Consider the following 144,179-nt stretch of genomic DNA (forward strand, 5'->3'; position numbering starts at 1 on the left):
AGTCGACTCGCGTTCCACTGGAGTCGACTCGAATCTCAGATCTGAAAGACTGCTCTTCTATCCTTCTGTCTGTTTTCAGTCGGAGTCGACTCATACTGATTAGGAGTCGACTCGAGCTCGTGCCAGTGACCTTGATACGCTTGGAGTCGACTCGTGAAACTCGGGAGTCGACTCGAGTCTCAGACATTGGTTCAGCAGACTTCTTAACTTATCCAAAATACTGTAAACCATGTCTAGAAACACTTGAGCAGGATTTTCACTGAAACACTCAATTGAATTCATTAGTAATCACACGATATACTCAAATGCTTTGAGCTCATCAAAATCAAACGGGGTTTTAATCAATCACTCCACAATCTCCCCCTTTTTGATGATGACAAAACTTTGAGTATACGTAAAATGAATTGCTCAATAAATAATGAAATAAAATTCACAAGTGAATTCAAATGTCTGAAAATTTAATTTATCCAAGTTTGAAAGGTGTGAAACATTTAAATTTCGGAGTTAAAGCTCCCCCTTTCATTTGGAATTATATAAGCCTCCATATTATGCAATCAATTGTTTGGCTTATATGTTATCAATGATTTATCTTGATTAAAATTCAGATTCTCCCCCTCAACATATGCATTCAACTAGTTTTAGTTTTCTGAATTTCCTTTTAATGCTTTGAAATTTTTGAACTGAATTTTTTTGTTTTTAGAGGGAAAATCTGTCAATTTGTTCTTGAGTACGATTAAGCTAATCTCCGAATATCCCTTGAATAGATTCTGGAGATTACTCCATTAGGAGCCCCAAAAGAGAGATAATGAGCCTCGAGGTACCGAATCCACTTAGAACAAATTTGTGTGTGTTTTTAAGAGTTCTTTTACATATTTTTACATATTTTAACCATATTTCTCCCCTTATTACATATTTTATACATATTTCTCCCCCTTTTTGTCATCATATCAAAAAGGAGGTAATCACACACACAATCAATGGCACAAATGGCACAATCAAACATCAAATGGCACAGTCAATTGGCACAGAAATAAAGATAAGATGTCTACTCATTGTATTGATATGAAGGTGAATACATTTGAGCATACTATAAGTAAGGCAAAAACAATACAAAAGAAGATAAAACACAACTCAAAATCATCTATGTCCTCCTCGAGGATGTAGCTCCCCCTCTCGAGGATGTAGCTCCTCCTCTCGAGGATGTAGCTCCTCCTCTCGAGGATGCGTCTCCTCCTCTGGAGAGTGAATATCATCCCGTATGGGAGGGAGAGCCTAGGTCTATCTAAAGGCTCACACATATACCTATAAATCAGCTTGGGGAAGTTGACCGGGGTGTCCTGAAGAATGTAAGACATAATAGCTAGGTCCCTCTCATTCACAAAATCAAATCTTCCTGTCTTAGGGAAGATGGACCTGGATAGAATGCTCAAGAGGATTCTCACTTCAATAGGAAGTGAGCTAGCAGATACCTCATCTAGGGGGGACTGAGGTGGCTGCCCTAAGACGATCGTAAGGGCCTCAAATCTATCCTCAGGATGTGCAGGAGCTACCCCTACCAGTGGGAGGTGGAGGATATGGGCAACGAGATCCTCCGTGACACGTAATGGGACACCTAATACCGTGCCCTCAATACCTCCATCTCCCCGATGGACGGTACTATAGAACTCTTGAACTAGGCCAGGATAGGTGGGAAGGTCCAAGGTGAGGAAGTACTCTAGACCCTGGGCTCTAAGCCTATCGCCTATGGTGAACCCTTCCCGGGAGAGGAAGTCAAAATCGACATACCTCCCGGTGGAGACGGCCTTCCCGGCCAATGGCCTAACATGAACCTCCCTAGGCGGGGAACGATCCGGAGGTGGTTGCCTCGCGGGATCATGCCGCGCCTTGGAGCGCCGCTCGGGAACGGCCGCGGGACGGGACCTCTTCCTAACGACGGCCTTACGAGGCATCTTGACCTAAACGGGAATAAAAATACCTTGAGGACGATGAAGGACGGACAGAGGAAGCTCGGGACGGACCGGAAATGACCTAGGAACGGATGGAAACTCAATGTCCGGCGAAGAATCGACGGGAAAAAGGCTTGGAGACGATCGGGGATGACCTAGGAGTCGGCTCTAGGGCTTTGTGAACAGTGGCGGCTTGAGGAAAAGTGTTTGCGAAACGACAAACCTAGGGTTAAAAAGTCGGATCCCGACTGCGAGTCGACTCCCCTGAGTCGCGAGTCGACTCGACCTCGAGTCGACTCCAGAATATGCGCGAGTCGACTCCCCTTTTGCTGCCAGCTTTGCGAGTCGACTCCCGCAAATGCGCGAGTCGACTCCCCCTTAGGAGCCGGCTCTGAAACTTACTCGAGTCGTCTCTAACCTTGGCACGCACTTAAAACTCTTGCTATAATCGCGCCAAATGAGGGAAAATCACCTAATTAAGGACTGATATGATGATCATTGAATAGAAACTCTCTTTTAACCTCATTCTCATCATCAAAATCAATTAATCTAGTGGTAACTCCCACTAGGATGGATCAATCACTCCTAATCCCCTTCTAAGCACACTAAATCTCTCTTCACTTAGGGGTTTTGTGAAAATATCTGCTAATTGATTATCAGTACACACAAAGTGGAGTGACACATCACCATTCAATACATGATCTCTTATGAAGTGATGTCTTATCTCAATGTGTTTAGTTCTTGAGTGTTGAATTGGATTTTTAGTTAGATTTATGGCACTTGTGTTATCACAATTAATGGGGATTTCATCTTGTTTAATGCCATAATCTTCTAATTGTTGTTTAATCCATAAGATTTGAGCACAACAACTCCCGGCTGCAACATATTCAGCTTCTGCAGTGGATAATGCAACCGAGTTTTGTTTCTTGCTAAACCATGAGATTAGGTTTTCTCCTAGAAATTGACAAGACCCGCTGGTACTTTTTCTATCAAGTTTACATCCAGCGAAGTCTGAATCTGTGTACCCTATTAAGTTTAGGCTAGATTCTTTAGAGTACCACAGTCCTATGTTCTTAGTTCCTATTAAGTATTTAAAGATTCTTTTAACTGCAGCTAGGTGTGATTCTTTAGGATTAGCCTGATATCTAGCACACATGCACACACTAAACATAATATCAGGTCTACTTGCAGTAAGATACAGTAAAGAACCTATCATACCTCTATAAAGTTTTTGATCGACGGATTTACCTGATTCATCTTGGTCTAACTTACATGATGAGCTCATGGGGGTGCTGATTGATTTGTTTCCCTCCATATCAAACTTCTTGAGCATCTCCTTGATATATTTTACTTGATTGATGAAGATGCCTTCTTCAGATTGTTTGATTTGAAGCCCGAGGAAGTAGTTCAGTTCTCCCATCATGCTCATTTCAAACTCACTCTGCATCAAATCAGCAAATTCTTCGCAGAGGCGATTGTTAGTGGCACCGAAAATGATATCATCAACATAAATCTGTACTAACAACATATCCTTATTTTGTCTTTTCAGAAATAATGTTGTGTCTACATTTCCCCTAGAGAATTCATGTTCTAATAGGAATTTACTAAGTCTCTCATACCATGCTCTAGGTGCTTGTTTTAACCCATAAAGTGCTTTGTTTAGTTTATACACATGATTAGGGTATTGATGATTTTCGAAACCAGGAGGTTGTTCTACATACACCTCCTCATTAATATACCCATTTAAAAATGCACTCTTTACATCCATTTGAAATAGTTTGAAATCTTTAGAGCATGCATATGCTAATAATAGTCTAATAGCCTCAAGTCTAGCTACGGGAGCAAAGGTTTCATCAAAGTCTATACCTTCTTCTTGATTATAACCCTTTGCTACTAGTCTAGCCTTATTCCGTATAACAATTCCATTTTCATCTAGCTTATTTTTATATATCCATTTTGTACCAATAATTGGATATTCAGAAGGTCTCTCTACTAGATCCCACACTTTGTTTCTAGTAAATTGGTTTAGTTCTTCTTGCATTGCATTTATCCAATTTACATCATTTTCGGCTTCTTCTATATGTTTGGGCTCAAAGTGTGAAACAAAGGCTAGATGATTATTCATATTCCTAAGGGATGCTCTAGTCCTAACCGGTTGTGATGGATCATCTAGAATTAGTTCCTTAGGATGCCCGTGAGCATACCTCCAAGCTTTAGTTAGCCCATGATCCACTATAGGCTCTTGGTTTGATGATTCTCCTTCAATCAACTTTTGATTATCATCTCGTAATCCCATCTCATCTATCTTTTCTTCAAGTATTTCAATATCATCATCAAAATTAACCTTCTTACTAGATGAGATGTCACTAGAGTCATCAAAAACAACATGTATGGATTCTTCTATAACTAGAGTTCTTTTATTAAAGATTCTATAGGCTTTACTAGTTGTAGAATAACCTAGGAATATTCCTTCATCAGATTTAGGGTCAAATTTCCCTAGATTATCTTTCCCATTATTATGTACAAAACACCTACATCCAAAAACATGAAAATAGTTAACCTTTGGTTTTCTGTTTTTCCACAGTTCATATGGTGTTTTCTTTATGATGGGTCTTAATAGAACTCTATTTAATATATGGCAAGAAGTATTAATGGCTTCTCCCCAAAAATACTTAGGGAGGTTACTTTCACATAACATCGTTCTAGCCATTTCCTCTAGTGTTCTATTTTTCCTTTCAACAACTCCATTTTGCTGTGGTGTCCTAGGTGCTGAGAAATTATGGGTTATCCCCTTTTTGCTACAAAATTCATCAAATAATTGATTTTCGAATTCGGTACCATGGTCACTTCTAATAGCTATAACTGAGGATTCTCTAGCATTTGTTACTTCCTTGTGGAACTTCTTAAACATAGAAAATGCTTGATCCTTATGCGCTAGAAACATGACCCATGTGTACCTAGAGTAATCATCTACTATAACTAGACCATATTTATTTCCACCTAGGCTTGTTGTTCTAGTAGGACCAAATAAGTCCATATGTAATAATTCTAGAGGCCTAGAGGTAGAGACACATTTTATGGATTTAAAAGAATTCCTAGATTGTTTGCCAAATTGACATGCTTCACAGATTTTGTTCTTTTCAAATTTTAATTTTGGCAAACCTATCACGGAGTCTCTTTTAACTAGTTTAGTTATTGTGTCCATGCTTGCATGACCTAACTTACGGTGCCATAACCAACTAGCATCATTTTCTTTGGTTTCATTTACAACTAGACATTGGTTATGTTTTGCAAGATCTTCTAGGTCTACAACATATACATTTCCACGTCTAATCCCTTTAAAGACCAAACTATTATCATTAGGATTTGTTACAATACATAGTGATGGTTTAAACATAACATCATATCCTTTATCACATAATTGACTAATGCTTAACAAGTTATGTTTAAGACCATCAACATATCTAACATTATCTATAAAAGTAGAAGGGGTGATTTGAACTTTACCAATGCCAATGATGTGACCTTGGTTGTTGTCTCCAAACGTCACAACACCTCCCTTCTTAGCTTCAAGGGTGAAAAATTGGTCTTTATCACCCGTCATGTGCCTTGAGCAGCCACTATCCAAATACCAGCAATTTTTGTTGACCTTGGCTGCAAGACACTCCTACACAAGCAAATCATGTCATCTTAGGTACCCAAGTTTTCTTGGGTCCTTCATGGTTAGTCAAGTTGGTTCCTTTTGGAACCCATACCCTTTTAATTTTTCTTTTAGTTTTCCTTTTCCTATAGTCACATGTATTTGCTTTATGTCCTATATTTCCACAACAGAAACAGGTGATTTTCTTAGTTTTTGTTTCCCCAGCTTTAACAAAGAAATTACTAAGAAGTTTTTGCTTATTCCTTGGTTTGTACCCTAAGCCTGCTTTATTAAATACTGCACGTTGACTATTTAGTATCATGTTTAACTTTTCTGAACTATATGTAAATTTTTCAACTAAGGGTTTGTATTTGTTAAGTTCTTTAGTTAATGTTTGATTTTCTGTTTTTAAATCATTTAGTTCTTTTGTTAGATCCTTGTTTAAGACTTGTTTATGGTTTGAAAGTTCCTTAGTTAGTTTTTCATTATCTTTAGTTAAGGTGTTAGTCTTCTTAATTAAAAGTTGATTGCTTGTCTTAAGTTCTAGATTTTCTTTGGTAAGATTATCTTTATCCTTAATTAATGAATCATGCTTATGAATATAAGTTTGATTAGTTACTTTTAGTTCTCTGTTTTTAACATTTATATTCTTATACTCAATCATTAATTCATTGAACGCATCATAAAGTTCATCAAAAGAAAAATCAGGATGCGTATCGGAAGTTACCTCGTCTTCGTTGGCCATGAAGCAGAAATTGGCCTTTTCTTCTTGTTCCTCGTCAGAAGAGGAGGATGATGAGTCGGAGTCGGATAGTGTAGTGACAAGAGCTTTCTTCTTCTTGTACTTACTCCCCTTCTTCAGTAAGGGGCATTCAGCTCTTATGTGACCCGGCTTCTTGCACTCGTAACATCCAATCCCCTCGTTTTCTCTTTCCTTACCTTTGTCCTTCCGGTAGAAATTTGAGGGCCCTCTCCTTTGATGATAGGACTTCTTGTGGTTGATGAATTTCTTGAATTTGCGCACAAGAAGAGCCTCACCACCATCTTCCTCATCTTCTTCTTCTTCACTGCTGCTGCTGCAAGATAAGTCCTTGTTAGAAGAAGTAGATTTTAAAGCTATTACCTTTTTCTTATGGGAAGACTCTTCCTCGTGTTGTTTCATGGTGAGTTCGTGAGTCATCAGGGATCCAAGGAGCTCCTCAAGTGGAAGCTTGTTCAAGTCTTTAGCTTCTTGGATCGCTGTCACTTTAGCTTCCCACAACCTCGGTAGACATCGAAGGATTTTCCTGACAAGCTCACTGTTAGTATAGTTCTTGCCAAGGCTTTTTAGGCCATTGACAATATCAGTAAACCTAGTGAACATGGATGTGATAGTTTCATTTGAATCCATTTTAAATAGTTCATATTTATGAACCAAGATGTTTATTTTGGATTCCTTGACTTGATTCGTGCCCTCATGGGTCACTTCAAGTCTGTCCCAAATTTCTTTTGCTGAATTACAAGTTGAAATCCTATTGAATTCATTACGGTCTAAGGCACAATAGAAGACATTCATTGCTTTAGAGTTTAATTGTGCCTTCCTCATGTCATGTTCATCCCAATCCGTTTCTAGTTTGGGTACCTTGACACCATCTATATATATGGATGGGATGTATGGGCCATTTACAACAATGGTCCACATCTCATAGTCTTGGGCTTGGATGAATATTTTCATCCTAGCCTTCCAGTATGAGTAGTCGGATCCATTGAAGAAAGGGGGTCTTTGGGTGGACTGACCCTCAATGTGAGAAGATCCAAATGGGGTTGTCATTTTGATCTTTTAACTCTTGAGTGGAAGAGTTTTTGGCTCTGATACCACCTGTTGCCCAGATAGACAACCCAAGAGGGGGGGGTGAATTGGGTTTTAAAATAATTTGGATAATTTAAAACGTTATGGATGATTAATTAAAAACTATGCCAAGTTATTTAATTAATTACTATGTGCTGTGAGCAATATGAAATGAGAAGAGGAAGAGACAATCAATCACAAACACAAGTTTTATAGTGGTTCGGAGCTATCCCTTGCTCCTACGTCCACTCCCCAAGTTTCTCTTGGGAATACACTATAACCCCCTTGGATTACAGCCGGTTGTTTTGCAAGCTCACAACCAAACTTGTTGTTTTACGAGCTAACAACGAACTCGGTCGGTTTTCCCAGGCTCACCGACTAGAACCAACCCCGATTGTTTTCCCGGGCTCACAATCAAACCCTTTCACACGTTGGTTTTAAAACTGGCTCACCAACTAACCTTTTTCCCTTTGATTCAATCCCCCGATTGAACCAAGTAAATACACGTAGTAGAAAGAAAACAGAAAATAAGCTTCTCAAAAGCAGGTATGAAACAATATATTCAAGGATGAGTTTAGAAGCCCTCAAACGCTTTTAAGCTTAAGTAGAGGAATGGCTTCTTGACTCTGGTCTCCTCTTGGATGAGTGATCGACTTGAATGTAGGAGGAGGAAGCTTTGAATGCTGGGGAGAAGTTGGTGGCGCAGTAAATGCTGATCTCCCCTTTTTCTCGTTGAAGAGCACTTGCAAAGCTTGAAGACTTGAATGCTTGGAGTGGAATGTATATTCTCTGTTTTGCTACAGTCTTCTGTGGCTATTTAAGCCAACCCCCACGGAAACTAGCCGTTACTCCACTTTTTCTGGCCGTTCTGCACACTCTGCGCAGCCTGACAATGTGACCGTTGGTGGGTTGGAGTCGACTCGCGCGATCAGGAGTCGACTCGGCTGTAGCGGGAGTCGACTCAAGCTTTTCAGGAGTCGACTCGGCAACTGTTCCAAGTTTGAATTAAAGTTGCCGTCACGACTGGGAGTCGACTCGTCTTGGCCCGGAGTCGACTCGCCAACTTCTGGCGCTGACCTGGCAATTTTGGAGTCGGCTTTTCCTCTGTAGACCGTGGATACAAATTTGAATTTTGCCCTCTCGAGTCGACTCGACTGCCCTGGGAGTCGACTCGAATCTCAGAGCCCGAACTCCCGATTCTCTGTCTTTTGGCTCATCCAGTCTTGGAGTCGACTCGAACTTCCTTGGAGTCGACTCGGCTCTCAGTTTCCGAAAGTTGGTCTTCTGCCTTTTGACGTGAAGCTTGTCTTGGTGTCGACTCGAGCTGTCTGGGAGTCGACTCGAATCTCAGTGGCAGTAACATGGTTTTCTCTGTTGATGGTCGCACAATCTTGGAGTCGACTCGCGTAATGCGGGAGTCGACTCGAATCTCAGAGTCCATAAAACACTCTCTGACTTTTTCTTTGTGCACCGCTGGGAGTCGACTCGCGTTCCACTGGAGTCGACTCGAATCTCAGATCTGAAAGACTGCTCTTCTATCCTTCTGTCTGTTTTCAGTCGGAGTCGACTCATACTGATTAGGAGTCGACTCGAGCTCGTGCCAGTGACCTTGATACGCTTGGAGTCGACTCGTGAAACTCGGGAGTCGACTCGAGTCTCAGACATTGGTTCAGCAGACTTCTTAACTTATCCAAAATACTGTAAACCATGTCTAGAAACACTTGAGCAGGATTTTCACTGAAACACTCAATTGAATTCATTAGTAATCACACGATATACTCAAATGCTTTGAGCTCATCAAAATCAAACGGGGTTTTAATCAATCACTCCACAGACGTGCATACTTATATTGATTATTTGAGCCTTTTGATAGCCGGTTTATGATTTCATGAAATGTGCATCGATTTGTCGTGGCTTTCAAATTCATATTATTATTGTGTTGGTATGGATGTGTAGGGAATTCTTACTGGGCTGTAAAGCTCACCCCCTTCTTCTTCTTTTTTCTTACCAGAGTTGCAGGATGCATAGATTTGGATGGGATGGGCGCAGAGTGCAAGTACCAAAGTCATTAGTTAGTTAGTTTGTTTATCCTTTTTGATGTTGATGAACATTTGAAGATCTTGTAATTGAACTAATTTGTTTATTTGGACATGTCGGATTTGTCTATTTGAATTATCAATTTCTTGTGGATTTATTGGAATTTTTGTTAATCATAGGCCTTGCATGATCTTTAGGGCACTGCTCTAGGGCTCATGCGGCCGGTCGCGTACCGAACCCGGGTGCTGGGTTCGGGGCGTGACAGAGTGGTATCAGAGCTTAAGGTTAAGATATTCTAGGGTTTAGGTTCAGGTGAGTGTGAGTGGGGAATTATGATAGGAAAACTATCAGAGCCTTGGTTTATAATCACCTAAGATTGTAACAAGAATGATATTGTAATCTAAGGTTTAAGACCACTAGGGACTGTGGCCTTAGTGGCATTAGAGTTTGACGTTTAAGATCATTGGGATTAGTGACAAAATTAGAACCAAAGCATAAGATTAAGATCACTTGGGTTTGCGACAGAAATGTATTATAGCTTAAGGTTATGATCACTTGGGATATGACAAAAGTAGTAGAATTAAATTCAATGCTTATGTATAAGATCACTAGGCATTGTGATAAAATGTAAGTATTGGGTTTGATATTCTACAAGTATAGAAGGACTGGATAAATTGTCTTTGATCATGATAAAAGAGGATTAGACCTAAGGCAAGTATAGGAAGGTTAGCCTTGGCATATTGGTTATATCATGTTTAGATGTTGTGTAAGTGACCTGAAAGTTCAAACATGATATGGGTGTAGATGTGATAGCACTTTTGGTTTTGCTGGTAATTATTAGAGTAGAGTTTGTGCATGGATCTATCATAGCATTGGAGTGAGCTAAGAACGATTTTTCATAATATTAAAGCAGATTGTTCTTCGAGGTTAAATCTGTATATGATATTATATTTGGTATTGACATGTTTGGATATTTTAAATAGGTGTATTTCTATTGGTGGGTTAAATTCTTAAGGCTAGTATGCAAATTGGTGGAAAATTCTAATTACTTGAATTTGTATATTCAGATTGGGCTACTGAATTTTTTTCATAATTGTTGGAGACTATTGGATGTGTTAACTTGAACGCAAGTCTAGATTTATGATCTAACCAGGAATCTTTGTAAAATACAATATCGAGTAGAGATTTCGATTTTGAGATGCTTATATGAGTTATCACATGTAGCATTGATGTTAAACATTAAGAATCTTAGTGAAGAAAGATTTGGAGGATAATGGAGTTAATTCTATTCATAGTAATATTGGCTCAATGACTTCTAACCCATTGAATTTGAAGTAAATCTTTTTTTGGAAAGAAGATCAACGTAGATTGTCTAATCGAATTGCTGAGGAAATCCAAGGTTAACTTATTTTAAATTAAATCTAGATATTTTGAATTCTAAAATGGTTGTGAAGATTATATAGTAACCTTAAACTTGATTAATGGCTTGAGGGTTAGTTATGGTTAGTATACTCTACATAAATTGAGGACAGAGAGATCTGGAGGTTTTGCTCAATTAAAGTTTTGAAATTTGGATTTTCTTACTCTAAGTGCAAAGCAATATTTCGGTCATAAATCATTTAGAGGCTTTAGAGTATTTAATGGATTAAATCAGAGTGCGCAGCGGAAGTGTGGTGGTTTGAGTTATTTTGAAACTGGTTAAGGATATTAATATTTGATCTAAAAGGTATTATGATGGACCACTTGAGTTAGTTTCTAGTAGAGGAGAATGTTGTTGATTCTACGAATGATCTAGAGATAGCTATGTAATTTTCACCGGTGGGTTCTTCTATTGTTAACAACTTTTAGAAGAATTATGGGCATCTTAAATTTAGCATTAACGGTTGATGATTACTTGGTTGGGCTTAGACCTGGAATGTTTTAACATGAATCTCCTATTTGTTGGAATGATGTGCGCGAGAGAAAATTATTAGGCCCAGAGATAGTGCAATAGACCATAGATAAGGTGCAAGTAATCAAAAAACGACTTCGTATAGCTCAGAGTCGTCAAAAGAGTTATGTTGATAATAGGAGAGAACTGAAATTTTAAATTTGGGATCATGTTTTCTTGAGAGTGTCACCCACTAAAGGAGTGATGAGATTTGGGGTTTGTGGTAAATTGAGCTCTAAGTATATTGGTCCGTTTGAGATTTTGGATAAGGTTGGAGAGGTGGCATATCAACTGGCTTTATCACCGGCTTTATCCAGTGTACACAATGTTTTTCATGTGTCAATGTTGAAGAAATACATCGCAAACCCGAGTCATGTGGTAGAATATGAGCCATTACATCTTCATGAGGATTTGACCTATGAAGAGTTCCCAACACGAAATCTTGGACTGAAAAGATCAGGTACTACGGCATCGAACCATTTTTTTTGTAAAGGTACAATGGAATAATCATACAGAAAGAGAGGCTACTTGGGAGCTCGAAGAAGAGATGAAAGTCAAATATCCGCAGCTTTTTGAAACTTCAGGTATGTCAATTTCGAGGACGAAATTTTTTTTTTTAGGGGGGGAGAATGTAAAGGCCCGCATGTGGTTGGGCCGGCCTCCAAGCAAGGCGGCCCAACACATGAGAAAGGGGGGAGGGAGACTCCCGATTGGCTCCCTCCCCTATTTTCAAACCCTTCTCCCCTCCTTCCGAATCCATCGGAGGGGAGGTTAGAGGGCGATAAAACCCTACCAGCAAGGATCTCCTCCCTTCTCTTCCTAGGGCATCAGCCGACAGGCTTCCACAAAAAAAAAAAAAGGGAGAAGGGAGATTGGGTTTTACCTTGCCGCGGGAGGAATCGAAGCGGCCGCCGTCGATCCGGCCGAAAGGATCTCGCCGGAGGCAACGTGAGTCGTCCCTCCTCCTTTCTCAACCTCTGGATCCTTGTTCCTCTTGAATCCGGCCGGCGAGCCGTTGGATTTGGAGACAAGAAGCTCTGGTTGCCGACCGTCGGCGAGCCGTTGGTTTCTTCTTCCGTTCCGGCCGGCCGTCGCCGGGTGTGGCACCGCCACAGGCCGACAACCAGGGGGCATCGCCGGCCGTGGGCCACCTGCTGCCGAACCCCCTTCTCCCCTTTCCGTCGGGAAGAAGGAAGAAGAGAGAAAGAGAGAGGGTCTTTCCACTCCCTTTCTCTTATTATATTTTCCTCTTATTATATTATTTGTTGTTGGGTTCTCTCCATACACTTGGATCCGGGGAGATCATGGCTTTGAGGACTCTAGATAGTCTTGGGATGCTAGATTTTAGAGGACCCTTTAGAGGATTAAACAGGGGTCTTAGATCATCATATATCTTTGATAAATTTTAATGATGACTTGGTTCTGTAGGGGAACAATCTATTGGACGAGAGGACGCTGAGCAGAGTCCTGCGTATTCCGGTTCATAGATCGTCGTGGGGCGGGTGATTAGTTGTCTGAGTTTTCAATAAAGGGTAAGAATCCTTGTACGCCAATCCTGCATGATATAAATATTTTTACACCATATATGTTTGATATGCTATGATCCAGACAAAGCAAAAATAGTTTTATATTAAATTATATTTTGATCGTATTGGCTTATGATTGGTTCTATGGTGGATGCATGTATGCGCATAACCTACACCTGCATAATTGGATTTATAAATATGGTTCCTATGATATGATGGTATTAAATCGTGTTTTGGTTATATTTGTTTGTAATTGATAGTATGATGGATACAATCCTGAGCATAATTTACATTTACATAATTAGACCAATGGATATGGTGGATGGACTAACCATGTTATATTGCTTGCCCTGTCACGGCCGGAAACGTAACCTTGGTTAGTCTAGGCCGGATATAAGATGGAAAAAGGAATTGATGTGTGTGTGTGAATTGATTAAATGAACAGGAACTTTGGGCTTATCTCGTTATTATGGATTGCCCCATCACAGGCTGGAAATGTGATACTATCGATTGCCCCGTCACAGGCTGGAAATGTGATACTATCGATTGCCCCGTCATGGGTCGGAAACGTGACCGGGATGTAGCCCAAAGTCGGAAAGATAATTGATCTGGATCAAGTTAATATAGAATGGAAAAAAAAAGCATTGAAAACATTAATGAAGATTTATGAGCTATCAAATGCTATATCATTCTTGCGTGGTTGGACTTTCATTGATATTTGACGTGCATACTTATATTGATTATTTGAGCCTTTTGATAGCCGGTTTATGATTTCATGAAATGTGCATCGATTTGTCGTGGCTTTCAAATTCATATTATTATTGTATTGGTATGAATGTGTAGGGAATTCCTACTGGGCTGTAAAGCTCACCCCCTTCTTCTTCTTTTTCCTTACCAGAGTTGCAGGATGCATAGATTTGGATGGGATGGGCGCAGAGTGCAAATACCAAAGTCATTAGTTAGTTAGTTTGTTTATCCTTTTTGATGTTGATGAACATTTGAAGATCTTGTAATTGAACTAATTTGTTTATTTGGACATGTCGGATTTGTCTATTTGAATTATCAATTTCTTGTGGATTTATTGGAATTTTTGTTAATCATAGGCCTTGCATGATCTTTAGGGCACTGCTCTAGGGCTCATGCGGCCGGTCGCATACCGGACCCGGGTGCTGGGTTCGGGGCGTGACAAAGAAAATTGACAGGGAGGAGCTAAATTTCATTTGGGGGGCTTATGATTAATTTAAAGAAAGACAATAAATGCTTAAAGGAGTATCAAAATTTGTTGATGAAAATTATTTATTATGATTAGGAAATTTTAAATAATAGATATTTTTTTTTTGTGCTAATAACAATTGCATGCATAAAAAAATAATCTATTCCAAGACCCAAAGTTTAGGTACAGAAAAGATATAAGCAATCTTTTATTTCAATGCTTCATGGGGCAAAAAATAAAAGATTAAACTACTCTAAAAGTAAGTTATTTTTTGCCGTACCATGTTGCTTTACGGTTCCTTTTTATTTTGCCCCATGAAAAAATTAATGGAACGTTCCATGTTGGAAGACTAAATGGGGTTTGAAATAGACGTTTTAATTTCCTAACTAGATAACTAAGCAAAAGCTAGCTACTACTACGTAGATCTAGCAATTATCATATTGATTCCAAAAAATTAACTGTATTTTCAATTTGATCCTTGAATTTCTACTGAAAAAAGAAGTAGATCTAGTATAGTACATCTAGTGTATGGAATAAAAAATATTTCTGTAAATAATCAAGAATCACAAATCGTCCAAGTACCAACTTCAATTCCAGTCATTTGTGTACAGTTGGTTGGGTATGCTCTAATGTTATCAGCAATAATAATTATTGCAAGAAGATTTAATCAACAATGAAAATGGTGGGGAAAAAGTGGGGTTTTGCAACGACCTAGGACTAATGAACTTAGCTAACCTTTTTGAGTGAGGTCCAAAATTATTATAAATAGTATCAGAGCAGATCAACCTAGCCTACGTAGATTATGAGTTGTTATAATGTGGCTCCTGTTGGCATTTACTAAGATCCAATTGTGGTGTGCACTTGCACTTGAGATTAAAGCCTTAAGATTGCTGCGACGAACATTTCTTATGATTCTACTATTAGAGAAGATCAATAGGAGATTGGCTACTTGGAAAGAAAGATTTCTCTCATTGGGGGGCAGGCTTGCTTTTATTAATAGCGTGATGTCAGCTCTCCCTTCTTACTATATGTCGGTGTTTAGATTACCAAAATGGGTCCTTAACAGGATTGATTAGATACGTCGTGCATTCCTTAAAAAAGGGGTGGACAAAGTTAGTGGCTTCCATTGCTTGGTGAATTGGGATATGGTGTGTAGGTCCAAGGAACAAGGAGAGCTGGGGATAAAACATATTGAGCAAATGAACCTAACATTTCTTACAAAATGGTCTTGGAAGTTCTTACAGGGCAGTGACTCCCCTTGGTGGAAGCTTATTCTAAGAGCTTACTATCAGAGTAAGAAATTTGGGATGAGGATTAGAAAAAGTCTCAGTAGCCTATCCCCTACTTGGAAAGATATCAGCAAACAACTTGAAGCCTTTTGGAACTGTATGTTGTTTAAATTGAAAAATGGCACAAATATTTGCTCTTGGGAGGATAGCTGGCTGGGCCCTTAAAGCTCTCCTTTTTGTTCACTAAGCTCTATGCTAATGTAGTAAGGCATGATTGCATGGTTGCCTCACGGTGGTCATGGAGAACACTCCCTTGAAAAGTTAAAGTAAGAGGACCACTTACAAGACAATAGATGGATCAACTATATACCCTCAAAGAAGCTCTCTCTCATGTAAGACCGTCTCGAATTGGCGATGTCCCCTTGTGGAAACTCTCACAAAAAGGTTTTATAGGAAACTCTTTCTACAAATTTCTTAATAATAGTAGCCTTCGCTGTCCTTTTTATAAGATCCTGTGGAAGGTGGCTTTACTAGAAAAAGTGAGAATTTTTGTATGGCTTGTGCTCAGAAATCGACTGTGTACAGAAGAGATTCTTGCTAAAAAAAGACGGCAGGTTAGTGATGGATGTGTGCTGTGTGGACAAAGAACTGAAATGATCTCATATCTACTAATTAGGTACCCATTTGCCCATTGTTTATGGACACCAATTTAAGTGCAGCTAAATCTGAGAGGACGGCCTACCAGCATTATTGATCTATGCACCAAATGGAGAAACAAGAAATTCCAACAACTAATGAGAAAAGTTGCGGATCAGTTGATTGCTGCTATCTGTTGGAAAATATGGAAGGAGCAAAATGCTCAGATTTTTTTAAAGAAATCAAGTTCTATCTATTGTGTTTTGCAGAAAATCTTATCAACCTTCTTCGGCTGGAAGCATTTGTATTTAGAGAAGCTGCTTGATCCTCATCTCAAACTTGAGAATAACCTTATAGTATTGGTGTCGCGCATTGAGAGACGTTGATCTATCTTTAGAAAAAGGCTGACTCACATCAAGATGCAGAGCTTATATAAGTCCACATTGAAGACACAAAGATCCTTCAAAGTGCTTATAAGATTGTTAAGCTTGTTGAATAGTTATGATGTCTACTTACAGACCACGACCTTTTGTAAGAAAATTTTATTACTTTTTTTATTTTTTTCTTACAAATTTCTTATAAATAGTTTCTGTAAACTCTATTGTTTAATAAAAGCCGGGTGGCTTTGCCTCCCTCTTCATCAAAAAAAATTTTACATTCAGCTTTAAAACTCTTCAGAGCTCCAACTCGTTGAATGTTGAATACCTTCACGGCAACGAACTTCTCTTCACAATCATATCTCCCTTTATATACAGAACCAAAACTTTCAGTACCCACCAAATTGGCTGAAGAGAATCCACCGATAGCTTTGAGGATATCAGTGTAAGGTATTATTTTGAACCCATCCTCCAGGGAGGGCATAGATGGAGATTTTTCCCGTCCCTTTCTCAGTTGCAAAGAAATTACCAGAAAACAGACGAATTATAAGATTGCTGCAGCCCCTGCAATAATTATGATTATTCTCTTGGATAGATTTCTTTTGGAGGCATGGACAGAGAATGGTGCATAGGTGGGATGCTACCTGTAAGATTGTTGTTGCTGGCAGTCAGTATTTGGAGCTGGCGATGGGAGCTGAACTCCTTGGGTATCTCTCCTTCAAGCATGTTGTTCCTTATGCTCAGGCTCTTGACGTTGGGGCAGTGACTGAGATTGGATGGAATCTCTCCTTCAAGTGAATTTATGCTAAGGTTGAGGTATTTAAGCCGAGGGAGAAGGCTGAGACTCGGGATTTGCATAATTTCATTGACTAAAATTGGTCTCCTGTGCTCAAACACATCTCCACCAGCTCCTCCATCAGCATAATATAAGCTCGGGTACAGGAAACCTTGCATCCGAACAAAAAAAACAAATGCACTCTGGGAAGTTCAATGACTGGCCTCAAAAATGAAGAACACTGAAATACCAGCATTTCCAAGTGCATATAACTAGAAACATACCATCGAGAAGTTCAATTGATAACATATGAGAACTATATTTACATTAAGTTCTTATTCATTTAAAATAGGCCCTTGGCTGCTTCCCTTCGCTAAGGGTTGATCCCTCTGCAGCATTTGTGGCTTTCAGTCATCAAGAGGAACTTGAGAAAAACCACTCAGATGTTGCAGTATAATACCTTTAAACATGGACTATGGCCATATAAAGGGAAAAAGGACAGCATAACAATCCCACTGTACATAACAGGCCCAATTTATGCTGAATGTCAGATGCAACTCCAGCAAGAACCTAATGAACATGGTAACTTAAACACTTCGAGAAGGTGTAAGTGCTGTCCTCATTAAGCTGCGTGCCCATGTCGTGCATCCTCTGATGAACCAAGGGATATTCTGTGCACTACCTTTGGCTCCCCTTCCCTTCGCCATGCAAAGTCCTATGTGATGGAGCAGCTCCTGGAGATGAATTGAAAAGTAAATTTAAAACTTTCATAGTATCCAAAATCGTTATGCGCATTTAAGTGTCAACCCAACTAAATTAATATAACTTGCCGAATGCTAGATATCCCATTCCTATGATACATTAAAGGCAAAAAGTACACTTCCCTGGAAACATGAAGAGGATGGAGGAGGTCATGGAATTCAATGGACCTCTCTTACCCAGATAACTTTTATTTTAAAGGAAAATCTGAATAATTTTTTTGAGCATATCTTTCTCCAGATAGCTAAATAGTCATTTATTTATTAGGTAGAAGGACCGATTACGACATAACAATAGGACAACTGTCCCTTATCAGGGAACAGATATATGGAGAAGAAAACTCATTAGAATCAAAACACAAAGATATAATTCTCTTCCTGTACTTTACCAAGGATGAGCATTGATTGATTTTTCTAATAACTTGTGAGATACTAATTTGTAGGTCAAAGGTCCATAATACCTGTGATCCACTGAGAACGAGTAAGGTAAAGTGTCCATAATACACAGAAAGAAGGAACAGCTCATCAGTTTACCCGAGTTATTTATCAGGACTATCAGGTGCACAAGTATAGATAATCAGCTAGCTTTTGTTACTGAATGGAATTACGGTAGCAATTATGCAATTGATCATTGCCGCAAAGCAGTCAGCTTTTTGCAATACAGCTAGACCAGCAGCATTCAAAGATCTGACAAAGGGTTCAAATATTGTATTTCAGAGTATTTGTCCAGATAAAGTGTTGCACTTGAGGTAGGAAGCAATCGTGGTGGTTAACAATGCAACACAAAAAATTAGCATGTGGCTTCGTACATCTCTTTTTGAGAAAAATATTGCATGCTTCCTACAAGGCATGACAGTATCGGTGTAGATGATTGGTGTCAAGAACCTCTTATTTTTTGTTCCACAGTTTTCACTGTCTGAAATTTCTGAGAATATGACCATTGACAAGGGCAAATCATAGAAGTTGCAGCATTCCAAATATGCAAGTGGGGTAAAGACAAAAAAATATTGAAAGTAGCACATAAAGAAGAAGCATTGGGACAATCCTTTCTTCCTTCAATATGTCAATAAAGTGGGTTGTATTTTCTTGGGCCTCATTTTACCTTCACCAAAAGCACACCTCACAGAAAAGGAAATGGTGGAGCCAGATGAGGCATAATTAGGGAGGGCACATTTGTAGCAAATCCAAGACAATAAACAGCATATAGTTTAGCTCTGTATTTATATAATTGACCACCAAGAATTACAAATCCACATACATTAATTGGCATGGGTACATAAACACAGACTTATGAATCCATATATGCATGAATGTGCAGATATACATACTAGATATGAGCTTATCTTTTACTTTTTCACTTTTCCTCCATAGAAAAGGAAGGGAAAAGAAAAAAGCAAGTTCACATGGGTATAAATAAATTGTTCTTTGTTTCTATGGAATTACATGGTATCATTCGAAAAGAAACAGAAGAACACTCCAATTTTTGTTCACAGTACCAAGGAAATTTTCCTTTCATGATCAATTCCAGCAAATAAGTATCCGACAAAAAAAAAATCCACCATTTCTTCCATTAGTTGTAATTGTAATCACTAGTTTCTCTGGCAATTCTTACAATCAATGAAAATAAACATTGGATAAATCAGCTACCAATATGGAAAAGAAATCTATCTACAGAAAATTTTAGTGGCTTTGAAAGCATAGCACCTATTACATATAATAGAGAAGCAAAAAGAACAGTCAGACATTCAAACCTGTGGATGGGCTAAAGCTCCTTGGATATTTCTAGAGACACGAATAGGGAGGTCATATGTAGCACATCCACGTGAATACACTACAACATCTTCCAGTGGTGGCACCTGGCCAATATTTCTAGCACTCAATATGGAACAGACAAAGTCTAAAACACAAATATCGGTGCATATTCCTACCACCAAAACCTGCACCAAATAATAGCTAATTAGTAACAATATTACTATCTCCATTTACTCTCCGATGCCGTAAAGTAAAAGAATGTATGTGAAAATGTCTAAACAGAGGACCTATCAAGTTCATTCAATAAGGAATGTATTAAGATCTTAACTCAAAATGAATTAGTTTCACTATCAGAAATAAGAATAACTTACAACTTTAATTTCATTCCTTTTCACCCAATCAGCAAATGTATTCGAGCCATCCTTCTCCATTGAACCAAGGTAACCATCTATGCAATTTTTGCATCTAATGGTCGCATTTGGATCATTCTCCAACCACTGTAAGCTGCAGATCACGAAAACGCAGCATGATACGATATCATAATTGTTACAGAAGCTTAAAAAAGTAGACTGCCAAATAATGAACAAAATTTCAAATTTTTGATCTAAAACATAGAACTAATAAGGGAAGGATGAATCCTAGCTTAACAAGAGAAAAGTATGATAAAAGGGGGTAGGTGTTGTACCTGGAACCAATTTCTCTTCACCTGAACCAATTATACAATGAGGTGGGTATGGATGTTCAGGTTTATCAGGATAGTGGGTGTCCAGAAAAGCATAAACGGGCCAGTTTCTATCACAGAACACCTTGGCAAGCTTTGCAGCCTCCTCCACCATGGTGGCTATCTGCTTGTTAGGCTCAACTGGAGCCTACGACCACAAAATATATATTTACATGAAAAAATCAAGAAAAATACATGGTCCAGGACATGAAGAAACTGCAGAATAGAGGGAACATGATATCCAACAAGAAAAAAAATTAGCTTCATTATGATTATAAAATCTATCTTCTTGAATAAGAAATTCTGGCTATATATGAACCCAGTTCAGCAGGCTAATATTTGATGATCTAAAACAATCACAAAGTGAGGACAAAAAACTGCAAACAGGGGATCACTGAGAGATAAGAAGACTAACAAACTAAATGACTAGAGTATTACATCATGCTCTTCAAGAGATGTCAAAGGACATCAAAAAAAAAAAAAATCTTTAATAAATTGGGTGGCTTTCGCCTCCCTTTGATCAAGAAAATAAAAAAAATCAAACAGAGAGAGCGAGAGATAAGAAGACTAACATACATCTATTTCCTTGAAAATCCAAACACCAAACTCAGCAAAATTAACCAAGATCCAACACCAGAATCAACAAAAATTCAAACTTTATGACCAACAACACGAAAGCACTGAGAAAACATCAAACATCTTGCGGTCCCAAAGATTAGACTTTCTCGGAATTTGGCCTCAAACTATCAAGGGAAGACATAGACCAGAGCAAAATCACAACTTTCGGTCAACAACGACTCAAAGCTCAATGGAAACCGATCAAAACCAGCAGCAGAATAAAGAGAAAGCAGTACAAGAAGGGGAGCAATGGAGGCATACGAGATTGCCAGCGCCAACGGTGCAGAAGCCATTGACAATGTCGACGAGGACGAGGCCGACGGCCCTCCCAGAAGTGATCTCCGATGTGAGGACGAGATCTCCGTCGTCCTCGAAGGTATCTCGGTCTTCAAGGCATCCAACGCAGTCGTCTCCGACCCCATGAGATCTCTCTCCTTCGCCGACCAGACCACCGACAGGTCCAATCTAAGGACTTGAAACAGATCCCAAATTAGATATCCCTCCCTCCCTCCCTCGCTGCCTGGTCTCCTCGCGGTTGTTTATGGGAGGCACGAAAGAGTTGGGATCCCGTCACCGCCGTGTGGGTCCTGACACCACCTTCCAAAAGACTGCTCTATACCTATATTATAGCCAAGGAATTTTTATAAATCAGTAGCCTTTGATGTAACAAATTTTACCAAAAAATTATTCGCCATTACAATGATGATTATAGTTATTGTTTGTAGGAAGGCAGCTTCTCGGTGTTCCTTTTTTTTATATATATATATATACTTTTGAGATGATATGAGGAAGGCAATGCCTTGGTTAACAATTGCTACAAAGTTTTGAACTTTGGTGGAACCCTTTGGTAAGTCCTTAGGAAAGATGCCTGGGCCAAAAAAATAAAATAAAATAAAATATTTTAGAATTTCCCTGATAAAAAACTAGAATTCTAATGACATAATATCTCAAAAAATGAGATTGGCCTTTCCTTGTTTGGTATGTCTTTTGTTCTAGGGTTGAGGAGGATATTAATCTTTTTTTTTTTTTTTGTGTGCGCTTTCTCCTAGTGCATTTGGAATATTTTTTTGATTCAGCTTAGTTCTGGTTCTCTATGGAATGATCTAATTGTGTTCTAAACAACTCGGAATGACTTCTTAGAGAGAATTTCATTTCAGTTGGACAACCTTGGTAGTGTCTATCTGTTGGTAATATTTCTGCTGTTTGTTTTCATTTCTACTTGCTCTTTGGATTAAGGTTTTCATTTTTTTTATCTTTGACTCCTATCCTCTCTCAACTTTGAGTACGTACTCTCTCTTTACCCTTACATTTATCGAATGAAAGTGATTCGGCCTTGGCCTAATCCTTGTTTCAAAATAAAAGTTATTATTTGTCTAGAATTACTTAGCTGAGATTAATTTGGATTAAAGTGGTGATGATTATAATGATTGCTATCATAAAAGACAATAATGATCAACGATAACAAAATAACAGTTGACATCACAATAATGCCCATTGCCCATAACAGTGAAATAATGATCTCTGTTTATATTTGATATTAATATATAGTATTGCAGGTCCCTCCAAAATCATTGTTGCAATTGTTGTAACATTTTGTGAGAAGAACAATCGTTATAACATTATCATAGTTATATTTCTAATGTATGGCATGGATAACTATGATTCGCATCTCAGTATAATTTTATTATTTATCTTATTTGACAATGCATTCTGATTCTTATTTATCTGGTTCTCTAGGCCGTGACTCGTACACTCAAATTTGCACGCTTACCGGATAATCAAAGAGCTTACCTTTTTTTTGTATGCATCAGGCTACACCATTTTTAATTGCGCAAGTGATTAAATTTTCTCGGCCCCCATTTGCTTGATAGGTGCTCTGCTTGAGCTTGTCATTGATAGTAGAGTATTTGGAGCTTTTGAAAATAAAGCTTTGGAAAATAGGATTTTTATACAAATTTGTTTGCTCTTGGATATCTAAATTTCTAAAATCTTTTGAAATTTTAATGTATGTTTTGATAACTAGTTTGGAAAAATATTTTTAGTATAAAAAATAAAAAATATTATATAATATTATATAGTAAAATATTATAAATATAGTATTATATATTATATTAAAATATTATTATATAATAATATAATATAATATAATGTTATTATAATAGAGTATAATATAATGTTATTATAATAAAGTATAATATAATATTGTGTACTGTAGGTTCCGAGATTATACTCACGGCGAGTGGGCATATCCCGAATAGGATCCAACTATGGTGGGATTCGAAGTCAACAGAAAATGGGCCCTACGAATTGACAGTTGATGAAGATCAATGGATTCTGTCTTCGCGGATGAGCGTGAGATACCCACCTCTCTGGTCTCTGGCCTTCTGGCATCCAGAATCCATCACCAGGAAGGTGATGGGACGCAGAAGCATGAAAGTCGCTGTGGATCCCACCTCCGTAGAAAATAAGAGTAATGAAGGGGTAAAGTACCAAAGGCTTGAAGATTCCAATTTTAGGGTCGCATTTTAAATAATAAGGGTAAAAGGAGATGTTGGGGGAAAAACCCAAGTCATGCCGTCTCGGAGGCGCTCGACCAAAGAGCGCCGACCAGCGGCGCTTGACCAAAGAGCGCCGACCAGAAAGGCGCTCGGCTAGAAAGGCGCTCAACCAAGGAGCGCCGACCAGAAAAGCGCTCGGCTAGAAAGGCGCTCAACCAAGGAGCGCCGACCAGAAAGGCGCTCGACTAGAGAGCGCCGACCAGAGGCGCTCGACTAGAAAGAGCCGACCAGAGAGCGTCGACCAGAAGCAACTCTGCCACAGGACATTCCCTTAGGCAACCAGCTCGGCTCGGAACCCAGGCCGGGCCCGTGCCTTAGCCAAATATTCAATCCCCGCCTAACCCTCTAAGGGACCTGACAACTCCACTACAACCTGCCACCATCTCTAAGCCTTCAAGGCACGAGATCTCCGCGGGTATTTGGCACGACCTATCATTAATGCATGAAGCCCCCTCAGGCCTCCGATGCACTCAGTCATTAAATGAACACGGCTCAAGATGATCTCCGGATCGCTGAACCATCAAAGCGTATGGCTCTCCCTGACCGCCGGTTCACTCGGTAATTAATGCACTTACCATCTACGAACCCCAGGCCCACAACGGCCGACGGTTCAACCACTCCAACGGGTCCGATCAATCGCGACAACTCCCTGACTCCGGTCTGATTCGGCCTTATTCTCCACTACGCCATTAATGAGCGAAATCGTGCTCAATTATCACAAAAAAGGACAAATCCCTCCGTCACCTCCCAGGTAACATAATATCTTCCTATAAAAGGGGACCTGGGAGGAAGGGGGGGGGGACGATACAACACGGACACACAGAACAAACATTCCTCTCCTGACTCCCCTCACATATTAGCCCCCTCTGACTTAAGCTTCGGAGGGCCGGCGCTGGAAAGCCCGGCCACCGGATTTTTTGCAGGACTCTCCAGGAGGACGCCGCCAGTCGACGCCACCGCCGTCCACCGTCCCGGCAGCGGAGCTCCTCCCCTCTCGGTTCGCGGCAGCCCCCGGGTCCAATTTCCAGCAACAGTTGGCGCTAGAGGAAGGGCCCGAGTTGCTGCCATGAAGCTAAGGAGTAAAGGGGCTTCCAATACCTCTCGACGTCCTCCACCTAGTCCTGAACATTCTGTCCGAAACTCGCCGCCTCCGGCCGAGACAACTCCTCAAGTTCGGCCGGAGCAGTTTGATGCCCTGGTGCAACAGGTGCAAGCCTTGGCTACCGCTGTCCAAGGCTTGCAACCTAGGGGCATCCCGACGGCACCACTTCATCCGGCTCCAGTTCAACCGGAGCCCCCTACAAGCGGGCTCCCCCTTCAAGGCCAGGACTCTCAAGTCCAGGCCTCCCTCTGGAGAGAACACCCAGTCAGAGGCCCTGGAGGCTGGCCGCAACCTTCGAAGGCTGAGTCGGTTCCAGGGCACCTTGCACCCGAACGAACCGCCGCAGCGGCCCTCCAGAATGATGAACTCGACAAGAAGGTCGAGAAGTTGGAGCGCCAGATCCAGGCACTCCACGGAAGGAAATCGGGACGTGATGGTGACTTCGAGTTCACCACGAAGTCCCCCTTCTCCCCGGAGATTGAGGACGAACCGGTCCCACTGCGGTTCAAAATGCCCCAGGTGGAGCCTTACAACGGCAAGGCTGACCCCCTCGACCACCTGAAAAGCTATCGGGTCTTAATGGCCCTACAAGGAGCCTCGGAGGCCATAATGTGTAAGGCCTTTCCAGCAACACTCCGAGGATCGGCCCGGCTTTGGTTTACCGGGCTGAAGCCGAGTACTGTCTCCTCTTTTGAGCAGCTCGGCAGACAATTCGCTGGCAATTTTGCCGCCAGACAGCCCCAGCGGCGGACATCGGACTTCCTCCTTGATATCAAACAAAAGGAGGGAGAATCCTTCAAGGAGTATTTGGACCGTTTCACTGCCGCAACATGGGAAGTCCGGGAGCTTGACCAGTCAATTGCCATGTCAGCACTAAAGACTGGAGCCCGGTCTTACAGGTTCCTCTTCTCTATCGAGAAGAATTTTCCTGCGGACCTCACCGAGATGCTTGTTCGGGCACGGAAGTACGCCAAGGCTGAAGAAGCCGTGGCTGTTAGGCGGAGCGGGGCCGAGCAGAGCCCCAAGAAACAGAAGAGACGCCGCGAGGAGCGTGGCCAGCCCAGAAGCCCGTCCCCGCGTCGAGCTAAAAATCCGCCCCGCCTGAAGAGTCCACCCCGGTTACGGGGACCGCCTCAGCAAAGGTCACCGCTTCGCCCGAGGTTCCCACCACGGGCCCGTGCATCCGAAGGGAGGTATGAAAACTATACTCCCCTCACTGCTCCTCGGGCTGAAATCCTCATGAAGATTGAGGGTCGGGATTGCATCCGGCTCCCACCTCCGAAACAAGATTTCAGAACTCGGCGTGATCCCCGGAAGTATTGCCGTTTCCATCGGGATCACGGCCATGATACCGAGGACTGCTATCAGCTCCGAAACGAGATCGAAGCACTCATCCGCCGAGGGGTGCTCGATCGATTTGTGCGAGGCCGACGTGAAGAAAAGAAGCCAGCCGAAGGAGCCGCACAGCCTGAAGGTCCAAATGCCAACAGGCCCATCGCCGGCACCATCAACACCATCCGAGGCGGGGCCTCGGCTGGAGAAGCTTCGGGGGAAGGAACCTCCTCGAAGCGCCTGCGCGCCTCAGAAGCCATCTCTTTCTCAGATGATGATCTAGAGGGAGTCGAAACTCCCCATGATGATGCTGTGGTCATCTCCATGATTATAAATAGATTTGATGTAAAACGCATCTTAATCGATAATGGAAGCTCGGCGAATGTTTTGTATTTTGATGCCTACTGTAAAATGGGGATGACAAAAGAGCAGCTACGGAGGATGAATGCTCCGTTAGTTGGATTTACTGGGGATTCAGTCCCAGTAAAGGGCGAGATTGACCTCCTGGTCACAGCCGGGCTCGCCTCCGTGAAAGTACCGTGGGGATAAGCTTCCTCGTGATACGCCTGCCCTCGGTCTACAATGCCATCCTCGGAAGGCCAGGTCTCAACGCCCTCCGAGCAGTGGTCTCGACATGCCACCTGCTCATGCGATTCCCCACCAGCCAGGAAGTTGGCGAAGTTCGAGGGGACCAAATGGTAGCAAGGCGATGCTACCTGGCGACCCACGAGGCAAAACGACCAGCCGAAGTGCCTATCCCGGCAACCGACCAGCCCCCAACTAAGACTCTGGAGGCACGGGTCAACCCTCAGAAAAAGCGGGTAGAGCCTGGTGAGTTGTTAATCCAAGTTCCTTTACGCAAGAACTTTTCCGAGCTAACCGTGCAGGTCGGCTCTGGCCTCAATGAGTACGAGAGGGATCGCCTCGTCAACTTCTTGCGAGACAACATGGACGTCTTCACATGGTCGCCCGCGGATATGCCGGGAATAGATCCAGAGATCATGGTCCACCGGCTTCAAGTAAAGCCAACCTGCAAGCCCGTGCGACAAAAGAAGCGAGGCGCCGCCCCTGAACGACAGCGAGCAGCAGTCGAGGAGGTCGACAAGCTCCTTGAAGCTGGCTTCATCCGGGAGATATCCTATCCGGAGTGGCTCGCCAATGTGGTCCTCGTCAAAAAAGCCAGCGGAAAATGGCGCATGCGCGTGGACTACACCGACCTGAATAAAGCTTGCCCAAAGGACAGCTTCCCACTCCCCAGGATCGACCAGCTCGTGGACTCCACCTCGGGTCACGAGTTGCTAGCCTTCATGGACGCCTTTTCCGGATACAAGCAGATCCGCATGGCGCCAGAAGATGAAGAAAAAACGGCCTTCATCACCGACGGGGGAACCTACTGCTACAAAGTGATGCCATTCGGCTTAAAGAATGCCGGGGCAACTTATCAGAGGCTGGTCAGCCAGATCTTCAAAGACCAAATAGGCCGGAACATGGAGGTCTATGTTGATGACATGCTGGTGAAAAGTAAGGTGGCGCAAGATCATGTGGCCGACCTTGATGAAGCATTCTCCACACTCTGAAGGTACCAAATGAAACTCAATCCAGCCAAATGTGCATTCGGAGTCACCTCTGGCAAATTCCTCGGCTTCATCATTACACAGCGGGGAATCGAGGCGAATCCTGAAAAGATCCGAGCCCTCCAAGAAATGACGCCTCCCAGGACGGTCAAGGAGGTACAACGGCTCATGGGCCGAGTTGCAGCCCTCGGGAGATTCATCTCCCGCTCGGCCGAGCGCTGCCTTCCATTCTTTGCGGCTCTTAAGAAGCCAAAGGACTTTTTTTGGTCGGACGAGTGCCAGCAATCTTTTGAAGAGCTCAAGCACCTCCTGGCTTCCCCTCCCCTGCTCACAAAGCCTCAACATGGTGAACTCCTTTACCTGTATTTAGCCGTTTCCCCTGTAGCAGTGAGCTCGGTCCTGGTCCGAGAGGAGGGCAAACTCCAAAAGCCAGTATATTACACCAGCCGGGTCTTGAGGGATGCTGAGACCCGATACTCCAAGCTGGAGAAGACTGTCTATGCTCTGGTCATCTCAGCTCGGAGGCTCCGGCCCTACTTCCAAGCCCACACAATGGCTGTGCTGACCGACCAGCCAGTCAAGCAGATCCTGCAAAGATCAGACCGTGCAGGCCGGATCACTAAATGGGCCATCGAGCTCGGGAAATTTGACCTCGAGTACCGACCCAGATCGGCGATCAAAGCACAAGCACTCGCAGACTTTATAGTCGAGTGCACCATACCGGATGAGGTCGAGCCCGAGCCTGAGCCACCAACGGAGCAGACCCCGAGTTTGACATGGACTCTGCATGTCGATGGCTCTTCAAACTCGGGGGGTAGCGGGGCAGGTCTCATCCTCACCAGCCCGGAGGGGGTGGTCGCTGAGCAAGCCTTGCGCCTCGAGTTCCCTGCTTCCAACAACATGGCGGAGTACGAAGCACTCATCGCCGGGCTCAAGCTAGCCAGAGAGCTGGGAGTAAAGGACCTGAAGGCCTTCAGCGATTCTCAGCTCGTCGTCAACCAAATCATGGGTGACTTCGAAGCCAGAGACCCTACAATGCAGAAATATCTCCAGAAGGTACGGGATCTCGCCTCGACCTTGGATTCTTTCCACATCCAACATATTGCCAGGTCGGAGAACCTTAGGGTCGACCAGCTATCAAAGCTGGCGTCCTCCTGCATGAGCGAGCTCCCCAAGGCGGCAGCACTGGAGTATCTCCAAAAGCCCAGTACAGAGGAGCCCGAGCAGGCCCTTTGCATTGAGTACGAGCCAAGCTGGATGGACGAGCTCATCAGCTATCTGCAAGACGAAGTCCTCCCCAGTAATGAACAAGAGGCTCGCCGAATAAAGCGCTCCGCCACCCGGTACATACTGCATGAGGGAAAGCTCTATCGGAGATCTTTCACCTCTTCCCTCCTCAGATGTCTCCGCCCAACGGAGGCTGATTATGCCATGCGCGAAGTCCACGAAGAGATTTGTGGAAACCATCTGGGAGGACGAGCATTGGCCCATAAAATTCTGCGCCAAGGATACTATTGGCCGACACTCCAGAAGGATGTTGTGGACTTCGTTCGAAGATGCGACCGATGCCAGAGAAACGCCAATGTCCAACGCCGACCTTCGGCTCCCTTAACTTCAATCAGCTCCCCTTGGCCTTTTGCCCAGTGGGGAATTGACATTCTAGGGCCATTTCCACTGGCTACCGGGCAAAGGAAGTTCCTGGTCGTCTCCATCGACTATTTCACAAAGTGGGTGGAAGCCGAGCCTCTTGCCCGGATCACCGAGCAGAAGATGCGGGATTTTGTCTAGAAGTCCATAATTTGCAGATTCGGGCTCCCCCGCATCCTCATATCCGACAACGGTCGCCAGTTCGACAACCTCCATTTCAGAGAATTCTGCTCTGAGCTTGGTATTGACCACCGCTTCACCTCGGTCGCGCACCCTCAGACGAATGGAGAAACCGAGGTAACGAACCGTACTATTTTGCAGGGGCTCAAAGCCAGGCTCGACAAATCCAAAGGACAATGGGTCGAAGATCTATACAATGTCCTGTGGGCTTACCGGACCACGTTCCGTGTCCCCACCGGCGAGACTCCCTTCAACCTGACATATGGGACGGAAGCTGTCATCCCGTTGGAGATCGGACTCCCTTCTCCAAGAGTAGAACATCATGATGCCAGCTCCTGTTGGAATTTGTATCCTAAATGTCAATCGTCAGCATATTGATGATTGAATTTTGTAAATGAATTGACAAATTAATAAAGTGTTATTTGGCATTATTCATCATTTCATCTTCAAATGAACTCTTATATGATGAAGTCCTTAGGACTTATGTTATGATAAAGGAGGATTTATCTTTGAGTCCTTAAACTTGTTTGCGATGAAATGATATGTTGTTACTAGGACGACAACATTATCGAGATTAGGTCGTTGTGTGACATATACGTTGGTTGTCCTCTTAACCAAGGAGTGTGGAGACACTGGTATGCCACACAAGTGAAGTGTAGAAGTACATTTCACTAAACATGACCAATTCCGGAACGCTCTACTGTCGAGAGATGTTCCGAGTGGATATGGGTATAAGTTTGGCCCTCTGACCTGAGACCGCAACCTGTGACTAGCAAGCAACTCACTGTACTTTGGTACCGGACTACCTGAATTTCTAATTCAGTGACGGAAGGTCACTGGGTGCAGTCAAGTACTTGCGTAGTCAGTTGTGAGTCAAGATGGAATTGACCCCTCCTGAAAACAGGAGATAATGTCTTGTGATTAATTTAGCAAAACCTTGGCCAGGGTAATCCCAGTGAGGAGTCACGGGATATCTAAAGTTAATCACATAATGGATGTACTAATTATAGGGTTGACAGTGAGCTCTAAGTCATCCTGGCATTAGGAGTCAAAGGGATTGAATTATACAGTAACCATAGTTCAGGGTTCCAGAATATTTGCTTCGCATATATTCGACCTATCCAGACGTCGGGTACCATTGCTAGATGGTCACATCGATTAGTGTAGAAAATTGTTCCTATACTACCGGCTTAGGTTCGAACCTATGAGGTTACACGCATAGAAGATTTCTGATTGATCAAGAAAGCTGATGAATGATTAAGAATCATTCAGGGGTAATTTGGTCAATTTGATTGGCAAATTATCTTATAAAATAATTAAAGTAATTATTGAAGGATTAATTAGTAATTAAATTACTAATAAACTCAATTTGATTGAGTAATTGTGCTAAGGATGAGCCAAATTGAATTGGATTCAAGTTTGGGCTCAATCAGGATTTTGACCTGATTGGATTAGGTTAGAACCAAAAAGGACTTAAGCTGATCAAATTAATTTTAAATTAATTTGTTCTTAATTGGGGATTGACCTAATTGAATTAGGTCCAACACAAAGTAATAATTCAATTTGATTGAGTTTGCATGAGCCAAAATTGAATTGGATTCAATTTGAGCTCAATCAGGGTCTGACCTGATTAGATTGGGTTCAACCAAATTGCTTTGTTTTAATTCGGGTTTGACCAAATTTGATTAGGTGCAACCCAAGGGGATTAGGCTCAGATGATGTGGCAATTATTGGTGACATGGAATTGGATTTCATGAATTTTAAATAAACCAAAATTATTGCATGGCACATGGACCCATTGCTTGACACATGGCGACATTGTTTGTTATTTGAATTTAAATTCAAACATTAAGCAATGTGTTAAATGATTTTAATCACTCAAACCATCAGCCAAGGTGGCGTATGAGTTTTTGAATGGATTAAATTCGAATTTCAAGAGGTGATTTCGAAATTATGAAGTGTTTTACCTTGCCGCATGGATTTCAAATTCCTTCCCTCTTGCACATGTGTTTAAAATTTGAATTTAAATCAGATTTGGTTGAGATCTGATTTGGGTTGTTCCTATTCCTTTGCATGTGCCAACTAAAAGAGGTTTTCTGAAAATAAATTTTGAATTTTGAATGAAAATTCGGAGGCCATTAAAAGGGGTCAAACATGGGCACCAAAAACACATCCATTGCAGCCTTCTTCCTCACCCGCCTCCTCATCCTCTTCTTCTCCATTTTAGATAGGGTTTTCAGGGTGAATATCTAGAAGATTCAAGATCAGATCTGAGTCCTCTACTTCCCTTACAAACCTCATCTCTATCTGCTTCAAGACGATTGATCAAGAGTTGATTGAATCCCGGCGGGCAGATTTCAGCTTTCAAGTGTTCTGCAGCTGCTAGCACTGTTGCGGAAGAAGATCCTTCAAGACTTCGCGTGTACTTCTCGTAGAGGCCATTCGTGTGCGTGGCTGCGAAGTCAAGAATCAGATTCACAACTTTCATCCATCATAAAAGGTATTAATCTAGCATTAATCATTTATTATGGTGTCAAGGTCTAGGTCTAATTTCCCGAGGTTTTACCCTCTTTTGGGGCTCCTCACGGAGATATCTCCAGAATCCATTCGATGGATATTCGGAGATTAATTGGAATAGAGTTCTTAAGTTTCAGATCTGATAGTTAATCATGCATAAAAGTTTTAGCATAATTGTTTAAACGATTCCGGCATAATCCTATGTGTTCTTAAGGTGCTGATTTCTAGATTTGATCTTGTAAGCATGCATGAATTAAATTGTTTGATTCGGTTTTTCCGCTGCGTTTTAAAACTTAAAAAGAACTACGTATGGCTTGATCCCCCTTATGAAGGGGTACGTAGGCAACCCGATCAGGTTCAGCCATTGTTTTCAAAAAAAAAAAAAAATTCAGCATGCTAAACACCGAAGAACCTAGGATTCACTTTCAGCTCCAACTCCTCGCAGCTTAGAAACAACCTTGACCTGATCGAGGAAACAAGGGAGGCCGCCCGAGTTCGCATGGCGAGGTACCAGCAAAAGACAGCTCAGTATTACAACGCCAGGGTCAAGGTCAAATCCTTCAAAGCAGGGGACCTTGTCCTCAGAAGAGCCGAGGCCTCCCGACCAGCTGAGCAAGGGAAATTAGCTCCAAATTGGGAAGGACCCTACCGAGTCACGCGCATCCGCCGACCCGGAACTTACAAGCTAGAGTCCCTAGATGGGACTCCCATTCCACGAAGCTGGAGTTCTGAAAACCTCCGCGTGTACTACCAGTAGAACCCCAAGGGGTCCCCCACTATTCAACCATAAGTATCATTTTATGATAAATTGTACTGGTTTGTGCACTTGTTTGAGCTCACCAATTCTCCTATCCCATGGTACCAGGCTCATTATCCTACCTTGACCACGGTCGGGATGCCTCGATATTTCGGGATGAAGTACCTACGTGGACTCCCTGAAGCTGTTCGTGAGTTCGTGGCCCGTTCTTCATCGACTAACGAGCTCGGCTCGTTCTCCATCGGCCAACGAGCTCGGCTCGTTCTCCATCGGCCAACGAGCTCGGCTCGTTCTCCTACCCCGAGACGTCGGGATGCCCCAATATTTCGGGATGCCCCGATACGTCGGGATGCCCCGATACGTCGGGATGCGTTCTTCACCGACTAACGAGCTCGGCTCGTTCTCCATCGGCCAACGAGCTCGGCTCGTTCTCCTACTCCGACCACGGTCCGGATGCCTCGAGACGTCGGGATGCTCCGATACTCCGGGATGCCCCGAGACGTCGGGATGCGGTCTTCACCGACCAACGAGCTCAGCTCGTTCTCCATCGACTTCTACCAACGAGCTCGGCTCGTTCTCCATCGGCCAATGAGCTCGGCTCGTTCTCCTACCCCAACCACGACCGGGATGCCTCGAGACGTCGGGATGCCCCGATACGTCGGGATGCCCCGATACGTTGGGATGCGGTCTTCATCGGCCAACGAGCTCGGCTCGTTCTCCGTCGACTTCAACCAACGAGCTCGGCTCATTCTCCACCGACTTCAGCCAACGAGCTCGGCTCGTTCTCCTACCCCGACCACGGTCGGGATGCCCCGATACTTCGGGATGCGGTCTTCATCGACCAGCGAGCTCGGCTCGCGAGCTCGGCTCGTTCTCCTGTTCATGATCAGCGAAAAGTCCGTGGTTGGCAATAAGCTGGATTTTTCTCTCTGCCGACGTCCTCAAAGAACGGACTCCGAGCAGAGGAGCGTCTTCAGTCGCCTCGGCGTAAGAACGCTCACGGTACCAGGTACCCATTTATTTAATGTCTTTACATTATCTTATTTATTCTTGGATTTTTCTCTCTGCCGACGTCCTCAAAGAACGGACTCCGAGCAGAGGAGCGTCTTCAGTCGCCTCGGCGTAAGAACGCTCACGGTACCAGGTACCCATTTATTTAATGTCTTTACATTATCTTATTTATTCTTGGATTTTTCTCTCTGCCGACGTCCTCAAAGAATGGACTCCGAGCAGAGGAGCGTCTTCAGTCGCCTCGGCGTAAGAATGCTCACGGCACCAGGTACCCACTCAATGTCTACGTTCTCAATTTACTTTCATCCCTGGTTAATTATCTGAATAAACCCCCGACTGACGTCGAGGTACCTGGTCGGGCCAATCATCGCCCGGCCTCGCCCCTCCTACATGCACCGTTCAGTAGCAAACTTGGTTTATACCGCCAGTTCGATAAATCCTCATCACGAGCCGACGAGCGGTTCAACTCGTTTGTCGGAAAAAGTCCAACCATCCGCCTCGACAACTCGAGACTCGGACTTTTTTTCAAATTTTGGGTCCTAGGGCTCGGTCGAATTCTGAGCTAGGCTCGAAAAGATTCCCCCGAGCCCAAACACCTTAGATAAGTGTTGCTATACTACTGGTCGGAGGACCAAGTAATGGAAGCTTGAACCTGGGCTCGGCATGCCGAGCCTAAACGTAAGTCCAACTATGTGGCGGACGAAGTTGGGACCATAGAGCCCAATGTCCTTGGAGCCTAAAGTGGATCCGAGCAGGAAACCTAAGTCTACCACAGACACTTGCGAGTTGCGCAAAACACGTATATTCATTTCAAAAAGCCCGTAGGCTAAGTACAGAGCTTGGGCTCGGCCCTTACAAGTGTGGGGACCATCCCGACTTACAAAAAAAAAAAAAAAACTATACTAAGGCTCGGCCTCGGCCTCGGCAGCTTCAGGAACGATCGGCTCAACGGTCGGGACCTCCTCTTCGGCGGCCTCGGCAGCAACAGGGACAGCCTCGGAGGCAACCTCGGCGACTCCGGGGGCAGCCTTGGCCGCCTCGGCCAGACCTTCCTGGTCGGCCTCCGGAGGTTCTGCCTCCGCCTCCGACCCTTCGACCCCTGCTCCCGGTTTGAGCAGGTTTACGTCAAAATCCGGAAGGAGCCGCCGCAGCTGGTTACGGAAGTCCCTGAAGCCTTGGATCAGCCCGTTCACACCTTCCTCTTCTAGAAGGTCACGGAACTCATCCGACTCGCGGAAGAGCTTCACCGCGCTTTGGGCTTGCGCCCGAGCCTCGAGCTCCCGAGCCTCGTGGTATGCAGCTTTCCGCTCGAGGTTTCTTATTTCCCGCTCGAGCTCTAAGTGTCTGAGGCGGGCATTCCCCACCTCCTGCTCGCGGGTGGCCAGCGCCAGCTCGGCCTCGGCCAAACGGGCCTCCACGGCGCGCACTTCGGACCTCGCCAGCGTATGCGCGCCCTTCTCCTCTTCGTGCTCGGCGGTCAGAACTCGAATTTCTTCCTCGGCTTGGTTGGTTCCCCTGAGAGCTCGGCCGCCCTCTTCTGGAACCGGGCGTATAGAACCTCGCTCTTGGTCACCATCTTTGCGATATCTGCAAGGGCGAGCAGGATTAAAACTTAGAACAGAAGCAAAATGAAAGAGAGACCCTACTGTTACCCTTACCATGGGGACGCGCCGAGCTCAGGCCAACGTTCACTAGAGCGTCCTCACTTATGAGGCCGCTCAGTAAAATGCCATCTCCGAGGCTGCGGATGGTGTCGAAGATCCCCTGCTCACGTGGAGAAAGCTTGGGGGCTTTGTTGATAGACCTGAGCTGGGTCGGCCCCCACCTAGGGTCAAACCCCCAGGTCCGTTCAGAACCTAGGAAGAAGAATTTCTTCTTCCAGTCATGAATGGATGAGGGAGCGCCTTGAAAGAGTGGCCGACCCGCCCGAAGGGCGATGTAGAGCCACTCTCCGTCCCCCAGATTCGACTTTAACACGAAAAGTCGCCGGAAGATGTTGACAGAGGTCGGAATCCCTTGCAATAAGCACAACGACAGGAAACCGATCACTGTCCTCCAGGCGTTCGGAGTAAGTTGTGCCGGAACCAATTGGTATACCGTCAGCAACTCATTTACGAAGCCGTGAAGAGAAAATCGTAGGCCGGCCCAGAGTGATTCCAAATACACTCCAATCCGGCCTACCGGAGGATCGGTTACCCGATCCCCCCGCCTGGCGGGTTCCAAACGGAACCCTTGAAGAGGAAAAAACCACTCTTCGGTCATTTCGACCTCCAGGACGCTCATGGTGGACTCGACTTCACTTGGAACAGAACCCATTAGGAGGAAGAGGGAAAGAATAAGAGGGAAAAGGGACCTGTGGAAGACGCCGGAGAAAAAGAACTTCGGACTAAAAAGAGCTGAAGGAAGAAGGCAATAAGAAGGGAACGGGAGGCCAGGGGAGAGTTTATATAGACCTCCCCAACGGCCCGGATCAGCGAGAAAAACGCTGCATCTCGTTCAGATTGCGATACGTGTCAGTGCAAAAGACGGAGCGTCACAATTAATTTAGGTTGACGCTTCGAACACCGGAGCGCCCCATCGGATCGTGCGGCCCCATCATAAGCCCACGACGCGAGGACGCTTCGGAGAAGGTGTCCCAATAATGAGACATTTCGGGAAAGAAGAGACGCCGCCTATTAAAGGCACCTCGAAGCACCCGATAATTTGAAACGCGCAATTATTTAAAATTTTCGGAATCCGTAATGACCCAACTAAAACTACTTTCCGCGCTCAAGCTGATAGCCAGCTGGAACTCGGAAGTCGGGGGGTAGTGTTGGAGGAAAAACCCAAGTCATGCCGCCTCGGAGGCGCTCGACCAAAGAGCGCCGACCAGCGGCGCTTGACCAAAGAGCGCCGACCAGAAAGGGGCTCGGCTAGAAAGGCGCTCAACCAAGGATCGCCGACCAGAAAGGCGCTCGGCTAGAAAGGCGCTCAACCAAGGAGCGCCGACCAGAAAGGCGCTCGACTAGAGAGCGCCGACCAGAGGCGCTCGACTAGAGAGCGCCGACCAGAGGCGCTCGACTAGAAAGAGCCGACCAGAGAGCGCCGACCAGAAGCAACTCCGCCACAGGACATTCCCTTAGGCAACCAGCTCGGCTCGGAACCCGGGCCGGGCCCGTGCCTTAGCCAAATATTCAATCCCCGCCTAACCCTCTAAGGGACCTGACAACTCCACTACAACCTGCCACCATCTCTAAGCCTTCAAGGCACGAGATCTCCGCGGGTATTTGGCACGACCTATCATTAATGCATGAAGCCCCCTCAGGCCTCCGATGCACTCAGTCATTAAATGAACACGGCTCAAGATGATCTCCGGATCGCTGAACCATCAAAGCGTATGGCTTTTCCTGACCGCCGGTTCACTCGATAATTAATGCACTTACTATCTACGAACCCCAGGCCCACAACGGCCGACGGTTCAACCACTCCAACGGGTCCGATCAATCGCGACAACTCCCTGACTCCGGTCTGATTCGGCCTTATTCTCCACTACGCCATTAATGAGCGAAATCGTGCTCAATTATCATAAAAAAGGACAAATCCCCCCGTCACCTCCCAGGTAACATAATATCTTCCTATAAAAGGGGACCTGGGAGGAAGGAGGGGGGGGGGACGATACAACACGGACACACAGAACAAACATTCCTCTCCTGACTCCCCTCACATATTAGCCCCCTCTGACTTAAGCTTTGGAGGGCCGGCGCCGGAAAGCCCGGCCACCGGCTTTTTTGCAGGACTCTCCAGGAGGACGCCGCCAGTCGACGCCACCGCCGTCCACCGTCCCGGCAGCGGAGCTCCTCCCCTCTCGGTTCGCGGCAGCCCCCGGGTCCAATTTCCAGCAACAGGAGACAACATGAAAATAATTCTACTTTTGACCAACCCATAAGAACTTAAAGGAACCTATCCGTAACACATGGTTTCTATTCCCACTTCTCTTCATTCATGACACGAACCTTCTTTATGTTTTGGAGAAGAATTCTATTGCTTTTCTCTTTGTCAATCCTTCTCTCTTTATTGATATAAAGGAGTGCGTTTCATTGTTCGGAACGTTGAAAATCCACTAGATAGAGTTAGCTTTCGTTTTTAATTTTTTTTTTTGGGCCAGCAATGGAGTTAAATTTGAATTCTTGAAATAGTTTCGGGGAAGACAAAGCAGTACTCTCCTTTTACATATTCTCTCAGAAGGAGAACATAGCACTGTAGGTTATAAGGTTTGTTTATTTTCTGTTCCGTCTTGGCAAGATTTTCATCTGGGCCACGATTTTGGTTTATGTCAACATTGGGTACTTTCTGATACAAGTTATCGACATTTTGGTCCAAAAAATCTTGGTCAATATAAAATAATAAAATCCACTATATCAACTGAGAAGGTATAAACATATCGAAGCAAAAATATTATGCTTCATATAGATATTTTCGACCAATATTTTCCTTCATCAGTTGATATGGTGAAGTATTATTTTTTTTTAAATAGCTCCAAAATTGTATTTCTTGATATCTCGGCCGAGATGAAAAAATAGGTCATGTATTTATTTATATTACAAACCATTTTTTAACATAAATATATGACAAAGTAATTCATAAACGATACTGTAATAACAATTTTCCACTAAAAAATTGATATGTCATGAATAATATATTTACAAAATAAAAGTTATGATATAGTACTCTTCTCATCTTGAAAATTGAAAAATATTGAAAAATAGAAAATAATATCAATATGACAAACCAATAATATAAGAATTTATTTTGAAAAATTAATAAATGGTGTGATATTATGGATGGCTAAAGGAGGGAGTATCTGGTGCATAATCTTTATATGGAATAATTGGGAAATAGTTATTTCACATTGGTACATGAAACACTTGTATTTCTTTAGAATTCATTTTCTATTCTTCTATTGTTCTTTATATAGGGTTTGTCTCATCTATAATGCAGAAAATGAAAATATCACCCTCCTCCCTTTCAGCCCCACATTCTCCTACCACACTTTGTTACTTATGAACTCTCATACCTCCATCAATATGTTAATTGGCTCCAAAAACTCTTCATTTATTTGCTCTTATCTACACTTCAATTCCTTCACTTTTGTTTTTGTTAGCCTCAATTTCAATTTCTTAACATTAATAAATGGTGCATCAAGTATATATTCTTTAAGAAGGCACAAATTTTATATTTTTTTTACTAATATCAATAATCCTGAGTTAGAATCATTTTATCTGGAAAAAATATTTATGCCTATTGTTTATTATCAAATGTTAAAATTATAGTAACTTTGAGTGTTTAAATTATAAAATGAATAAATATTATGTATATGTATATCGACAGATGTTATATTGTCCATCTTTATTTAACATTTAAATTTACAAGGATAATTATCCATCATTTAACTATTTTATATAATCTATATAATATAATATAGGGTTTTTTTATATAAATACCCTTCTAAATATCAAATTTTGTATGAATACATTCTCAAAATTGATATTTGCGTGTATATCTTTTAAAACACTTGTTTTGCTTTTCTACTCTTTTTTATCCTTATTTTTGCATATGTACCTATGCAATCTAACATCGTTAAAATATTAACAGTTTTAAATTAAAATGATTAAAATACCTTTAATAGGTAGATATGTAAAAAATATTTATAAGGCAATCCCGATGAAGGACAAAAAAATAATTTCAAAATTTTATTTTATTTTTAATTAAAATAAATATGATTTTTATTAACGGTGTTAGAAAAACCGTTATATTAGGGGTATTTGTGCAAAAATAGTATTTTATAAGGGTACAAAAATAAATATTAAGAGGATATATATACAAATTTGAAATTTTAGAAGGGTATTCATGCAAAAAACTCTATAATATATTGGTATAATTTAGATTAATCATATTACTGTAATCATCTATCAACATTATTATATAAAGTTCATTATCAATTATTTAATTTTGTTTTTATAATTATAATTAGTAATTTATAATACCTTTTAATTCATTTAACTAAATAATATTATATTTACTAAATAATTTGAATAATTATTGTTATAATTTGATATTATGTTGTAGTTATTAATTTGTAATATCTACATAAAAAGTAATTTGTTAGTCAAATTCCAACCTAGGCCAACATAAGATATCTTGGTCCGAGATATAATAGTTGAGATATCACGATATCTCGGTCATTTAAAAAAAGGTAGTCAAATTAGTTTCTGAATAGAATATCTTGGTCAAGACAAACAGAGATCTCGATTTATCTCGATATCAGCCCCTCGCAAGATGATCATATATCAAGATCTAAAATCCTTGGTTCTTGGGGCTCAACCATGGATGAAAAGAGGAGGAATTAAGTTGCCACTCTCCTTATTTTTGACTTCTTCTCACGGGGGAGCTCATTGAAATCATGCGTGCTAATCAGGAAGGAGAATGATGCAGGTTTTGTCTTACAGGACAAATATCTAAATACCTTTCTGATCATACAACTAAAGGAATCGGCTTCTTCATTTCATTTTCCTGTCCCTTGTCTTGCACTATCTAGGCCGTGGGGTGGGTTCATGGGCCTCTATTTTGAGGCCTCTTTGTCTTTTTCTTTACCTTCCTACTTCTGCTCTCCTACCGTTCCCCTAGCTCTTCTCTCTCTTCTTCCCCCCTGCCCTTCCCATCTTCTTTATGCCAATTTCACATTCTTAACGAAGAGTTAATAGTTTGATGATATAGTGGAATCACTAATAGACATTACTGGTTGGTTATAGCTATATGCTTCATTGTAGAAGACTTGGTTAACTGAAGGTCACCGGTGCTATGATTTATGAAAGAGAGTATTTCATTACAATATATGACCATGATCATGGAAGGGGGTACTTTGTTATGATATATGACCGCCACGATCTAGCTTGGTGATTTTCTTTTGATTTAAATATCTTGGTATAACATGGAATATGGTCGATTGCATGCATATTCATTGGGTCAATTTTTGAATTTGTGAGATTAGAAAGTCTACTTGAAATGAAATGTTTTCTCTTAAAACTTTAAAAGAAGATATTTATAGGTGGTCATTAAAGATGAAATTCGATAATATTAGAATTTATCCCTATAATGTGGCCTAAATAACCACATGTTTATAATTATGTTCTATTTGAATAAAACCAATGACACAGGATGGAAGAAGAAGGAGGAGGAGGAGAGAGAAAAAGAGGAGAGGAAAGAAGTGGAGATGAAGGTAGAGGAAGAGAGCAACTTAATATTCTGTATTTTTAAATCTCAATAATGAGATCTGTCTTCTCGATTAATATAATAATAGATTTATATAGATAACCTAAAATCCTAATAAGAATCTGCATAAAAATAAAATAATGAAACTCTCATAAAATTCTAATGCTAGAATCTTACAAAATTCTAATCCTAAAATCCATAGAAAATTAAAATTCTCTAACATTTAAATAAAATAATTTTTTCTAATTTTAATATTTGCGCTCAATAGAACTATATTTAAATTTGTTATTGGATGGTCCTCCGTCAACTAAACTCCACATAATGTTAGCCAAAATCAATTATCTATTTCAGCTATTTGGAGATTAAAAATTAAATTAGAGCTCTATTTGTCTGCAGATCTTGATGTGTTAGGTTACCAACGAACATATCCATCCTCTCTCTCCAACTCACATCAAGATAAGCCCATAAAGTTTCCCATCAATACTCTATATAAAAGAGAGTTAGAAGAGAGTATAGTAGTGTGCTTGGTGATCTCCAATCTATCGTTCTACGGTTTGGCTTCATGCATCGACTAGTTTTCTTATATTTTTTGACTAGATTTTTTGGATGAAGTTCTGCATCGTTACGAATATATATTATCGACTCTTGCTAAATCTTTAGCTCTTATAAAGTATGTGTTTTACATTTAGTTCATATTCATAGCTTAAGTCTGTTCTTTAATTACACATAATTAGACTTATTCTGTACACAATTATATATCCTTGCATGTATATATATATTGTACATGCATGTAAATAAAGTCTACCGTTATATAGGGTTTGTTGTGACTTGTGAGGGATCTCGGCTCTTCTTGGACCAAATTAATCAAGTTGCCGGAGCCATGCCTCCTTTACCATGGGCATTTTATGATAACAGACTTCGGCTCCACTTTAGGCTAAATGGATTCTTGTCATGTCTGCTTTAGCCTCTCTCTCGTCAATTACAGAAAACGAAACGGACTAAATATAAAATCGGCAATCAATCCAGAAGGCGGAGCTCGGCGCATCTACCGGGTAATTGGACTTGTAATTACCTTTATTTGAAAACGAACACTCTAAATATCACAATATCGTTCACAGCATTCAACGATTCCAAAATTAAATAATCAACACTTTCATGGGAAGTACTATAACTCATATATAATCTGATAAATTATTTATTCAAATGCAGGTTATTACAAGGTTTTGGGCGTCATTTTCATGTGAATGGTAATATACGAGGACGGAAAGATGTAGACAATTCCGGTACTTCTTTGCACCTTTGCGGAATCTACGGTTTCTTGACACGGCAACATATGCATGGTCGGCCCGGAACGGAGGGACCCGGATCGGAGCTGGAGCCTCGGGGCGGACAGCGTGGATTACCCCGCGTATATTCCGCTGCATAAGTCATGATGATGCATCAGATAACAAACTGCTGCTGCCGCCGCCGAATAAGATTTATATTCAATTACCAAGGTTCCAATAATGCCTGTCACTGTTTTCTTTTTAATTTATTGCAGTGATTTTTTGCCCAGTTCAGCTTAGACTGGATTTGTTTGGAGCAAAACGATGGCTGTTGTCTCCATTGAGAAAATGATTGTTCTAATATTAGAAGTTAATAACTGTCACGTTACTGTCTATTGAATTAAAATTCAATAGAAAATATATTTTATATATATAGAGGAGAGAGAGGCTGCACATTTTACATTAATTCTTTGAAAATAGAGTTAATAATTTTAAAAGCAATGATAGGTTATCGAAATTGAAGGCTCGGACCATTATTTAACATAATCTACACTACAACAAATAGTTAGAAATCAAAGCTTATTATATTTTGGTAGTCTCTTACCTATGTATTGAATTGATTAAAAGTAAACAATATTAATTGTATTGGTATGGTAAAGTACATGACAGGGAATATACATTGAAAATTTACTTTATAGATCAAGGTATACATATTTTTAAAAATAAGGATATACATAAAGTCATTATATTTTGATCATTAGGATATGCAAAGTATTGTATCACACTATTGAGTTTGTCTGTTTTGGCAACTACTTGACAGTTAAGTTAAAGAGATCCAAAATATATGAATTTTATGTATTTTTATAGTCTACATCATGTACGATGACTTAATCTTGAACTTCAATAGTCCATCATTAGTTTTGAATCATGAAAACACACATACACACACACATATCTATATAAACATATATATGTATATATACATATACACATACATACATATATACATACATACATATATACACATACATACATATATACACATACATACATAAATACATATACATGCATACATACACATACATACATACATACATATATACATACACATGTATGTACATACATACATATAAGGATCTCCACTCAGATATGATCAAGTCTAGGTTGGATGACGAAAGTCCTACATCGTTGATCGAAGTTGTTGGATGTGATCTATTACCTTTAGATCTCTTATATAACTGAAAATCACATGATTTAGAGATGCCTAACCTATGCATTAAATGGTCCAAAAATAGACCGTCTAAATAATAGTAAATTATAATTTTTAATCACTTGATGCATATGCTAGGAGTCTCTAAATTATATAATTTTTAGGATATAAGAAGTTTAGAGATAGTGGATCAAATCCAACGGCTTGGATCAGCAATGTGGACCCTCATCATCGAATTTAGGTTTGACTGAATCTGAGTGGAGATTCGCTCGAGTGTAGCCAAGTCCAACTGTAAAAACCCCAAAAAAAAAAAAAAAAAAGAAGTTAACGGGCCGGCCCGAAAAGACCGGACCCGTATCCCTCTTATGATCGTGCCCTAGGCACGATCGTGGAGGAAGCCATTTTGAGGGAGGGGCGGCGGCGTTGGAGCGGAGGTCGCCGGAGGAGACCGGATGCCGGAGAGGAGGCCAAGCGTCGAGAACCGGTCGGCCGCGGAGGAAGTTCCTTCGGTGAAGATCCTCCACAAATCGGGAGAAGAAGCCTTGGACCCGTGCGTGAAAATCCGAGCTTCCTCTCCGATTTCGTCGCCGGAAAGGCCGCCGAAGCACCCCCATCGGACCGAGGTAGGCATGGTTTCTTCTTTTGCGTTCCATTTGCCTGGTTTTGGGTCATGTTTCCTGGGTTATGGCCGATGAAATCACCGAAGAAGGATCCGAAACAGGGTACCCCTGTTTCGGCTCCTCTCCTCCGGATTTTTGGCCGCCGGGATGGGCCGAGATCCATGGTATTGTGGGTCGGTCGGGACTGTAGGAGGTCAGAGAGGGATTTTTAGGGTTTATTGGAGAAGGGAAGTGATGGATCCGAGGTCTTCTTCCTCGTGACTCCATCTTCTTCCTTTCCCCTTTTCCTCACGTCGGCGGCAGCGACGGTAGCAGGCCACCGGCGGCGACGGTCGTGGGCCACGGGGGTTGCTGTCGAGTGGGGGCCGAGCCACTGTTAGGAGGGCTTCCGGTGGATGTTTGGAGGAGGGGAAGAGTGGTTCTTCTGTGGATGCAAGAGGAAGGGGGAAGGGAGGAAAGAGGGCTTTCCGGTTCTTGGGAGAAGAAGAGGAAGAGACCACCTCTTCCTCCCTCTCTTGGCCGGCCACCATCGCCGGCGACTGCAACAGTGGCGGCCGGCGATGGTTCGGCTAGTGATGGCCGTGATGACAGGTTGGGGAGGGAGAGGGCACAACCACCATGGTTGTTGCCCCTGGATCAAAAAGGATTTGAGGGAGGGAGATGTATTCCCAACCATGAAGAGAGAGGGATCATCCCTTTCTTTTGGTCTCTTCACCAGGACCGGCCATCATCGCCGGCGTGGCAGCGGCTATGGCTGGCGACGACATAGGCCGGTGGTACAAGGGTGGGAGTCGGACCACCCCGACTGCCCTAGATTTGGAGGGATTGAGATGTTTGGGGACCTGGTGATGGACCCCATAGTAGATATGAATTATGGTTTAGAATATTTAAATATTAAATAATTTAGTTGTGATTTATAATTGATGTTGTAGAGGAAGAGTCGGCGGTGCCAGGAGATTTTGATCAGGGGACTCAGCACCCCAGCGCGTAGGTTGTGATTTCGGATCCGTGTTTGAGTTAGTCCACAATCTCTGTAAGAATCCCTACATCTGAGCACTTCTATGCATATATTGATTTATCGTTGGATTTATTTACGGTTTTGATGTTATTGCTTGTGAGTTGATATGATACATATGAGACGAATTTTTATCAACATATTTTCATTATTATGTTGTTATTGTTTATGAGTTGATGCGGCACCTATGAGGCGTGCATGTTGTTTATAATGAAAATATTGAGATAAATTCATTTGGGAAGAAATAACATATTTTTTGAAAATTTATGAAAATATGTGATGTGATGGGAATGTAATTGAACATGTAAAACTAGACATGTAATATGGGTTGGACTAACCTTGTCATGAGATAGCCTCTACGAGCTTATGCGTAGGATAGCGGCCACGAGCTGATGCGTGGGATAGCCTCCACGGGCTTACGCGTGGGATAGCCTCTACGAGCTTATGCGTAGGATAGCCTCCACGGGCTTACGCGTGGGATAGCCTTTACGAGCTTATGCGTAGGATAGCCTCCACGGGCTTACGCGTGGGATAGCTGCCACGAGCTTATGCGTGGGATTTGTGCAGTCTTGGACTGGGACATGATCTTGGTTAGTCCAACGCCAGAGATGAAAAGTTTGAAAACTTTGGAATTTGAGTAATACGGGAATGGATCACATAATGTGAAAAAGGATTTGTGTATATGTACTGATTACATATATTTGTTGTTTGTTGAGCTTTTGAAATGATGAAATGATATATATATTTTGATACTTGATTAATTTATGATTTTGTTGTGTGTGGCTGTTGGGATTCTTACTGGGCTGGAAAAGCTCATACTATTCTTACTTTCTTTTTCAGAGGCACTGGATTTGTAGAGTCCATCGGGTGGGACGAGAAATGAGATCAGCATGGAGTCTGACTGCTAGATAGATAGAAACAGCTTATCTTTTATTTATGAACATTTGAAAATCTTGTAATTAAATCGATCGTTTATTTGGACATGTCGAATTGTCAATTTGAGTTAATTAATTAGTTATGGATTTATTGGAATTGTTGTTTATCTTAGGCCTTGCATGATCTTTAGGGCATTGCTCTAGAGCTCATGCGGCCGGTCGCGTGCCGGACCCGGGTGGTGGGTTCGGGGGCGTGACAGAGTGGTATCAGAGCTTAAGGTTAAGGTATCCTAGAGTTTATGTTCAGGTGAGTATCAGTAGAGAATTATGATAGAAAAACTATCAGAGATTGGTTTATAATTACTTGAGATTGTAACAAGAATAATATTATAATCTAAGGTTTAAGACCACTAAAGACTGTGGCCTTAGTGGCATTAAAGTTTGAGGTTTAAGATTAATGGAAAATGTGACTAGTTGGAATCTGAGCATATGTTTAAGATCACTAGGGATCGTGACAGAAATATATCATAGCTTAAGGTTATGATCACTTAGGACATGACAATTAAATTCAGTGCTTACGATGTAAGATACCTGGGCATTGTGATAAAATGTATGCATCGGATTTGGTTTTCGATGAGTGTGGAAGGAAAGTATAAATTGTCTTTGATCATGATAAGAGAGGTTTGACCTAAGATAAGTGTAGGTCAATAATGGTATATCGAGTATACCATGTTCAGATATTATTTAAATGATTTGAAAGTTTAAACTTGATATGGGTTTTGATGTGATTGTACTTTTAGTTTTGCTGCTAATTGTTAGAGCGGAATTTGTACGTAGATCTTCCGTAGTATTGGAGTGAGCTAAAAAGATTTCATAATATTGAAAGGAATGTTCTTCGAAGTTGAATATGTATGTGGATTATATCTGGTATTGGCATGTTGGATATTGTAAACAGACCTATTTCCTATTGATGTATTTGATTATTTTGAGGCTATAGAGTATGCAAATTGGTGGAGTATTCTAATTATTTGAATTTGTATATCTGGATTGGGCTCCTGAATTTTTCTTATAATTGTTGGAAGCTATTGGATGTGTTAACTTGAACTCAAGTCAAGGTTTATGACCTAACTAGAAACCTTTGTCATTGTAAAATACAAATTGAGTAGAAATTTCGATTTTGAGATGCTTATATGAATTATTATGCGTAGCATTGATCATAAATATTAAGAATTTTGGTAAAGAAGGATTTGGAGATCGATCGAGTTAAATTCTAATCATAGTGTATTGGCTCAATGACTTCCAACCCATTGAATTTGAAGTAAATTCTGTTGGAAGGAAAATCAATGTAGATCTTCTAATTAAATTGCTAAGGAAATACAAGAATTACCCCCTTTAAATTAAACTTAGATATTTTGGATTCTAAGAAGGTTGTGGAGATCACGTAGTGACCTTAAACTTGACTAAAGGATTGGGGTTTAGTTATGGTAAGTATACTCTATATAAATTGAGGACAAAAAGGTCTAGAGGTTTTGCTCTAGTTCTACTTGGAAATTTGAAATTTGGAGTTTCTTAGTCTCAATGCAAAGTGATACTTTAGTCAGAAATCATTTTGTGACTTTAGAGAATTAAATGAATTAAATCAGAGAGTGCAGCGGAAGTGTGGTGGTTTGACTTATTTTGAAACTGGTTAAGATCATTAATATTTGATCTAAAAGGCATTATGATGAAATACTTGAGTTAGTTTCAGGAGAATGTTGTTGATTCTATGGATGATCTAAAGGTAGCTCTGTAATTCTCACCAGTGGATTCTTCTATTGTTGACAACTTTTGGGAGAATCTTGGGCATGTTAAATTTAGCATTTACGGATGATGATTTTTTTGGTTGGTCTTAGACTTGGAATGTTTTAACATGGATCTCTTATTTGTTGGAATGATGTGGGAGAAAGAAAAGAAAAATGATTATAGAATATTAAGAGCATTTGATACTAAAGATTTCTCCTATTTCTGTCAAGCCAATTATGATCTCTGGGTAGAATTAAGAGAAATTAATTTCTTTGTGATATAATTATGGCATTTTAATCCAAGGTTGGGAGTTTGGAATTCTTTTGAAGGAGATCAAAAGAACTTACTATGTGTGGTAAATAGAAAGGATCAAGTTTTGAGATGCTGTGATTTTTGTATGTCAAAATCTTGTGAGTAGGTACTCCGAGAGGGAGACTACTTGAGATCTCAGGGATGATATAACGGATGTATTTTTTTTAAAGTGAGGCTTCAAGTAAGTCAATTTCGAGGACGAAATTTTTTTAAGGAGGAGAGAATGTAAAACCCCCCCCCCAAAAAAAAAGAAGTTAACGGGCCGGCCCGAAAAGACCGGACCCGTATCCCTCTTATGATCGTGCCCTAGGCACGATCGTGGAGGAAGCCATTTTGAGGGAGGGGCGGCGGCGTTGGAGCGGAGGTCGCCGGAGGAGACCGGATGCCGGAGAGGAGGCCAAGCGTCGAGATCCGGTCGGCCGCGGAGGAAGTTCCTTCGGTGAAGATCCTCCACAAATCGGGAGAAGAAGCCTTGGACCCGTGCGTGAAAATCCGAGCTTCCTCTCCGATTTCGTCGCCGGAAAGGCCGCCGAAGCACCCCCATCGGACCGAGGTAGGCATGGTTTCTTCTTTTGTGTTCCATTTGCCTGGTTTTGGGTCATGTTTCCTGGGTTATGGCCGATGAAATCACCGAAGAAGGATCCGAAACAGGGTACCCCTGTTTCGGCTCCTCTCCTCCGGATTTTTGGCCGCCGGGATGGGCCGAGATCCATGGTATTGTGGGTCGGTCGGGACTGTAGGAGGTCAGAGAGGGATTTTTAGGGTTTATTGGAGAAGGGAAGTGATGGATCCGAGGTCTTCTTCCTCGTGACTCCATCTTCTTCCTTTCCCCTTTCCCTCACGTCGGCGGCAGCGACGGTAGCAGGCCACCGGCGGCGACGGTCGTGGGCCACGGGGGTTGCTGTCGAGTGGGGGCCGAGCCACTGTTAGGAGGGCTTCCGGTGGATGTTTGGAGGAGGGGAAGAGTGGTTCTTCTGTGGATGCAAGAGGAAGGGGGAAGGGAGGAAAGAGGGCTTTCCGGTTCTTGGGAGAAGAAGAGGAAGAGACCACCTCTTCCTCCCTCTCTTGGCCGGCCACCATCGCCGGCGACTGCAACAGTGGCGGCCGGCGATGGTTCGGCTAGTGATGGCCGTGATGACAGGTTGGGGAGGGAGAGGGCACAACCACCATGGTTGTTGCCCCTGGATCAAAAAGGATTTGAGGGAGGGAGATGTATTCCCAACCATGAAGAGAGAGGGATCATCCCTTTCTTTTGGTCTCTTCACCAGGACCGGCCATCATCGCCGGCGTGGCAGCGGCTATGGCTGGCGACGACATAGGCCGGTGGTACAAGGGTGGGAGTCGGACCACCCCGACTGCCCTAGATTTGGAGGGATTGAGATGTTTGGGGACCTGGTGATGGACCCCATAGTAGATATGAATTATGGTTTAGAATATTTAAATATTAAATAATTTAGTTGTGATTTATAATTGATGTTGTAGAGGAAGAGTCGGCGGTGCCAGGAGATTTTGATCAGGGGACTCAGCACCCCAGCGCGTAGGTTGTGATTTCGGATCCGTGTTTGAGTTAGTCCACAATCTCTGTAAGAATCCCTACATCTGAGCACTTCTATGCATATATTGATTTATCGTTGGATTTATTTACGGTTTTGATGTTATTGCTTGTGAGTTGATATGATACATATGAGACGAATTTTTATCAACATATTTTCATTATTATGTTGTTATTGTTTATGAGTTGATGCGGCACCTATGAGGCGTGCATGTTGTTTATAATGAAAATATTGAGATAAATTCATTTGGGAAGAAATAACATATTTTTTGAAAATTTATGAAAATATGTGATGTGATGGGAATGTGATTGAACATGTAAAACTAGACATGTAATATGGGTTGGACTAACCTTGTCATGAGATAGCCTCTACGAGCTTATGCGTAGGATAGCGGCCACGAGCTGATGCGTGGGATAGCCTCCACGGGCTTACGCGTGGGATAGCCTCTACGAGCTTATGCGTAGGATAGCCTCCACGGGCTTATGCGTAGGATAGCCTCCACGGGCTTACGCGTGGGATAGCTGCCACGAGCTTATGCGTGGGATTTGTGCAGTCTTGGACTGGGACATGATCTTGGTTAGTCCAATGCCAGAGATGAAAAGTTTGAAAACTTTGGAATTTGAGTAATACGGGAATGGATCACATAATGTGAAAAAGGATTTGTGTATATGTACTGATTACATATATTTGTTGTTTATTGAGCTTTTAAAATGATGAAATGATATATATATTTTGATACTTGATTAATTTATGATTTTGTTGTGTGTGGCTGTTGGGATTCTTACTGGGCTGGAAAAGCTCATACTATTCTTACTTTCTTTTTCAGAGGCACTGGATTTGTAGAGTCCATCGGGTGGGACGAGAAATGAGATCAGCATGGAGTCTGACTGCTAGATAGATAGAAACAGCTTATCTTTTATTTATGAACATTTGAAAATCTTGTAATTAAATCGATCGTTTATTTGGACATGTCGAATTGTCAATTTGAGTTAATTAATTAGTTATGGATTTATTGGAATTGTTGTTTATCTTAGGCCTTGCATGATCTTTAGGGCATTGCTCTAGAGCTCATGCGGCCGGTCGCGTGCCAGACCCGGGTGGTGGGTTCGGGGGCGTGACACCAACTCTATATATATCCATATATCTACATGTGTATAGACCAATATATATATATATATATATGTATGTATGTATGTATGTGTAGACCAAAATATATGAACTTTTGTCTTATGCATTTTTATAATCTATATCATGTTCAAAATAATTTAGAAATTGGATACTTGGTCATTGATTTCGTATCACTAATTAGCTTCTTTTTCAAGGATTTAGCATACAGTGGATTGCCCTATATATATATATATATATATGTAATAATATCATGTGTACATATGTATTTATGTATGTATGTATATATGTATATGCATGCACTCATGTGTATATCTACAAATACACAAATATTTATATGTATGTGGTATTATATGTGTGTATTATATATATGTATGTATATATAGAGAACAACTATTATCTGGGTGCCCATATAATAGCGCTTGTTAGATGGATTATGGGCAGATGACATAGGGGCCCATCACTAGTGATCAAAGCCATTAGCTGTGATTTACTATATATCTTTAAAATACTTATAATCAAAAAGATTATTTGATTTAGAGGCTCCTAATTTATATTTTTAGTGATAAACAAGATAGTTTAAATAACATGAAATATACATTTTTTGACTACTAGATACATAAGATAAAGTTTCCAAATCACATAATATTTTGTCAAAGCAGCAATTGAGATATAATATACCACATCCAACAGCTTGTGCTAGGTCCCCATTTGATCTTGGGATGACTAATCTAACATGTGCTATTGTGTGGGCATCCTCATAATAACTCTTCTCATATGTGTGTATATTGGAAGTCTCCTGTTTTTGTGTCAAGTGAGCATAAATAAGCGATAGCAATATTTGTGTGAAGTGAATAAGCATAACTTTGATATCAATCCAACCCCTCTTCCAGAGGGAAAAAAAATCCATACTCCTAATTTTTTTCTTCTTTCTTGTAAGCAACAAAGCATTTCTCCAACCAAGGAAGGCGCTTAATCACCAACAAAGAAAACCAAGGGAGGTGTTAACTATATGCATCTGAATTTTGACCCCAAAAGTATTTCGGTCGATTCTGAATGACAATCTTAAACATTATTTGTCATCTAGCAAGAGATTTGTATCATGAGGATACAGTGGGCTCAAGATTGTCTATGACAGGAGAAAATGAAAACTCACCACCTAGAGGCTTGTTTGCTGCTCTTATAGCTACGGCCGTGGGGATGAGAGGGCCTCCCGAGACCAGGAGAATGATTAACAGGAGAAGAGCCTTCAGAACCATATTGTTCTTAGATAGCTAGTGTTGAGGGAAATACAGGTCACCCCGAAACACTTGATCAGACGACCGACCTCAAACGCCCGACCCTGGACGACCGACCTAGTGCCCGACCACGGATGACCTGGCGCCAGACCAGGCGCCCGACCCTAAACTCTCGACCTCGGAAAGCCCGACCTAGAAAACGCCCGACCTGAGAAGGCATCCAATCTCTAGAAGTCAGACCTCACCGACTGCCCGTCATTGTCACCACCTCCTACGGCCCAGTTCGGAGCTACGCCTTGGGCGGCTTACGCAACAATTAATGCGTATGGTCTCTGCAGACCTCCGGCCTACGCAATAATTAATGCGTATGGTCTCTGCAGACCTCCGGCTCACGCAACAATTAATGCGCATGGTCTCTGCAGACCTCCGGCTTACTCAATAATTAACGCGTATGGCTCCTGTTGTCTACGGATCTCCAATCCTCCACGGCAGACCAGCTCGGCCGCGATCAATCAGCCATGACAACTCCATGATTCCGACCTTATCCTCTACGGCAAAGCATTAATTCTCATGATCGTGCACCAATTTATGTGATGTGCTCGGCCGTACGACAATCTGGTCCCGTCGCATCACAGGTAACTCAGCACCTCACTATAAAAGAGGAATACCACTACCATAAGAAGGGGATGAAAAAACTCTGAAAGAAAGGTTCCTGCTCATATTCTCCCTCTGACTTAAGCATCGGAGGGCCGGCGCCGGAAACCCCGACCACCGGTTTTTTGCAGGCCCCCCACGGAGGACGCCGCCGCCGACGGATCGCCGCCCGCAAGTGTTCGCCGGAGCCCCTCCTTCTCAGCTAAGTGGTCGCCCCCGGGTCCAATTTCCAGCAACAGCTAGTATGAGTAACCAACACATCTGCTTGCATTTATATACATATATAAGCTCATAGATGGCGTATATAAACAGAAGAGTTTATAGAGCAAATTGTCCTCCTCCAAATATATCTAGTCCTCCATATCTTGACAAAGATGGGATTTGATCGAAGGTCACTTGAAATTTCCCTGGCCCCAAAGTCATGGAACTTGTTTGCGAGATTGACCTGACAAACCTTCATCCCTTTCCCTGAGACTTTGGGGTCAAATCAGAGTAATGCAAAAATCATATTAGTACAATACTTTGGGCTTCCGTTAGGGGCACAGAGAAGCTCGATAGAGCTAATTTGGCAAGTGGCAACCATACCGAACCACCGCCCGCGTTTGGCAGAGGAAAATACTCCAAACACCCATTAAGTGCACAAGAAAACTTTTGGGCCAATAATACTGAGTCGGCAACTCAAGACTTGACCACTTGCCGTGTTTGACAATAATTCTCTCCTGTTAAGCCAATCCCCTCGTCTAGAAATTTTTGTGTACGCAAAGTGGGTTCCTTGTTGAGAACAAAAAATACTAAATAGACTTCATGGTAGCATTTGATGACCTAAATAGAATCATCGAGATGATCTTTCTGGTGATCTTTATCCTACGATAATCTGATCTCTGATGATTTAAGATCGTCGTATTTGGTACGCTATGTTCTAATGATTAAAGATTTTTAAGTATCTACGAGTAACCTATTTGATATCCTATGGGAATCCAAGAACACTCATCATACAATACTACAATTATCCCTAATATATTTCATAAAAAATATATTTATTAATCATATAAAACTTATTATAACAAAATATTAATATATTTAGCTATATATTAATTATTAATATATTATATCAAAATATATTTATAGTTCCATAAATTACTAATCCCATAATATATAATAATTATTATTATAGAATTAATATTTTTATATATACTTATAATATATTTTTTAATACTAACAATTATTTTCATTAGGAAAATAAGGCAAATAGAAGTAAGATATTAGATACTTTCATTACATAAATATAAAGTACATTACTAAATTTCTACTATAATTTAAAATTTTCATTGAATAATAATATGACAATAATATGATTAATAATATGTTATAATATAATATATCATAAATGTAATATATATATATATATATAACGTCAATATAACATATATAATTAATAATATGTTATAACATAATATATCATAAATATAATATATATATATATTAGCGGTTTATTGATATATCAATTTTTTCTGCTACACTAAGAGGCATTTTTAACCTCAATATTTAGCCTAAGATCACTGTCCTAGGATGATCTTAGATTTCTGACCTCAAGGAGGGGCATTCCATCACTAGGTCGACAGGTGATTTAGGATCACTGCCATATTTGATCATTATGGTGCTACCAAATATGGTGATCTCATCATCTCCACCTACATCATCCTTGATCTTGGGTAAGGCTGCGAATGGGTCAGGTTAACCCATGACCCAACCCAACCTAATCCATTTTACTTGTAGAGTCGGGTCGGGTCTTAAAATCTTCAGCGGATCCCTCTACATGTCTATCATTTGGTAAGAAAAAATAAATCCGATCGTTTCTTGTGAAGTCAGTAATTAGATAAATCTTTTATGCAACATCCATTATTATTTCAAGTATAGGTGAATGTAGCCAAAATTTTTTTTCTTGTTGTCCTATTGCCATCAACTATGAATGGTCTAATAGTTTTGTTAGTGCACATTATATTTTCTCAAAAATGTGGCATTTATTTTTGGTTCCTTTTTTCCTCCGCGTGCGTTTATACTTGGACTAGCAATGGGATGGAATGGGCACTTCATGTTAGACTTATATTTTCTCTTGTGTTCGCCGGAAGATTTGGTGGTTGGAACAATGGTCGCTTGAAGTTTCCTCGGCTCCGAGGTCCAAGGAAATATTCATCCAACATGGGCCATGAAATAAACCATGCTAATGTAAAGGGATTGTAAATAAAAAATATTTTAAATACTCTACTTGGCCCGCTAGATTTAATCCATTGTTGTTTGAATATCCAGTAAATTAGGAGGAACAACTCGATCCTGGGTGGGTCAAATGATATTATGTATCGCTTTGCTCCAAATGTTGCCACCGAATCAGAGGACCACCAAATAAATCATGTAAATGAAAAAAGATGTGAAATTAAAAATATTTTAAAGACCGACTTCGGAAAATTCTTGATACCACCGGCTGCTAGTTCGAATGGTACCCATCTTTTGCCGCTAAAGGCGGCAAGGGACAGGGGTTTGATGCCGAAAAGGTGTCAACCCTCCCGCCTTTAGTTTTCAGCATTTCAATCCCATCAACTTTAAGCTTAATTTATTTAGAATAGGGCTGAAATCAAATTGCATACGAATCAGATTATATTCATATTTATATTTATTTTATTTGATAAAAATAAATACTGATATGAATTAGTTGAATACAAAAATTCATATCCATATTTATTTTATATGGATACGGATACAAATCAGATACTGAAAGAATGGATATACATACGGATATAAGTCGGATAATTAAATTTTATGGTCATAGAATAAAAAATATTACAAAGTAGATGGTAAATCAAATTAACAACATATTGATGTGGTGCTATATAGAATTAAATAGGATTATAAATAAAGTCGCATATTTGGATACGAATCGAGTAGTTGTCATCTATATTCATATTTATTTTATTTTCGGATATAGATACGGATACAGATATTAGTCGGATGCCCAAATTTTTCTTCATATTCGAATAGATTCAAATATGAGAATGGATGTGGCCAGATATTTTATGGTCCACTTTCACCTCTAGTCTAGGAACATGATTTTAGCACGGTTGGAGGAAGGATGCATGGTATAGGATAGAGTGTGGGGTTAAAACTCATCACTGTTCTTAAAAAAAAATAGAGAGAGACAGTGATTTGCACTTTGTCAAAATACGATCCAATACCCATTGCCTAGGTTTTGTTATGCATATCTTGAAAGAAAAGATCAATACTCAACCAAATCCAAGGTTACGCTCAGGAAGATGATCACCAAGATTTTTGGTGTGTAGTTGCTGATGGAAAAAAATGTACATGTGATGGAACGACATTATGTCTTGACTAATTCCAAACTAGAATTTAATGGTAATTCACCAAAAGCCAAAGTAGTGGGCCATATATCAGCGATTAGTGTCTTGTTAAAGTAATTTCAAGAATCACATAACAACTTATATCAGCAAGTAATATTTTCTTTTGTTAGCATGATGCTATATCAGCCTATATTATTTTTCTTGTATAGAGTCTATACATGAGTATATATAACCCCTGAGATGTACCGAATGCAATAGAGCAAAAAAAATAAAATCACTTTTCTCTCTCTCTCTCTCTCTCTCTTTTCCTCTCTTTTTTTTTTCTTCTGTAAATATTTTAACAACTATTTGATCACTTTGATATCAACTACTCAAAAGTTGCATGATAGTTAAAATCCACAAATCACTGTCGGAAGGAGATAGCAATTCATTATCAAGAATTAGCTGTTCCAGTCATGATTCTTTCTAACAAAGTGTTCATAATCATGTCGATTACACTACATTGATGTATCGTCTCCTGTGAAGATATTGTCCTAATCCGCTACCACTTCATGAGCAGTGTTCTTGGTTCGCTATAGAAGCTTTGCGCCAGCATGCTGTATACATTATATTCATCTTGACCAAGAGCGGTAACCTGTGATGCTTTTAATTCTCATGGTTGTTGCTCCGAGAATGCATTCGTGCATTTTATAGAATCATGCAATCTGAAATTTGATTTCTGCCAGGACAACGTCTTTGCCATGATTTACATGCACCGAACGTCGAGGAGATTCGGAAGTTGTTTTCGGAATTTTAAAGTTTCTCATTTTGGTTGTCCGCACTGCACGCACTTTTCCTCCCTAGTTTGTTTGGGGGGGGGGGGGGGGGGGGGGGGGGGGGGAGAGAGAGAGAGAGAGAGAGAGAGAGAGAGAGAGAGAGAGAGAAACCCAATATTACTAGGACATGAGTGGACATGTGTTGAGTCTCATATCGTGCATGCACTAGATAGATCTTTGGTACTTATATAGAACATATATAAGAACCTAAATTATATTTTTCGACTAGATTTTTTGGATGAGGTTCTGCATCGTTTTATAAAATATGTATTTTACATTTAGTTCATATTCATAGCTTAAATCTGTTCTTTACCCATAACTAGACTTATTCTGTACACATTTATTCTTACACATATATCGTACATGCATGTAAATAAAGTCTATCGTTATATAGGGTTTGTTGTGAGGGATCTCGGCTCTTCTTGGACCAAATCAAGTTACCGGAGCCATGCCTCCTTTACCATGGGCATTTTATGATAGCAGACTTCGGCTCCACTTTAGGCTATATGGATTCTAGCTGCGCTGAACTGACTTTGGATGCTCAATTGCAGATAACGAAACAGACCAAATATAAAATCGGCAATCAATCCAGAAGGCAGAGGTCGGCTGCATCTACCGGGTATTTGGACTTATAATTACCTTTATTTGAAAACGAACATTCTAAATATCACAATATCATTGATAGCATTCAACGATTCAACAGCTTCATGGGAAGTACTATAACTCATATATAATCTGATAAATTATTTATTCAAATGCAGGTTATTACAAGGTTTTGGGCTTCATTTTCATGTGAATGGTAAAACACGAGGACAGAGATGAAGACAATTGCAGTACTTCTTTGCGCCTTTGCGGAATCTACGGTTTCTTGACACGGCAACCTCTGATACATGGTGGGTGCGAAGTAACGGGGGGATCCGGATTAGTGGGATTTTGGCCTCCGACCGGAATTCCTTGAAAATGGATCGAGTCAATAATTTGAAAAACAATGATGGACCATCCAAATTGAAAACTCAGACCATTTAACATAATCTACACTATAACAAATAGTTAGAAATCAAAGTTTATTATATTTTGATAGTCCCTTAGCTATGTATTGAATTGATTAAAAGTAAACAATATTAATTGTCTTGGTACAGTAAAGTACATGACAGGGAATATACATTAAAAATTTACTTATAGATCAAGATATACATATTTAAAACAAGGATATATTTAAATTCATTAGATTTTGATCATTAGATTATGTAAAGTATTGTATCACATTATTGAAATTGTCTGTTTTGGCATCTACTTGATAATTAAGTCAAAGAGAGCCAAAATATATGAATTTTATGTATTTTTATAGTCTAGATCATGTACGATGATTTGATCTTGAACTTCAATAGTCCATCATTTGTTTTGAAACATGAAAATGCGCACGCACACATATGTATGTATATCTATATAAACATATATATATATATATATATATATATGTTTATATAGATATACATACATACATACGCACACATACATAAATACATATACATACATACATATGCATAAATGCACATACGCACACACATATAGACATACATATGTATAAGGATCTCCACTCAAATCTAATCAGGTCTAGATTGGATGACGGAAGTTCTACATCAATGATTGAAGTTGTTGGATGTGATCTACTATCTTTAGATCTTTTATATAACTAAAAATCATGTGATTTGGAGATGCCTAACATATACATTAAATAGTCCAAAAATAGACAATTTAAATAGTAGTAAATTATATATTTTGAATCACATGATGCATAGGCTATGAGTCTCTAAATTATATGATTTTTGGGATGTAAGAAGTTTAGAGATAGTAAATCATATCCAACGGCTCGAATCAGCAATATGAGACTCTCATCATACAATTTAGGTTTGACCGAATCTGAGTGCAGATTTACTCGAGTGTAGCAAGTCCAACCATCTATATATACATATATCTATATGTGTATAGACCAAAATATACGTACACTATATGCATATGTATGTGTGTGTAGACCAAAATATATAAACTTTTGTCTTATGCATTATAACCTATATCATGTTCAATATAATTTAGAAATTGGATAGTCGGTCATTGATTTCGTATGACTAATTAGCTTCTTTTTCAAGGAGTTAGCATAAAGTGGATAGCCCTACACACACACACACACACATATATATATAAATATATCATATATATATATGTATATATGTATGCACGTATATATGTGTATGCACGCATGCATGTGTATATCTACAAATACACAAACATATATGTATGTATATAGTATTATATGTGTGTATTATATATATGTATATAGTATTATGTGGGTGTGTATATATATATATATGTATATAGTATTATATGTGTGTGTGTGTATATATATATATGTATGTATATATATGTGTGTGTATATGTATTCATGTATGTATGTATATTTATGCATGTATGCATGTATATATACACATACATATATACACACATACACACACACACACACACACACACACATATATATACACACACACACACCCACATATATATATATATACATACATACACACATATGTACACACACACACACACACACACACACACACACACACATATATATAGAGAGAGAGTACAGCTATTGTCTGGGTGCCCATATAATAGCACTTGTTAGATGGGTCATGGGCATACGACATAGGGACCTATCACTAGTGATCAAAGTCATTAGATGTGATTTACTATCTTTAAAATACTTATAATCAAAAAGATTATTTGATTTAGAGACTCCTAATTTATAATTTTTAGTGATAAAAAAGATAGTTTAAATAACATGAAATAATATATTTTTTGACCACTAGATACATAGAATAAGATTTCCAAATCACATGATTTTTTGTCAAAGAAGAAATTTAGATATAATAGATCACATCCAACAGCTTGTGCTATGTCCCATTTCGTCTTGGGAGGACTAATCTAGCATGTGCTATTGTGTGGGCATCCGCATAATGGCTCTTCTCATATATGTGTATATTGGAAGCCTCCTGTTTTTGTATCAAGTGAGCATAAATAAGCGATAGCAATATTTGTGTGATCTTAATAAGCATAACTTTGATATCAATCCAACCCCTCTTCGAGAGGAAAAAAAAAATCCATACTCCTCCCCTAATTTTTTTCTTCTTTCTTGTACGCAACAAAGCATTTCTCCAACCAAGGCAGGTGCCTAATTACCGAGAAAGAAAATCAAGGGAGGTGTTAACTATATGCATCTGAATTTTGAGCCCAAAAGTATTCGTGAATCGGCCAATGCTGAAAAACAATCTTAAACATTATTTGTCATCTAGCAAGAGATTGTATCATATGAAGATTGTGTATAACAGGAGAAAACGAAAACTCACCACCTAGAGGCTTGTTTGCTGCTCTTATTGCTACGGCCGTGGGGATGAGAGGGCCTTCGGAGGCCAATAGCATGATTAATAAAAGAAGAGCCTTCAGAACCATATTGTTCTTAGATAGCTAGTACGAGTAACCAACACATCTGCTTGCATATATATATCAGTATTGGCAAAAAAGAATCAATACTTGACTAGCTGGATATAACCCATTGTCGCTTAAAGAATGCACTTGCGATGCAGCAGCTTATTATGCTTGACAAATGCAGTAAACTGAGAGGAAAGGCACAGATATTATTTAACAAAATTTTCATAAAAGAAACTGATCTCTCTCTCTCTCTCTCTCTCTCCGCGAAATAATACCTTACTTAGGGTGTAAGCAATAGACTATACATAAATTTAAAAGTCCACTACATATTTATTTATGTCCAATATATATTTTGAATATCTGATGAATATTTCTTTAGATTACAACTCGCTATGTACTTCTAGAAACAAAATCAACAGGGGATCCCTCTGTATGTGTATCGTTTGGTAAGAAAAAATAAATCCGATTGTTCCTTGTGAAGTCAGTAATTAGATTAATCTTTTATGCAACTTCCGAATGTAGCCAAGATTTTTCCTTGTTGCCCTGTTGCCATCAACTATGAATAGTCTAATAGTTTTGTTAGCACATATTATATTTTCTCAAAACGACTTACTGTCGCCTCTCCCCTCGCCAATTGTAAATCTCTGTTTCATCTGCGGGGATCACCAACTTTGAGCTTTCTTTTGTAATCCTTTTTCTACTTCTTAATAAAAGCAGGGTGGTCTAACCTCCCTTCTACTCAAGAAAAAAAATAAAAATAAATCTAAAAATGGTGGTATTTATTTCTAGACCTTTTTTTCCTCCTTGTGCGTTCCTACTTAGACTAGTAATGATATATATCGAAATGGGCACTTCATAATAGTGGTCGCTTGAAGTTTTCTTGGCCTTGAGGTCCAAGGTAAAATTGATCCTAGAAGTATATGGTGAGTCGCTTGTTGAAATCACCACTTGTCCCCAAAGCTTAAGTTGATAGGATGAAGTAGATTTATTTATATATTTTATATTTTCTTATAACTTAGCTTAGAATCTTTGCTTTGATACTATGTTGAAATCAACACTTGTCCTAAAAGCTTAAGCCGATAGGATGAGATAGATTTATTTATATATTTTATATTTTCTCATATCGCTTTACTTAAAGACGTTACTTGATAGGACCATGAAGTAAAGGGATTTTAGATAAAAAATATATTAAATACTCTACTTGGCCGGCTAGATTTAATCCACTGTTATTTGAATATCCAGTAAATTAGGAGGAACAACTCGATCCTGGGTGGGTCAAATGATATTAGCTATCGCTTTGCTCCAAATGTTGCCACCGAATCAGAGGACCACGAAATAAATCATGTAAATAAAAAAAGATGTGAAATTAAAAATATTTTAAAGACCGACTTCAGAAAATGCGAGGGCTCGAAGCTTTTTGGCAACTCGTGGCACCACCCTACAGTTCCACCGGCTTGCTTGTGAGGCTAAAATTGATACCATCGGCTGCTAGTTCGAATAGTACCCATCTTTTGCCGCTAAGGCAAGGGATGGGGGTTTGATGCCGAGAGGTGTCAACCCTCCCTCCTTTATTTTTCAGCACTTCAGTCCCATGTACTTTAAGCTTAATTTATTTAGAATAGGGCTGAAATCAAATTGCATACGAATCAGATTATATCCATATTAATATTTACTTTGTTTGACAAAAATAGATTCAGATATGAATATTAGTTCGATACAAAAGTTCATATCTATATTTATTTTATATGGATATGGATACTAATCGGATACTGGAAGAATGGATATACATACGGATATAAGTCGAATAATTAAATTTTATGATCATAGAATCAAAAATATTACAAAATAAATGGTAAATCAAATTAATAGTATATTGATATCGTGCTACATAAAATTAAATAGGATTATGAATAAAATCGAATATTTGAATACGGATCGGATAGTTATCTATCTATATTCATATCTTTTTTTTTGGGATATAGATACAGATACGAATATTAGTCGAATGCTCAAATTTCTCTCCATATCCAGATAGATTCGGATACGAGAACGGATGTGGTGAGATATTTTATGGCCCACTTTTACCTCTAGTCTGGGAACATGATTTTAGCACAGTTGGAGGAAGGATGCGTGTAGGATAGAGTGTGGGGTTAAAACTCATCACTGTTCTTAAAAAAAAAAAAATAGAGAGAGAGAGAGAGAGAGCGATTTACACTTTGTCAAAATACTATCCAATACCCATTGCTAGGTTTTGCTATGCATATCTTGAAAGAAAAAAATCAATACTTGACTGAATCTAAAGTTACGCTCAGGAAGATGTATAACAACTCCGGATCTCACCCAAAATGGCTAGTCGGAAGGTATTATTTGGATTTCTTGATCCTGTATAAGTACCCAAGATCTTCTCGGCGAATAACTGATGTAGGACTAAACACGCCCTCACGGGTCCTCTCATACTTCCTCCGTTCAAGTCCTGACGTTCTCGTCAGGCTAAGGGTTCAAATCCATTCAAATCTAATCACAAACACTATAATAGATCTGTGGTCAGCCTCCATGAACCCGACTGTAGTGTCTCCTAGTCCACATAGGCTATGGGCCGAGTTTGCTCTGATACAATTTATAACAACCTAGGATTTTACCCAAAATGGCTAGCCGGAAGGTATTAATTTGGTTCCTTGATCCTCTATAAGTACCCAAGATCTCCTCGGCGAATAACTGATGTGGGACTAAACACACGCCAGCACTAATGCACCGGATCCCATCAGAACTCCTCATTTAAGCGTGCTTGGGCGAGAGTAATACTAGGATGGGTGACCCCTTGGGAAGTCCTCTTGTTGCACCCTTTTAAGTTTGTAACAACTCAGGATTACACCTAAAATGGCTAGCCGGAAGGTATTATTTGAGTTTCTTGATCCTGTATAAGTACCTAAGATCTACTCAGCGAATAACTGATGTGGGACTAAACACACGTCCGCACGGATCCTCACGTACTCCCCCCGTTTAAGCCCTAATGTGCTCGTCAGACTAAGGGTTCAAATCCATTCAAATCTCATCACAAACACCACGATTGGCCCGTGGTCAGCCCCAATGGATCCGTACTGTAGTGTCCCCTGGTCCATATAAGTGATAGGCCGGGTCCGCTCTGATACCATTTATAACAACCTAAGATCTCACCCAAAATGGCTAGCCAGAAGGTATTATTTGGGTTCCTTGATCCTCTATAAGTACCCAAGATCTCCTCGGCGAATAACCGATATGGGACTAAACACACGTCCGCACGGGTCCTCTCATACTTCCTCCATTCAAGTCCTGACATCCTCGCCAGGCTAAGGGTTCAAATCCACTCAAATCTAATTACAAACACCACGATAGGTCTGTGGTCAGCCTCCATGAACTCGTCTGTAGTGTCCCCTATTCCACACAGGCTATTGGCCGAGTTTGCTCTCATACCATTTATAACAACCCAGGACCTCATCCAAAATGGCTAACCGGAGAGTGTTATTTGGGTTCCTTGATCCTTTATAAGTAACCAAGATCTCCTCGGCGAATAACCGATGTGGGACTAAATACACGCCCGCACGGGTCCTCGCATACTCCCCTCGTTCAAGCCCTGACGTCCTCGTCAGACTAAGGGTTCAAATCCATTCAAATCCAATCACAAACACTATGATCGGCCCGTGGTCAGCCCCAATGGATCCATGTTGCAATGTCCCCTAATCCACATAAGTTATGGGCCGAGTCCGCTCTGATACCACTCTGTCACGCTCCGAACCCAGCACCTGGGTCTGGTATGCGACCGGCCGCATGAGCCTTAGAGCAGTGCCCTAAAGATCATGCAAGGCCTAAGATGAACAAAAATCCAATAAATTAATAATTAATTAATTAATTAATTTAAATAGACAAATCCAACATGTCCAGATAACCAATTGGTTCAATTACAAGATCTTTAAATGCTCATAGGCATCAAAGAAAGATAAACTAACTAACTAGCTAATAACTCTGATACTCGCGCTCTGCGCCCAACCCATCCATGTCTATGCATCCTGCAACTCTGAAAAAAGGAAGAAGAAGGGGATGAGCTTTACAGCCCAGTAAAAATTCCCACACATCCATACTAACACAATAATAATATGAATTTGAAAACCACAAGAAAATGTTGCACACATTATGAAATCACAAAACAGCTATCAATATCGCTGGAACAATCAATATAAATATGTGCATCAAATATCAATATAAATCCAGCTACTCAAAAGTGATATGTCATACGATATGTCAAATATCTTCATTAATGTTTTCGATGCTTTTCATTCCATTCCTTGTTAACTTGATCCGGATCAATTATCTTTTCGACTTTGGACCAAATTTCGGTCACATTTCCAGCCCATGACGGGGCAAACCCTTCTTTTCCCTATGACCGGACGGCGTAGTGATCCACCCAATCTAATTACTTGACTATTAGGATTAGAAATCATATTTTAAACATAAACATTTAAACATTACATGAACCTATGGCTCTGATACCATTGAAAGGAACCCTTGTAGGGCAGCATGCATGATTTTAAAAATTTTCTAGAAATCAGCGGAAGCAATTAAAAATTAAACTCTTTAATTTTTATGCATGCTTAAATCTCTATCATAAAAATAAATACTAAGATTTAAATATTTATGTAAGACATGAAACTATGATTGTATGTCTAACATACAATTTTGAAATTTCAGCAATCCTGAAATTTCAGCAACCATGTTAAGATCTAATCTTAATTTCTAATGAGATCAAGTCTTATACCTAATTCACTGGAAGCCTTTGATGACTCCTTGATCATGCTCTGTAGCTGTACACGCGTCCGGCCTCTATGGATCGTCCACGCGAAGCTCTAGGAAGATCGACGACTGCAGGAGTGCTAGTTCGCGTAGAGTACTGCAATGGCTAAATTTTTCTCTTTCGAAGCACTCAATCTTTGATTGTTCTTCGAGAAGATGAAGGATGGAGATGAAGGAGAGGAAGGAGAAGAGGTGGGCGGCCCAATCTCAGAATTTTTCTGAACTCTTGAAACCCCTAAGAAGTGCATATTAAATACTCTAGGCGTGGAGGTCTTTTTATAGCCTTGGACCCCCACGCCACACCCCTCTTTTCGCCAACTTATTTGGCCGATAAAATCCCCAAAAATTCGGGTGAACACGGCAGCTAAGAGGAGAATAATCCCTCTTAATTATGCTCCATGAATCCCTACATTTTAGAGATTCATGCGCAACCAATCCTGGTGCCGCAATCCCTTCCTTTCAAGCGCCACAATCTCCCACAAATTAGGGATCTTGATGCATTGGTTTTGGGAAGTTTGTGGTGCCATCATGATAGGAAAATCACCCCATGCCTCCTCTCTTTCTTGCGCCAATATTCCCAAAAAATTAGGGATCTCATGTGCCATGATAAGAGAGGATTTAATGAGGTGTAAATCTTTCTCCAAGAAAGAAAGCTAGACTCCTAAAATTTAAGAATTCTTCTCCTTATCTAATTCTAAATTTTTGGACTTAGATTCCTTATCAAATAAGGACTTCTAATTGACTTGGGTCAAGCCTAATCCAATTTGGTCAAGTCCCATCAATTTGATCAAGCCCAATTTACTTAGGTCGAACCCAATCCAATTAGGTCAAACCCTGATGCAGCCCAAATTGAATCTTATTCAATTTGGCTCAACCTAAGCCCAATCATTCAATCAAATTGAGTTCATTAGCAATCTAATTGCTAATTAATCCTTCAATAATTCAATAATTATTTTACTGCAATCTTTGCTTAGGATAATTTGTCAATCGAATTGACCAATATACCCTTGGACGATTCTTAATCATCTGTCAGCCATTTGATCAACCTAGAAACTTCTATGCGTGTGACCCCATAGGTTCGAACCTAAGCCGGTAGCATGAGAATAACTTTCTGTACTAATCGAAATGACCATCTAGCAATGGTACCCGACGTCCGGATAGGCCGAATGATTGCAAAGCAACATTCAAGAACCCTTAGACTATGATTACCGTATATTTTGTCCCTATGACTCGTGAATGCATAGGATGACTTCAGAGTTCACTATCAACTCTTTAATCAGTTCATCCAAACTGTGTTTTAATTTTACAAATCTTGTGACTCCTCATAAGGATTACCCTGGCCAAGGTTTTGCTAAATTGAACACAAGAACATTATCTCCTGTCACCAAGAGGGGTCAATCCCTTCTTGACTCACACAACGACTTCGCAAGTACTTGACTGTACCTAGAATACTTTCAGCACTGAATTAGAAATTCAGATAGTCTGGTACTAAAATACAGTGAGTTGCTTGCTAGTCACCGTGGTGATCTCAGGTCGGAGGGACACTTATACCCATATCCACTCAGAACATCTCCTGATAGTAGAGTGTTCCGGATCAGATCATGTTCAGTTAAATGTACTCCTACATTTCACCTGTGTGGCATACTAGTGTCTCTACACTCCTTGGTTAAGAGGACAACCAACAAATATGACACTCAACGACCTATACTTGATAATGCCATTATCCTAGTAATAGCATATCGTTCGGTCGTGAACAGATTTAAGGACTTGTAGATAAATCCTCCTTTATTATTTATAAGAGTCATAAGAACTTCATCACATTACATGAGTTCATGCAGATGTACAAAATATGTGATGAAAAATGCCAAATAACTTTTATTATTTATTAATTCATATACATCTCAATCATCAACAGGTTGACGATTGACTTTTAGGACATAATTCCCAACAACTGGGGCATTCCCGGGGGCACGGCCACGGAGAGGGCTTGGGAGGGGGCGGGTCGGGGCCGGCCTACCCCCTTTTGTTCCTCTTCTTCGGTGGGATGGGAGATCAGTAGGTGGGGATATTTTCGGCATTTTTTTAAAATAAAAGAGGCTCAAGGACCAAAAATTAAACTTGGTGAAGTTATTGTACTAAAGATCTTAGGACCGGTCAACGGAGACATTTTGTTATAGCAAGGTCCTTGGGAGGGTGGGAAATTAATTTTTCGCAGAAAATAAGAGCAATAAAGGGGACGTTTGGTATGGGATGATCATCCTAGGATTAAGGGTGATGTGGGTGGAAGTGATGAGATCACCGCATTTGGTTGTACCACAGTGATCCTACATGGTGGTGATCCTAAATCACCTCCACTACTCAAATCACCGCCCAACCCGGTGATGGGATACCCGTCCTTAAGGTCAAAAATCCAAGATCACCCTAGGACAGTGATCCTGAATGAAAAGTTAAAGACAGAATTACTCCTCAATTTAGCAAAAAAATTGATATATCAATATATCAATATACCATCAATATATTATGTTAACGTTATATATATATAAGATTATGTTGATATTATATATTATATTAATGATATATATTATATTATAATATATTACTAATCATGTTATTATCGTGTTATATTGAAGGATAATTTTAAATTATAGTAGAAATATATTATTATATTTTATATTTATATAATAAAAATATTTAATATATTACTCCTATTTACCTTATTTTTTAATCAAAATAATTATTAGCATTAAAAAATCTATTATAAGTATAAATAAAAATATTAATTCTATAATGAAAAATAACATATTTTTATAAGATTAATAATTTATAGGTGTAATAAATATATTTTTATAGAATATATTAATAATTAATATATTGATAAATATATTAATATTTTATTATAATATATTTTATGTGATTAATAAATATAAGATAAGGGCTACTAAAATTAAAATATGAGACAAAATTATGGAGCTATTATAGAAATTAGCATATTGACTTACATTTTTGATTTATGAGAATTAAAAATACATAAAAAATCCATCTAAGATATATCAGGGGTATTTGTTGTCACGCCCCGGATCCGGATCCGTGACACGGCTGTGCTATTGCTGACTACCGCCCACAATAGCACGAAGCCTCATACATGGATAATAGGTAAGCAAAAGCAGTCAAACTTTTATATATTAAAATATGTGCCTTACAACCTGCTGGTTGATACAAAAAATAGAGCTTCTAGACAGTTTATGTATACAAAAGTATATTTGTTTCACCCCAAAAATAAAGAAGCCCCGTTGTAAAAGAAAAGTGCCTCAGATGGCTATCACTGGTGGTGATCTGAAAGAAAATATAAATGCACGGGTATGAGCTACACGGCTTAGTAAGTAATCCTGCATAATCTTATTGGATCAACTATAATGCTAAACATGTTTAACAGGGTTTGAGAAGCTGACATGTATACTATCTAACAATTCAAAATTTTCATAAAAATGCATATAACGTAAAAACCATACCTCGGCATGCCGTGGTTCATACTCTCGGATGCCACTGCGAAGTCGTTATCGGCCACTGGCGGGGCCAGCTTAATTTTTTATCAGCCACTGGCGGAGCCGGCTCAGTCATTCTTGGCCACTGGCAAGGCCGGCTCAGTTGCATTCGATCAGTAGCATCTAAGAGCCCATTAATAGTACCTCTTGCAAGTAATACCTCTTGGATGCTAGGGCGAATTCATTAACGATCACTGGCGGGGCTAGCTCAGTTTTTTATCAGCCACTGGCGAGGCCGATTCAGTCATTCTCGGTCACTGGCAAGGCCGGCTCAGTTGCATTCAGCCCGTAGCATCAAGAGCCCATAGTACCTCTTGCAAGCAGTACACTTAGCTAGATGCATTTGCTATATCAACTTGCATGCATGATACTTTAAAAATCAGTATAAACATGATGTATGCATAGCCATAATTTATGAGATCAGGCATGTTGCTTACTTTTCATAGGATGCTATACATGAAGTATATATATGAACAATACTTAGAAAATCTTAATAAACATGATGCTCACATGATCCATATTAAGATTAAAGAACATGCTACTTGTATGCAAATAACTTATACATTGATAATTCATGTAACATAACATGATCCATAAAAGATTAGGGCAAGTTACTTATAGTAGTTCGTTATCCGAATTTCTAAAGTCCAGATGACAGATCTTTAATCCCTAAAATCACATCATAAGAATCACATTATTCTCTATTTATTTATAATAGAATTTAGTTCATCTTACTATGGACTTGCTTGGATCCCATCCAAGGATCTTAGCCCAATTCAATTTACCCAATTTGAAGCCTTTGGGGCTCAATTAAAACCAAATTGGGTCCACATGGATTAATTAGGCTTTTAATAAAAGGGTTGGGCCTGATTTATGCTTAAGTCCAGCCTTTTCTAGCCAATTTGGCCTTTTAATCTGGTCAATAGACTTAGTCCCAAGCTTAATTGGGCTTAAATTTTGGTTCAGGGTCAATGTGGCTCATTTGGGCCTGAGTCCGAGTCAGCCCGAAACCAATTTGGCCTTCTGTCAATTTAATTGGACTTGAACTGGGCCTGATTTAAAATTAATTGGGCCTGCTGAGATTAACATAACATGAATGGGGTTCGGACCCAGCTCAATTGGCTTAATTGGGTTCGGATTTAACCCAATTTGCTCAATTGGGTTCGTTCAGGCTCAGTTAGGTTCAGACCCGATGCTATTTGGGCTTGAATTTAACCTATTTTATTCAATTGGGTTCGGTTCAATTTTTTATTGGATTTACCAAATCCATTTTAAGTTATTTGGGCCTAACGAGTTTCGGACCCGAACCCAGATCCGACCCGTTAGGCAGACCCGTTTAAGGGTCTTTTTCGGTTCTTCTAGAGGCTTCGCCCCTTTGTCTTCCTCTCCCCTCTCTCTCTCTCTTCCGGTCTCTCCCTCTCTCTATCTCTCTCTTTCTCTCCTTCGTCTCCACTGAAACCCTAGCCGCTTCGGCCAAAACCCCCGGCCTTCTCCTCCTCCGGCCTCTTCCTCTTCCCCCGCAGCCCTCCGGCTCCTCCCCTTCCTCTTGCTAGCAACTTGGGGGGGGGGGGGGTGAGATTCCCTCGACCCACCGGCCGAGGTGGTACTTCCACCTCGGAGTAGCGGCGGACGGAAGGCCGGCCCTTCCTCTTCTCCGAAGTGATGTCGGAGAAGAGAAGAAGGGCCAGGAGGTGGGGCCGAGGCCCGGTCTCCTCCGGGAGGTCCTCACCTACTCCGACCACAGCGAGGTAACGCCGCCGTCTGAGGATGAAGCCTCAAGGGTCCGGTAAGCCCCCTTCTCTCTTTTTCTTCTTCTTTTTTTTTGTTTATTTACCCTCTTTTGCGAAGCTTTTCCCCTTTTTCTCTTCTTCTTTCTTTTTTTTTATATATCGGTGCCACCACCTCTTCACCGGGGAAGAGGTGGGGGCTTAGCTGGGGCTGGCGGCCCTGTGGCCGCGTCTGTTGCCGGTTTGGCCAGATCCGGCGGCTCGTGGCCGCCCTTGTGCCCTAGGGTAGCCACAGCTGAGGCTGCGGTGCCCTGTTCACCAACAGGTCGAGTCCGGTTGGGCTCGGCCCAGATGAACATCGGGCCTGGGCTTGGGCCTAGTCCGTTCTCAGGTCGGCCCACGACCTGTGAGTCCGGCCCGCGGCCTGTAAGTCCGGCCCGTGGTTAATTCCGGCGGCCCTTCTCTCACCTCCTCCGTGCCGGTCTTCTCCCCTCTGTTTCACTGTTGAAACAGAGAGGGGAACACTCCACAGAGGAGTTTTCCACCCCTTTTACCTAGTTTAAACCCTATTTACTTAAGTACAGAAGCTCTTACCTTGCTTTGGCCGGTTGCAGCCGAGCAGTACCACCTCCACAAAGTCCCTCCTTCGCTCCTAGGGCTGCAGAGCTCCTTTAGCCTCCAGCTCCAAAGGTCCGGCTTCTCTGGTGCAGTAATCCAGAGGGCTAGAGGTTAAGAGGGTATAGTAAACCGTGGATTAGCAAGCTAAGGGTTTATATAGTGTAGCTTAAGACATGACCCCTTGGAGAGGTGGCATCCTCTCCTTCCCCCTTGCTCCGAGAGCCACCAGCTGCCCCCATTCCTTAGGCCAGCTAAGTCCTCCATTAACCGAGGCTGAGAGGTGGCGGGCTCCTAATTTGCATGGTTAAGGGCCAACAACTGGCCTTCTCTCTACTGGCCAGCTGGGGTCCTGTCATTTCTTCCCTCAGGCGTGAGGTGGCAGCCCTTCATGGGCTGCCATCCAGGGGTCAAACATAGCCCACTAATACCTGGCCCAAATACTCTCAAACTGGGCCTCAAAAGTATTGGGCTCGGACATTACATTTGTGGTATTATTGTTGCCCAAGAAGACAACCCAAGAGGAGGGGTGAATTGGGTTATGATTTAAATTTCGACCAATTAAAAACTACGTTTAGTTAATATCCAATTCAATTGCAAGTATTCCGGTTAAGTAACTATATGCAGTGAAAGATTAGAGAGAGTGCAGCAACCAACACAAACACAAAACAATTTATAGTGGTTCGGAGCTAACCCCTGCTCCTACGTCCACTCCCCAAGCTACACTTGGGAGTTCACTATAATCTCTCGGATTACAACCGGTTGTTTTACAAGTTCACAACCCAACTTGTTGTTTTACGAGATCACAACGAACTCGGTCGGTTTTCACAGGCTCACCGACTAGAACCATCCAATTGTTTTTCCGGGATCACAATCGAACCCTTACACTGTTGGTTTTAACCTTGGCTCACCAACAAACCTTACAACCCTTGATTCAATCCCCTGATTGAATCAAGTAAGAAAATAGTTTGGGAAAAGTTACAAGGAAAGCTTCTTAATAAGCAAATATTAACCAATATGAATAAAGTAGAGTTAGAAGCCCTCAAACAGATTTTGGAAGAGGAAGAAGGAGCTTCTCGAACTTTGAGTCTCCTCTTTGAGTGCACTGAAGATCTGATGTCAGAGGAAGAGCCTTGAATGCGAAGGGAAGACTTCTAGGAATGTATTGAATGCGTTTCTTCCTTCTTTTGCTTGTCTTTTCTCTCAATAGACTCTTGGTAGATGGAAAACACTTAATGCACAAATGGAGTGACTCTCTTGGTGTCTACTACTGTTCACTCTGGCTATTTAAGCAGTCTCCTTTGAAAACTAGCCGTTAGACACTAATTTGTGGCTGTTCTGCACAGTCTGCAACTCCTGACAATGTATCCGTTGGGGTCGGAGTCGACTCGCTCGATCTGGAGTTGACTCGGCTGTTGCTGGAGTCGACTCTTGCTTTACTGAAGATGACTCGTCCACTGTTCGGGATTTGAATTAAAGTGCTGTCCCATTCTGGAGTCGACTCGGCCAAACCTGGAGTCGACTCGCCAATATCCGGAGATGACTCGCCACTTTTGGGGACGGCTCGTTCTCAGGGTTCCAGAGATCTATATTTCTACATTTCTTTCTCGAGTCGACTCGGATCATCTTGGAGTCGACTCGGCTCTCAGAGCCCAAAAAACGATCCTCTGTCTTTGGAGTTGAACTGCCTTGGAGTCGACTCGGATTATCTTGGAGTCGACTCGGCTCTCAGAGTCCGCAACTGATCCTCTGTCTGTTGACCTGAGCTGCCTCGGAGTCGACTCGCACTTTGTTGGAGTCGACTCGGCTCTCAGAGTCCCCAAAGTTGGTTCTCTGCCTTTTAATCTTGCTTTCCTCTGAGAGTCGACTCGGACGTAACTAGGAGTCGACTCGCCAAACTTCGGAGTCGACTCGTAACCTTCTGGAGTCGACTCGGTTGCAGGGTCTGAAATACCTCGTTCTGTCTTTCTTCTGTTACCCTTTGGAGTCGACTCGGAAATGTCGAAAGTCGACTCGGCAACCATCGAAGTCGACTCGAACCCTTCTGGAGTCGACTCGCTGGCAGGATCTGAAAATCAACTTTCTGTCCTTCTGTCAGTTCTCAGTCGGAGTCGACTCATAGTGTATCGGAGTCGACTCGATCATGTGCCAGAACGTTTGAAACACTTAGAGTCGACTCGAAATCTTTCGGAGTCGACTCGAGCTTCAGACTTTGGCTTAAGTGAGTTCAACACTTAGCCAATTGACTTTGAACCAAGGCTCGATGCTCTTAAACATAAATTCATAAATATTTGCCTGAAACACTAGATTGAATTCATTAGTACACCATGAAATATACTCAAATGCTTTGAGCTCATCAAAATCAAATAGGGGTATAACCAATCACTCCACATTCTTTCCCTTTTTGATGATGACAAAATATTGAGTATTTGTAAAGTGAATTGCTCAACCAAAAGGTAATTTATAGTAAATTTTTGAAATGAATTCAAATGTCTAGTCATTTAATTTATCCAAAATTGAAAGATATGAATCAGTAAATCTTGAAATTAAAGCTTCCCCTTTCATTTGGAATTATATAAGCCTTCATATCATGCAATCAATTGTTTGGCTTATATGTGTTTAATGAATTTGCTTTCTTAAGATTTCAGATTCTCCCCCTCAACAAATGCATTCAATTTTGTTTGGGTTCTCTGAATTTTCTTTTAATGTCTTGAAGCTTTTGATCTTAAATTCTTACTTTCAGAGGGAAAAGCTGACAATTTGTTCTTGAGTATGATTCAACTAATCTCCGAATATCCCTTGAATAGATTCTGGAGATTACTCCTTGAGGAGCTCCAACAGAGAGATAATGAGCCTCGAGGTATCGAATCCACTAAGAACAAATTACTTTTTGCTTTAAGGTTGTTTCTTAAGGTTGTTCTTTTTAGTGATTCCCTTTACATTTCAATTCATATTTTCTTCCCCTTTTTGTCATCATAACAAAAAGGCACAATACACAGAAAAGAACTCAAATTGCACAGTTTTGAAAGAAAATTTCTACTCATTGTATTAAAGTTAGATTTGAGTACAAGTGTGATTACATAACAGAAAAAGTCCTCAATGGACTGTACATCATAAAATCAGATAAAAATACACTAGGTTTTCTTTGTAGTGGAGGATGTGGCTCCCGTACTCAGTCTAGTGTGTTTCATGACCATGCTTAGCCCCTCAGAGACGTTCCCTAGTTGTGCGATGATTTCCGAGGTGGCCCTAGACTGTATCGAAGTGAACTGGGTCAGACTTTCTTGGAGGGTGTCAAGTTTGGAGATCAAGGCATGTGCTAGCCTTTCTGCACCCTGAGTTTGGCTACCAAGTTCATTTCTGATGCTATCTCGCATTTTCCTCGTGTCATCCTTTACGTCGCTCATATTCCAATATTGAGCTTGGACAAGGCTCCTGATGTTGTAGATTTCTTCCTTTAGGTCTGCAACCATCTTGGATACGGCTGCTAAGGAGGGAACGATGTCAGTGGAAGGAGTAGTCAGGGGACCTCGGAGCTCTCTCAACAAGTCATCTCTCAGCTCCCTCACAATCTCCTGTCTCATCTCCCGGAGCTGCTCAGAGCTGATCCGGACTTCCAGAGGCTGCTGAGGCGGTGGTGCAGTAGAGGGTCCGGCTGAAGTGGATGGGAATGAAGGACCAGAAGTGGAAGGAAAAGTGGGAGGAGCTATGTCATGATCCTGGTCATGATCAGGACTGGGTGAGTGATGAGTGGTAGGGTCAGATGGTGTGGATATGGATGGTCTCCTAACCCAGACTCCCTCGACTCTATGGAAACCCATACGATGGAGAGTCCCCTCACCCATGCGATCTGTATGACGTAGTGAGCGAGAGGGTTCCCCCTCAGGGATAGGGACCTCTAGTTCCCTAAAAAAGAGTGTGAACAGCATGCCATAAGGAAGGCTGAGCCTAGGTTTATCTAGGGGTTCACATATGTACTTGTAGATGAGCTTGGGAAAGTTGATGGGAGTGTCTTGGAGGATATGGTACATCAGTGCTAGGTCTCTCTCTGAAATAAAGTCAAACCTACCCGTTTTGGGGAAGAGAGTCCTAGAGATGACACTTAGGAGGAGTCGTATTTCAGCTGAAAGCTGATTTGCAAACACCTCCTCTATAAGGGACTGAGGGGGACTCTCTAAGATGGCCGTAAGGGCCTCAGTCCTATCATGGGGATGAGTGGGAAAGATCCCCTCTCGGGAGAGATGGAGGACTCGAGCAATGAAGTCCTCCGAGATAAATACAGGGACACCCGCTACGGTTTCCTGGATACCACCACTACCTCGGGCTACTGTCCCATAAAATTTCCTAACTAATCCTAGGTAAGTAGGAAGATCTAAAGAACAGAACAACTCTAACCCTTGAGCCCTAAGATGATGCCCTAGGGTGAACCCTTCCCGGGAGAGGAAGTCAAAGTTGACTTTCCTCTCGGTAGAGACTGCCCTCCCAGTGCACGGACGCGAGGGAACCGGCCTAGGCGGGGAAGGAACCGGAGGTGGTGGCCTCACGGGTTCGTTCCGTGCCTTGGACCGTCGCTCGGCGCCGCTCGCGGAGAGAGGTCTCTTCCGGCTCGGGACAATGACTTTCCTAGGCATTTTGACCTACAAACCGAGGGATGGACAAGAGAAATGGAAGAAAACTCGAGGGAGAGGACCTAGAACGGGTCGGAGACGAGGTTGGAGACGACTCTAGGGTTTTGGAACAGTGCCGGCCGAGAATAGAAGTGAGGAGTAAACGTTTCGATTAGGATTAAAAATTGAATTTCCGACCTCGAGTCGACTCCGGTAAGTTGCGAGTCGACTCGACCTCGAGTCGACTCCTAAATATGCGCAAGTCGACTCGCCCACGAGCCGACTCTGAAATCTATTTGAGTCGACTCGAACTCTGGCACATAATCAAAAAACTTGTTATTACCGTGCCAAAAGAGAGAGCTATGGACATATCTAAGATTTAAGAACTGATTTGATGACCATAGATAAAAGATCCTATGTCTAACATAAGCTAATCATCAAAATCAATCAATTAGAGGGAAGTATCATAAGAATGGGTCAATCACTCCTAACCCTCTTCTAAGAATACAAAATCGATCTTCACGTAAGGGTTTAGTGAAGATATCAGCAAGTTGATCATCAGTGCAAACAAATTCAAGCACTACATCACCATTTAACACATGATCTCTTATGAAGTGATGTCTTATCTCAATATGTTTAGTTCTTGAGTGTAGAATTGGATTTTTAGTTAGATTTATGGTACTTGTATTATCACAATTTATGGGAATCTTATCTTGTTTAATGCCATAATCTTCAAGTTGTTGCTTGAACCATAAATTTGAGCACAACAACTCCCGGCAGCAACATATTCGGCTTCAGCCGTAGATAGTGCAACCGAGTTTTGTTTCTTGCTAAACCACGAAATTAAGTTTTCTCCTAAAAATTGACAAGACCCGCTGGTGCTTTTTCTATCAAGTTTACAACCAGCGAAGTCTGAATCAGTATACCCTATTAAATTTATGCTTGATTCTTTAGAATACCATAGACTTATATTTTTTGTTCCTATGAGATATTTAAAAATTCTCTTAACTGCAATTAGGTGTGATTCTTTAGGATTAGATTGATATCTAGCACACATGCATACACTAAACATAATATCAGGTCTACTTGCTGTAAGGTATGGTAAAGATCCTATCATACCTCTATACAGCTTTTGATCAACTGATTTACCTGATTCATCTTTGTCGAGTTTGCATGATGAGCTCATGGGGGTGCCAATTGCCTTATTTTCATCCATATCAAACTTCTTTAGCATTTCCTTGATGTATTTAGCTTGATTGATGAAAATCCCTTCCTTGGATTGTTTGATTTGAAGTCCGAGGAAGTAGTTCAATTCTCCCATCATGCTCATCTCAAATTCACTCTGCATTAACTCAACAAACTCTTCGCAAAGGTGATTGTTAGTAGCACCGAAAATAATATCATCTACATAAATCTGCACTACCAACATATTTTTATTTTTCTTTTTCAAAAACAGAGTTGTATCAACATTTCCTCTAGAAAATTTATGGTCTAATAGAAATTTGCTAAGTCTTTCATACCATGCTCTAGGAGCTTGTTTTAGACCATAAAGTGCGTTGTTTAGTTTATAAACATGATTGGGATATTGATGATTCTCAAAACCAGGAGATTGTTCTACATAAACTTCCTCATTAATATACCCATTCAAGAAGGCACTTTTTACATCCATTTGGAATAATTTGAAATCTTTATTGCATGCAAATGCTAGTAACAATCTAATTGCCTCAAGTCTAGCTACAGGAGCAAAAGTCTCATCAAAATCTATACCTTCTTCTTAATTATAGCCCTTTGCTACTAGTCTAGCCTTGTTTCTAATCACAATTCCATTTTCATCAAGTTTATTTTTATATATCCATTTAGTTCCTATTATTGAGTATTCAGTGGGTCTTTCAACTAAGTTCCATACTTTATTTCTTATAAATTGGTTAAGTTCCTCTTGCATAGCATTTATCCAATTTACATCACTTTCAGCTTCTTCTATGTTCTTAGGTTCAAAGTGTGAGACAAATGCAAGATGATTATTTAAGTTCCTAAGAGATACTCTAGTTCTAACAGGTTGAGATGGATCATCTAAAATTAATTCTTTAGGGTGACCATGAGCATACCTCCAAGCTTTAGTAAGCCTATGATCAACAATTACCTCTTGGCTTGTTGAAGTTTCTCCAATTTGCTTCGGTTCATTCTCTTGTAATGTCATATCATCTATCCTTTTCTCAGGTATTCGTGCATCATCATCAAGGGCTACTCTCTTGCTAGAAGAGACATCATTAGTATCATCAAAAACAACATGTATAGACTCTTCAATAACAGGGGTTCTTTTGTTGAAGACTCTATAAGCTTTACTTGATGTAGAATTTCTCAAAAAGATACCTTCATCAGATTTAGAATCAAATTTGCCTAAGTTATCTTTGCCATTATTATGAATGAAACACCTACATCCAAAAACATGAAAATAGTTTACTTTGGGCTTTCTATCTCTCCAAAGTTCATAAGGTGTTTTCTTTATAATTGGTCTCAATAAAACTCTATTTAATATATGACATGATGTGTTAATGGCTTCTCTCCAAAAATATTTAGGGAGATTATTTTCACACAACATGGTTCTTGCCATTTTCTCTAAGGTTCTATTCTTTCTTTCCACAACTCCATTTTGTTGTGGTGTCCTAGGTGCAGAGAAATTATGAGTTATTCCCTTTTTACTACAGAATTCATCAAATAGATGATTTTCGAATTCCATTCCATGATCACTCCTAATAGCTATAACTGAAACATTTCTTGAATTAGTAACTTCCTTATGAAATTTCTTAAATACTGAAAATGCTTCATCTTTATGAGCTAAGAACATGACCCATGTGTATCTAGAAAAATCATCTACAATGACAAGGCCATACTTGTTTCCACCAAGACTTGTGGTTCTAGTTGGTCCAAATAGATCCATGTGTAGTAGTTCAAGGGGTCTAGTAGTAGTGACACAATTTATGGATTTAAAAGAGCTCTTAGGTTGTTTGCCATATTGACATGCCTCACAAATTTTATTTTTCTCAAATTTTAGTTTTGGCAAACCTATTACAAAATCTCTTTTAACTAGTTTTGATATTGTATCCATACTTGCATGACCTAACTTACGGTGCCATAACCAACTTGCATCATTAACCTTAGTATCACTAGCTACTAGGCAACGGCTATTATTGGCAAGATCTTCAAGATCTACTACATAAACATTGCCACGTCTTATTCCTTTGAATACTAAGCTATTGTCAATTGAGTTGGTTATGATGCATAGAGATGGCTTAAACAAAACATCAAAACCTCTATCACATAATTAACTAACGCTAAGTAAGTTATGCTTAAGACCATCTACAAATCGTACATTATCAATAAAGGTTGAAGAGGTGATTTGTACTTTATCTATACCAACGATGTGACCTTGGTTATTGTCTCCAAAGGTCACTGCACCTCCCTTGTTAGGCTCTAGGGTGAAGAATTGCTCCTTTTCACCCGTCATGTGTCTTGAGCAGCCAATATCCAAGTACCAACTGTTTTTGTAGACCTTGGCTGCAAGACACTCCTACACAAGGAAATCATACAATTTTAGGTACCCAAGTTTTCTTGGGTCCTTCATGGTTAGTAATGTTGGTTCCTTTTGGAACCCAAACCTTTTTAATTTTTCTTTTAGCTTCTACTTTCCTATTATCACACACATTAGCTTTATGTCCTACTTTTCCACAGCAAAAACAGGTTATATTTTTAGTTTTACTTTCACCAGCTTTTACAAAAAAGTTTTTAAGAAACTTTTGCTTATTCTTAGGCTTATACCCTAAACCAGCTTTACTAAATACAGCTCTTTGACTATTAAGTATCATGTCTAGTTTTTCAGAACTAAAGGTAAACTTCTCAACTATAGGTTTATACTTTTCAAGTTCTTTTGTTAAGTTTAGTTTTTCTGTTTTTAGTAAATTTAGATCTTTTGTAAAGTTATCTTTTAGAGTTCGGTTACTGTTTTTAAGTTCTGAAACTTCCTTAGTTAGTCTTTCGTTATCTTTAATTAAGGTATTAGTTTTTTGGATTAACATTTGGTTGCTTGTTTTAAGTTCTAAATTTTCTTTGATGATAGAATCCTTGACCTTAATTAATTTATCGTACTTATGGGAGTGAGATTGATTAGTTAGTTTTAATTCTTTATTTTTAAGATTTATTGTCTTATATTCATCCATTAGTTCATTAAAAGCATCATACAATTCATCAAAGGTAAAATCTAAATGCGTTTCAGATGTTACCTCATTTTCATTTGCCATAAAACAGAAGTTGGCATTTTCCTCTTGTTCCTCATCCGATGATGATGATGATGAATCGGAGTCCATCAAAGTGGAGACGAGAGCTTTCTTTTTCTTGTACTTGCTGTTCTTCTTAAGCAAGGGACAGTCCATTCTGAAATGTCCCGGCTTCTTGCACTCATAGCAAGCGGTTCCCTCACTTTTTCTTTCCTTACCTTTGTCCTTGTTGTGGAAGCTTGAGGAACCTCTCTTCTGATGAAAAGACTTCTTCCGATTGATGAATTTTCTGAACTTTCTCACGAGAAGAGCCTCATCATCATCTCCCTCATTGTCTTCTTCTTCACTGCTACTGCTGCAAGAGGAAACTTTGTTAGAAGAAGTAGATTTAAGTGCAATTACCTTTTTCTTGTAGGAGGACTCTTCTTCACTGTGTTGCTTCATTGTCAGCTCGTGTGTCATCAATGATCCAAGGAGCTCCTCGAGTGCCAGCGTGTTCAAGTCTTTGGCTTCTTGGATCGCCGTTACCTTGGCTTTCCATGACCTTGGTAAGGATCTAAGAATTTTCCTGACAAGGTCACTGTTAGTATAACTTTTGCCAAGGTTCTTTAGGCCATTGACAATATCAGTGAATCTAGTAAACATGCATGTGATAGTTTTATTTGGTTCCATCTTAAATAGTTCATACTTATGAACAAGCATGTTTATTTTAGATTCCTTGACTTGATTTGTGCCCTCATGAGTCACTTCAAGTCTGTCCCATATCTCTTTTGCAGAATTGCAAGTAGAGATCCTATTGAATTCATTATGGTCTAAGGCACAATAGAGTACATTCATGGCTTTGGCATTTAATTGTGCCTTCCTTCTATCATTGTCATTCCAATCTTTTTCAAGCTTGGGTATAGCAACGTTGTCTACATAAATAGAAGGAATGTATGGTCCATTAACTATGATGCTCCAAACATCATAGTCTTGGGCTTGGATGAATATCCTCATCCTAGCCTTCCAATAGGTATAGTTGGTTCCATTAAAGAATGGAGGCCTATTGGTGGATTGCCCCTCACTAAGAGAGGATCCAAAAGGGGTTGTCATTTTTTAATCTTTTACTCTTAAAAAAAAATTAGAGCACCTGCTCTAATACCACTTGTTGCCCAAGAAGACAACCCAAGAGGAGGGGTGAATTGGGTTATGATTTAAATTTCGATCAATTAAAAACTATGTTTAGTTAATATCTAATTCAATTGCAAGTATTCCGGTTAAGTAACTATATGCAGTGAAAGATTAGAGAGAGTATAAGAGAGAGTGCAGCAACCAACACAAATACAAAACAATTTATAGTGGTTTAGAGCTAACCTCTGCTCCTACGTCCACTCCCCAAGCTACACTTGGGAGTTCACTATAATCCCTCGGATTACAGCCGGTTGTTTTACAAGTTCACAACCCAATTTGTAGTTTTACGAGATCACAACGAACTTGGTCGGTTTTCATAGGCTCACCGACTAGAACCACCCGATTGTTTTTCCGGGATCACAATCGAACCCTTACACTGTTGGTTTTAACCTTGGCTCACCAACAAACCTTAACCCTTGATTCAATCCCCTGATTGAATCAAGTAAGAAAATAGTTTGGGAAAAGTTACAAGGAAAGCTTCTTAATAAGCAAATATTAACCAATATGAATAAAGTAGAGTTAGAAGCCCTCAAACAAATTTTGGAAGAGGAAGAAGAGGCTTCTCGAACTCTGAGTCTCCTCTTTGAGTGCACTGAAGATCTGATGTCAGAGGAAGAGCCTTGAATGCGAAGGAAAGAATTCTAGGAATGTATTGAATGCGTTTCTTCCTTCTTTTGCTTGTCTTTTCTCTCAATAGACTCTTGGTAGATGGAAAATACTTAATGCACAAATGGAGTGACTCTCTTGGTGTCTACTACTGTTCACTCTGGCTATTTAAGCAGTCCCCTTTGAAAACTAGCCGTTAGACACTAATTTGTGGCCGTTCTGCACAGTCTGCAACTTCTGACAATGTATCCGTTGGGGTCGGAGTCGACTCGCTCGATCTGAAGTCGACTCGGCTGTTGCTGGAGTCGACTCTTGCTTTACTGGAGACGACTCGTCCACTGTTCGGGATTTGAATTAAAGTGCTGTCCCATTCTGGAGTCGACTCGGCCAAACCTGGAGTCGACTCGCCAATATCCGGAGATGACTCGCCACTTTTGGGGACGGCTCGTTCTCAGGGTTCCAGAGATCTATATTTCTGCATTTTTTTCTCGAGTCGACTCGGATCATCTTGGAGTCGACTCGGCTCTCAGAGCCCGAAAAACGATCCTCTGTCTTTGGAGTTGAACTGCCTTGGAGTCGACTCGGATTATCTTGGAGTCGACTAGGCTCTCAGAGTCCGCAACTGATCCTCTGTCTGTTGACCTGAACTGCCTCGGAGTCGACTCGGCTCTCAGAGTCCCCAAAGTTAGTTCTCTGCCTTTTAATCTTGCTTTCCTCTGAGAGTCGACTCGGACGTAACTAGGAGTCGACTCGCCAAACTTCGGAGTCGACTCGTAACCTTCTGGAGTCGACTCGGTTGCAGGGTCTGAAATACCTCGTTCTGTCTTTCTTCTGTTATCCTTTGGAGTCGACTCGAAAATGTCGGGAGTCGACTCGGCAACCATCGGAGTCGACTCGAACCCTTCTGGAGTTGACTCGCTGACAGGGTCTAAAAATCAACTTTCTGTCCTTCTGTCAGTTCTCAGTCGGAGTCGACTCGTAGTGTACCGGAGTCGACTCGATCATGTGCCAGAACGTCTGAAACACTTAGAGTCGACTCGAAATCTTTCGGAGTCGACTCGAGCTTCAGACTTTGGCTTAAGTGAGTTCAACACTTAGCCAATTGACTTTGAACCAAGGCTCGATGCTCTTAAACATAAATTCACAAATTTTTGCCTGAAACACTAGATTGAATTCATTAGTACACCATGAAATATACTCAAATGTTTTGAGCTCATCAAAATCAAATAGGGGTATAACCAATCACTCCACAATTATGTAGTCGGTGATCTTGGATCCCGTACCATACCAAACAAATTACTCATGGACACCCAGAGATTTTTAATCATTGGACCATAGCCTACCAAACACATTGATCTTAGATCACTGGGTATTAAATCACCCCAGCATTCGGATCACCGGAGATCTTAGATCACCGCGGTGATCCTAACGCCCCCAAAGGAGTAAAGTACCCGTGCACTCCTTCCATGGGTGCGCAAGATTCCAATTTTAGGGTCGCATTTTAAATAATAAGGATAAAAGGAGATAACATGAGAATAAACCTACTTTTGACCAACCCATAAGAACTTTAAAAAACCTATCCGTAACACATGGTTTCTATTCCCACTTCTCTTCATTCATGACACGAACCTTCTTTATGTTTTCGAGAAGAATGTTATAGCTTTTCTCTGTCAATCCTTCTCTCTTTTCTGATATGAAGGAGTGCGTTTCATTGTTCGGAATGTTGAAAATCCACAAGATAGAGTTAGCTTGCTTTCTTATTATTTTTTTTGGGGCCGGCAATGGAGTTAAATTTGAATTCTTGAAATAGTTTCGGGGAAGACAACGCGGTACTCTCCGTTTTTATTAGCAACAGGGAGGTAATCCATCGAAAGTTTCATCAGTGAAAATTGTTAAAAAAAAAGTTAGTGCTTGACTTCAAGTTCCAAAGAAAAAGAGGTGTAGAGAGGTGAGACTCACAGGGCAAATAGAAAGAGAGAGGTAGTAGGAGTGGAGAGATGCTGGTTGCTTTGCTTTGCTACCAGCCATTTTTAATATAATATTAAAATTTTAAAAAGATATCGAAATTTGGGTCCCAAAAAACTTGGTCAATATAAAATAATATCTACATAAAAAGTAATTTGTCAGTCCAATTCCAATCTATGCCAAGATAAGATATTTCGGCCTAGATATAATAGTTGAGATATCATGATATATCAGTCATTTAAAAAAAAAAAGGTAGTCAAATTAGTTTCCCAATAGAATATCTTGGCCGAGATAAACAGATATCTCGATTTATCTTGATATCAGCCCCCTCACAAGATGTTCATATATCAGGATCACCCATGGATGAAAGGAAGAGGAATTAAGTTGCCACTCTCCTTATTTTTGGCTTCTTCTCACCGGGGAGCGCATTCAAATCATGTTTGCTAATCAAGAAGGAGAATAATGCAGGTTTTGTCTTATAGGACAAATATCTGAACACCTTGCTGATCACCCAGCTGAGGGACTTTGAGACTTAGCTCAGCTAGGTATTGGCTTCTTCATTTCTTTTTTCCTGTCCCTTCTCTTGCACTATCTAGGCCGTGGGGTGGGTGGGCCTCTATTTTGAGGCCTCTCTTTCTTTTTCTTTTTCTTCCCTCTTCTGCTCTCCTACTGTTCCACTAGCTCTTCTCTCTGCCAATTTCACATTCTTAATGAAGAGTTAATAATTTGATGATATAGTGGAATCACTAAAAGACATTTTGGTTGGTTATAGCTATACACTTCATTGTAGAATTAACTGAAGGTCACCGGTGCTATGATTCATGAAAGAGAGTATTTCATTACAATATATGACCATGATCATGGAAGGGGGTACTTTGTTATGATATATGACCGCCGCGATCTAGCTTGGTGATTTTCTTTTGATTTAAATATCTTGGTATAACATGGAATATGGTCGATTGCATGCACATTCATTGGGTCAATTTTTGAATTTGTGAGAGTAGAAAGTCTACTTGAAGTGAAATGTTTTCACTAGAAACTTTAAAAGAAGATATTTATAAGTGGTCATTAAAGATGAAATTGGATAATATTGGAATTTATCCCTATAATATGGCCTAAATAACCACATGTTTATAATTATGTTCTATTTGAATAAAACCAATGACATAGGATAGAAGAAGAAGAAGAAGAAGAGAGAAAAAGACAGGGGGAAAGAAGTGGAGATGAAGACAGAGGGTGAGAGCAACTCAATATTCTATATTCTAAAATCTCAATAATGAGAACTGTCTTCTCAATTAACATAATAATAGATTTATATAGATAACCTAAAATCCTAATAAGAGTCTACATAAAAATAAAATAATGGAACTCTCATAGAATTCTAATTTTAGAATCTCACAAAATTCTAATCCTTGAATCCATATAAAAATAAAATTCTCTAACTTTTAAATAAAATAAAATTTTCTAATTTTATTATTTGCGCTCAATAGAAGTATATTTATATTTGTTATTGGATGGTCCTCCGTCAACTAAACTCCACATAATGTTAACCAAAATCTATTATCTATTTCAGCTATTTGGAGATTAAAAATTAAATTAGAGCTCTATTTGTCTGCAGATCTTGATGTGTTAGGTTACCAACCAATATATCCATCCTCTCTCTCCAACTCACATCAAGATAAGCCCATAAAGTTTCCTGTCAATACTCTATATGAAAGAGAGTTAGGAGAGAGTATATTAGTGTGCTTGGTGATCCCCAATCTATCGTTCTACGGTTTGGCTTCATGCATTAACTAGTTTTCTTATATCTTTTGACTAGATTTTTTGGATGAAGTTCTGCATTGTTAAGAATATATATTATCGACTCTTGCTAAATCTTTAGCTTTTATGAAGTTATGTATTTTACATTTAGTTCATATCCATAGCTTAAGTCTGTTCTTTAATTACACATAAGTAAACATGTTCTGTACACATTTATCCTTACACATATATCGTACATGCATGTAAATAAAGTCTATCGTTATATAGGGTTTGTTGTGAGGAATCTCGGCTGTTCTTCGACCAAATCAAGTTAGGCGACTTAGGCGGTCGCCTAAGGCTCCGGTCCAAAGAAAGCTCACTACAGGAAAGGCCTCAAAGACAAAATGGAAAGAAAAACGGCCCTCCTGTGAGTTCGCCTTAGGCCGGCCAACTATAGGAAATGCCTCAAGGATAAAACGGCTTTAGGCCCCCAAATACATTGAGCCGTTCTTGGAGGGATCTCGGCTCTTCTTGGACCAAATCAAGTTACCGGAGCCATGCCTCCTTTACCATGGGCATTTTATATATGATAACAGACTTCGGCTCCACTTTAGACTAAATGGATTCTTGCTGCGCTGAACCAACTTTGGATGCTCAATTACAGATAATGAAACAGACTAAATATAAAATCGACAATCAATCCAGAAGGCGGAGCTCGGCTGCATCTAGCGGGTATTTGGACTTGTAATTACCTTTATTTGAAAACGAAGACTCTAAATATCATAATATGGTTGATAGCATTCAACGACTCCAAAACTAAATAATCAACACTTTCATGGGAAGTACTAAACTCATATATAATATGATAAATTATTTATTCAAAAGCAGGTGATTACAAGGTTTTGGGCTTCATTTTCATGTGAATGGTAAAATACGAGGACAGAAAGATGAAGACAATTGCGGTACTTTGCGCCTTTGCGGAAATCTACGGTTTCTTGACACGGCAATTTTTATTGCATGGTTTGTTTGGCGCAGTGTGGGGACCCCCAGGACCGGGACTAGTTTGCCCTCTCAGATTACGCCGCGTATATTCCGCTGCAAAAGTCATGATGATGCATCAGATAACAAACTGCTGCTGCTGCCGAATAAGATTTCTATTCAATTACCAAGGTTCCAATAATGCCTATCACTGTTTTCTTTTTAATTTCTTGCAGTGATATTTTGCCCAGTTCAGCCTAGACTGGATTTGTTTGGAGCAAAACGATGGCTGCTGTTTCCATTGAGAAAATGATTGTTCTAATAGTAGAAGTTAATAACTGTCACGTTACTGTTTATTGAATAAAAATTCAATAGAAAATATATTTTATTAAGCAGATAGTGGAAGTGTTGTTATTCTTGTTCTAGAATGGCTCCTCCAGGAGAGTGACTCGGCTACGGTCATCAGCTGGATCTAAGAGGGCCCAATGGTCGCTCCTAGTGACTATTCTTTGCTTCACGATATCTGGACGATAATGAGGGATGGAGGGGTTGTCCAGACGGAGCATGTATTTAGAGAAGCCAATGGGGCTACGGATTAGGTGGCCACCTATGTGGCTAACCACTCCGATAGCACTCTGTAGATAGGGGATGGGGAGCTGCCTCGGGAGCTCCGTGATATTCTGTTTTTTGATTTTATTGAGTGTATCCGTACACGTGTTGTATGAACCACCTAGTCTAGCAAAAAAAAAAAAAAAAAAGAGGCTCCTCCATCTCTCTCTCTCTACACATATATTTTATATACACAGAGGGGAGAGAGGCCGCACATTTTACATTAATTCTTTGAAAATAGAGTTAATAATTTTAAAAACAATGATAGGTCATCATAATTGAAGACTCAGAACCATTTAACATAATCTACACTATAACAAATAGTTAGAAATCAAAGTTTATTATATTTTGGTAGTCTCTTACCTATGTGTTGAATTGATTAAAAGTAAACAATATTAATTGTATTGGTATGGTAAAGTACATGACAGGAAATATACATTAAAAAGTTACTTTATAGATCAAGGTATACGTATTTTAAAATAAGGACATATTTAAAGTCATTAGATTTTGATCATTAGGTTATGTAAAGTATTGTATCACACTATTGAAATGGACTGTTTTGGCATCTACTTGACAATTAAGTTAAAGAGATCCAAAATATATGAATTTTATGTATTTTTAAAGTCTAGATCATGTACGATGATTTGATGTTGAACTTTAATAGTCCATCATTAGTTTTGAATCATGAAAGCGCGCGCGTGCGCGCGCACATATATATATATACACACACACATACATACATAGATACATAGGATAAGGTTTCTAAATCACATAATTTTTTTGTCAACAAAGAAATTTAGATATAATAGACCACATCCAACAGCTTGTGCTAGGTCCCCATTTCGTCTTGGGAGGACTACTCTTAACACGTGCTATTGTGTGGGCATCCTCATAATAGCTCTTCTCATATGTGTGTATATTGGAAGTCTCCTGTTTATGTATCAAGTGCGCATAAATAAGCGATAGCAATATTTGTGTGATCTTAATAAGCATAACTTTGATATCAATCCAACCCCTCTTCCAGAGTGAAAAAAACAATCCATACTCCTCCCCTAATTTTTTTGTTAGTTCTTGTACGCAACAAATCATTAATTTCTTCAACCAAGGAAGGTGCCTAATTACTGAAAAAGACAATCAAGGGAGGTGTTAACTATATGCATCTGAATTTTGACCCCAAAAGAGATTATTTGTCATCTAGAAACGATCTTAAACATTATTTGTCATCTAGAAAGAGATTGTATCATGAGGATACAGTGGCCTCAAGATTGTCTATAGCAGGAGAAAACGAAAACTCACCACCTAGAGGCCTGTTTTCTGCTCTTATAGCTACGGCCGTGGGGATGAGAGGGCCTCCCGAGACCAGGAGCATGATTAACAGGAGAAGAGCCTTGAGAACCATATTGTTCTTAGATAGCTAGTACGAGTAACCAACACATCTGCTTGCATATATATATAAGCTCATAGATGGCGTATATAAACAGAAGAGTTTATAGAGCGAATTGTCCTCCTCCAAATATCTCTAGTCCTCCATATCTTGACAAAGATGGGATTTGATCGCAGGTCACTTGAAATTTCCTTGGCCCCAAAGTCATGGAACTTGATTGCGAGATTGACCTGACAAACCCTCATCCCTTTCCCTGAGACTTTGGGATCAAATCAGAGTAATACAAAAAATCATATTACTAAAATACTTTGGGCATCCGTTAAGTGCACAGAGAAGCCCAATAAAACTAATTTGACCAGTGGCAACCAAACCGAGCCACCACCCGCGTTTGGCATAGGAAAATACTCTAAACACCCATTAAGTGCACAGGAAAATTTTTGGGCCAATAATACCAATAATTCTTTCCGGTTATGCCAATCCCCTCATCCAGAAATTTCTGTGAACGCCAAATGGGCTCCTTGGTGTGAACAGAAAAATACTACATAGACTTTATGATAGCATTTATTCCTCTATCTTTGTTCTAAGATTACTATCTTGGAATAATCTTGGCTTTCCGACCTCAAAGACAAGCATTCCCTCCCTGGGTCAGGAGGTAATTTGGGATCATTGCTATGTAGAATTACTATGGTACAACCAAACATGGTGATCTCATCATCTCTACCCACATCACCTTTGAGATCATCCCATTCCAAATGCCCCTCTATAGGGCTTTGGGATTTTATACCTTTTCGCCAAGACATAACCTTGCCCTGTAAGGTTACCCCACGTCTCGCCAGGGTAAGCGTATCCGCATCAAGAATGAGTGCCACTTTTTTAAGAGAGAGAAAATGTGTATGTATTAACTATTACTTATTAAACCATCATCCAATTTTTAGTTTGCACGATATCAGTATTGGCAAGAAATAATCAATACTTGACTAGCTAGATTTAATCCATTGTAGCTTAAAAAATGCACTTGCGATGCAGCAGCTTATTATGCTTGACAAATGCAGTAAACTGAGAGGAAAGGCGCAGATATTATTTAACAAATTTTCCATAAAAGAAATTGATCTCTCTCTCTCTCCCCAAAATGATACCTTTCTTAGGGTTGTAAGCGATAGACTATACATAAATTTAAAAGTCCACTACATATTTATTTATGTCCTATATATATTTTGAATATCTGATGCATATTTCTTTAGATTACAGCTGGCCATATACTTCTAGGAACAAAATCATCAGGGGATCCCTCTACATGTGTATTGTTTGGTAAGAAAAAATAAATCCGATTGTTTCTTGTGAAGCCAGTAATTAGATAAATCTTTTATGCAACATCTGTTATTATTTCAAGTATAGGTGAATGTAGCCAAGATTTTTACCTTGTTGCCATGTTGCCATCAACTATGAATGGTCTAATAGTTTTGTTAGCGCATATTATATTTTCTCAAAAATGTGGTATTTTTTCTAGACCCTTTTTTCCTGCTAGTGCGTTCCTACTTAGACTAGCAATGGTATCAAAATGGGCATTTCACGTTAGACTTATATTTTCTCTTTTGTTTGCCGAAAGATTTGGTGGTTAGAATAATGGTCGCTTGAAGTTTCCTCGGTGCCGAGGTCCAAGGAAAAATTCATCCTACATGGGCCAAATGATAATGTGAGTCCCTTTACCTGAAATGTTGTCATCATAGGACCATGAAATAAATCATGCTAATGTAAAAGAATTTTAAATAAAAAATATTTTAAATACTCTACTCGACTGGCTAGATTTAATCCATTGTTGTTTCAATATCCAGTAAATTGAGAGGAAGAGGCAACGTGCTTGAGGAGAATACGCACTACAACGCTAAAAAGCGTTGCTCAAATATCTTCTGACGCTTCTAAAAGCGTTGTAAAAGCGTCATCTATTCAAAAGTGGGAAAAACTTTTGCCGACGCTTTTCAAAGCGTCGCTAGAGGGGGATCTACCGATGCTTTTGCAAAGTATCGCTGGAAGAGAGGATCTACCGACGCTTTAAAGCGCGCCACTACTATTTTTTTAGCCAAAAAAATTACCATTTATGGTCTGCATATTCTCCTCCATCACTAATGTTGATGGAGTACAAACAACCGAAATCATAGTGCTGATAGAGCACAAAGAGAAATACAAACAACCTCCCCGATCGGTACCTTCATTCTATCCGTGCAGAGAGGTTGGGTTTGGCTATATAAATAGTTTTTTCTTTTTCAGATCCACCGATGTGGGACTAAAATGGGTGGTTTTTTGGCTTCCAATGACGCTTTCAACGACACTTAAAAGCGTCGTTATTTAACAATGCTAAAAAGTGTTGTTAAAAGTGTCGTCAATTACATATTAACTTCGACGATACTTTTAAGCGTCGTCGTTAGCCGACGCTTTTAAAAAGCGTCGGCAAATGTTGGCGGAGAAAAATTTTTGCGGACGCTTGGAATAAGCGTCGGCAAATAAGAGTCGGATTTTTTTTTTTTTTTTGTGTAGTGACGGGGAGCTCGGAAGAAAGGTATATATATATAGGAGAGGAGAGGGGTAAAAACGCATTTTTAAAAAATACAAGTAAAACTTTTTTACTTAGATTTTTTTGAGAAATAATGATTTTTTTTAAAAAAATAGAAACAAGATAACAGATCAGTTTTTTCTTGCATTGGATACTGCATTTTTATTTAAAAAATAGAAAAAAAGGGGTCACCAAACAGGGCTTCAGCCTTAGCTTGCCCAATGGAATCCCATTTTCTTTTTTTTGGTAAAAACGGCTACTCATTCATATAAGTCTAACCTGAGTACAGCCATCTAAATCACAGAAAAGTAAATACAACAAAGTAAAAGGAACATCTGATCCGAACGTCCACAAAAAATTCTCGGAGTGCCGGGCGACATAGGAGGCGACCCAATCTGCAGCCCTATTCGCCTTCCTAAACACATGAACAGCCTGAAAACCGCCCATCGACTGAGCCATTCTGCATGTCTCTCAGATAAGGGGGTGACCATCACCATACCTGTCCACCCCCCGGATCCAGTCGATCACCATCGCTGAGTCCCCCTCAAGGTGCACCCGCTCCACACCAAGCACCTGCCTGGCATAGGATAACCCCTTCCATGCAGCCTGCAGCTCTTCCCCAACAACAGTGAGTCCAGGTGTCCGGCGTCCACTTGCAGCAAGCATCCTACCACAGTGGTTTCTGATCATAAAGCTAACCCCTCCAGTCATGCCATCCACTGAATGGAATCTCATTCACCTTCAATATGCTGTAGGCTTTTTACCAATCGAGATACTTGGAAGATCCGAGATTACACTCACCGGGGAGTGGGCATATCTCGAAGAGGACCCAATTAAGTTGGCATTCGAAGTCAGCAGAAAATGGGCAGGTCTCCCACGTATTAATGGCTTTAAGATATCTCCACCTCTTATCTAGCATTCAGAATCCTTTGCCCAGAAGATGATGCGACGCAGAAGCATGAAAGTCGCCAGGGAGCCCACCTTATAATAATAAGAGAAAGAGACAGAAGTATCTTTTTTGATGGAAAGGAGTCTAAAGTGCCACGAGCACAGTAGGATAGACAGTGATTTGCACTTCGTCAAAATACTATCCAATAAACATTGCGCACGTAGGTTTTATTGTGCATATCCTGAAAGAAAAGACCAATACTATCCGGGAAGATGATCACGAAGATCTTTGAGGTGTAGTTGCTGATGGAAAATGTGGCATTTATTTTTGGACCCTTTTTTCCTCCTCGTGCATTCCTACTTAGACTAGTAATGGGATGGAATGGGCACTTTATGTTAGACTTATATTTTCTCGTCTTTGCCGGAAGATTTGGTGTTGGAATAATGGTCGCTTGAAGTTTCCTGGGCGCCTAGGTCTAAGGAAAAATTCATGCTACATGGGCCAAATGATAATGTGGGTCCCTTTACTTGAAATGTTGTCATCATAGGACCATGAAATAAATCATGCTAATGTAAAGGGATTTTAAATAAAAAATATTTTAAATACTCTACTTGACTGGCTTGATTTAATCCATTGTTGTTTGAATATCCAGTAAATCGAGAGGAAGAGGCGACATGCTTGAGGCGAGTACAGGGAGTTCGGACAAAAAGTATATATAGGAGAGGGGAGGGGTAAAAACTCATTAAAAAAAAAAGTAGACATAAAAATTTTTTACTTAGATTTTTTTCAGAAATAATGATTTTTTTAATAAAATAGAAACGAGATAATAAAATATATTTTCTTGCATTGGATACTGTATTTTTATTTAAAAAATAGAAAAAAAGGGTCACTAAACAGGGCTTCAACCTCAGCTTGCCCAATGGAATCTCATTCCCTTTCAATATGCTGTAGGCTTTTTACTGAGCGAGATGCTTGGAAGATCCGAGATTATACTCACCGGGGAGTGGGCATATCCCGAAGAGGACCCAAGTAAAGTAAGATGGCATTCGAAGTCAACAAAAAATGGGCAGGTCTCCCACGTATTAATGGCTTTAAGGTATCTCTACCTCTCTAGTTTTTGGCTATCTAGCGTTCAGAATCCTTTGCCCAGAAGATGGTGCAACGCAGAAGCATGGAAGTCGCTAGGGAGCCCACCTCAGAGTAATAAGAGAAAGAGACCGAAGTATCTTTTTTGATGGAAAGGAGTCTAAAGTGCTACGAGCACAGTTGGAGGAAGGATGCATGGTATAGGATAGACAGTGATTTGCACTTTGTCAAAATACTATCCAATAAACATTGCATAGGTTTTATTGTGCATATCTTGAAAGAAAAGAACAATACTTGACTGAATCCTGGGTTGTGTCCGGGAAGATGATCACGAAGATCTTTGAGGTGTAGTTGCTGATGGAGAAAAATGTATATGTGATGGGATGACATTATGTCTTGACTAATTCCAAACTGGATATTTAATGGTAATTCACCAAAAGCCAAAGTAGTGGGGCCCAATCTGGACAAATTTTTCTTTGGATGCAAGGGTAGTGCAGAAATCAATACAGAGATAATGAAAACTGCCATATGATCTGATGAAGAGAATATTGATCATCTTGACCTCAAGTTATTCCGATCTTGTTGACCTCAACCGTATGATGGTCGGTCCAGCCGCAGAATAATGCCAAAGGTCATTAAAGGAGTGGCAATTATAGTCTCAACAACGGTCAATCCAACTCGGCCATAAATACAAAAAATTATATCAATATTTATTTTATATGGATATAGATACAAATTGGATACTGAAAGTGGGGATATAAATACAGATAAAAGTCGGATAATTGAACTTTATGATCATAGAATAAAAATATTACAAAGGGGATGGAAAACCAAATTAATAGTATATTGTTATGGTGCTACATAAAATTAAATAGAGTTATAAATAAAATCGCATATTGGATATGGATCGGATAGTTGTCTATCCATATTCATATCCATTTTTTTGGGACATAGATACATATATGAATATTAGTCAGATACTCAAATTTCTCTCTATATCCGGATAGATTCGGATACGAAAACGGATGTGGCCGGATATTTTATGGTCCTCTCTCACCTCTAAGTATAGGAACGTGATTTTAGCATAGTTGGAGGAAGGATGCATGCTATAGATAGAGGGTGGGATTAAAACTTATAATTGTTCTTTAAAAAAAAAATAGAGAGAGACAGAGATTCGCACTCTGTCAAAATACTATCCAATAAACATTGCCTAGGTTTTATTATGCATATCTTGAAAGAAAAGATCAATACTTGACTGAATCCAAGGTTACGTTCAAGAAGATGATCACGAAGATCTTTGATGTGCAGTTGCTAATAGGAAAAATGTACATGTGATGGAACGACATTATGTCTTCACTAATTCCAAACTAGAATTTAATGGTAATTCACCAAAATCCAAAGTAGTGGGCCCTATATCAGCGAGTAATATCTTGTTAGAGTGATTCCAAGAAACACAGAACAATTTATATCAGCGGGTAATATTTTATTTTGTTAGTATGATCCTATATCAGTCTATATTATTTTTCTTATATAGAGTCTGTACATGAGTATATATAAACTCCAAGATGTACCGAATGTGATAGAAAAAAAATAAAATCACTTTTCTCTCTCTCTCTTTTTCTCTTATTTTTCTCTTCTTCTGTAAATATTTTAACAACTATTTGATCACTTTGATATCAACTAGTCAAAAGTTGCAGGATAGTTAAAATCCACAAATTACTGCTGAAAGGAGATAGCAATTCAAGAATAGGTGAATGTAGCCAAGATTTTTCCCTTGTTGCCCTGTTGCCATCAACTATGAATGTCTAATAGTTTTGCTAGCGCATATTATATTTTCTCGAAAATGTGGTATTTATTTGTAGACCCTTTTTCCTCCTTGTGTGTTCCTACTTAGACTAGCCATGGTATCGAAATGGGCACATCATGTTAGACTTATATTTTCTCTTGTGCCCGCCGGAAGATTTGGTGGTTGGAATAATGGTTCTTGAAGTTTCATCGGCACCGGGGTCCAAGGAAAAATTCATCCTACATGGGCCAAATGATCATGTCAGTTGCTTCACTTGAATTGTTATCATCATAGGCCCACAAAATAAATCAAGCTAATGTAAAGGGATTTAAATAAAAAATATTTTAAATACTCTAGTCGTTTGGCTAGATTTAATCCATTGTTGCTTGAATATCCATTAAATTGAGAGGAAGAGGCGATGTGCTCGACGACGACGTGCATGAGGCAAATAAAGAGTGGTCGGACGAAAGGTATATATATAGGAGAGGAGAGAGGGAAAAAAATATTTTAAAAGAATAAAAGTAAAAAATTTTCACTTCAATTTTTCTCAGAAATAATTTTTTTAAAAAAAATAGAAACAAGATAACAGATCAGTTTTTTCTTGCATTGGATACTGCATTTTTATTTAAAAAATAGAAAAAAAGGGGTCACCAAACAGGGCTTCAGCCTTAGCTTGCCCAATGGAATCCCATTTTCTTTTTTTTGGTAAAAACGGCTACTCATTCATATAGGTCTAACCTGAGTACAGCCATCTAAATCACGGAAAAGTAAATACAACAAAGCAAAAGGAACATCTGATCCGAACGTCCACAAAAAATCTCCGGAGTGCCGGGCGATATAGGAGGCGACCCAGTCTGCAGCCCTGTTCGCCTCCCTAAATACATGAACAGCCTGAAAACCGCCCATCGACTGAGCCATCCTGCGTGTCTCTCAGATAAGGGGGTGACCATCACCATACCTGTCCACCCCCCGGATCCAGTCGATCACCACCGCTGAGTCCCCCTCAAGGTGCACCCGCTCCATGCCAAGCACCTGCCTGGCATAGGATAACCCCTCAGGCAGCTCGCAGCTCTGCCCCAACAACAGTGAGCCCAGGTGTCCGGCGCCCACCTGCAGCTAGCATCCTGCCATAGTGGTCTCTGATCATGAAGCTAATCCCTTCAGTCACGCCATCCGCTGACCTGTTGCCGTCAAAATTTACTTTGAGATAGCCAAGGGGTGGGGGAACCCAGGAAACAAGGGCAAAGTGGGGCGCTGAAACAGCGTGAGTACCCCAGGTGTCCCTAGCTATCCCAGAAGAAATCACAACGGTAGTCGCAATAACCTCCCTCGCGTGATGCGCCGCTTTGTCTACCACCATCCACGGAGGCGACCGCCTCGCCTCGAAAATACCAGCATTCCTATCTAACCATATATGGTAGGACAGGTACGCCCTAAGGATCCCATCCTCAATAGATCTAGGACTCCTCATGGAATCTCTCAGTAGCTGCATCAGGTCCTGTGCTGAGCCTACCGAGTCTGGTAGTGGGGCCGATGACCTTCGCCATATCTCATAGGCCCTGGGGCACTGTAGAAGAACATGCTCGATGGTCTTCTTAGTATCACCACATGCCTCACAACACTGAGAGACCCGCATACCGCGCCGAACTAGTAAACTCCTGGTCGGAAGGCATCCCCAAGCCACCTTCCAAATGAAAAGTGCCACCCGGGGATGAATCCGTAGCCTCCATATCCAACCACCCGCAATCTGTCGGCCTAGCTCCCTACTGAACAGGGTGTGAAGATCTCTAGCCCGCACTCGCGACCGTCCCGTCAGACTCCCCCCCCATGGGGACTGGTAGAGACAAGACCAACTCCGCCAACTGCTCCCGAAATGCCTCCCGAATCAGCCCCACCCTCCAGCAGCCCCCCTCTGAGTCTAGTAGATCGCTGACCCTGCACCCTGATAATCTCGCCGAGTCCACCAAGGTCGGCAAGCGACAGATCGGCCACTCGGTCACCCAGCTGTCCTCCATCACATCAATAGAGCGACCATCCCTAATGGCCCATCTGATCTCCGGGAGCACCACCATAGCCCTAACACACATCTCCCTCCAGACCGGGGAATGATGACGCCCAGCTCGCACCCCAAGTCCCAACCCTCCATACTTGGCCCTCATCAAAGAGGACCACATACTCTCGGGCTCCAGCACAAATCTAGCTGCATGCCTCGCCGCTAGTGCCTCCTGCCTCGCCACTAAAGACTGCACCCCCAGACCATCCACGCTGATCGGCTGGTATACAACCTCCCACGCCAGCAAATGGATACCGCCTCTGCCACTGCTCCTCCCCCAGATAAACTCCCTAAAAAGCTGCTCAAGGGATCTCAGAATTGTCACCGGGATCACGGCATGGGATAATAAATAGATGGGGACTGATGTAAGAACTGAGCGAACCAAGATAATCCTACCCATCATGGAAAGTGAGTGTATCTGCCACCCCTCTAACCTGCGTCTGATGCAGAGCTCAAGAGAGGTGCAGTCCCTAGTCCTCAACCGTTGTCCGCAGAGTGGAATCCCCAAGTATGTCATCGTACCCGCCTGCTCACCCACCCCCAGGATCTCCAATATGGAGTGCTTCACCACCACTCTAGTCTTCGGGCTAAACATAACAGACGATTTGGTCAGTTGATCCGTTGACCCGACACAGCACAGTAATCCCGAAGGACCTGACCTATCACCCGGGCCCCCTGCCTAGACGACTTGGCTAAAAGCAAGCAATCATCAGCGAAGATCAGGTGAGAGATCGTAGGGGCCCCCGCCACCGGTCTGTAAGCCTCTAACTCCTGACTGGCCACCGCCTGCCGAAGAGATGTAGACAGTGCATCCGCACAGATAATGAATAGCAGTGGGGAAAGTGGGCATCCCTGGCGCAACCCACCTGACGACTCAAAAAAGCGGGACGGCGTACCGTTCACCAGAATAGCAAAAGAAGGAGCACTAATGCAACCCATGACCCACATGATCCATATCTCATGAAACCCATATCCCCGCAAAGACTGCTACACAAAGTCCCACCTCATCCTGTCATAGGTCCTCTCCATGTCAAGCTTGATCCCCATCAAGCTTCTCCTCATCGGAGCCCTCCCAAGGTCAAACATAAACTCCTGGGCAATGAGTACATTATCAGATATACTCCGCCCCTCCAAGAAAGCCCCCTGCTCTAGGCTGATGAGCCTAGGAAGAACACCCCTCAACCTGACAGCAAGAATCTTCGTCGTAACCTTGTACAGAGTCGTACAAAGGCTAATCGGACGAAAATGACTCAGCTCCGAAGCGTCCAGCCGCTTCGGTATCAAGGTGATGAAAGTATGCTGCCACTCAGCCGCCATCACTGCCGAGCTGAAAAACTGTTGTATGGCCTCCGTCACGTCACGTCCAACTATCATCCAATATCTCTGAAAGAACACCGGTGGAAATCCATCCAGCCTCGGGGCCTTGTCCCCCCCGAGGGACCACACTGCCTCCCTGATCTCCCTCTTCGAAATCGGCCTGATCAAAGCTGAAGTCTCCTCCTCTATAACCCCGTCCACTGGCGACGGAATATCTGCTAGACTCGCACCTGCCGACTGCTCTGTCCACCTAGCCCTAAAGAAACTCACCAAAATTCTCTGGATCATATCCGGATCCTCCGAATACTGCCCTCACCTCTGATAGCTCTGATCCGGTTCTGATGCCTCCTAATCACTGTCGCCTGGTGGAAAAATTCAGTATTTCTATCCCCCTCCATGATCCACTGTATCCTCGCCTTCTGTCTCTAGAATATCTCCTGCTCTCTGAGAAGGGCATCATGCAGTGCCAATAATGATCTGAGCTCCCCTACGTCCTCATCCCAAAGCCCCCCTCCTCGAACCTCCTGAGCCTGTAATCTAGCAATGGCCACCTCTAACTCCTCAATCCTACTAAAAATATTCCCCACTTCCTCCCGGTTTCACCTCCTCAGTCGCCTCCTTGCCAACTCCAGTCTGCGGGAAACCTGATACATGGGATCACCCCTAACTGGGATGCTCCATGCCTCCCTCACCATCTCCCATGATCGTGGGTAGCAAAGCCACAGCTTCTCGAATCTGAAGGGGGGATGCACTGGGGTGTATGCATTTGTACACACCAATAAAGGGCAGTGATTGGACGCGATCCTGGGTAAATGCCTCACATGGTGATCCAGAAACCTCTGGACCCACCCAGCTGTCGCACAGGCTCTGTCCAGTCTCTCCCAAACTCTAGCACCACCCTGCTGATTGTTGCACCATGTAAATCTAGGACCCGCAAATCTCAGATCTATTAGTTCATTAACAGTCAAAAAATTCTGAAACTCCTTCACCTTCCTCTCATAAGAGAAAGGCTTGCCCCCCATCTTCTCCTGAGGATCAACTATACAATTGAAGTCACCAGCCATCATCATAGGATAACCCTGACAAATCAACTGCGATGCTTCCTCCCATAGCCTCCGTCTCTTTCTGAAATCAGTGCTAGCATACACCGCTGCAAGGACCCAAGGGGCACTAGTACCATCCGAGATCACCATGATCACCTCTTGGTCACAAACATGAAAGATGTCCAATCTGCAAGATTCCTGCTTCCAAGTGATAATAATGCCACCCGACAACCCACGAGACTCCACTGCGTAGAATCCCCACGATCTGGGAATCGCTCTTCTAGCCTTCTGTAGGCTCCTCCCGGACAAGCGGGTCTCAAACAGCACACAGATGTCTGGACTATGCTGCTGCACAATCCTGCGAAAAGCCGGGGCAAAGGAAGGCTTCCCCACACCACGGCAATTCCATAGGAGAACTTTCATTGATCACCCATGGGAGTATCACAACCCACTACCCCGGGGTTGCAATCATGAAACACCGCCTCATCCGTAGCCCCGCCACTAGCCAAGTCTCCTGGGGACACCCTCGTCGCTACTGCCTTTAGTTGGTTTAGAACCAGATGATGATCATCTCCACATTCAGGCTGTACCACATGGTTAAAGGTAGAGGACTTCACATGGTCATTAGCACCCCCTACCACAGCCCCCCTCTACCCACTGTCAGCCTCCAAACCGAAGCCCCAAGCCCCCTCAGCACACCTGGCATGCTCCTCTGACCTCTCCCCTTCACTATTCAACCGTGCCATATGGCACGGTTGTAACACATCTCGAGCCTGGGGGTAGCCTATAGGATCATCCCCCACTTTGCTAGCCCCGGAACCAGCGGCCGCCTCCTCCCCAAAGGGCCCTTCCTTTGGCCCCTCCTTGCCGGTCAGTTTTGCCATCGACGTCTCCCCCAAGCCGGAGAGATTTGCCGCCACAGAGAGGGATCTGTCCATCTGCTTCCCCGCGGGTGCCACATCCCTGCACCGGAAGTGGCCACCGACACCCTTGGACTCTCGCACCGCCCGGGGAGGCCGATTACACGCTGCCGAGTGGGATGGAGGGGAACTCCTGCTCCTCCGATGATCCCCCAGCCGACCCTTTCTGGTTGGAGCTAACCCCCCCGCAGGAGAGAAGTAGCGCATCGCGGTCGAGCCCTTGGGTCTACAAGGGCTCCTGCTTTGCTTCCTAGGGCTCACACCTAACCCACTGAGACATGCCTTGGGTTCAGGTCTGACCCCACCCCGATCAACTCCACTGCCAGGTTCACCCCTGCCCCGACTGCAACCCGAGTCGGATCAGCGTCGTCCCGGTCCGAACCCAGCATTTGGACTGACTCAGCCCCCACTTCAGCTCCCAGGGAGAGTTGACTCGGTCCGGCCTTGCTCACACCCACACCGGCTGCCGAGACGTCCTTCTCCGGTGTCCTCCGTCGAGTGAGCTTGGTAGGCTTTTGCCACCCCTCAGCGTCGATCGGGGAGGCCTCAGCTTCCGTTCTGTGCTCGAAAGATTTCTTGTCGGAGCGAGGAGAAATCAGCACCGAGTTCAACCTTGCCCCAGACTCACTTTTCTCCTTCCCCTGCGCCTGCTTCGTGACTGCCCATGGATTTCGAGAGTTACTTGTGACCATCCACGGTCCAAACGCCGGCATCTCCTCCGGAACATCCCCTTCCCTGTTCACCTGGTTCGAGCTCTCCGGGAAATCCGTCCCTGCCAATTCCTTACCTTTCCCCCAGACCTCCCCCAGCTCCACCGCCCCACAGGTCGTTGAGTGATAGAGACATTCCGCAGCCACATGCCCGATCCGACCACACCGAGAATAGGGTGCCGGCAGATTTTCGTAAATGAAACTATGCCAGAAGAGCTCCCCTGCCCCCTCTGAACATCCCCTCACCAGGGTGCCTGGCTTGAGTGGGACGGAACAGTCCATTTCGATCTTAACCCTGGCAAAGCCGTACCACCGTCCCTGCTCTGTGACTCCGTCCAACGCCAACGGGATCCCGGCACTAGATGCTATTCGAAGGATAGTGGGCTTCTTCCAGTAGTCCAGTGGCAGCCACGGCAAGCGGAGCCATACTACCACCCTTCCTACTCCCTCCTCCCCAGGAATGAAGTTAGGGCGCCACCGATCCATAGCAAGGAGCTGTCCGGCAACCATCCACGGGCTGTTCCCCTTCAATATGTTGTAGGCTTTTTAGCACGAGATGTTCGGAAGATCCGAGATTATACTCACCGGGGGCTGGGCATACCCCGAAGAGGACCAATTAAGATGGGATTCAAAGTCAATAAAAAATGGGGAGGTTTCCCACGGTCTTAATGGCACTAAGATATCTCCACCTATCTGGTTTATGGCCATCTAGCATTCAAAATCTTTTGCCTAGAAGGTGATGCGACGCTATTCATGTTAGTTGGATTAGGTAGTTATCTATCTATATTCATATCTATTTTTTTTCGAATATAGATATGAATACAAATATTAGTCGAATACTCAAATTTTTTATTTTTTTGGGATATAGATATGACACAAATATTAGTTGGATGCTCAATTTTTTTTTTATTATCTAAATGGATTCGGATACAAGAATGGTTGTGGCCGGATTTTTTATGGTCCTCTCTCACCTCTAGTCTAGGAACGTGATTTTAGCATAGTTGGAGGAAGGATCCATGGTACAGATAGAGGGTGGGGTTAAAACTTATCATTGTACAGACTGAGATTCACACTTTGTCAAATTATTATCCAATAAACATTGCCTAGATTTTATTACGCATATCTTGAAAGAAAGATCAATACTTGACTGAATCTAAGGTTACGTCTGGGAAGATGATCACGAAGATCTTTGATGTATGGTTGCTGATAGAAAAAAATGTACATGTGATGGAACGACATTATGGCTTGACTAATTTCAAACTAGAATTTAATGGTAATTCACCAAAACCCAAAGTAGTGGGCTCCAATCTGGTAAAATTTTTCTTTGGATGCTAGGGCATGCAATGCAGAAAGCAATACATAGACAATGAATGATCTGATGGAGAGAATATTGGTCATCTTGATCTCGGATTGTTCCGATGTTGTTGACCTCAGCCTTAACCGAGGTGAAAATGTAGCATTTATTTTTGGATCCTTTTTTTCCTCCTCGTGCATTCCTACTTAGACTAGCAATGGGATGGAATGGGCACTTCATGTTAGACTTGTATTTTCTCTTGTGTTCGCGGGAAGATTTGGTGGTTGGAATAATGGCCGCTTGAAGTTTCCTCGGCGCCGAGGTCCAAGGAAAAATTCATCCTACATGGGCCAAATGATAATATGAGTCCCTTTACTTGAAATGTTGTCATCATAGGACCATGAAATACATCATGCTAATGTAAAGGGATTTTAAATAAATAATATTTTAAATACTCTACTCGACTGGCTAGATTTAATCCATTGTTGTTTGAATATCCAGTAAATTGAGAGGAAGAGGTGACGTGTTTGAGGCGAATACAGAGAGTTCGGACGAAAGGTATGTATAGGAGAGGGGAGGGGTAAAAGCTCATTTAAAAAAAAAAGTAGACATAAAAAATTTTTACTTATATTTTTTCAGAAATAATGATTTTTTTTTAAAAAAAGATAGAAGCAAGATAACAAAACATATTTTTTTGCGTTGGATACTGTATTTTTATTTCAAAAATAGAAAAAACAGGGATCGCCAAATAGGGCTTCAGCCTCAGCTTCCCGGTGGAATCTCGGGCTCGTTTGGTTCGCGGGAAGTATTTTCCCTCCTAGAAATATGATTCCTGGGAATCAGATTCCTAGGAAGAGGATACCTAGGAAAGTACTTTTGACATGTTTGGTTAACCATGGGAAAGTGACTAATTTCCAAAGTGCTTATGTTTGGTTGACCATCCACTTTCCTAGGAAAGTTATGTATAATTCCTATTATGCCCTTAATAAAAATTAGGTCTTTAATGCCTCTTTAATGCTTCTTTAATGCTGAAGGGTCTTTTTGGGAAAAAATAAAAAAGGAGTGATTCCCACCTCATGGGAAAGTAACTTTCCCATGTTTCTCATGGGAAAGACTTTCCCATGAAATGTGGGAATCATATTCCCATAGGAATACAACTTTTCCATCTCTCTCCTTTGAAAACTCCAACCAAACAAGAGGCATTTTATTACTTTCCCGTTGACCACACTTTTCCTCCTCATTTTCCTGCGAACCAAACGAGCCCCTCATTCACCTTCAATATGCTGTAGGCTTTTTACCGAGCGAGATGCTTGGAAGATCCGAGATTATACTCACCGGGGAGTGGGCATATCCCGAAGAGGACCCAATTAAGATGGCATTCGAAGTCAACAAAAAATGGGCAGGTCTCCCACGTATTAATGGCTTTAAGATATCTTCACCTCCCTAAGTTTTGGTTATCTAGCGTTCAGAATCCATTGCCCGGGAGATGATGCGACGCGGAAGCATGAAAGTCAAGAGGGACCCACCTCAGAATAATAAGAGAAAGAGACCGAAGTATCTTTTTTGATGGAAAGGAGTCTAAAGTGCTACGAGCACAGTTGGAGGAAGGATGCATGGTATAGGATAGAGGTGGGGTTAAACCTTATCACTGTTCTTAAAAAAAATAAATAAATAGAGAAAGACAGTGATTTGCACTTTGTCAAAATACTATACAATACACATTGCATAGATTTTATTGTGCATATCTTGAAAGAAAAGAACAATACTTGACTGAATCCTGGGTTGCGTCCGGAAAGATGATCACAAAGATCTTTGAGGTGTAGTTGCTCATGGAAAAAAAAATGTACATGTGATGGAATGACATTATGTCTTGACTAATTCCAAACCAGAATTTAATGGTAATTAACCAAAAGCCAAACCAGTGGGGGCCAATCTGGTCAAATTTTTCTTTGGATGCAAGGGCAGTACAAAAATCAATACATAGACAATGAAAACTACCATATAATCTGATTGGGAGAATATTGGTCATCTTGACCTCGGGCTGTTCTGATCTTGCTCACCTCAGCCTTAACCATGGTGAATGACTTCGGCATTGTCCGACGTGTTATGCTGGCTGGTCCAGTCGCAGAATAACACCAAAAGTCATTAAACGAGCGGCAATTATGGTCTCAACAACGGTCGATCCAGCTCGGCCATGATACACAATCAACCCAACTAACATCGGAGATATATTGCAAGGAGCTGTTACGTGCAATTATCGTGCCTCCCGATGAATAAGGTAACGAAATACTCACCCGATTCTATGTATAAGGGTGACCAGAGGACTCTCAAGTAAGCATGCTCGAACAGTCTCCCACTCGAGCACTCTCCCACTCTCATTCTTTCTCTCCTACTCCCACTGTTGCTCTAAATCTCCACTAACTTAAGCATCAAAGGGTCGCCTGCAAGAAACTTTCCAGCAAGTGGACGTCCATGTAGGTCGTGCTTACTTTCCAGAGTGGTAACTTTGGTCTGTCGAATCCTAGAAGCTACTCCTCAACTCTTGACCGACATGCCTGGCACTTTGGTAATTAGGCTCTATTAATTAGGGTCAATGGAATCAAACCCCCAATTGGTGGCAAAGGGTGCTACCAACTGTTCAAGTGCTCGGTGGTACGCCCTAAAATTGATAATGATTGTGGACTTTAAAATATAACCGATGTCATGGAACTCAAACTCAAAACCTTCCAAAAATTTGCCACATTTATCTTGATTCATCCATATTTTTGTTGGACCTTGTCCAATTTTTACTCTTCTTAAAAGAACAAAAATCTTGATTCATCTATGTGTTGAACATATACTTGATTTAATCAAGATGGGGCAAGAAAAAAGAAAATTGAGCCCAAACGCTTTTCTTCTGTCGGATTCTTGAAATTTATTTTATTCATAGACGTTGAGACTACTCTCCACTTGAATAACATCGTTTGCTCTTTTCTGAAAACTTCAAATTACTCTCAAGCAATGGTAGCTTAATTAAGTACATAATATGATGACAAGGCACCCTTATTTGTGACAAGGAATATTAAAAAGAAGTAAAAGAACTTAGAAAATGTGCAATAGCTACAACAGGCTTTTTTATTAAACATACCTGAATATAGTAGTGCATTCCCATTCATTCAGGCAAATTTGCTCCCTCTTCAATAATTTCGACTACTGATAGCATTTCTTTGGCGGCACGAACTTTGGTGGTGACATCTTGCATTCTCGGTCGTTCATTCGGTGATTCCTTGGCACACAGGAGACCAATTCTAATCAATGAAATTACGCATCTCCTCAGTTGCATTCTACTAAAATCTTCATATCTAATATTGCCATCAACTTCTTCACTTTCATCTTGCAAAATTTGCGGATCCAAAATCTCCATGATTCTTTCTGAGAAAGCCATATCGACAAATTTATGAAGGTTTAAGCCATCCTTAAACATGTCATTTGTAGGCTCTTTCCTATAAGCATCTCTAGCAATAGTATTCCATAGCTATACACGTCTCCCTCTGTGGATATTTGGCTGCCCATTGCATATTCTGCATTTTAATGGCACATTTAATTATATAAAAAATGATACGCACAAACACAGGATATTGCTTAAGAAAGAAAATTTTAAAAAAATGAAAATTCGAAAATTGGCAGGGATGGAGCCAGGAATTTCATAGAGGAGTCAAAGTGTACATTTATTAGATAATAAATGTTTAATAGAGTACCGAAATTAATTGATTCTAATTTTATAATATTATTTCAAAAGATTATTGGTAGAAAAAGAAAATTGAGAGGGGAGGAGCTAGATTTCATTTGGGGGCTTATGATTAATTTAAAGAAAGACAATAAATGCTTAAAAGAGTATTAAAATTTGTTGATGAAAATTATTTATTATGATTGGGAAATTTTAAAAGAATAAATAAATTTTTTTTTGTGCTAATAACAATTGCATGCATAAAAAAATAATCTATTCCAAGACCCAAAATTTGGGTACAGAAAAGATATAAGGAATCTTTTATTTCAATGCTTCATGGGGCAAAAAATAAAAGATTAAACTACTCTAAAAATAAGTTATTTTTTGCCATACCATGTTGCTTTACGGTTCATTTTTATTTTGCCCCATGAAAAAATTAATTGAACGTACCATGTTGGAAGACTAAATGGGGTTTGAAATAGACGTTTTAATTTCTTAAGATAACTAAGCAAAAGCTAGCTACTACGTGGGAGATCTAGAAATTATCATATTTATTCCAAAAAATTAGCTGTATTTTCAATTTGATCCTTGAATTTCTACTGAAAAAAGAAAGAAGTAGATCTAGTATAGTACATCTAGTGCATGGAATACAAAATATTTCTATCCATAAATAATCAAGAATCACAAATCGTCCAAGTACCAACTTTAATTTCGTACATCATTTGCTGACAATTGGTTGGGTATGCTCCAATGCTATCAGCAATTATAATTGTTGGAGGAAGATTTAATCAACAATGAAAATGGCATGAAAAAAGTGTGGTTCTGCAAGGACCTAGGACTAATGAATCTAGCTAGCTTTTTTTGAGTGAAATCCAAAGTTGTTGAAAATAGTATGAGAGCAGATCAACCTAGCCTACGTAGATTAGGGGTTGTTATAGTGTGGCACTTTTTGGGGTTTACTAAGAGCCAATTGTGGTGCACGCTTGCACTTAAGATTAAATCCTTAATTTGGTGAGAAAGTTGAAACTTAAATGGAGTATAAGAGACTTCGTGCCGGTATGTATTCATTTCAATATTGGTTATACACTAGAAAAATCTTAGATAATGTTAAGCAATCTAAATAACATCTGCAAACAAGTCTTTGTAGGCTGGAGCCTGAGTCAATGCATGTTCTCTCAGGTTAATTATTTTTTTATGAGACTTTGGCGGGGACGCTTGCCTCCAAAAAGAAATCAATGCCCAAAGACTGCATGTCGTCCTTAGCTTTTTTATGGATAGTGGTTTTGTATATGAGAAGGGTTTAGGCTGCTACTAGATCCGTAGCATCTATATTTAAATTATGGATATGAAAATTTCCCTCAGAAAAGAAATTATTGAGGCGAAAATAATAAGATGAGAGTATATGTGATTCTTACCTGGTGCAACATATCCAATCGTTCCTTTTATCCCCATTAAGCTTGTTGAATTTTCGGATGCCGTGGAGCCCGAAGTAGAGAGGAACCTTGCGAGCCCAAAATCACCCAAGTGGGCAGTCATGTCATTGTCCAGAAGAACGTTGCTTGGCTTTAGATCACCGTGAATCGCTGGCACTGCAATGCTGTGATGTAGATAATACAGAGCAGAAGCCACATCAAGGGCAATGTTCAACCTCTGTGTCAGGTTTAACTTTCTTGTCTGATGACACTCTTGAGCTTTAGGATGCAACCACTCATCCAAACTCCCATTAGGCATGTAGTCGAAGATTAGAGCTTTGAAATCATTACCAGTAGAGTCCACACTCGAGCATGAAGTGATGATTCTAACAAGATTCCTGTGACGAATATTTCTTATGATTTCACATTCGGCTTTAAAACTCTTCAGAGCTCCAACTAGTTGAATGTTGAATACCTTCACGGCAACGAACTTCTCTTCACAATCCAATCTCCCTTTATATACAGATCCAAAATTTCCAGCACCCACCAAATTGGCTGAAGAGAATCCACCGGTAGCTCTGAAGATATCAGTGTAAGATATTATTTTGAACCCATCTTCCAGGGAGGGCACAGATGGAGATTTTTCACGTCCCTTTCTCAGTTGCAAAAAAATTACCAGAAAACACAAGAATAAGATTGCCGCAACAACTGCAATAATTATGATTATTATCTTGGATAGATTTCTTTCGGAGGCTTGGACAGAGCATGGTGGTAGTTGCAACTTTGGATCACCTCCACAAAGCCTCTTGTTCCCATCGACAAAAATCTCACTTGAATTGCCAAAGACGCCATCCTTAGGCACTTCGCCTTCGAAGTCATTGAATGACAAATTTAGATACTGCAAAAACCTAAAGGACCCGAAGAATTCTGGAATTCGCCCGGACAAGTGGTTTCGAGAAAGATCCAGCTCCTCGACTCCTCTTAAGCTCACGAAGGATTGGGGAATGTTTCCTTGAAAGAAGTTGCCTTCCAAGCGAAGGTATTCCAAATGCTGACAAGCACCGAGAGTGCCAGGAATTTCACCTGACAACCGGTTATTGGAGACATTTAAGCAGTCGAGGTTGATCAAGCCACCCACCTCCATGGGAACGGACCCAGTGAGATTATTATGCGACAAATCCAGAGCTCGTGTTAGTGAGGATAGAGCAACAAGTTCCTTCGGTAGGGATCCAGAAAGTGCATTATGAGAAAGATTTAATATATTTAAATATCCACAGTATCCGAAGCTTGCAGGGATGTTGCCGCTCAATTCGTTCTCTTGCATGTAAAGCTCGCTTAACTGGGTGAGGTTTCCTATGGAAGATGGGATGGGCCCTGAAATTTTGTTCCTATACATGCCTAGGAGATTTAAGTTCCGAAGCCTTCCAAAGGTAGGAGGGATACTTCCTGTAAAAAGATTATTATCTAGAAATAGAACGGTAAGGTTGACAAGGTTTCCAATCTCAATAGGTATGGTCCCAGATATTTGGTTTGCTCCTACCACCAGCTTTTCTAGCCGTGTAGAGAGATTGCCTACTGATGCCGGGAGAGTGCCTCCAAGCTTATTGTCTTCCAGAAACAACCTTTCTAAAAGGCTACAATTGGTCAAGGAGGAGAGCACGCTCCAAATATTGCCTTGGAGCTGATTCTCCCCAAGATTTAGCTCGACTAAATTTTTCAGGGATCCAACACTGGAGGACAGTAATCCGTTGAACGAGTTTGTGGATAGATCGAGCATTTGAATATTTGAAGCATTGTACAATGAAGCTGGGATAGTTCCTTGAAATAGGTTGGATTGCATGATCAGAAATTGGAGGTTTGGAAGGGTGACGCCTATGCCTGGTGGCAGGGTCCCGAAGAGCCGGTTCGTGCCCACACCCAAAAAAGCTAGTGACGAGAGGTTGTAAAGAGGTGGCGGCAGTCTTCCGGACAAGTTGTTTATGGATAGATCGATCTCTTCTAAGCCCGGAATCTTGCCTAAGCTTTCTGGAATACTTCCCTCCAAGTTGTTTTCAGCGAGGTAAAGATACAGGAGGGAGGAGAAGTTTCCCAACGATGGCGGGATGCTTCCTGAGAGTGAGTTAGATGTCAAACCAAGATAGAAGAGGGGAGAAGCACGGATCATTAGAAAGGATGGTATCCCACCTGTCAGTTTGTTGTCAAAAAGATCGATGTCTTGGAGGGAGGAACTGTTAAAAAGTGAACGCGGGATTTCTCCCGTGAGACTGTTGCTTGAAAGATCAACAACAATAAGGGATGAGCTATTTGCAAGAAAAGGTGGGATGCCTCCTGTAAGACCATTATTTCGTAGACGAACGGCAGTGAGGGAGGGGCTACTCCCCAGCAGAGTTGGGATGCTACCTGTAAGATTGTTGTTGCTGGCACTCAGTATTTGGATCTTGCGATGGGAGCTGAACTCCCTGGGTATCTCTCCTTCAAGCATGTTGTTCGTTATGCTCAGGCTCTTGAGGTTGGGGCAGTGACTGAGATTGGATGGAATCTCTCCTTCAAGTGAATTTGTGCTAAGGTTGAGGTATTCAAGCCGAGGAAGAAGGCTGAGCTCTTGCGGGATTCGTCCTTGGAGTTGGTTGTTTGGGAGGTTGATTCGTCTAAGGAAGGTGAGGTTGGCCATGGAGGGTGATATAGGACCAGCGAGGCCCTGGGAGTCGAGATCTAAGGCGGTGACCCGTAGCGGGTGCCGCCGGCTGCCGCAAGTGATGCCCCACCAGTTGCAGAAATGGAGGGATTCGTTGTTCCATGAGGCCAAGGATCCCAGGGGATCGGACAGCAGAGACTTGAAGGATACAAGGGCCTGCCAGTCAGTGAGGTTCTTTGAGGTGGTAGTAGCAGCGGATGCAGGGTGAAGGGAAAATGAGATGGAAGAGAAAGCAAGAAAGACGAAAACAAATGGCCAAAATGAATTCGAACTCGGAGCATGCGAGAGAGGCATCCTTGGATTTTGGGGGGAATGCGCAACCCAAGGCTCTTCTTGCTGCCATTCCACTGCCCAAGCCACCCTATATATAGATTTTTTTCATTTTTGATAAGATCCTGTATATGGTCTTGGTTACCATTCTTCGTCATCTCTATATTCTGGTTTCGACTAGGACAGCTTGACCTTCAAGAGAGGGGTTGGTTATAAAAGTCATGTTGAAAATTCCTCCATTAGGCGAATTCTTTGCGCCGTATACTTATTCTACCAGCACCATGTAAGTTCAGTTCTTGTCCGAAAAAGACACACACACACACACACACACACACACACACACACACACACATATATATATATAACCTGATATCATGTTTTCATACTTTGGAAATGCAATCAACTCGTCGGGGGGTTTGACAGAATGGATTTTACTAGACGGTTACTCACTTCGGGTCCGACTTCGATGCCGTGTCTGCTACCAAAACAAAAATGATTTAGCAAAACAGTTATGCACCTCAACAAGCAAAACGGTGCAAAGTAGTTGAGCCGCTTTTTTGTTTCTTAAAACAAAATTTATATTGAAGAACCTAACAATAACGAGCTAGCTGAAAGCTAGCGCTGTTTTCCAAGCCAGAAGACAAAAAAGTAGAAAAACGCAGCCTTAATTCAATGAAAGATTTTTGTCAAAAAAAAAAAAAATCTGAAGTCAGACAACGTCCTTTTCATGCTGTCTTCGACTAGCTATCAACTCTGCATGGTCCCACGAGTGGAGATAAATAAAAGAAGGAAGAAAAAAAGTGATTACTCCGGTTTCTATTTCCACTTCGCTTTATTGATGACAAGACACCCCAACCGTTCTTTAATTTTCGAGTATAATTCTCTAGCTTTTGCCATTGGTCTCATTTGCTTCGCAAAGAAGAAAAAAAAAAAAAGGTCAACAAAAAAATTAAAAATATTATTTTATTTATTTATTTTTTTATGTTTTTTGAAAAAAATTATGGATAACATAAAAAAGCTACTTATCTGACGGTAGAAAATTGGAATTCTTTTTTGTTTCAAAAGTACCCATCAAAATTCATAAGTAAGGTCTTTTTCTTTATTAAAGATATAATAGATATTTCATACAATTTTTCTAAGAAAATAAACATTTAACAAAATATAATCACTCTGAAATGTACCACTTTTCCATAATCAACCAAATATGCCAAAACCATTTTTTTAAGTATTATATTTTTAGAAATCACCAAAAAAATAAAAAAATTTAATTTAGTTAGAAGTATTTAAAAAAATTAAAAAATGTTGAAAAAAGATCTTTATACTTTATAAAAAAAATCGTGGAGGACAAATAAAAACTACTTTCCTACCGGTTGGAAATTGGAATTATTTTTGTTTTAAAAGTACTCTTAAGTCATCAAAATTCATAGGTTAGGTGTTTCCCTTTATTAAGGGTATAATAGGTAATTCATACATTGTTTAAGAAGGTAGACAATCCGCCACACATAAACCACTCCGGAATGTGCTACTTCCTTATGGTCAACCAAATATGCCAAAATCATTTTTCCAAGTATCATATCTCGAGAATCACCTTTCGAGAAAAAAAATATTTTTGTTAGAATAATTTTAGAGATTACGAAATAACCTGTATCACTCATATATAATATTTTTCTTTATCACCGTGATTATATGTCAATATATATTAGTTTTCTTTGTTAGCATAATCTTGTTAGAGTGATTTTAGGGATCACATGACAACCTGTATTACCTATAATATTTTTCATTATTAGTGAGATCCTATATCAGCCTATATAATTTTCATGTATGGAGTCTGTACACGAGTATATATAACCTCTGAGACGTACCGAATATGAAGCACCAAAAAAGCAATAGAGAAATAAAATCACTTTTCTCTCTTTCTCTTTTTCTATTTTTCTCTTTTTCTCCAAATATTTCAACATGGTATCAGAGCTACCGATCACATAAGTTGATGTCATCATCTCTTCTGCCTTTACTGTGGTTGTCGTCATCACTCGTAGAACCTTTATTTCTCCTGCCTCGTTTGGGGGGGTAGCCGAAGCTCCGGCCTCGGCGGCTTTCAAAGCCCCCTTCTTCAAATCTGAGAGAAATCTAGCCTTTTCTTTTTCTTCATGTTTACTGCCATCGAGAAGAGATGCCGATCCTAGCCTGCGAAGGCGCTGCAGTCGCCCCTCCTGTCTATGCGCTTGCCTGGGATGGCTCTCTTCCCGCGCCGGGACCACTTTCTGGTGGCACTCTGATGGTCGCGATGGCAGTGGCCCTCAAACATGTCTCCCTCACAATCCACGTGCCTCATACGCCAGCTAAGCCCACCTCTTCACCTTCGAGTGCTGGAGAAATAGAGAGGGAAGATAGGGAATCTCTAACTCCCCATCCTCTCTTCGATCTGATTCCCCCTCAAATCTATCCATCGCTTTGAGTTCTCTGCGGATCCTTGGTGGTGCTGTCTATGATCGTCGGTACTTCCTCCTTCTTTGCTAAAAAGCTTGGCAGTGGTAACGAGCTCAACGACGGCGAGACCGAGAAGGCCGGTCCGGCATACATTGTCGTGGCCACCCTACGGTCTTCAGACCCCCATACTGATCTACTTCGGAACCATCTTCGGGTTTGGCCCCATCCTCCCTGTCCCGAACACCGCTATTGCCGCCGCCGCCTCCGGCTTCCTAAACGCATCCAACAGCTCTCCTCGCTTCAGGATCGTCACCTGCCCCACCGCGGGGCAATTTCCTTCACCGATCTTGGCCGGCTTGACGGAGCCCTCCCGCCGCTTACCCGGTTGATCCATCGAGGTCCCTCTATCGTTCAATTTGGGGTTCTCTCGATTGTAGAAGCCAACGTTTCTTTGTTCTCTTCTCGATCTCCCTGATGGGAGTGTTGGTTCGGCGGATCCTCGAACGCGCTGCAACTATGGGCGATCCTGCTCAGGCGATGGGAATCTGGTGAGCACGGGATCCAATCTCTCCTCCTCCGGTTGTATCCATTTGATCGATGGGGTTTTTTTTCTTGTCGCGGAAGCCTCTAGCGGTACGGTGAGCATGAGATCTAATCCTCCACAGCCTCATCGGATGAGGACACACCGACGCCACGGAGATGAGGAAGTTAAGCTCCCTAAGCACCCACTTCTGGTGCTCATGTTCCTCCATGTCGGTGGCCTCCTCCTCCATAGCCTCGTCGAGCGAAGACACACCAGCGCCATCAGAGATGAGAGAGTTAAGCTCCCTGAGTACCCACTTTCGGTGCTCCTATTTCTCCGTATCGGTGACCTCCTCCTCCACAATGGTGTTGGGCGAGGACATGGCGACGCCACTGGAGATGAGGGAGTTAAGCTCCTTGAACATCCGCTTCCGGTGCTCCTATTCCTCCGTGTTGGTTAAGGACATGCTGGGGCCACTGAAGATGAGGGAGTTAAGCTCCTTGAGCACCCGCTTCTGGTGCTCCTGTTCCTCCGTCAAGGTGGCGGGCGCCGCCGCCCAAGGAAAGCCCTGGAGGTCGGTGGTGGTGGCCATGAAGGACTCCATCATAGAGGCGTTGTCGTCGGTCCATAGGTTCATTTAGGGCACGGCGGTGCTCAAACTCTGACACATCAATTGGATCTGGTCAGCAGGGTAACCGTGGTATCCTCAACTCTGGGACGGGACTAGAGCTGCCCCCGGCTCCTTCATCTAGTTCAAGGTCTCTTGCTCTTTTTCCTTAGTGCTTTCGTCAACGAGCATCGTCGAGCTTCTGTTGCCTTCTCTTTAAGATTTGTTCTTGCTGCAACTGTTATCTTCTTTGTGTCTTCTCACTACCACATCATTAGGTAAGCCAATGAGCCACATCTACAAACATGTCAGTCTGTCACGTCAATCAGACAAATCAGTATGTCATATCGATTTTTGAGTTGTTATGTCAACTCCTAATTTGCTACATCGCCTTTTGAGCTACTACTCCAGCTCTTCATCTAGTAAGTTAGTTTTTTGGTACATTCGTGATCCAGTTTTCAAACTCAAGTTGGCACATATAGTACCATCTTAAGTTTGAGGAAAAATGTTAGAATAATTTTAGGGAACACATAACAACCTGCATCACCAATAATATTTTTCTTTATCAGCGTGATTCTGTGTCAAATTATATTAGTTTTCTTTGTTAACATAATCTTGTTAGAGTGATTTAGGGATTACATGACAACCTATATCACCTATGATATTTTCTATTATTAGTAAGATCCTATATCAACCTATATTATTTTTCATGTATGGAGTCTATATATATATGAGTATATATAACCTCTGAGATGTACTGAATATAAAGCAACAGATAAGTAACAAAGAAATAAAATCACTTCTCTATCTCTCTCTTTTTGTTTTCCTCTTCACTCCAAATATTTCAACAATTTTAATGAGAAAAAATTCTTCTTGCAAACCAAATGAATCCTTTGTATATTCTTCCCATCAGTTTCAGTCATGATTCTTTCTCTCCATAGTTTTAATTGAACAAAGGGTTCATAATCATGTCCATTGCACTACAATGATGTATCATCTCGTGTGAAGGTATTGTCGTAATCCGCTTCCACTTCCTGAGCAGTGTTCTTGGTTCGCTAGAAGCTTTGCGCCAGCATGCTGTATACATTATATTCATCTTGACCAAGAGCAGTAACATGTGATGCTTTTAATTCTCATGGTTGTCGCTCCAAAAATGCATTTGTGCATTTTATAGAATCATGCAATCTGAAATTTGATTTCTGCCGGGACACCGTCTTTACCTTGATTTACATGCACGAACATCAAGGAAATTCGGAAGTTGTTTTTGGAATTTTAAAATTTCTCATTTTGGTTGTCTAGTGTCCCTAGTTTGTTCGGGGTAGTTCTATATACACCCCCCCTATTGCTCAGGACACCCCCCAAAAACCAAAAAAAAAAAATACCCAAACTAACCTTTAGTGTAATTACCATATTGCCCTTGAAATTTTCTCATACACCCCCCCTTCCTCCTCCTCCGTTTCGTTTTGAAAAGAAAAAAAAAAACACCCCTCAAACCCCCCTTAAACCCCTCCTCCCCCGTTCCCCCTTCTCCCTCTCGTCGCCGGCATTCTCCCGATCTCCGACCACCTCGCCGGCTTCTCCCGGAACCACCTCGCCGGCTTCTCCCGAATTTTTTTTTTTTCACGGTTCGTGCTCCGTTCGGCACTGGATCGCCGAACAAAAGGCTTCTGTTCGGCTGAACAGTGCCGAACAGAAGCCTTCTGTTCGGCAACCCTCAACCGAACAGATCTGTTCGGCTGCACAGTGCCGAACAGAAGGCTTCTGTCCGGCACTGTTCAGCCGAACAGAAGCCTTTTGTTCGGCGATCCAGTGCCGAACGGAGCACGAACCGTGAAAAAAAAAAATTTCGGGAGAAGCCGGCGAGGTGGTTCCGGAAGAAGCCGGCGAGGTGGTCGGAGATCGGGAGAATGCCGGCGACGAGAGGGAGAAGGGGGAACGGGGGGGTTTTGGGCGTTGGCGAGGTGTTTTGGAGGGGAAGAGCGGGGTGGGGGGGGGTTTGGGGGGTGTAGAGAGCAATTTAGGTGAGGGGGTGGGGAGGGTGGGGGGTAATTTAGGAATTTTTAATTTTTTAGGGGTGTCCTTAGCAAATGGGGGGGTGTAGAGAGTATTTAATTTTTTTTTTAATTTTTGGGGGGTGTCCTGAGCAATAGGGGGGTGTATATAGAACCACCCGTTTGTTCGACCCAACATTGTGACGTAGTATTTGGTCTCACGTCGGATATGTACTAGATAGATTTTTGATATTTATATAGGACTTAGAAATTTAAATTATATCTTTCGACTAGATTTTTTGGATGACGTTCTGCATTGTTACGAATATATATTATCGACTCTTGCTAAATCTTTAGCTCTTATAAAGTATGTATTTTACATTTAGTTCATATTCATAGCTTAAGTCTGTTCTTTAATTACACATAACTAGACTTATTCTGTACACATTTATCCTTACACGTATATCGGACATGCATGTAAATAAAATCTATCGTTCTATAGGGTTTGTTGTGAGGGATCTCGGCTCTTCTTGGACCAAATCAAGTTACCGGAGCCATGCCTCCTTTACCATGGGCATTTTATGATGGCAGACTTCGGCTCCACTTGAGGCTATATGGATTCTTGCTGCGCTGAACTGGCTTTGGATGCTCAATTACAGATAACGAAACAGACTAAATATAAAATCGGCAATCAATCCAGAAGGCGGAGCGCGGCTGCATCTACCGGGTATTTGGACTTGTAATTACCTTTATTGGAAAACGAACACTCTAAATATCACAATATCGTTGATAGCATTCAACGATTCAAAAATTAAATAATCAACACTTTCATGGGAAGTACTATACTCATATATAATCTGATAAGCTATTTATTCAAATGCAGGTTATTACAAGGTTTTGGGCTTCATTTTCATGGGAATGTTAAAATAGGAGGACAGAAAGATGAAGACAATTGCGGTACTTCTTTTGCGCCTTTGCGGAAATCTACGGTTTCTTGACAAGGCAAGCCATGCATGGTCGGCCCACTTAACGAGGGGATCCAGTTTAGTGGGAGCAGCGATAGGCTTAGCAGTGCGCTTAATAGCTTCGACAGAGGCTCGGAGCAGATTACGCCGCGTATACTCCGCTGCATGCGTCATTGATGCATCAGATAACAAACTGCTGCTGCCGCCGATAAGATTTCCATTCAATCACCAAAGTTCCAATAATGCCTATCAGTGTTTTCTTTTTAATTTCTTGCAGAGCTTTTGGTTCGCGAGAAAAGAAGAAGAGAAAGTGTGATCAACGGAAAAGTAAAAATATGCTTCTCGTTTGGTTGGAGTTTTCAAAGAAGAGGGACAAAAAAAGTTGTATTTCCATGGAAATATTATTCCCACGTTTCATGGAAAAATCTTTTTCATGAGAAACATGGAAAAGTTACTTTCTCGTGAGCCGACCCGACCCAAATTTTAGGATCCGCGGGGCCAGGTCGGATCCTAAATTTGGACTCGTTCTATTTTTTGGGTCGGGTCGGGTCGGGTCCACCCAATCTCAACCTAGACCCAAAACCGACCCGACCCATTTTTTTTGGGTTAATCTAGTTTGTACATTTTTCTTGAGATCTAATCATGGCCAAAATTTTTAGGCATGGACCCGACTCGATTTTCAACCGGGTCGGGTCTGGGTCCAAAATTAAGACCCGAATAAAAAACCGAGTCGGATTGGGGTCACTCAGAACCCGACCCGACCTATTTGCAGCCCTACCACTGATTAAAATCATAAGAAGTGATTTACCTTCTTTAAAATATTTATAATCAAAAAAAATATTTGATTTAGAGACTCCTAATTTATATTTTTAGTGATAAAAAAAAATAGTTTAAATAATATGAAGTAATACATTTTTTTGACCACTAGATATATTGGATAAGGTGTCCAAATCACATGATTTTTTTATCAAAGAAGCAATTCAGATATAATAGACCAATGCTGAATCGGCCCCAAAAGTATTCGTGAATCGGCCAATGCTGAACAATAATCTTAAACATTATTTGTCATCTAGCAAGAGATTGTATCATGAGGATACAGTGGGCTTAAGATTGTCTGTAACAGGAAAAAACGAAAACTCACCACCTAGAGGCTTGTTTCTGCTCTTATAGCTACGACCGTGGGGATGAGAGGGCCTCCCGAGACCAGGAGCATGATTAATAGGACAAGAGCCTTCAGAACCATACCGTTCTTAGATAGCTAGTACGAGTAACCAACACAACTATAAGTTCATAGATGGCGAGTAATCGACACGTTACCGCTGCGTATGTGAACAGAAGAGTTTATAGAGCGAATTGTCCTCCTCCAAATATCTCTAGTCCTCCATATCTTGACAAAGATGGGATTTGATCGCAGGTCACTTGAAATTTCCTTGGCCCCAAAGTCATGGAACTTGTTTGCGAGATTGACCTCACAAACCCTTATCCCTTTCCCTGAGACTTTGGGATCAAATCAGAGTAATACAAAAATCATACTAAGTCGTGTTTGACAATAATTCTTTCCGGTTATGCCAATCTCCTCGTCCAGAAATTTCTATGAACGCCAAATGGGCTCCTTGGTGTGAACAGAAAAATACCACATAGACTTTATGATAGCATTTAATCCTCTATCTTTATCCTAAGATTATTGTTTTGGAATGATCTTGGCTTTCCGACCTCAAGGACGGACATTCCATCACTGGGTTGGAAGGTAATATGGGATCAGTGCCACATAGAATTACTATGGTGCAACCAAACATGATGATTTCATCACCTTTATTCACATCGTCCTTTTATCTTGGAATTTTATACTTTTTTTGCCAAGACATAACCTTGCCCTGTAAGGTTACCCCACGTCTTGCCAGGGTAAGCGTGTCGGCATCAAGAATGAGTGCCACTTTTTTAAGAGAGAGAAAGTGTGTATGTAATAACTATTACTTATTAAAGCATCATCCAATTTTTAGTTTGCACGATAACAATATTGGCAAGAAAGAATCAATACTTGACTAGATGGATTTAATGATTTAATCCATTGTAGCTTAAAAAATGCACGTGCGATGCAGCAGCTTATTATGCTTGGCAAATGCAGTAAACTGAGAGGAAAGGCACAGACATTACTTAACAAATTTTCCCTAGAAGAAGGCTCTCTCTCTCTCTCTCTCTCTCTCTCTCTCTCTCTCTCTCTCTCTCTGCAAACTGATACCTTTCTTAGGGTGTAAGCCATAGACTATACATAAATTTAAAAGTCCACTACATATTTATTTATGTCGAGTATATATTTTGAATATCTGATGCATATTTCTTTAGATTACAGCTTGCCATATACTTCTAGGAACAAAATCATCAGGGGATCCCTCTACATGTGTATGGTTTGGTAAGAAAAAATAAATCCGATCATTTGTTGTGAAGTCAATAATTAGATAAATCTTTTATGCAACATCCGTTATTATTTCAAGTATAGGTGAATGTAGCCAAGATTTACCAAAAAAAAAAAAAAATGTAGCCAAGATTTTTCCCTTGTTGCCCTATTGCCATCAACTATGAATGGCCTAATAGTTTTGTTAGAGCAAATTATATTTTCTCAAAAATGTGGTATTTATTTCTAGACCCTTTTTCCTCCTCGTGCGTTCCTACTTAGGCTAGCAATGGTATCAAAATGGGCACATCATGTTAGACTTATATTTTCTCTTGTGCTCGCCCGAAGATTTGGTGGTTGGAATAATGGTTCTTGAAGTTTTAATCGATGCCGAGGTCCAAGGAAAAAATTCATCCTATATGGGCCAAATGATAACGTGAGTTGCTTCACTTGAATTGTTATCATCATAGGACCATGAAATAAATCAAGCTAATGTAAAGGGATTTTAAATAAAAAATATTTTAAATACTCTACTCATTTGGCTAGATTTAATCCATTGTTGTTTGAATATCCAGTAAATTGAGAGGAAGAGGCGATGTGCTCGACGGCGTGCATGAGGCAAATACAGAGTGGTCGGACGAACGATAGATATATAGGAGAGAAGAGAGGAAAGAAATCATTTAAAAAAAAGTAAAAGTAAAAAAATTTTCACTTCAATTTTTCTCAGAAATAATATTTTTTAAAAAAAACAGAAACAAGATAACAGATCATTTTTTTCTTGCATTGGATACTGCATTTTTATTTAAAAAATAGAAAAAAAGGGGTCACCAAGCAGGGCTTCAGCCTCAGCTTGCCCAATGGAATCTCATTCCCCTTCAATATGCTGTAGGCTTTTTACTACGCGAGCTGTTTGGAAGATCCGAGATTATAGCACTCATCGGGGAGTGGGCGTGCCCCGAAGAGGACCCAATTAAGATGGGATTCGAAGTCTCCCACGCATTAATGGATCTAAGATATCTCCACCTCTCTGGTTTATGGCCATCTAGCGTTCAGAATCCTTTGCCCGGAAGGTGATGCGACGCAGAAGCGTGGAAGTCGCACCTCAGAAGAATAAGAGGGAGATACCGAAGTATCTTTTTTCTTGTTGGAAGGGATCTGTTGGAAGGGAGTCTGAAGTGCTGCGAGCTCCATAAGACACAAAAAGAGGCAGAAGTATAAACACGCAAAGATTGAAGTCGCCTTCCCTGCCCCTGCTGCCATTTTCGTCTCAATATATTATATTTTCTCGAAAAGGTGGCATTTATTGCCCCAAAGACTTGGAGGCTGGAAAACGGTCGCTTGAACTTTCCCTGCTCCGGCGTCTGAAGAACAACTAGTTCCTAAGTAGCGATTGGGTTGGGTCGGATCGGATCCTGAGTGATCCCAACCTAATTCGATTTTTTGGTCGAATTCTAATTTTGGACCTAGATCCGATCCGGTTGAAGATCGGATCGGGTCCGAGTCGGGTTGGGTTGGGTCCGAGTTAGATCCAGATCGGGTCCGGGTGCAGGTCCGGTATACTTTCTTTGTATTTTTGGGAAAGAATTTGGTCATATCATAATTATGAGGTGCTGGGTGACTCATGACTTGAAAGACTTGCAGTTAACCTCCAGTCATGACCCTTGACTTACTAAGTAAGTCGGTCTACAAGCCAAATTTCATATCACACTATTTTTTATCTATATGACTGATTGGACGGAACTTGGCGTCTCCCAGCTCCCCTCTCGCGAGGGCAAAAAGAATTCCGACCTTCTTCCAAAATCCAATTCCATTGCAGAAAACTGGCACATGACCCATATTCAGTTCAGTGTTCCCTCATCCCTTAGGGAGCAAGCTAACAAGCTCCTAAGAAACCCATATCACCTTCCTGTCTGCCTTGAAAACCCACCATAAATTCACTTAAAAACGGCCAATAGTACCACAACCCACACACACACACACACAAAAAAAAGCGTGCTTTTTGTTTTTTCCCTCTCTTACTTCAGGTCCATTCAGGTCGGGTCGGATCTGTTCGGTAAATCCAGACCCGATCTAGAAAATGATTCGGGTCTAATTTTGGGACCCGATTCGGACCCGCAGGTCCTAAAATTTGGGTTGAGTCGGGTCGGGTCGGGTCACAGATCGACCCGACCCATTTGCAGCCTTAATCCTAGGTGGCTTAAATGATATTATGTATCGCTTTTCTTGAAATGTTGCCAACAAACCAGAGGACCACCAAATAAATCATGTAAATATAAAAAGATGTAAAATTAAAGAAAAGATCAATACTTGACTGAATCCAAGGTTACGTCCAGGAAGAACATCACGAAGATCATTGATGTGCAGTTGGTGATGGAAAACAATGCATATGTGATGGAACGACATTATGTATTGACTAATTCCAAACTAGAATTTAATGATAATTCACCAAAAGCCCAAGTAGTGGGGCCCAATCTGGACAAATTTTTCTTTAGATACAGGGGAAGTGCAGAAATCAGTACATAGACAATGAAAACTACCATATGATCTGATGGAGAGAATATCCGTCATCTTGACTTTAGGTTATTCCGATCTTGTTGACCTCAGCCGTTATAGAATATAAAGAAGATAATGCTGTTATTATTCCACAGAATATGATTACAGAGGGATATTAAATAGAGAACAAGATAAATGTATGAGCTGTAGGATAAGCTCGACTGTTACAACAGAAGTAACAGCATACAGGAGGCTACGAGTGCAACAGAAGAAAAGGATAAAGATACGGATTTTTGCTGTAACAACAGCTTAGGGAATATCCCATATACGCCCCCTCAAGATGGGAGATCCGTTAGCAACACCCATCTTGGAGCGAAGAAGTTGAAAACGCTGACGAGCAAGTGGCTTGGTGAGAAGATCAGCAAGTGGCTTGGTGAGAAGATCAGCAAGTTGATCCTGGGTACTAACATGAGAAACATGTAATAACCCCTTGTTAACGAAATCCCGAACAAAATGAAGATCAATGGCAATATGCTTCATTTTCGAGTGAAGGACAGGATGAAGACTCAACTGAGTTGCACCAATGTTATCACACTGAAGAAGCGGGGGCTGCACAAGGTGAACACCAAGTTCCTTGAGCAACGAAACAACCCAAGCAAGCTCAGAAGTTGCCGTGGCTAGAGCGCGATACTCTGCTTCAGTCGAGGAGCGAGCAACTGTGAGGACCCGTGCAGGCATGTGTTTAGTCCCACATCGATTATCCACTGGGTAGATCTTGGGTACTTATACAGGATCAAGGAACCCAAACAATACTTTCCGGCTAGCTATTTTGGGCGAGGTCCTGGGTCGTTTTAAATGGTATCAGAGCGGACCCAGCCTATAATCTATGTGGACTAGGGGACACTGCAGCACGGATCTATTGGGGTTAACCATGAGCCGATCGTGGCGTTTGTGATTAGATTTGAATGGATTTGAACCCTTAGCCTGACGAGGACGTCAAGGCTTGAACGGGGAGAGTATGTGAGGACCCGTGCGGGCGTGTGTATAGTTCCCATATCGGTTATTCATTGGGTAGATCTGGGATATTTATACAGGATCAAGGAACCCAAATAATACCTTCCGTCTAGCCATTTTGGGTGAGGTCCTGGGTTGTTACAAATAGTATCAGAGCGGACCCGGCCCATAATCTATGTGGACTAGGGGACACTGCAGCACAGATCTATTGGGGCTAACCATGAGCCGATCATGGTATTTGTGATTAGATTTGAATGGATTTGAACCCTTAGCCTGACGAAGACGTCAGGGCTCGAATGAGGGGAGTATGTGAGGACCCGTGCGGGCGTGTGTTTAGTCCCACATCGATTATTCGCTGGGTAGATCTTGGGTACTTATACAGGATCAAGGAACCCAAACAATACCTTCCGGCTAGCCATTTTAGGCGAGGTCCTGGGTTGTTACAGCAACAGCCCGCTGCTTGCGAGTAGACCAGGAAATAGGCGACGAACCAAGAAAAATCAGAAAAGCCGAAGTAGAGGTTCGGTCAGTTGGATCCCCTACCCAATCGGCATCAGAAAAACCATGAAGACGAAGTGGCAAAGAAGGAGTCGATCGCCTTAGAAGGATACCATGAAAAATAGTGTGCTTGAGATAGCGAAGAAGCCACTTCAGCGCAATCCAGTGAGTCTCGGATGGCTGATGCATGTATTGAGCAAGCTTAGTGACAGGAAAACTAATGTCCGGTCGGGTGAGAGAAAGATACTGCAAAGCACCAATGATGCTGCAATAGGAAGCCACGTCCGCTGGAGGAGAACCATCATGAAGATGTAAAGTCGACTTGGTTGCCATGGGCGTGTGAACTATTTTGGATCCATCCATATGAGCGCGGTGTAAGACGTCCCTGATATATCTATGCTGGGTGAGAAACAACCCCTGACGCATAGGGAGAACCTCAACACCAAAAAAATAGTTTAAGGAGCCAAGATCTTTCAAGGAAAACTGCCGACCGAGACTGGCAATGACTTGAGAAATAAACTGAGCTCGATTTTCGGTAAGAATCAGATCATCAACATAAACCAGACGATAACATTGAATGTCATTTTTGTTGTAGATGAAGAGAGACGAATCAGAATGAGAATTAACAAAGCCGAGCCCAAGAATAAAAGTATGGAGTTCCTGATACCAAGCATGCGGTGCTTGTTTGAGACCTTAAATTGCTTTCTTTAGACGACAGATATGCCGGGGAAAATTTGGATCCACAAACCTAGCTGGTTGCGCCATGTAGACTTCATCTTTAAGAGTCCCATGCAGAAACACATTGTTGACATCCAATTGCCGCAACTGCCAACCACGCTAAACAGCCAGTGAAAGAATCAGGCGAATGGTAACGGGTTTAACGACCAGATTGAAGGTTTCAATGTAATCGATACCCGGACGCTGATGAAATTCCTTGGCAACCAAACGAGCTTTAAACTTGTCAATCTCTCCGGTAGGCAAACGTTTGATACGAAAAACCCATTTACAACCAAGGAGATTTTGTGAAGGAGAGGGAGGTACCAACTCCCAAGTGCCATGACGAAGTAAAGCAGTGAACTCAGTAGACATTGCAGCACGCCACTGAGAATCTTTTAAAGCCTAAGTCACACAGGTCGGTTCCAACATAGAGGGCAAGGGATGCTTCGTAACTGAATAGAACTGCTTAGGTTTGAATATATTATTCATAGACTAGGTGACGATAGTTCGACGAGGAGGAGGAATAGTAGGAGAAGACCGGCAACCCGAAGAAGAAGCAGGACCTGGCTGAAAGGACGACTGATCATCCGGCGGCAGTGGAGATGAACGAAGAGAGTCAGAGTGCACACCTAGTCCAGAAGAAGTGGCCGAAGAAGCACCCAAGAAAGAAGACAAAACAGGCGGTACCACTGGAGGGATGGGTGGAAGAGACACATCCACCGGGTCCTGTGGGAAGGAAAAGGGCAACAACCTCGAAGAGGAAGCAGAAGAACCCGACGATCCAGAGTCCACAAAAGGCATAGTTTCTTCATCAAAGACCACATGCCGAGACAGAAAAACCCTGTGTGTATTTAAATCCAAGCACTTGTAAGCACTTTGATTGGAAGAGTAGCCAAGAAAGACACAAAGCTTGGATTTTGCCTGAAGTTTGTTAGAGTTATACGGCCGGAGCCATGGAAAACACAAACATCCAAAGGTTTTGAGAAACTGATAGTTCGGATGGCAACCAAATAAGGCAAGAAATGGACTCCGAAAATTCAGAACAGTCGTGGGCAAATGATTGATAAGAAATACTGCTGTTTGAAAGGCATGAGACCAGAATTTTAAGGGCATGGAAGCCTGATGTAGGAGAGTTAGGCCTGTTTCAACTATATTGCGGTGACGGCGCTCACAAGTGCCATTTTGCTGCGGTGTATGAGGAGCCGTTGTGAACCAGCCAATACCATTTGCGGAGAGAAAGGGCTTAAGTTTTAAAAACTCCCCACCATTATTAGAGTATAAATTCTTAACAGGCGTATCAAACTGTTTCTCTAACAGAGATCTAAGCTGAATGAAGATCTGTGCAACTTCAGATTTGTGAACCATGGGAAACAGCCAACAATATTTTGTATAGTGATCAACAAAAATAACATAATAACGATAGCCATTAATAGACTCGGTAGCAGCAGGACCCCATACATCAGAGTAGATAAACTCAAGTGGTCGAGACGTAGCAATAGACGAAGAGCGGAAAGGAAGTTGGTGAGCTTTATTGTAATGACAGGAAGTACAAGCAGAGTGAACTGCCGAAGACTTAGAAACAGGAAGAGAGTGAAACTGAACAACCTTGGAAACAATCTTGGAGCTGGGGTGACCAAGACGCCGATGCCAACCAGTAAGAGATGTTTTCTCACCAACACAGGCCAGAACCCCTGTTGAAGATGTCCGAGAAAGGGCCCGCAGGGGTTAGACTCCAGCTTCACAGTTCCCCCGGAGAAGTGGGACTCCCGTTCGCAGATCCTTTACCAAATAATACCACGGAAAGAATTCAACGGAGACAATTAGTTTTGGAAAATTCATGAACAGAAATAAGATTTTTGTGGATGGCAGGAACACACAACGTGTCATGAAGCTTAAAGATGGAGGAAGAAGAAGGAAGAACAACACAACCAATATGAGTGATGGGCAAACCTGAACCATCGCCAATAACAACTTCATCAGTGCCAGTGTACTCAGAATGAATGGATAAATTTGCTAAGTCAGAAGTAACATTGTGAGAAGCAGCGGAATCAAGCAACCATTTCTTCTGATCAGAAGTAGAGGGAGCAGCAGTATAGTTTGCATTAACGTCACCTCCTTTGGCCTTAAGCATTTGACGACAGGTGCGAGCGGAATGGCCAAACTTATCACACCATTGACAGATGATTTGAGGCTTGGATTGTTTTGAGAAGGAAGGTCAATGACTGTTGGGAGCAGGATGACGACTTTGTTAGCTATAAGAAGATTTGTAGGAAGCTTGCCTGCGGTTTGTGGCATTTGCTGTAACAACCAGAGGATTCACAGTAGCATCCAGACGTCTAAGATATGCTTCATGAGATACCAAGAGATCATGTAGCTCTTCGAAACTAAAAGGTTTCTCCCTGGCACAGATAGGTGCTACAATATCTCGAAATTCAGAACCTAGTCCATTTAGAATGTAAAGAGTGAGATCATCAGGTGATAACGGGGTGTCAATAACAGCCAGCTCATCTACAAACCCTTTGACAATTCATAGGAATTCAGTGACAGATGTTGTTCCTCACTGAGCCAAGGACAAAGATTCTTTGAGTTGCATCACTCTGGAGCGAGACCTATTCGCATATAAGCGAGTTAAAATCATCCACGCTTCATGGGAGGTTTCACACGTTGCAATGAGTGGGATAACCGTCTCAAAAATAGAGGAAAGGATAGCATAAAGGATCAGCTTGTCTTGCCATAGCCCATGCGAGTGAATAGCCGCTGAAGAATCATCTTGAGTGAAGGAGACAATAGTAGGTCGTTGGATTGTTCCATCAACATTCCCCATGAGATCATAGCCAATGAGAAGAGAGACGAACTGAGCTTTCCATGACGGAAAGTTTGTCGGTGTGAGCTTAAGAGGAAGCTGCGAGGATGCATTCACAGCTACTAAAGGCGTGGTGGAATTGGCTGAAGCTGGAGTATGCAAAACAGGATGACTGGAGGAGCTGGAATCTGCCATGGGAGAATGTCAGAGGATCCTTGTTGTTCGTGGGAACTAAGGAGGCTCTGATACCATATAGAATATGAAGAAGATGATGCTGTTATTATTCCACAGAATATGATTACAGAGGGATATTAAATAGAGAACAAGATAAATGTATGAGCTGTAGGATAAGCTCGACTGTTGCAACAGAAGTAACAGCATACAGGAGGCTACGAGTGCAACAGAAGAAAAGGATAAAGATACGGGTTGTTGCTGTAACAACAGCTTAGGTAATATCCCATATAGGCGTAACCAAGACGAATGACTTCGGTATTGACCGACGTGTTATGATGGTCGGTCCAGCCGCAGAATAATGCCAAAGGTCGTTAAAAGAGTGGCAATTATAGTCTCGACAACGGTCGATCCAACTTGGCCATAAATATAAAAATTTATATTAATATTTATTTTATATAGATATAGAGACAAATTGGATACTGAAAGTATAGATATAAATACGGATAAAAGTCAGATAATTAAACTTTATAATCTTAGAATAAAAAATATTACAAAATGGATGGTAAACCAAATTAATAGTATATTGATATGGTGCAACATAAAATTAAATAGGATTATAAATAAAATCACATATTTCGATATGGATCGGATAGTTGTCTTCCATATTCATATCTATTTTTTTTCGAAATTAGATACGGATATGAATATTAGTTAGATGCTCAAATTTTTCTCTATATCTGAATAGATTTGGATACGAGAACGGATGTGGCCGGATTTTTTATGGTCCTCTCTCACCTCTAGTCTAGGAACGTGATTTTAGCATAGTTGGAGGAAGGATGCATGGTATAGACAGAGAGGGTGGGGTTAAAACTTATCACTGTTCTTAAAAAAAAAATAGAGAGAGACTAAGAATCGTTCCTTGTCAAAATACTATCCAATAAACATTGCCTAGGTTTTATTATGCAAATCTTGAAAGAAAAGATCAATACTCGACTGAATCCAAGGTTACGTCCGGGAAGATGATCACGAAGATCTTTGATGTGTAGTTGCTGATATTAAAAAAATGTACATGTGATGGGATGACATTATGTCTTGACTAATTCCAAACTAGAATTTAATGGTAATTCACCAAAAGCCAAAGTAGTGAGCCCCAATCTGGTCAAATTTTTCTTTGGATGCCAGGGCACGCAGTGCATAAATCAATACATAGACAATGAAAACTACCATATGATTTGATGGAGAAAATATTGGTCATCTTGATCTTGGGTTGTTTCGATATTATTGACCTCAGCCTTAACCGAGATGAATGACTTCAAGCTTGGCCGACGTATTATACTAGTCGGTCTAGCCATAGAATAACGCCAAAGGTCATTAAAGGAGCGGCATGGTCTCGACAATGGTCGATCTAGCTAGGTCGTCAATACACAATCAATACAATTAACATCGGAGATATATTGCAAGGAGCTGTTACCGTGTCATTATTGTGCCTCCCGATGAATAAGGTAACGAATACTTGCCCCATTCTATATACAGTGGTGACCGGAGAACCCTTAGGTTAGCATGCTCGAACACTTCTCCCACTCTCAATCTCTCTTCTACTTCCACTGTTGCTCTAGATCTTCACTATCTTAAGCATCGAAGGGTCGTCCGTCAGAAACTTTCTGGCAAGTGGACTTTCTTGTAGGTCGTGCTTACTTCTCGGAGCGGTAACTTTGGTCTATCGAATCATAGAAGCTACTCCTTAGCTCTCGGCCGACCTGCCTTGCACTTCGGTAACTAGGCTCTATTAATTAGGGTCAATGGAATCAAACCCCTGCAAAGGGTGGTACCAACCATGAAAGTGCTTAGTGGTACACCCTCAAGTTTGAAAATGATTGTGGACTTCAAAATATAATGGATGTCCCTTTTTATGGAACTCAAACTCGAAAACTTTGCACTAAAGAAAAACTTTATCACATTTATCTTGATTCATCCATATTTTTGTTGGACCTTGTCCAATCGTTACGCTTTAATAAAAGAACAAAAAACTTGATTCATCTATGTGTTGAACATATGCTTGATTTAATACATATACTTGATTTAATCAAGTTGGGGCAAGAAAAAAGAAAATTGAGCCCAAACACTTTTCTTTTGTAGGATTCTTGAAATTTATTTTATTCATAGATGTTGACACTACTCTCTAATAGAATAACATCGTTCGTTCATTCCGGATAACTTCAAATTACTCTCAGGCAATGGTAGCTTAATTAAGTACATAATTTGATGACAAGGCACACTTATTTGTGACGAAGAATAGAAAAAAAGAGAGTAGAAGAACTTAAAAAATGTGCAATACTTACAACAGGCTCTTTTATTAAACATCGGTAATCCGAATATGGTGCACTTCCATTTATTCAGGCAAATTTGCTCCCTCTTCAATAATTTCGACTACTGATAACATTTCTTTGGCCGCACAAACTTTAGTGGTGACATCTTGCATTCTCGGTCGTTCATTCGGTGCTTCCTTGGCACACAGGAGACCAATTCTAATCAATGAAATTACGCATCTCCTCAGTTGCGTTCTACTATAATCTTCATATCTAATATTGCCATCAACTTCTTCACTTTCATCTTGCAAAATTTGTGGATCCAAAATCTCCATGACTCTTTCTGGGAAAGCCATATCGACAAATTTATGAAAGTTTAAGACGTCCTTAAACATGTCATTTGTAGGCTTCTTTCCTATAAGCATCTCTAGCAATAGTATTCCATAGCTATACACGTCTCCCTGTGTGGATATTTGGCTCCCCATTGCATTTTCTGCATTTTAATGGCACATTTAATTATATGAAAATTGATGCGCACAAACACAGGATATTGCTTAAGAAAGAAAATTTTAAAAAAATGAAAATTCGAAAATTGGCAGGGATGGAGCCAGGAATTTCATTGAGGAGTCAAAGTATAAATTTATTAGATAATAAATGTTTAATAGAGTACCAAAATTAATTGATACTAATTTTATAATATTATTTCAAAAGATATTGGTAGAAAAAGAAAATTGACAGGGGAGGAGCTAGATTTCATTTGGGGGGGCTTATGATTAATTTAAAGAAAGACAATAAATGCTTAAAAGAGTATCAAAATTTGAAATTTAGCTCTCTCTCTCTCTCTCTCTCTCTCTCTCTCTCTCTCTGTGTGTGTGTGTGTGTGTTTTTCTTATTCTTTCTTTTATTGCCATGATCTACAACATATCCATTTTAAGATCTCTGTGTTCTAGTTAGACTTCTCCTTAAATGTATAAAGCAGAGAAAACAAGATTGCTGTTGACGTATGACTATCCAAGGATGTCATACTGTATGCCTGAAGGTATAAGGGATATCCTCATGCGGTTAATATTCTTGATCCCAGAACCTTCCTTTCAAAGCATGATAAATATATTACTGTAGGGTTGATCTCTCATGGTGTTTCTATACCCTAATTAACACGACTCATTCAGAGTTTTTCAATCAAAAATAGGAAATATGTTCATGGATGTCTGCTGATCTTTTTGTATCCATGGATCCAAATCTGTCTCAAGATCACCAACAAATCAAGCAGATTTGAACAAATCATTCTATATTGATTTATCATTATAACTCCTATTCTTGTAGATATAAGAATACTAAAAGCAATTGAAGATGCATAGTGCAATACCTCGGGCGGAGACGGACCTCGATCGATCGGGACTTGGGGCCGGTCGGTTGACGCCGGAGAGGAGAGAGGAGGAGAAGATCCTCGGGCGGAGGCGAAGCTCGATCAAGGGTTGAGGGCAAGAGAACAAATTAAAGAAGGAAAAAAAACCCACGAGCACACAAAGAAGAGGAGGAGGAGAAGGAGAAGAACAAGGGAGGAGGGAGAGGAGGGAGGAGGAGAAAAATACCTCAGGCAGAAAAGGTTGGGGTCGGTCGGTCAACGCCGTAGAGGAGGGAGGAGGAGAGGAGGTTGGAGTCAGACAGTTCGCGCTGGAGAGGAAGAAGACGGGGGCTAAGGCAGCACCGGAGAGGAGGAAAACAAGGGCTAGGGCAGCGCTGGAGAGGAGAATAAGGGGGCTCGGAGAGTAGCAAGGGCAAGAATGAGGGCTCGAGGTCGGGCACTGGGTTTGGAGGAAGCTTTGCCTTCGCCGATACTTATAAGCGTCGTCTTAGGGTTGACCTTCAACGACACTCATAAGCGTCATCTTAGGCGGACAACAACGACACTTTAAAGCATCGTCCACAGACTCCACACCCTTCGCAACATCATCTTAGCTCGAGGCCTATGACAATGCTTTTAAGCGTCGTCCTCTTTTTCAAATTGCTGACGCTCATTAAAAGCGTCGGCAAAATTTGGCATGGGAGCGAAACTTATCGACGCATCCCCCTAGCGTCAGCATTTAAGCGTCGGTTTTTTTCTCTTTTCTTGTAGTGAAATCTCGATGTCTCTAGTTTCCAACGCATCAAGCGACGTGCAATTTGGAGTCTTCAAGAGGAAGTTGTGATGATTTTACTGAAAGTTGTGCAAGGCTGGCGGGATGCTACCGAAATTCGTGTTTTTCTTTACTTTTTTTTTTGTCTTTTCAAGGATTAGGTGCATTAATCTTATCTAGTAGTTGTTGGGAAGTAGTAAGCTTTAATTAGCCATGCTTGGAGGGTTGTTCCAAGTTTTTCTATTTAAACTACTTCATGCTAATGGAATTTTAAGACTTGAGTTGATTATCAAATTGAGCCTTTGACTTGTGAAGAAGAGCTTCTTCTTAAACTCTTATCCTTCGGTAGATTCCGATAAGTGGTGAGTTCTTGCTCTGTATCCTTTGTGAGATTCCTTTGGGTGGTGATTTTGGTATTCCTTTGGTGCTCTTGCTCGGGTAGTGAGCTTATTTTTCTTTGGGTGGTGATATATGTATCCCATTAGAGTCCTTTTCCTTTATCCTTTTATTTACTTTTCCTGCCCGGGTATTATTCTACCCGGTTACTTTGTTGCCCGGTATCACTCTCATACCTCCATCCATATGTTTGTCAACTCCATAAACTCTCCATTTACTTGCCCTTATCTACACTCCAATTCCTTCACTTTTATTTTTGTTAGCCTCAATTTCAATTTCTTAACTTTAATAAATGGTGCATCAAGTATATATTCTTTAAGAAGGCACAAATTTTATATATTTTTTACTAATATCAACAATCCTTAGTTAGAATCATTTTATCTGGCAAAAATATTTATGCTCATTGTTTATTTTCAAATTTTAAAATTATATTAACTCTAAGTATTTAAATTATAAAATGAAGAAATATTATGTATATGCATCTCCACGGATGTTATATTGTCCATCTTTTTTTAACATTTAAATTTACGAGGATAATTATCCACCATTTAACTATTTATATAATCTATATAATATAATATATTGGTATAATTTAGATTAATCATATTATTGTAACCATCTATTCGACATTATTATATAAATTTAATTATCAAATATTTAATTTTGTTTTTATAATTATGATTAGTAATTTATAATACCTTTTAATTTATTTAACTAAATAATATTATATTTATGAAATAATTTGAATAATTATTTTTATAATTTTATATTATTGCGTAGTTATTAATTTGTAATATCTACATAAAAAGTAATTTGTCAGTTAATTTGTCAGAGATATAATAGTTGAGATATCAAGATATCCCGGTCATTTAAAACAAAAGGTAGTCAAATTAGTTTTCAAATAGAATATCGGGGTCGAGATAAACAGAGATCTCAATTTATCTCGATATCAGCCCCTTCGCAAGATGATCATACATCGAGATCTAAAAGCCTTAGTTATTGGGGCTCAGCCATGAATGAAAGGAAGAGGAATCAAGTTGCCACTCTCCTTATCTTTGACTTCTTCTCACCGGAGGAGCTCGTTCGAATCATGTGTGCTAATCATCAGGAAGGAGAATGATGCTGGTTTTGTCTTGCAGGACAAATATCTCAACACCTTGCTGATCACACAACTGAAGGACTTTGAGGCCCAACTCAGCTGGGTATTGGCTTCTTTATTTCTTTTTCCTGTCCCTTCTCTTGCACTATCTAGGCCGTGGGGTGGGTGGGCCTCTGTTTTGAGCCCTCTTCTGCTCTCCCACTCTTCCACCAGGTCTTCTCTCTCCTCTTCCCCCCCGCCCTTCCCATATTCTTTATGCCAATTTCACATTCTTAATGAAAAGTTAATAATTTGATGATATAGTGGAATCACTAATTGACATTTTGGTTGGTTATAGCCTATACACTTCATTGTAGAAGACTTGGTTAACTGAAGGTCACCGGTGCTATGATTCATGAAAGAGAGTATGATCATGGAAGGGGGTACTTTGTTATGACATATGACCGCCATGATCTAGCTTGGTGATTTTCTTTTGATTTAAATATCCTGGTATAACATGGAATATGGTTGATTGAATGCACATCCATTGGGTCAATTTTTGAATTTGTGAGATTAGAAAGTCAACTTGAAATGAAATGTTTTTCTCTTAAAAATTTAAAAGAAGATATTTGTAAGCGGTCATTAAAGATGAAATTGGAGAATATTAGAATTTATCCCTATAATATGGCCAAAATAACCACACGTTTATAATTATGTTCTGTTTGAATAAAATCAATGACACAGGATAGAAGAAGAAGAAGAAGAGAGAAAAAGAGCAGGGGAAAGAAGAGGAGAAGAAGCCAGAGGGAGAAAGAAAATCGTATGCAAGACTTTGGCCAGCCATCACTTTATATTTCTGAGGCATGAAAGTTTATCAAGGAAAACTTCAAGTTATATCATCAAAGAGGAATTTGAAAGTCTCACTCCTCTTAAATCGATCGAACTCTAATGATGTATGAAGTTCAATGGGATAATGTGTTCATTGGCATTATGCCTTCAAATTATAGGAGCTTCAAGAACTAAATTAAGGAGGTGCAAAGGTTCTTATAGGGGGGAATAGAAAGGATGAGATATCACCATATGTTACTACTTTTGCTGCTGCAACTAGAACAAGAAGAGACTGAAATGGCACCACCACTGCTGCTGCTGCTGCTAGCAAGAAAATAACAAAAGATCTGAAAGAGAAATACAAATAAGTGGGCAATAGACTAGTAGCAACACTCCAAAAAAGTTTCAGGTTCATGACATGGCAAGGTTTTCCACAGGTTCATGACGGGCCTTTCCTCACTCTCTCTCAAAAAAAAAAAAGAAGAAAAAAAAAAGCTGCACATAGCTTGCAACTCAGGTAACCGGTATAGCCACCTTTGATTTGTGCGTAGATTCAGCACCAGCAACAATTGCTGATAAATGGAAGAATCGGACCACCTCCAATGCATCACAGATTTTATTAAAAATTACGTAAAATTTGATAGCCTTGGCCAACCTGAAAAAGTTTGCATGCCACTAAACTATATACGAGTAGGAAATTTCGAACTTCATACCATATAGGTTGGGTGCATTCCTTATAAATAAGAGAAGAAGACAGACTATTTTAATGAGAGGCTTCATTGATCTTTTCACAGTTTTCTTACATGGCTGCTCATTTTATATTCCTTTCTTCAAGGATCCATCTTTAAACATTTTAAGACTGAGGGTGCTGAACACTGCTCGTGAGTACTGGCGTGAAGCATTCCTCCAGTCTGTTCCCGCTTTCATCATCATTTCAAACTCTTCATAGCTTATACGGCCATCCTGCAGGACACATACATGATAATAGATGAGGTTAAAAGATTGGCTTCACTGTAGAATAACATTGTGCTGAAAGGTGAAGCATACAAACTTGTGGCTTCTGTTTTGTGAGGGAAGATGTAACAACTACTAAATAGCCAGCAATCAGGCCAATCAATTATGCCCAAATTGTACTGGTTTAATTCTGATAGAGTATATTGAACAAAGAGAATAGAGAGAGATGAAGTTGATGCAACCTTGTCCTTGTCAACATCGGATATGATATCCAAGATCACTTGCTCATTAGCATCGAGTTCACCACCTCCTAAAGCTTCTCTCAGCTCATCAATTTCAATATATCCACTTCCATCTTTGTCGAAGTGTTTGAATGCTTTTGGAAGGTGTTCCTCGCTGCGGATCTTTCTCAAGTGGATGGATACGGTCACAAACTCCTCACAGTCCAGGTGACCATTTCCATCTATGTCTGCCTGCAAAGATAAAAACAAGTATCTCGGAGTCAGATCAGCACAGATGGAAGGCAAAACAAAACTGTAACATGGAACAGATTGCAAGCATCGAAAAAGCTCTCACCACTTCCATTAACATGTCAATATCTTTTTCTGGCATATGATGTCCAATTAAGTTTAATCCATTTTTAAGTTCGTCAAGTGTTAACTTCCCCTTCTTGTTGATATCCATCATGTGAAACATTTGCTTAATGTCAGCTACTTCCTCCACTGGTAAGTGTTCGGCGACCACCTACAGAATGTAAATTGATGTAAAGATATTTTACTTGTAATTCAAGGCAGAGAAGCATGTCGCTCATATTTTCATGTCAACTTGGGGCTCAAGCTTACTATTAAGGCTTTCTTTTTGAATTTGTTCATGACTGAAAACTGATTAAGCCTTGCTCCGACAGCTTCTCCAAGGGGAATGTTTGGAGCTTGCTTGACATACTGCAGCCAAGGGTGTTCTTCATGTATAATAAAAGCGGCAATTAGTCGATGCAGCAATAACTCAATCTTTCATTACATGAGTTCAATTGATATTGGAAGCTCAAGTTTAAATAGTGGAAAGAGTTCAGGAATCAAAAAAAAAGGGTAGAGACAAAAGTAATGCCTGTACATTAAGTTGATCAATTGGACCAGTCTAGTCTGGCTTATTCTTTTAAGAGAATGAGAAATCTATATATAATTTATGAAGAAAGAAAATGGATCGCTTTTATATTCATATTGCCTCATGATTGAAGAGACTAAGCCAGAGCTTCCAACTTTCACTTGTGAGAGTGAAGCAATCAGACAAATGAGATTCTGTTCATCCCTTGAATGTACCAGAAGAAAAAAATACAAACTTACAAAAGATTACAAGTATTTCATTTTTCAGCAGAGTTCAGCACATTACATTGCTGAGCGAATAGCCAGGATCTGATGGCTCAGTCAAACATATTCTGCAAGTTTCATTTATAACTGTCAGCTATATGGATTGAAATATGATCCTCCAAAGCTTCAGACCATATTCCCACCGCCCCCTAATATGACATGAACTAATAAACTTTTTCTTTGAAAAATAGATGATGAGTTGGTATCGAACTGAAATGAGAAAGCAGTCTTACAAGGTTATCCTAAATCTTGAAACACTGGAGGCAAAGTGCAAAGCAGGAAACAGAGTAAAAGTGTTTCTTTTTTCATTTAAATTTTATCTTAAAGAGGGGTAAACACAAAGCCTCGCCTTCTTTTATTTGGTGAAGGAACCGAACCCAAACGCAAGTCTCTCATATCATACTAAAATTCAATACCGACTCAGATATTTCGTAAATGATGAATCATATGATAAACCAAAGATAGAAAATAAAACACAATATGAATCATGAGGGGAAAACTAAAAGAACATACCAAGAACTTCTTGAACAGTCAACCTAGTGTAGGGATTTGGATCAAGCATGCTTCTCACAAGATGTTTTGCATTTTCAGATACTTTAGGCCATGGCTCCCTTTCAAGATCGATAACTGACCGAATAATCGACTGTGCAATTCCTTCATCAGTTTCTGCAGACATGCAGCAAAGCCCTCAGCATTGGCCAATCAGAGAGATTTTTTTCTCCTTAAGAAGGATTTGCTTCCTTGTGATCCATTATCTGATTCCTATGTAAAACTTTGAGAACCTTTTCTTTCAGGAAAAAAAAAATAACGAGAATATGTTACTAGGATTCTATTGCATAGGATTCGAACTTTGAGAAGAGACACACCTGCCCAAAAAGGCGGGACACCACACAGTAAGATATAGAGAATAACCCCAGCACTCCATACATCTACTTGAGGCCCATAGTTCCGCTTCAGGACTTCTGGGGCCATGTAATATGGACTGCCAACTATTTCATTGAATCTCTCACCTAAAGAAAGAGTCGAAAATAACAAGTAGCTGTAAGACAGTTAAAAAGCAAATGATAACAATTTAACCATCTCAAAAAGGATGCGAGAAATGAAACTGTGGACCTACCAGGCTCGAAGAATATAGAGAGCCCAAAATCGATTGCCTTCAGTGGAGCATTTTCTGATTGATTTGCAAACAAGAAATTCTCTGGCTTGAGGTCCCGATGGATTACCCCATTCTTATGGCAATGCTGCAGTGAAGATGGCTATGCATAAAAAACATGCTATGTGGCAGAATCATCTTGTAACAGAAAATTCAGACTCTTTCTTGAGAACAATTGTGGGAACACAACCATTAATACCAAGGACATGATGCAGAAACTATCTGTGCTGAATACTTGGAAAACAAATCTGAAGATTCAAATGCAGAACCTCCTTCTCTTGGAGGAGGGTTGTGACCACTGGATATCGGCCTATAACCAAGTTACCCAAGAGTGCAAGAACTCTTGCAAGTTTGTTGCCCTTTTTCACCCTCCACAGAACAAAGGCATGATCCCACTCATTTCATTTACAAAAACCAGTAGTTAATATGTGCCTTCCTCATTCTAAAATTTTGAGTCTTCTTCTCAAAGCTTCAAAACCTTAGAAAAGGGTTCTTATCTAGTCATTTTAATCTTTTGCCATGCTGATCTCGTTGTTGAAAAAATACACTTAATTCAATGAATGTCTTTTGGAAGGTTCATGAATGTGTGAAGAGTCACTTTGAGAGTGGTGATTCATATATTTGGGTTTTCTATGTGCATTTAAGTAGTTCATATATTTGGGTTTTCTTTGTGCATTTAAGTAGTTCATGTATTTGCGTTTTCTTTGTGCATTTAAGTAGTTTATGTATTTGGATTCATACATATACCTGGGAGTCCTATAAATACTATGTAAGTCTTATTGTTTTGGCAAGAGGCAAGAGCCAAAGTGAATAGAAAAATTTGGAAGTATTTTGCCTCTTCATCCTTTCCTCAAGAGAAATCTCTTTCCCTATATTCCAACACTCATTGCTGACACTGGTATTGCTGAACATGATATTGATTATGTAAGTTGTGAGCTTGGTCTTGGGAAAGACTGCATTAATTTGTGGCCTCCTGAAACAACTAAATACCAATTGGCCTGCAATAGGGAGGTTAGGCTCTCCTGCATATATAAAACCACCAAAACACAGTAGTGTCACCTGGTGCTCTCATTCTCTGGTCTTCCCTTGCCACAGTAAGTGTCTGTCATTGAATGGAGACTGTCATATTTCCAACCATGTAAGTGGTTAACCTCACAAAATGCTCCATTTCGCTCCCAAGTTTGGAGTTGTAAGGGACACCGTTCTTGTGCTTGTTTTGAAGACCCTTGGAACCAATGTCACAAAATCATCTGAGATGTGCTATTATTTTTTTCAAATTCCACCTTGACTAAAACTATTTCAACTTCATCACCTAAATCTCACCCTCCATCAACTTAGCCACAACTCAGCTTTCTGCCACAAACACGTTTCATGTTTTATTTGAAATGCACAAATCCGGCGAAGGATGGATGGTTAAAGAGGAAAGAAGCAAAAGGTTTTGGAGGTACTTGTTTCTTATGCAATGTACAACAATTCTGGTAATGAAAGCTGAATCAAATTGGAAATTGGAAAAATCTAGAGATTCCCTGTTTTCTTCTTGTAAGCAAAAAGAAGAAATCCAATTATCAAACACTGATATAAAAATCTATCCATATCAGTTCGTCTTCCATCAATTTATTCCTCTCACAATCATGCCTGGATCTATTACAACAACTTATTCTGGGTTCTTAAACCTTATTGACAATAATCCCAATGCATGCATGCAAATATATGAAACTTCATTCCAGGTTACAGAGCTTCATGTTAAGCCTTCCTTTAAAAAAAGAAAAACATCACATTAAGCTCCTAGTAAGACATGCCTCGATTGTTTAATTACCAACTTTGTATCACCTCTCCGTTTCATCCATTCAGCTCCAAGTCCATCAAATATGTCTCTATTTTTTTTCTACACAATATATGAATACAATGAACATAATCACACAGAGCCATCTCCCCGACATCAGCGTATATAGTGATTCTAAAATCACAGGGTATCAACCAAAGCCTAGTTCTAAACATCTAAATCTAAGTAGCAAGAACCAGACGTTGAATCATTCTTGTCACTAATCAATCATCGACTTAAAGTTTCGATCACATAGCCTAAAAATGAACGCACCTGAACAACCTCCATGATGGTCCGCATGACGGTGGCCGCAGCGCGCTCGGTGTAATGGCCCCTGGCAACGATGCGGTCGAAGAGCTCCCCGCCCTCGCACACCTCCATGAGGAGGTGGACCGCCTCCTTGTCCTCGAAGGCATCCCGCAGCTGCACGATGTTGGGGTGTGCCGGGAGGCCGCGCATGATCTCGACCTCGCGCCGCACGTCCTCGATGTCGATGTACGTCCGCAGCTTCCGCTTGGAGATGGACTTGCAGGCGAGCACCTCCCCGCTCTTGGTGTCGGTGCAGCGCCGTGTCACCCCGAACTCGCCGCGGCCGAGCTCCTTCCCGAGCTCGTAGCGGAGGGGGAGGTCGGTGGCCGCCTTGGAGTCGGGGAGGACGGTGATGGGAATTATGGGCCTGGCCTCGTCGTCGTCGACGTCGGTGGAGATGGGCGAGAGGCAGCGGAGGTTGCGGGGTTTCTTGTTGTTGGAGGGGGCGGAGCAGCAGTTCCCCATCTGCTGCCTCTCCCTCTTCTGCCGCTGCCTCTCCCTCTTCTGCCACTGCCTCTCTCTCTCTCTCTCTCTCTCTCTCTCTCTCTCTCTACGAAGGATGGGGGGAGGGGGAGGAGAGAGAAAGAGAGAGAGAGAGGATGGAAGGGGGAAGGGAAGGAGGAGGAGGAGAGAGAAGGAGGAGACCTGGGTCCTTGGCCATGGGAGCTGGTTGGTTGGAGAGCCTTTCTCTCAGTGTTCCCCCGTTCTTTTCTCCCTTCTATTTTGATCAGCCCACCTTTTCTTGAGGGACCGTTGGGATCCATGTCACGTAAGCTTCAAGATTGTTGCATGGAAACTTGCATCAGCAACGGTAAAAACTGCCAAGAATGGGGATGATGAATGCACGTCAACCTCCAAAAATAATAACCATGGTTTAAAATAACGCAGTTATGATCGCTTATTTTCGGAAGGAGCTGGTTATGTTATATATATTACTATTAACAAGGGGTAGTATTTAGAACGTCGTACGTTATTAAACATTTGCACTGTTTATCTGAATAAAATAATATTTTGAGACCTTGTGCCGACTGTTTTTTTTTTTATTTGGTGAATAGTTAAAAATTATTCTTTTATTTGATCAATAGAGATTTGGGAAAACAATGATATTAATTTTCTATTACTCACCATATTTTCCTTGTTTTTAGATAAAACTATTATTTTCTGGTATGACAAGTTAGCAAACATTATTAACTATCTCAATACCAAATAATCTCATTCTAGACAAATTTAGGTAAATAACAGGGGAAACAACTGTAGCAACAGTTTGCCTAGTCAAACCTTTGGATGGTGTCCATTTTTAGTAATTAAATTGAAAAATAATGGATAATATAGATGAAATAACTGCTTGGTAACCAAATTATCTAGCTTTGATTCTTAGGTAGTATACTAAAACTCTAGACCTAGGTAACTATAGTGTGGTGCGTCTCCCTCTATTTATCTTAAAAAATAACAAATCGTAAAAATTACAAAATATCATAATTTATCTTCTACTTTCTTGAGAAAAATATATTATTATTTATCAATACAAATAAATATTATTGATGAGAAGACTCTAATTAGATTTAACGATATAAAGATGCTAACTCATCAAATGTATAGTTGGTGTTTTAACCAAGTAATATTGCATATTTCATAATAATATTAACTTCTTTGATAGGATTGTTCTCGATGTTGTTCATAAATGTCGAACACTTTTAATTATCATTGTATTTTAGTCTGGCACTTGGATATATGTGTATCCTGATGGCATGAAGAAATTTTTGATGTATATAAAGAAAAGATATTACAACCCTCCAACCTACGTCATTGAGAATGGTTAGTATTTATATACTAAACTTCTTATAGAATCGTTAATCATCGTCCCTATAAAGTTTGAGTTCCACATTTTCTTTTATTGTGCTTTTTCAATATTATGAAAATTTAGTCTTGTACTAAAACATAGTTGACATTGAAACAAGAGTCCAAACTCCTTTATTCATTTTTCCCTCTTTTTTTTTGATGTGAAGTCAGTGCTTCATGTAAAAGTTCATCATTTAAAAATACAATGGATTGAGTTTAATCCAAACATAGGATAAAGCAAATAAATTATATATAGATTTAAGTGTAATAGCATAGTTTCTTTTTTCCTTAAGAGAGGAAGAGACATATCTAAAATATCATTTTAATGAGAGAGAATCCTTTTTCTCAAAAATATAAAGATAAGTTGGTTTCTCTCCAAACATATTTTAATTCTTGTAAAAAGAGAAACAATTGCTTCTTCTTGGAAATAAGGAACTCATTTTTATTAATTTTGTACTGTATAATCAATAATAAGGTTCTATATCCACATGGAAATATATATATGCTGGTTTAAGCAACACTTCATTTGATACATGGTGTGAATCTATAAGATACAAAATGACACACAAAAACCAAAATCCATTTGATTAATTGTGTATTGATTATAAAGAAAGCATAATACTGAATAAATAATTTAACATTTTAAGTGCTAGATTATTTACAGCATTAAAAACATTTATTCAAGAAAACTAACAATATTTAATGTCTTATATCGTAATTCTTATTTGATATGTGGCACCTAGTAGATTGATAACCAAAAAGATCTCTAATTATAGGAATTTTCAAAACATCATTATATGGTAGGTGTATACTAGTTATCGAATTTTAGATGTAATGCTTTCCACGGGACGTGGTTCGCTAAAAAATTCTTACTGAATTTTCTAGCTTATCGACTAATTATAGCATGCAGCAAGTTGTAGGAAATTTTAACTACTTAGGTTAGATTATAGAGAATTTTATACCTAGATAGTACAATGTTAATGATTTTTATGTAAATGTTATCTTATAATTTAACTAAAGACACTTGATAGAAATTTGTGAGCTGGATAACCTGGACTTGCCATTGGAAGAAGCATTAAATGATTTGCATTGGATCAAGAACTACATGCATCTTCATCTTAGTGCAATTACGCTGCCCATGTGGTAAGTTGTAAATAAAGATTATATTATAATATTTTAAATGTGTGCATAGAATATTCGAAATATCTTATATCATCATATAGAAATTAATAATAATAATAGAAAGATAGTCTAAAATAGCAGATGATGAATCATGTAATTTATTACATTGAACTCAATACTATATTGGCCCAAAATTTCAAGCAAAATGCTTCTCCTGATAGCTCGAGTAAATTTCAGTATTAAAGTTCTAAAATAGAGAATATATGATGCAATGGTATAATCAATATAGTCAATGTCGTAGGTTACTCTCCTGTAATGGCTATAATTTTTTATAATTAAATAAGAAGTGATTCACTGTGAGCATACAAAGCTTGTTAATGATAATACCATATAGAACTTAATGTCATGAAATTAAATTTTATCCACCCATATAGAATACGAGTTTTCGAAATTCATCTACATATATTTAAACACTAACATGATCAAGATATCAATATTCTTTTTGGTTAAACATGGAAAAGGCATATAAACTATCATTATATTGTATTTGAAGAAATTTATATGTTTGTTTTAACATGCACTTAAAGCTATATCTTCATTAATATTTTCATAAATGTAAAATTTCCTCTAGTCACATATTCTTAGTACACAATTTGCACACAAGGTAATCATAGCAATTCTTGAGTGCTATTTAAACTATCTAACATGACTACAAATTGTTGCTAGAAGTTTTCACTCCAATATCCTTATTACTAGATGTTTTTAACTTTTGCAAGTTAGGAGCAAACGTGAAAGGATACTTCGCATGGTCGCTCACTGACAATTTTAATAGAAGGAGAGCTATACTCATCGTTTTGGGCTTACCTATATTGACTACAGAGACAACAAAAAATGATACCCCAAGCACGCGGCTAAGTGGCTTACCCAATTTCTTAATTCTTAATTTCAACATAGAATGGCGAACAAAGCTCTTTGCAAGTTGGTTGCATAGTTTGATGGTTTCATGTTATTAGGTGCAATGTTGATTGCAGTCCTGAATGTAACTTGGATAAGATTCTTACGATCGGTTCGCTTATCATGGTTACTACTATATGCATCTAGCTTATATTGATAACTAATGAACTTTACTTTTGGTGGCAGAAAATATCATAAATCTGAAATCATGTTTAATTAAAGATTTGAATAAACATTAATTAAACATTTCAAAATTTTTGGAACCATAAAGCAAGTGGATATGCCAGGACCAGAGGTATGCAGGGCACTACTCTGACTGCAAGATCGCCCCCCTCAAGCAGGTGATCGACAAGGATGCTCATAAGATACAACCAAATGTAGCAAGTTGCCTTTAATTATCTGGAATAAATTTATGAAATAGTGTAAAAGGTATGGCAAATCCATGGAAAATGGAGTGGCAAGTTAGAGGAAAAGATATACAAAGAAAGAGGCTTCTCACAAGAAGACCAAGACAATGTTTATGCTGAACCTCTGGGACCAGGTCCAATGACCTCCCACTTGGAGCCAAGGCTTTGTGTCTTTAATGCATGGGCTCTAGCTGGGGGAGAACGGCCCGTTAAAACTTATATTGGACCTCGGTAGTTTCGTTCTCGGAAAGAGCAGCTGTATGCCTGTATTGCGGTAGTGCTAGCCCAACAAAGCAGCCCATTAAAGGGATGCGAAGGATCGGTAACGCTTGCATGTTCACCAAATAAAATGTGAAATATGGAGGAAAAGTTGGCTAAACAATATACACTACATGCACATAGTACGTGCTTAAAATCTTCTGGAATCTTAATTTGTACTAAAAAAGGCTTCTGAAATCTGCCAGATTTTATTTTTTCTATGCATTTGATATCAAATTAGATCCATTACCCTCCTCTCTCTCTCTCTCTCTCTCTCTCTCTCTCTCTTTCTCTCTTAAGCAGATAATTCACACAATTTTAGTACAGACGTATCCAATAATGTCAAAAAAACAATAAGTCTTGGAGCACTATAAGCAACTCCCCTTCTTCAACCGATTGGGTGCCTTCGGAGTGACTGGGCACATACAAAGCCACTCAGTCCACGGCCTCGTTTGCCTCTCTAAAAATATGCTTAGCTTGGAAGGATACACCACCACTGATGATGGGGACATCAGCTAGGTCCCCATTTTATTTGCATATTTGCTTATTGTTATTTCTGGGTTTATTTGTGTTTAGGGATTTATTTGTGGTTTATTTTATTCTGGGCTTATTTTCATTTTAGGGCTTATTTGTGGGGAATTATTTTATGTAAGGGGTTTATTTTAATTGTTCTTATGGGGCCCTATTTA

General features: G+C 40.7%; 4 protein-coding genes and 1 pseudogene across 5 annotated transcripts; all 5 read right to left on the bottom strand.

Moving 5' to 3' along the window:
• Nucleotides 1–16,525: 16,525 nt before the first annotated feature.
• On the bottom strand, nucleotides 16,526–91,509 carry LOC148714112 (uncharacterized). The gene is made up of 7 exons (XM_089930400.1): nucleotides 91,298–91,509; nucleotides 34,624–35,251; nucleotides 21,248–21,451; nucleotides 20,335–20,516; nucleotides 20,019–20,154; nucleotides 19,647–19,832; nucleotides 16,526–17,871 (listed from the first exon to the last, which is right to left on the bottom strand). The coding sequence occupies exons 1-7, from the start codon at nucleotides 91,507–91,509 to the stop codon at nucleotides 17,725–17,727; spliced, it is 1,695 nt and encodes a 564-aa protein (XP_089786526.1). The 3' UTR covers nucleotides 16,526–17,724.
• Nucleotides 91,510–95,613: 4,104 nt separating this feature from the next.
• LOC149767817 (uncharacterized) lies at nucleotides 95,614–96,195 on the bottom strand. The gene has a single exon (XM_089930401.1). The coding sequence runs from the start codon at nucleotides 96,193–96,195 to the stop codon at nucleotides 95,614–95,616; it is 582 nt and encodes a 193-aa protein (XP_089786527.1).
• A 2,333-nt stretch (nucleotides 96,196–98,528) lies between these two features.
• On the bottom strand, nucleotides 98,529–99,395 carry LOC149767818 (uncharacterized). The gene has a single exon (XM_089930402.1). The coding sequence runs from the start codon at nucleotides 99,393–99,395 to the stop codon at nucleotides 98,529–98,531; it is 867 nt and encodes a 288-aa protein (XP_089786528.1).
• A 5,652-nt stretch (nucleotides 99,396–105,047) lies between these two features.
• Nucleotides 105,048–110,026, bottom strand: LOC148714114 (uncharacterized; annotated as a pseudogene). The gene is made up of 2 exons (XR_016400428.1): nucleotides 107,018–110,026; nucleotides 105,048–105,456 (listed from the first exon to the last, which is right to left on the bottom strand). The product of XR_016400428.1 is annotated as an uncharacterized LOC148714114 (transcript).
• A 23,947-nt stretch (nucleotides 110,027–133,973) lies between these two features.
• Nucleotides 133,974–139,561, bottom strand: LOC103722163 (calcium-dependent protein kinase 29-like). The gene is made up of 8 exons (XM_017846422.4): nucleotides 138,875–139,561; nucleotides 136,744–136,867; nucleotides 136,493–136,636; nucleotides 136,140–136,292; nucleotides 135,105–135,220; nucleotides 134,839–135,006; nucleotides 134,505–134,735; nucleotides 133,974–134,271 (listed from the first exon to the last, which is right to left on the bottom strand). The coding sequence occupies exons 1-8, from the start codon at nucleotides 139,373–139,375 to the stop codon at nucleotides 134,125–134,127; spliced, it is 1,584 nt and encodes a 527-aa protein (XP_017701911.3). The 5' UTR covers nucleotides 139,376–139,561; the 3' UTR covers nucleotides 133,974–134,124.
• Between the last annotated feature and the right edge of the window lie 4,618 nt (nucleotides 139,562–144,179).

This window comes from Phoenix dactylifera, chromosome 4 (assembly GCF_051530095.1).
Source record: "Phoenix dactylifera cultivar Ajwa chromosome 4, Ajwa_hap1_PhDact_Kaust_v1.1, whole genome shotgun sequence".
NCBI classification, from domain to species: Eukaryota; Viridiplantae; Streptophyta; class Magnoliopsida; order Arecales; family Arecaceae; genus Phoenix; species Phoenix dactylifera.

Coding starts and splice junctions, on each gene's coding strand:
- LOC148714112 (XM_089930400.1), bottom strand. CDS start 91,509: ATGACTGGAGGGGTTAGCTTTATGATCAGAAACCACTGTGGTAGGATG. Junction 21,452..34,623: donor CCGAGGCCGCCGAAGAGGAG/GTCCCGACCGTT, acceptor TCAAGTCCTTAG/ATTGGACCTGTCGGTGGTCT. Junction 19,833..20,018: donor AAAGGAATGAAATTAAAGTT/GTAAGTTATTCT, acceptor TATTTGGTGCAG/GTTTTGGTGGTAGGAATATG.
- LOC149767817 (XM_089930401.1), bottom strand. CDS start 96,195: ATGCGGGTCTCTCAGTGTTGTGAGGCATGTGGTGATACTAAGAAGACC.
- LOC149767818 (XM_089930402.1), bottom strand. CDS start 99,395: ATGAAAGTTCTCCTATGGAATTGCCGTGGTGTGGGGAAGCCTTCCTTT.
- LOC103722163 (XM_017846422.4), bottom strand. CDS start 139,375: ATGGGGAACTGCTGCTCCGCCCCCTCCAACAACAAGAAACCCCGCAAC. Junction 136,868..138,874: donor CCATCATGGAGGTTGTTCAG/GTGCGTTCATTT, acceptor TCTTCACTGCAG/CATTGCCATAAGAATGGGGT. Junction 135,221..136,139: donor GACTGTTCAAGAAGTTCTTG/GTATGTTCTTTT, acceptor TTATACATGAAG/AACACCCTTGGCTGCAGTAT.